Source organism: Nothoprocta perdicaria, unplaced genomic scaffold, assembly GCF_003342845.1.
Source record: "Nothoprocta perdicaria isolate Ctin4 unplaced genomic scaffold, notPer1 scaffold_136, whole genome shotgun sequence".
NCBI lineage: Eukaryota > Metazoa > Chordata > Aves > Tinamiformes > Tinamidae > Nothoprocta > Nothoprocta perdicaria.
Genome location: NW_020454494.1, coordinates 804,287 through 914,552, shown reverse-complemented (window position 1 = coordinate 914,552; position 110,266 = coordinate 804,287). Strand labels below are relative to the sequence as shown.

The 110,266-nt window shown below is 40.8% G+C and overlaps 1 protein-coding gene across 2 annotated transcripts; it reads right to left on the bottom strand.

The window, feature by feature from the left end:
- Positions 1-8,512: 8,512 nt before the first annotated feature.
- Positions 8,513-98,126, bottom strand: ARHGEF10 (Rho guanine nucleotide exchange factor 10). 2 transcript variants are annotated; one of them, XM_026033896.1, is made up of 29 exons: positions 97,993-98,126; positions 97,835-97,911; positions 83,801-83,971; positions 82,232-82,522; positions 81,162-81,225; positions 80,059-80,138; positions 78,979-79,035; positions 75,961-76,124; positions 72,416-72,532; positions 71,073-71,187; positions 68,944-69,056; positions 64,738-64,815; positions 64,327-64,506; positions 63,631-63,747; positions 61,410-61,502; positions 58,556-58,726; positions 57,733-57,878; positions 55,159-55,331; positions 44,879-44,994; positions 43,046-43,173; positions 42,408-42,508; positions 40,999-41,120; positions 37,462-37,548; positions 35,935-36,158; positions 35,250-35,407; positions 25,531-25,673; positions 18,801-18,975; positions 12,668-12,790; positions 8,513-10,752 (listed from the first exon to the last, which is right to left on the bottom strand). In XM_026033896.1, the coding sequence occupies exons 2-29, from the start codon at positions 97,869-97,871 to the stop codon at positions 10,238-10,240; spliced, it is 4,059 nt and encodes a 1,352-aa protein (XP_025889681.1). In that variant the 5' UTR covers positions 97,872-97,911; positions 97,993-98,126; the 3' UTR covers positions 8,513-10,237. The 2 variants fall into 2 exon arrangements, with proteins under 2 accessions (XP_025889681.1, XP_025889682.1); XM_026033897.1 differs by lacking the exon at positions 72,416-72,532 and having other exon boundaries at positions 97,993-98,125.
- Positions 98,127-110,266: the final 12,140 nt, after the last annotated feature.

Below are 110,266 nucleotides of genomic sequence, written 5' to 3'. Positions count from 1 at the left end.
CGCCTCCCGGCAGGTGGTGCCCGCGGCCCCGCAGCGCAGCGGCAGCCGCGGCCCGGGGCTCCCCTGGGCCGCCCCTCGGCTCGGCCTGCGGCTCGGCCCGCTCCTCGGGGCTCGGGAGCTGACGAGGGGCCCCAAGACTGGGCCCTTCTCCCGGTTTCTTGAACCCTCCTGTGGGAGCCCTGCAGCTCCCGAGGAAGCCCCTCTCCCACCTCAGGCTTGACTCGGGSTCCGCCAGGATGAGCACCAGCAGATGCCTCATTCTCCAAGCCTGTCTAACCCCTAAGACATCACGTACTGCCATTCCAGTACCTGTGTCCCTACAATACTGCTCTCATAAAACACCCCTCTCCTATGTCCAGCCCGAGCGCAGAGCAGCACATTCCGCCAGTCCCATGGTGATAATGTCTAGCACAGTTAGGGGCCATCATCTTCATTTTATGCCATTGCTCCCGCTCCACCTCCTCCTTGCGAAGCTCCTAATACGCCATGAGTTGCATGTCCCTGTCCGGAGCACAGGGAAGTGCTTGTGCGCAGTGTCCGGCATATGCAGGAGTGGAAGCCGCTGGCTCCGCACACGCTGCGCGCTTGCGTTTGGGTTTGGGGCTGAGCCCACGTCCCATGGCCACGGGGCCAAGGCGGCGCGCTTGCTGGCACCGCAAATGGGTAAAACGTGACGCAGTCTTGCAGGGAGTCTCCAAGGAATGGGTCACCACTGCATTTCCTTGCTGTTGCCCAATTTGGATCTGTTACACTATTGGAGTTTTGGTTTCTGGACGTGGACTTATTCCTGTCTGGCTGGAAGAAGCTTCCATGTAACACAAACAGATGTGCTAAAGTCTGCCAGAAATAACAGTTTTCCCCTGATACCAAGATTAATCCTCCAGCTATTTTATGTTACTTTAAATGTGATATATCTCAAGATCACACCAAAACAAGACATCTAATACAGGTCTGTAAAACTATTTCCATTCTTAAATCCCTGTCGCTCTTGTTCTGTCTGAAGTATTGTCTCCTCTTTTGATGCCTGACTCCTGATTACATTCATGAGCGTTGGGTGACTGTGCTAACAGCATCATACCTGAGATTGTTTGACATCTGACTCACATTTTCTGACTATATGATGATTTTAAGAACTACTGAACTTGGCGAGCTCTTCTTCAGGTGTAACTGTTCCACCACATTCATCTCTTTGTTAACATCTCCGCGTTAAAGTGTATGAAGGCACACTTCCWAGGTACGCCTAGGATACCACTTATTTATGGATCCTACTTGCTTCTGTGGATGCAACTTGTAMAAAACTTGAACTACACAAAGGTACTAGCGCCAGACGTCAAGTAGCACTTGGCTCATGAGGATTTTATGTTCAGTTGCTTGACTGGACATTGTCAGAAACAAATCAGGTCAAATCACCTCCATTCTATTTTTTTTTTCTTTTTAATTAGCTTAAGACAGGACTTTCCAAACTCTCCGGGTCCTGGTCTGCTGTCCACACTCAAAGAAGTTTCTTTTAGGCCACCATGCACTTTTGCCATCAAACTTTAGAAAGACATATAAGGGAGATTTGGTTCTGGGACCTATAGAGCTCTTCCCATTACGTTTGCAATGTACCACTGCTCTGTGCATCACAGGCTGAGAAGTTTTCCATGGAGAGTAAGGCTGCTCATCTAATAGCCTCTCAGTTTTCAGCAGATGACTATAAAAACTAGGACACTCATCTACAGAGTTAGTATAATTCATCTTCGTTTTAGTTGTCTGATTCCCTACTTAATTTGAGTTCCCTAAGGCTCCATTTATAATTAGTGCACAGGAATAAGCCTGCCTGGAGGGCAACTCTTCTCACATATCTGAGACATCTCACCTTAGGATGAGGTGAATCATCCTTTGGTGTTGCCTGTTTCCCTCCATTAGCTGTGAAGCAAAGCTGGTACAGATTTAGATTTCCCATTTTAAAATTACTGGAGGTGAATCAATGCTCCGTGTAAAGAAGGCCCTGTCCGGGCATCTAGGTGTCACACAGCATTTGGTGCTTCTGTCATGCATTCCTGTAGCCCACATGACAAATATTCAAGGGGGTTGATAGCTTGTAATCACTCTTAGTAGCCATGAGGACCAGCTGAGATGCCCGACTTCTGCTACAGCCGGTTAGCCTGGAGCAACAGCTGTAGAATATAGTATAAGGCAAGGAAAGGCAGAGAGGGAAGAGCTAAATATTAGCTCTGCRCTGCCCTGTCAGTCCATATGCAGCAGACTATGTTGTAGACATGCAGCCCTTCCTCTCACATACATTCATCCCTAGTGCTCTATAAATCTGATTGCGCTTTGTAACAGAAGATATTTATTGGTGTTTCTCTGTTAAAAAAAAAACCTACAGGTGATAAACAGGAGGTTTTATTTGTCTTTTCCATCTAAATCTGGACACAAAAAAAAGGCGCCTTTCTGCCTGTTTAATCTGCTTGTCCTGCAAAACTAAAGCACTGCAGTTTTCCTGAAGAAGATATCCTTTTTTTTTTTTTTTGTCTTTTTTTTTTTTTACTAGCTTTGACATAAAGCTTTTTCGACTAGCTTTGGGACTGGGCTGTCCTGGTAGAACKGGGGTCGGTGCACTGTTCCTCGGTAAAAATAGCAGGTAGACTGAGTCAAAAAAATGATTCAACCCAAACGTAGGTGGTTTGATTGCAGGCCAGTGAAGCCACATAAGTTCTTAATTAAGGAGGTTAGGAARCATTTAATGAACTCAGTTTTTCACACAGGTAAACCACTCAGTGACTACTGACTAAGAGGGCTCCCACCTCTGTGGGTAAAGGGCTCGAGGTGCAGCTGTGGTGGGTGCGCAGAGGCTCCCAGCAGGCGAGGTGGAGGCTCCAGGCAGCGGCCACAGCAGCTCGGAGCTGCGCACGGACACGGTGCCCGCTCCTTGCTGCAGCTCCGTGGTGGGCTGTGCAGCTCCCAGGTGTCAGGCAGCKATACCAACGGCCACCGCTGTAGTCTGGGAGCTGCTAAGTGGCCAGAAGGTAAAATGTAAACCAAACTTTAAAAAAAAAAAGCTCCTTTTGCTCATCCAACGCTCTACATTTCAGCTGAACATTCTTGTGAAATGTTTCTTGGTATTATAACACAATAACCCTAAGGATTGGTTTGGTTTCTATTGCTGACACAGAGAAACAGCTTATTCTAATTCTGTTCTGCAGCCACAGATACCTAAAATCTTGTATGTCTGGGACGCTCAAACTGTGCACACTGTAAGCACAAGTTGTATTTAGAGAAGAGTCCATCTGCTGCTCACCAAGCTCATCTGCGTTTGTGTATTAACTTCCACACATCCATGTAATACCACCAAATACTGGAATTTAAAGAAAGGTTGCATACAGAATATCATCTCAATAGCAGATAGGATGGTAATCACCATAAGGAAAAATATAAGGATTTCTTTGGTGTCGGATACCAGTTTTATGCACCAGAGACAGATCAATATTGTTTTAAGATTTTTTTTTCAGGAAGGTACTATAAAGGAACCTGCAAAATTGCAGACTTTTATCATCCTTTCAACTAAGTTGAAGGTATTAGATAAGGCTAAAAGATGAGAAACATGCAACTTTTATTGAGATGAACAAGTGAGAAAATACACACATAATCTCATAAATCACTAAAAAAAGATAATAAAAAAAGATGGGTTTGAAAAAGAGAATTAAAGCCAATCTGTGCCTTTGCGTTTGCAGTACTATGAAATTATCATAGAGTCACAGAATCCTTAGGGTTAGAAGGGACCTCCAGAGGTCATCTAGTCCAACCTCCCTACACACACAGGGTCACTTAGAGCATATGGCACAGGGCGGCATCCAAGCCGGTTTGGAAGATCTCCAGAGAAGGAGACTCCACAGCCTCTCTGGGCAGCCTGTCCCAGTGCTCTGTCACCCTCACTGTCAAGAAACGTTTCCTTAAGTTCCTGTGGAGCTTTTGGTGCCTCAGCTTGTGGCCATTTCCTCTAGTCCTATCACTGCCCACCACTGAAAAGAGGCCACCCCCCTCCTCCTCACTGCCTCCCTTGAGGTATTTATACACGCTGATCAGGTCCCCCCTCAGCCTCCTCTTCTCCAGGCTGAACAGGCCCAGCTCTCTCAGCCTTGTCTACTCAACATGACGAGAGATTTAGTTTTATGTAATTCCAGGCTGAGGGCAGCCCCCTCGCCCGGGCAGTGTGGTGTGCGTGGGGATGGCAGCACCGTGTGGATCCATCCACCTGACACCGATCCGGGATGCGCCCCAGTGAGTCCAGCAGCGCTCGAGGGCTCAGCACTGCAGCCGCAGGTGACGTTACCTGATGGCGCCACGTGCTGCCTAGCGGGGTTAAGGGCTTCACATGCTGCTCTTAGCAACGTTGAAGAAAAGTTGTTTTATTTACAAATTTTGGCTGAACTAGGAGCAGTTCTCCTGCTCTGTGAATGCAATCTGTGTTACATAACACTCCAGCAAAGAAAGCCCTTAAGAAAGAAAGCATTTTAAAAAAGGGTTTACTGTAGACTGACAGGCTTGTTCTTTAACATGAAATTCTGGCAAAAAAATCCCCTCAGAACAACCACATGCAGAAGACAACGTTTGTAATTTGCTCTGCCGGGCAGGAGTTAATATATTTTTATGATAACATTTAAGATGACCCCGATGCTCAGAAACCCATGAACTTTCTACAGCCAGGGGTGCTAGAAAATAAACTGAAATTCTGAAACGCTGTAGAGTCAAGCAGTACCCGCTTTCTTGGATTTAGAACCCTTTTTGTTACAGGTATTTAGGCATAGGATCACAGAATGGTTAAGGTTGGAAGGGACCTCTAGAGATCATCTAGTCCAACCCCCTTGCATGTAAATATACAGATTTCAGCAGAAATTAGGTAGCTAGATGCTTTATAAAACATCCTTTAGAGCCTCCTCTGAATCTTTTGATGCTAAAATAGCCTTAAAAATCAACTTTCCAGAGAGTTCTCAGAGTGATTTCATCTCCCCCAGGACTTTCCCTCTTACTTCTGGGTGCACTGGCTCATCTTGCCGGTTGGGACACGCAATAATGATCATGGTTGTTATGCCTGAAATATAACAATATGCATGGCAGGAGAACCTACAGTTCTGCTGTCACAGCCTGTTTGGCTGGAAGGGGAAAAAAAATCCCTTTGTGCCCCTTTGGAGGTCATGCTGTGAATGACTAACCACCTTTATAGAGGAGTTTATGGAGCTTAGCCAAGGCACTCGAAGTGCTTTAGGTCATATGTCCACATCATTAAATTTCAAATGGAGCCACACAGTAGATCTTCCCTTGCCCAGGAAATTTTCAGATCCTTTAAACTGTTCCAGTATAATTATTTTGATATATATATATACACACACACATACGCACACACACATACACTTCTTTTTTCCTTGTTAGCCTCCAAGGATGGGGGAAGAAGAGCATTTCTGAGAGGTCAGCATCTAGACATGCCTTTAAGGCAAGTGCCATGTTCTARTAAGTATAAGTGACAGTGAGCAGAAAATCGGCTAATCCTGGAAACCTTGAGCTGGCTCTCAAATAGCTGGCAGATCTGGCGGAGCACAGCCTGCGTTTGTGTGAGAAGAGTTGGATTCCATGCTCCGCTAGGGAGAACCTCCCTCTCTGCAGTTGGAAGGGGGCACACGTTGGATCGTGGAGCTGTGACAGGATGCACCTGAACCTCCACGGGCTCCAATGCCAWGGCTCCCCTTACCACGAAACGTGTATCTATATTGTAGGCGTCACATCTGCACAAATCATCTGTGCTCTCGTTACGATCAGTGGCATAAAGTAAAATATTTAAGAGTAATGGGAAGAATCCAGCTCAAAGGGTACCCTACGGCTACCCGCTCTGGTTTTGGAATGGCAGAGTCCCATTCCAYGTGCCGTTGATCACGTGGATACGTCTTAACCCACCTCAGTAGCAGGAAAGGAAGGCGGGGAAGCCCGTGCTGTAGAGAAGCGCCACACAGGCTACAGGCAGGCAGTTCAACAGCCGTCCTCCCTCCCTGCTTCCCCCGTGGAGGATCTGCGGCCTGGTCCGGGCTGCCTCCCCCGGGCAGGCCCGCGCAGGCCCTGTCGCCACTGGGCGCCGGTGGGCCCAGTGTCCGTCGCAGCCCCGGAGGTGCTCTGGTTACTGGTGTGGGCAGGTTGAAGGGCARCTCCTCCTGGACACAGACACGTGTGGGGAGGCGGCCCAGTCCAGAGGGCCCTTCCTGGTCTCAAACGCCAGGAACAGCCTTACCTGGATCCTTCCACAGGCCAATGAGGCTTCAAGTCACTCAAACAATACTTGGCTCAGCTTCCTCGGAGCGACAGATTAATACTGATCTACCTTCTTAACAGGGCTGTTTTCATGTGAACTACCGTTATTCCAAACATATATAAACCAATCTGAAAATACTGCTGTCAGCTACGTGGCGTTATAYGTTGCAATACAGACTCTTTGGAGGCCTCCGTTAATTCCACCGTTTAAATTGCCATTTTTTTTTTTTTTCTCAGCCCCAAATGGCCTCCACAAAGAGTGATTTGTCTTTACATGATTAGGGAACCAAACTGGACAGAGGGAGATGAGAACAGGTAAGCACAGAACCGCAGTTCAGACTTTTCCTAGTGGTCTGACCTGTCTCAAAGGGGCAGTTGCAATTGCCCCTTTTCTGTCACCCCCAAGGATTCGTCACCCCCATCCATAAATGAGCTGTAATTCCCATTGAGACAGAAGCCACCTTCACGTATATGAAAATACAGTATCCTGTATTTGTATTATTGTTGATAGCTCTTCCTATTGTTTATCTGTGGGAGCAACAGTAAGACACAAGATGAACACAAGTCTCATGACAGAATTTAAACACAAACATGGGATTCTGTATTTATCTGTAAGCCTGATTAACCACAATGAATTTCCAGTTAGCAGCTGAAAATTACTTTCCTGTTAATGCTCTTCCTTTGCCATGCTCCTTTGCTCCTTTTGAACAGTAATGGATCTCTTTTTTTATCCTTTTTTTTTTTTTTCTCCTTGTAGACAACACAGTAGGAATTTTGCTGCTTATTTAGGTCCATTACTTCAGTGGCCAAGCCATAAGAGCCTGCACTATTTTCAAAAATTACATTTTTTTGTTTAGATTCTAGGAGCTATAAAAAATTTTAAAATATCACTTCTTTGTTCTAGTCACAAACCTCACTTTCCCTTTCACAAATCCATTACAAAAACACTCATTAATGCACACCATAAACTGCAGCCTTCTTGTTAAAATGATGACCCAGGAAATATATTCTGGAGTTAATTTTTTATCACAGTTTTTTATTAAACATTTTTCTCAGTTTATACTTTGGACATAAATACATAAGTTTTATGGCTCACATTATAAAAGGCTAGTATTTATTAGAAAACATAYATGGAATATACTGTAATGCTTACATTTGTTCCCCTTTTCTCCTAATTTTTCCATAAATTCTATTAGTCTAGGAAAGCAGCATCAGAAAGCAAAATCCAGCCTACCTAGCAGCACAATCTACTGCAGCTATAAAGATTATTTGCCARCTGTAAAATAACTTTTGGTCTGTGTTTGTTTTCAGAGGAAGGGTAATGTCAGTTAGTGTTAGAAAACAAACACTGCATGTTGTGTTCAATTAGTTACCAGAAATCTAGTTCATGACCCTGTTTATTTCTATAACAAAGCATAGAGCTTCTCTTACTTTACAGCTTATATAGACATAGTGTTTATTTTCAAAATAGCATAATGTAAATAAGGGGCCCAGTTCTGTTCTAACGGAAGTCAGTGGCAAAACTGTGATGGGCTTTGTACTTGGTTTCTGCCATTTTATTACTAAAGGTGAACAAATCCATTTCAGCTGGAAGATAGGGTGAATTTCACTTATAAGTTTAAAACCAGCACGTGCCGTCACCGGCAGATCCTGTAACAATTCTGTGCATGGATTTCCAGTTGAATATGTGCTGGGCTTGGCCATAAAGACCCGTGAGAAGTAGACGTGATGAAAAATCCTTCAGCCCCCAAAGCAAGGAAAGGGAATTCCACAGCGAAGGTGCATGCAGACCCAAACCTGTAAGCTTTTCACTGTAATGAAGTAAAGGGATTTTAGATTTATATATGCTTTTTAAACAGAAAAACCTCTTCAGTATTTTTTCAATATACATACATTAAACTGTACAGCTTAGTACTTCCACACAGTGGGCAAAGAGCAACTCCCAGCGCCATAGCTATGGAAGAGCATAGAAAATGCAACTCTCCTTGACCCCTCAAGGCCAGGCAAGATCAAGCACTAGGCCAGGATGAAGAGGAAAGGTTGAGAATATGTTGTTAGCAGGCTGCTCTGGAGGCAGAGTATATAATTATTTTTTTTATATAATAATTTTTTTTTTTTTTTTTTTGCACCAGAACTTATACTAACACGCAACCAATGATGGCAACACCCTGCTGAAGTTGTGAGATAGAGAGAAGAGCAGAATTAAAGCACAAAGCAGTAATGAAGACCCTTAACCTACAATCCAATCAGTCCAATCCATAACAGAAGTCCTTCACTGAAATCCAGGCTGTCTTGTATGGGTCAAGAATCCTCCTGTTCAGATCTGGACGCAGCCCAAACTCTGAACAAATTAATCTGATTAATTTGCAGTCTCTAGTACAGTTTAYCGTGAAATGTGACATGCTGGGAAACATGGTGCTTATGGATAATGTTGATTCAAAGTAGACATATTGAAACAAAACATGGTGAAATCAAGGCATTCATATTAGAAATCAGAAACATAATTTGAGCGTATTCCCCTCCCTTACTGCAATAGAGTTGGAATGTGATCAAAAATTACACTTAATTCTAATCAATGCAAACACCTGACATCTGCTCATATATAGGATATATGTCATTTATATTTTACTGAACTGATCATTGGTATTAGAGATCTTAACATATGCAAATGAAAGTTAACAGTCCTAAATTTTTGTTATCTTTCAGTCTATTGAAGGAAGGAAGACAACATCCATGGTGAATCTACTCAACCTGCTATTTGAATGAAATATGTATTTGGATTGGCAAATGTCCAACTTCACCATTTTCAGTAATGTTTGAGCTGAAAGCTTTGCCCAATATTTCAYGTCCCCAGAGACAGAAAAACCCTAGCCCAAACCACAATTTAGTACCACCAGATTCAAAGCTCCTTTCAGGAATGTGTTCATTCATTAAGAAAGGCTGATCAGGGTGCTACTTTGAATTCAGCCCTCTACCACATCGCCCCACTGAGTGAAAAGTGCAAGAAGGAACTGTGCTYGGTATTTGCACAAAGTCCACTTACAAGATGATATTGCTCTGAGTTTTGGAGTGAAAAGAGGTGACCGCTGCTCAGGCACAACCACATCCCTGCCGCATGAAGTCGGCACCAAGTCTCCATCCTGGGTGCACCCTCCATGGGCAGACAGAGGTGTCAGTAGCACTAGAATAGGCAGCTGCTCTACAGCTGTGTTTTCTACTTAGCCTAWGCCTCCTAGAGGTCTATCTGGACTGCAAGGCTGAGTCACTGACACATTGCACCTACCAAAAGAAAAAATTAATGCACTTTTCAGCCTGCAAAAATTTTCAATAACACTGAGCATTAGAAATAAAACATCTATTTTCTATGTCAAAATATACAATTATCAATCAGTTACTAGAACTGGATTTGAATTTTGTCTGTCCTGACCAAACTCGGACCTGTAGAGTTATGTTATGAACTATTATAGAGATTATCAAATTACTATTAGCTTGTATTAGAATATTTGTTGTTTAAAAATATTTGCTAATTTGTTAAAATCTACAGTCCATGCAATATATCACTTTGGAAAAAGAAGCAGCTGATTTACATAAGCAAAACCCAGCATGCAACATGGCATGTGTTCCTTGCCTTCCCTAAGTGCTATAGAACATAATGATGATATTTATAAATGAGCATATAAATAAGATAGAGATTCTAAAACCACTTAAAAGGGTCTAACAAATCCTTTATGTTTTAAGTAGCCCAGACAGGGTCAACAGCTAAATGTTTTCCAATAATCTAATACTGAAGAATGTTCTAAATATAAGAAAACTGTCTTGCAGCTTTTAATTGTGTGATTAAACACTAGTTAATTCACTCCCATGTGTAAAGTCTACCAGGTTGTGACCTAATCTGGCATTTGCTGTAAAAAGATATCATCCTTTTTTAAGGTGAGAAAGTACCTTGGATTTAATTCACTTAGATATTTACTAGTGGGATTTGCCAAACCATCACTGAAGACACTAGTTCATCTTGTCGCTGCTGCTTTGTCTTCTTGTTCACCCTTCTGTGTCCTTGACCACCAGAAATGACCAATACTGAACTTGCCCTCATTTTCCTGGATCTCTGTCTTTTACTTTTAAGTGAGACACTTTGATCCTTCAAAAGCTCGTAAATGTTGCTGTCCTCTGGTCTGTGTTCCTGGGAACTCGATCCGTGAGACAACGTCAGGGATCCAGAAGAGGAAGACAAGTCACTTTTTTGTGTAATGGATCCTGCAGAGCTTCCCAGCCAAATGGCAGCGTCGTGGCTGCTGCCAAGGGCAGAACTTGGTCTCTCGTTGTGCAGAACGGACTTTTGCTCATCCTCTTTGGACTCGGAGCTAGGAGGCCGACTGCTCCTCGACTTGTTCTTGTTTCTCTTGTTCACACCTGCAGCCATTACAAGAAACTTGACCGGGCCATTATGTGCATGATACGACACCATTCCTCTTCCTGGAGAGGGGGAAAGGGACAAGTACAAAACATTAAGGGGGCTTGTTTTGTTTTAAACCAAAGAGCCCCTGCACAATTAGTTCCAAAAATTCATAGGTCTTAAAACCATTCTGTATGCATTCATTCTGGTTTTAGCCCTGTGAGTACAAAATTTACAGGAAAAAAAGAAGTAATAAATAAAATATACCATAAAAGCATTTTAGGACTATATCAATATCAGTTAAAACAGGACCCTCTGCGTTCAAGTTGACTCACTTTTGTGCTGTGTTTTCACAACAGCACGAATACAGAAACTCTTCACTATCTTCTTTTTATTGGCACTGTCACAAGCATAACATTGCAAGTTTTCTCCAATAATCCACAAACAAAGTATCTGTTTTTCAATTATATCTATCATACCTTTCCAGAGGAGCATGAAAATATCTATTTCATTGTAACAAAATTTTCCACACTGTAAAGCAGGAATTAAACCTCATCCTTATAAATGGTTGTCTAGTTATCATGGGAGATTCATAAGGAAATGAGTAACTGCAATTTCCATTTTTACAGAATGGAAAAAGTGGGACGTTGCAGCTATAGGGAAGTGTTATACTGTGTAAATGGTAAGAAATGTATGAGAAACTCATTGCTTGGGGCCAAGTTCAGAAACTATGACATTGTATGTGCTTTTTACAGCAAAAAGAAGAAAAAAAGTAGCAGTCTTTCAAATAAGCTATAATATGAAAAAGAGTGAGGCTATTGAGAGAAAAATCCATTCCAAATTTCTTAATATATTCTAGTTTGTGATAAAAATTGCTAACAGAAAGTACAATGATATAAAGACAATTTATCACTATTAGAAGTACAAATTTCTCAGTTCAAATTTCAGTGATTTTTCAGTTCAAATTACAAATGCTTGAGAATTATGAAGACAGGTCTCCAAATGTAATGCTGCTGAATTTGACAGATCTTGATCCAAAATAAATGTTAGGAACATACAGGGCAGATAAACAACAATAACCAAATCAGAAGACATTTTGCTCGTGCAACCATACATTTTCTTATATCTATTTGAACAGATTTTTCCTGACACAGGTTCCACAGATTCCCTGCTCTTTCAGGAACATTTACCCATTGTCATAGTGGACTATTGCCAAGTATTTTGCTGAAAACAGCAGATTTAGTTTTCATTTTGGCAAAGTCACTTCTTATTTCTTTTCTTTCCTGAAGGAAGTTACAGACTGGTTGCCTTATAAAATCTGCCAGCTTCTCTGCAGCTCTGGCAGAGCTCGAAGCCCAAAATGTCGCTTGGCAAAGGTCCCATTAAACACACTTTTAAAAACTTGCTTCTGTTGGTAGTTAAAACACTTGCAAAATGATCCAGCAGCATTTGGGTGTTTGCGTTTGAAATGGTGTAATGTGAAAATAACCCTCATCTCTTCAAAATGCAAAAATATTGATTGTTGTCAAAAAACCCCTGAAATACACACTGTCATATAGTCCAGGTCCACAGTTTTGAGGAGAAAGGGCACAAAATCAACCTACTGAATAAACAGAGAATATGCAGAATTTTCAGTGCTTACATCTCCTAATGCATATATTCTCCCCCAGTCCGAAGAAAGACTTTTTGGACTTTCTCCCCATCCTCACACATTAGACTCTCCTCTGGCAGGACCCAGGTCTATGCTATTTTCTGCTCCCTAAAGAATAACCATTGTTCCGCATCACACAACTGGGGCAAAACCAGACAAGTGTCTGGACACAGTGTAGCCCTAAGGATCAACAAAAAATTAAAATTCCACTGCAAGACTGCGACATGTATCTGAACAACACGTATGATTTTGTTGATTCCCTTATGCTACTGGAAGAATTAAAAGACAGAATTAACAGCACAAATTTGCCATTCTACGCAATGCCCCGGAGACACTCGACTCACCCGTGACTTTGGGGATGCCCTGCAGGCGAGGCACTGGCAAGGCCACGATGATACCCAGGTTGGTTCCGATGAGCAGCAAACCGTGGCACACCAGGAGGCTGGTCACAGAAACCCGCTGCTGCCCTGGGGAGATTTGCAAGAGCCGCATTACTTTGGAGTGGCTGTTTCTGCTTAGATCAGAGCAGCCTCTGGCCAAAGCATTGAGCTGCCCATGGTTCTGCTGGCAGCATCATTCAGCAAAACACTTAGAAGAAACACAAACGCGCTGCTCGATTGCAGTACTAAACTCTTGCATGGAAACTTAAACTTGCAYGGAAGTGTAAATACTACTAAACTTCTGGGTTAATTTGCTCTGAGATCGCTAGACCACGGTATCTAAAACTGAACACAGATTATCTATAYAAATACACTTTTACAAATAGATTAAGATGTGCATATTCTCAACAATAACACTGAAAGACATTTCATTTCATGATATTCATTAGTATATTATAACAACACACTGTGACCGAGAGTCAAACTTGTTCAAAGTGRCTTTTCTCAGTGGACAAGTTAAGAGGAAACAGGAGAAGCTCCTTCTGCAGGAGGTTGGTCTGGAACAGGTTGTTCACAGAGGCTGTGGAACCTCTGCTGTTGAAAATATTCAAAATTTGGCTGGACAAGTCCCCTGAGCAACCTGATCTACTTGGGTCTGCTTCAGGCAGAAGGGAGGACGGGATGATGTCCAGAAGACCTTCCCAAACAAAATTATTCTACGATTATATCATTTTCTGCAAGTTATGGGATTGCTGTTTTCCTTATGGCAAACAAAGTCATCTTTGCTTACAGTAGAAGATTAAAAATGTTTTTTCAAAGTTTATAATTTTGGCACAATTGATAATTGACAAATTTCAAAACTTGAGAAGCTTGGGAAATAGAAAAGGAAACTACTTTGGAAGTCCAAACTTCCACCATGACTCAGAGGTTTATGTGGATAGGTATTTGAACTCTTGCTGAAGCCCTCCATGCCCAAACACTGCATGTTCTTGGGAGTACTGGAATTACTTTGACATGCTACGCTAGCACTGATTTCCATCCTTATTACAACAATCAAGTTGTTAATCACCTCATCAGCAAGCAGGGAATGAGGATTCCACACACCGTGCAGGAACCCACGTGCGCTCCACGCTTTGGGAAAGCCCCTCACTTGCAGCACAGCAGYAGCGAGCACATTCTCCATCTCTCCCCTTGATGCTGAGCCAACTTTCAGCCAAGAACACATGAATCACAGACCCCATGGGAAAGCAGGGAAGGAGCCGCCAGGCTGCGGCCCAAAGGCTGAAGCACTCAACCAAAAAGCAGCAGGTAGTCCAGAGTTCAAGCCTTTCCACAAAACCAAAATACTCCTCTAGCAGTRGTCTAGGCAATGGTGTGCACAGGCTCCAGAGCTGGGTCTGCAGCACCAGTTCTGTCTGTTCTCAACATACCCTAAAGGCAGGATGCTTAGGTCACTCTCCCTGCAGATGTAATAAGTTTGAATAAGTTAAACAGGCTCCATTTACTCCTACAGGTCATCCGAGACAGCAACATTTTTTCAATTAGCTGTGAGGGTATCTCTGCTGGTAAGATTGCATGAGCCTCCTACAGATGGTCTGTATCCACCGATAAATCACAAGCCTTTTAAAGTCTGATTTTTTTAGATGTGGAATTTAGTTTGCAGAACGAAGCATACAGAAGAGCTCCTTCAGCACTGGCGAGGGGGACAGCCCTTTGGGGGAACTGAAGATTGGACATCCTGCTGTAGTCTGATGATAGAAAGCAGGAAGATGACCAAAGCTATTATTTTTTCTTTAAAGCATCAGATCCCAGAGTGAGGACACAGATGGTAGCCCTAATTTACATTCAAGAGTCCAAAAAGCCATGAAAAAATCGCACATTAAAAACTGCTTGTKYTGTTTCCAATACAGTGCACATAATGCAGAGTATTAGCCTCCTCAGCCATCTGCTACTGTGGACTTTTCCAAYATCATTAYAGTATTTCAAACAGAGTTYCAATCCAGATTTCCAAACGCCTCTCTGCATACAGGAGTTTTCAAAAATCAAGATCTGAATTTTGCCATTTAGAGCATGTCAAATAATCCTGACGTAGTAACATTTCTCCCACAACCTGGGCCACAGCAAAGGCAAAGTAAGTGCAAAGTATTGACTTAATTTTATTCCATTTCATTGCAAGCTTTTTTGCAACACACAAGAAAAAATCTGCAAGTATAATTTTTTTTAATTGTCAAAATTTTCATTTTTACATTTGCCTGCCTAATAATTTTCAACAGCAAGATGCTTACATTTTAAAATAATAAATCTTTATTGCTTTGCATATATTTTTTAGTGTAAGATAATATGCACGCTTTCATATACCAACCCCGAAGCAAACTCTAAGTGGAAAATTGCATTATTGTTTCAAATTATCAGCCAGAAACTCAGAATCCCAAGTACAGAGGACAATCTATGTGCGAACTATCTGTAGTGAGGTCAAAAGGAAAACTGCTTGCTTTCCAATCTTGGGAAAGCAGGAAACATCTGCAACTGAAAGCACATTTTGAAACAGCATCTAATARCTAAAAAATGATAAACAGATAAAAGCCTCTCTTAAAAATAACAATTATCTRCTAGCCATGATTAGAAATCTTACTTTTTCTTTTGATTTTTCACTTCAGAGAAAAAATGAAAAACCAACTCATCACGCAGCAAGCACTGGAAAAAATATCAGTACTTAAGGTTGTGGCAAAATGATAAAAATGTCAAAGAACAATAAAATATTCTTATTTTTAAATGAAAACTTCCAGAACACACTTCACTGACGTAATGATTATATTTTTAAACTTGTAAAACAATCTAACCAAGATCTCAACTCTACCAAGAACCGAAGCCAACGATTATGTTTATACACGGAAAAATATTTTTTTGCCAACGTTTCTACTCTGTGTTCATCCTTCTCAGCCTTAACTTCTGACACRGGCCACCAGGAGGATCTATGTAAATGCTTTTGTGTTCACATGCAAATCTTCTGAATTCAGCCCTAGGTAAGTGGTTAGGTGTAATAAACTGGCCTGTATTCTCTGATCCTGCTGTCATTATTACGTACATAAAACATTGTTTAAAAGAGCCAACTGTACAAATTTATAGAGGTCACCTAAACTTTTCCCCATCTTTTTTATCATCTCATAGCAGCAAAATCAAAGTGCAACTGTGTTTTATGGGGTGGCAGCTGGTGTAATGTTCAAAAGATATTTTGCTTTCTGCTGAGAGGAAATGATATATTTTTACTTTGCTTTTCTCATCTGTTTCCAGGAAACACACACATACCATAGGAGGATATATGGATATATACAYAGAATACAGCAATAAAAACAAGGATCTTTGTTAAAACACATAACCTGTCATCATCCATAGGACCAAAGGAATTACATATATCAAGGTCATAATCCCTTTAAAAGGACAACTCTTTTATAGCTGAAAGGAAAAATATATTTAAGGGTATTTTTTTAATAATGAAATATTCATATGAGTGTGACTATGACAAAACAAGATTATTAGTAACACAGTGGATTCTGTACCCTGGTTTACTGTGATGTTTTCACTCATCAGGCCCTGAGAGCTGTGACAAAGGCTGCTGCAAAGCTGCCCTTGCTGAGATTTGAACTACAGATCACAAATGCTGAAAATAACGCAGTGCATCAGCACCAGTGAGGCACTCGCACTGTGCTGCATCCGTGAGGTGCCATCAAATGTGAACAGATTCTTCCCTCTGCTCACTGTGTCCCCTGTCCAGAGAGCAGAGAGCTGCTTGAGCCACTGAAAAACAACCTGGCTCTGTTGTGTTAGTGAAGTAAAGAGCAGCCAATGGAGCCAATATTACACCAATATTACAGTTGCTTCTACTTAAAGCTTGGCAAAAGCAGACCAACTTCTTGGAAATTTCATCATGATCTTGCACTACCTTCTTTCCTCTTGTTAATGGATCTTCTCAAGACCCCTGGCAATATTTTTACATCAATTTCTTCCCTTCTGAGTTCAATACAGCATGATTTTTTACTTTTCTTGCTCTTCTTTTCACATGTTAAGAAATGCCTGCAAAAAACTAAGAGTGGCTTCATTTAAAATGGAAAGATCTTCTGTAGCACATGCAACACTTCTAAATATTGGTCACTGAGTCTCTAAAAATCCTCACATTTTTCAAATATGGAGCCATTTTGTTGCTAAAAATCCTCACATTGCTTAAATATGGAGCCATATCTGTTTTTTTAAAATTTTCTTCTTCTTAAATCTCAGTGTATACTATATAGTTTGTCCTATTGCTGCTTTTTGTTCCAAAATGCTCTTATAAGCCTGTTTTTTTCTAATGTAAGCCTCCTACTCCTCTTTTAGCCTTTATGATTGTTGCAGCATTATTGCCATAGAGATAATAGAATAGATAGAATAAAGACAATAGAAATAGGTCCAAGAGCTGCCACTAAATAATTTACATTCATTTCATTTTTATAATGGATTCTTCCTCTGGAATATTTGCTGTAATGATGCTCTGCTCCTGAAACAAGTTTCCATTCACTGAGGCACTTTTGTAGAGTGAAAGAAAACACCAAAAACAACAAAAATCAAAACAAACAAGAAACACATCCCAAGAAACTTAAATTGACAAGAATGACACCAAAGGGAAATAATCAACTAGAACTCTCAAAAAACAAAAAAAAAAAAAAAAAGAAAAAGAAAAAGGAAAAAGATAATCTAATACATCAACAGTTTTATTACTACATTAATGCAGAAAATCATGTATAAGGGAAGTCCTACTTTCTACAAACAGCAGAAAGTAATGAAAGTTAATCTTWTTATACTAATCTTCATTTTTTTTGCATAACTGGGATAAACATAAAATGACCTACTTAAAGGCAGGACATTTGCTGCTGCTCAGTGTTGGAGCTACATTCAAACAGCAAGTGCAAAAAGTGCCCTGTATAGAACTATGCAAAAACAAATAGACACAATTTAAAACAGAGCTTTCCTGCAAAGCTGATATGGTCTGAGAGAAAACAGGGTAAGAAGATAAAGACTGAAGAAGCATTTAATGTAAGAAAATGAACATAATTTTAGTGATGGAAGAACTGACTTCTGCTAAAAGCAACACAATAGAGCTGCCATGTACAGCAACACCTGCAGTGCCTGGGTGCACTGCACTTAAAGCACGCGTACTGTGTAGGTCGTAAGAATCTCCAATCAGTTAGTTCATTTATGTATCTACAACAAACACCTGAAATCTATAGAGAGATAAAGACAGCCCTGTTGTCCTCTCATAGACAGCTTGCACTGTGGAGCTGGTCCCCTTTTCCTGTCTGCTTCTTTTCCTAGCATTACSACCGGGTACTCGCTCACTCTGGGGGGCAGGCAAAGACTGACAGAAGTGGTTTTATTTCACTTAGGAAGGTACCTGATTAACCCACAGAGTCTCTAGCTACTCACTAGCAAAACTGATACAGGCTGATACCCACTGTCTATGACACTGATGGTTTGGGGATGGCTGAACAGCTTCTGAATTAACACTCTTAAAGATCTGTTGTTTACCCTGACAACCACGGATTTCATCTTTATTTACGAGACTAACTATACAAATGACAGTTCCCATCAGTAAAGCACCAAACGCTCCTGAATGGAAGCATGTGAGAAGTTCAACTGGGGCTACTGAAATAATTGAAGTTAAGCAAGTGTTTTGTTGGTTTGGATCCTGGGCAATTGACTCCTTCGTGTACTTTGATACCGAGTTCAGGAAGCAAATGCTAAAACTGGCAAAGCAAATGTTTTYCTGATAAACTGCATTGCCCTATTCTTTTAGGATTACAAAAATGAGCAGACACAGCAGGAGAATCCACCTGCTCATCTAGGCATAGTTACATTCCTGACCTSTAACGAGGGGAGCTGTTCATTACACACATGGGTCTTTTCAGCAGGCAAGACTGCAGTTTGCCAAAACAAAGAGTTGCGAGATAGTCATCGGCCTCGAGGTCCAAAACAAATGTTCTGGCTCTGGCCTACCTCGACAACACTCTGGAGAGCAGCTGTGATAGAGACCAAACAAAACAGTTATCATGCGATGTGCTTCAGTCACCTGGCAACATATTGTGAACAGGGGTGGCAATGTTGATGTCCTGGAGGTGTTTCAGGGTCTCCGTGTGGAACAGGCGAAGGGTGGATCCAGATGTGAAGGCGATCCAGATGCCCACGCCAGCAACAGCCATATGAGACACGACCATCCCTTCTTCCTGATGCGCCTCAAACTGGCTCTGCAAGAAAAACAAGGAMTCTCTGAGAACAGGCAATTGAACTGCAAAATCCAGCTTTCCTTATCAACTCTTTAGTGTTGGCACTTTATCCTTGCTCTCCACGTCAAATACTAGCTAGCATTTTTTAAGTTGTTCTTGATAGGTCTTGGCTGTTGTACATGATGTGTAATTGTCCTTTTTTTATATACATATATATGCATTATTGCTAATATAGAAGGATCCTTAGCTTGGGAGCAAAGGTTACAATTTGGGACTCACTAGCTTCACAGGAACTTACATGGTGTATTTATAAAACATTTGCATGATGAAAACTGGCAACCTGTACTGGCTGAGACTTAAAGGAATTTTATATTTCTTTATTGATACTCCTCTGGGGAAACTAATGCATACAAGTAGCCTGGGAGTGGGCAGATTTTTCTAATATGTTGATTTAATCAGCAGCACAAATGTTCCAAAAATACTAAAGACACTACAGATTTTTTTCCCCTGTAGTTTGTATTAGGGGTCATTTCAGAACAACAATAACAAAATCAAGGCAACAGTCACCSTTTGAAAGCAAATTGTTTATGAATATATTATATATATACACGCATTATTTTTTGCTCAGCTACATACAGAATCATCTGCGTCCTAATATTGTGGCTTGTTTTTTGACATTTGGCATTTCCAGATTTCATAATTATTAGTTATTTCATAGCCTTGCCCTTCAAAACATAGATGGTATTTATTTGAAATGCCAAAATCCACCTTCTGAAGATGTGGAACAATTCAAGAGTTTAAGGACAGACTTTTTCCCTTGGTCAAGGGCCTTCACARTTGCAAGTTCTGCAGGACTCCAGGAAAGCTGAAACCTCTCTCACTCTGCCCATGTTAAAAGTGCAATAGAAAGCTGTACTAAAGGTTTAATAATTAACATGAGTAGCGAAGGGTTTTTGGTCGCTCCCTCCCTCCCATTTTGTAAATAAACTGCCTCTGAAGTGAAACACAGCCCTTTCAAGTCATGCCAGCTATTATTATATATAGGCAGCTATTCCGATAAACATAAAAATTCCTTGGCTAACCCAATCACAGACTGTTCTTTGGAGGCCTATCCTCCCCYGAGGGATACAGAAGTAAGTAGGTGCTCTATTATCCACAACACTTATTATATACTTTTAACTATATTTGCTCATAAAATGCAAAAAGTTTCCATTCCTCCTTGTTAAAAGCACYCTTATATTTTATGTGTATTACAGTTACAGTTACATTTTCGTCAATTTGCATCCAAACCTCAATCACGTATTTGCATGGCCCACTGACTAAGCAATCTTCTTAATCCAAGACAATTATCCATTGAAAATTACATGGGACAATAGATAATAGTTTCATTTCTGCACCTAAATGTAGTAAACACATTATGATCATTGATAAAGGACAGAACTTTTAAGACTGTAGAGACTGCAAGTTTTGATATTTGAGGCAATTTTTTCCCCGTTTTATTACCCAGCACTTCAAAATACTATACAAATTGGTTCTTTCACTGACAAGATGGCTGTTTAAAAATAAGGGAGAGACTTATATATATGTATATATTTATATATATATATTTATTTTTTATATATATATATATTGGTGTGTGTGTGTATAGATATATATATACAGACGCAAACAGGACTTTCAGAATGATAACCCTTGCTTACAGAATCATGCATGATGCTCCTCTGATGCCCAACTGTGTTTTAAAACCTTTATGGGGACTGTTCTACGGCGTCTATGGTCAAGGCTAGCAGCTGATAGCATCTGGAATTAGAATTCAGCCATCTTAAAAAGTAATTTTCTCWGTTGTATTCTGAACATACCAGAGATGACAAGTCTGTCAGTGCAACTGTAAACAACTTGCACAAACATTTTTGCCACATTCTGTATTTATCAGCTAACTCATTACACTCCCACTCTGTCTGTCCCGTAGTTTGTACAGCTGCCTGTTGAAATATTCTGAGACATTTAAAGAAAAGRCAATCTTCTCAGCACCACAAGAAGCATTTAAAAAGAACTATTTGTCTTCAGAGGGTTTTCTAACACAAATGTTCCCCAAATTGGGGCATTCTTCTGCAAACACACAATTGCTGTATTGAGGATGGCTTTGACCTCTATTTCAACTACAATTCTATATGAATTCTGATAGCTGCCTTTTTTATTCAAACTATTTTTTTCCTCTTGTAACAAAAAAAAATGCAGACACAAAGGGACAAAAACATATTATTCCTTGTTATTAAAAAAAAAATCTCAAGTTCGTTTTGAATTTCTTCTTTGGTTTTCATAACTACGTTCCTCTCCGTCTTCTCAGTCTGGCTTCTCTCCCTGTGTCCCTGCAGTTTCAGTGGGATGTTGGGGAGCTGCGGGCTGGGTTGATGGGAGCCGCAGGCCGGGTTGATGGGAGTTGCAGGCCGGGTTGATGGGAGCCGCAGGCCGGGTTGGTGGGAGCCGCAGGCCGGGTTGGTGGGAGCCACAGGACGGGCTGGCAGGGCCTGAGGGCCAGGTTGGCCTGTGGGCCGAGCTGGCAGGAGCCATAGGCCGGGTTGGTGAGGCCTGCGGGCCAGGTTGGGTGGGAGTCACAGGCCGGGTTGGTTAGGCCTGTGGGCTGGTCTGCCGGGGCCTGCAGGCCAGGTTGGGTGGGAGCCACAGGCCGGCTTGGCAGGAGTCGCAGGCCGGGTTGGTTAAGCCTACGGGCCGGCTTGGCAGTGGCTGCTACTCACCCGGCTCTGATCCCAGGCCCAAGCAGCCTTGCCAAGGAGCGCACCAGGATTTCTCAGGCTCTCCGAGAGGTGCATAATGGGCATCATTGTGCACCCCTAAAGCAAATGACATTTATTGCTTTGTAGAGGGTACAGTGCTTGGGAAACGTACCCTTAAAGAATGAGGAATTCTATTTATTTAGCCAAATATTTCAGCTTGCTCTACTTAAACTGTTAACAACAAAGTAACTCAGCATCAACTCAAAGTATTTTGCCAACTTTTAAAAACAAGACCAAGAGGATGAGACACTATCCACTTGGTGGCTTTTTATTTTGTTAAAGATTCGGGGATCTGGTTTTATTTTTAAACACACACAGATTGCCTTTCCTGAGCCTAAGGGCCTGCATGCACAGAGACTGCTGCAGGAGCCATCCCTTCACCAACAGCAACACAACAAGTACCCAACCTAGGGTCAGGATTCAGGAGAAACTCCTTATTCATAGAAAAGAGTATTGGAATATGTCACTGATGTATAATAGCGAGTGATGCACCTCTCCTGTGTCCCTTGCCAAGGAGCTGGGGGCACGGGGCCAATCTGGGGCACTATGCCAGTAAAAAGCCATTTCCTAAAACATTCTGACAGTAACATATCATTAAAACAAATGAATYGAGAGTCAAAAGGGAAAGATGGGAAAAGTCCCAAAGCAGCATAAAGGATGCTAAACCTGTTCATTTACCAACAGTATTTTTTTAAAAGGCTTATCTGAGAGTATTAGAAAAGCAGGGCGATCTGGAATGAGACTGTTTTTGGAGGACGATGCACTCTGCACCTTGCAAAACCACTAGCTAATATGAGACCTGTAAAGCAGGGAGGGCAACACTGGGAATACACTCAGAAAGTGCTTTTGATTATGTTCCTGGCTGGCACAAATATGACTTTAAAGGCCATTCAGCTGCCCTTGTATCTAAGTTGCATGATACAAAGCATACAAAACACATGCACAATAGTAAAAAGTGAGGAGGAAAGGAAAAAAAGCAGCTGTAATTTGAATATGGACAAAAAAAGGAGCTCTACAAAAAACAAATGGTAAGAGATGAGTCCTGAGCAACAACTGGATTCCTGTTGAAATGGTAAAGAAGAAAATTATGCCTTTTTTTTTTTTTTTTTTGAGTCAGTGAATCCATCTCTATAAAAGAGGGCGCAGAGGTAGAATAAACATTCTTCCCTTTCCTGCTGTTTCCCTGTCTATAGCAAAGCGTCTGCTCGGCACAGCAGGAAGATGCAGCTCACATTCACTTGATTGCTAATATTAAAATATTCCCCACAGAAAGAACCTAATTCTTTGTACAGGATACAATTTTGAAACAATATTGCCAAGAAATGTCATATGTACATCCTGGGAGATCACATCTGTAAATATTAAACAAGGAAATTATCAAAACAAGTCAGGTAACTGAGCAGTCAGCATAAAGGAGTTGCCAGTAAGATGCTCAGTCAGGTGAGATGATGAAAACGGATCAGCACTGGCTTCTGCCCTAGGACCAATAAAAAGGCAACAGAAAATGTTCATTTGCAATTCCATGAGGAATATGATATGCTATGGCATGGATACTTGTGTGGAAAAGGAAAAGATGACTGACAGTCATCTGATAATCAAGTTCTTCAACAGAATTATCTGTGCYGAAAAAAAGTTACCACTTAAAATTGCACTGTTTCTAATATGTTGTTTGCTGCAATATTCATTGTCAGCCTATATATACAGCTATAAAATACAGTGAATCTRTAACAATCTGAAGCCTGAATTACAATGGAGAGGCCATTTTAAAAAGCACCACGAGAACGAAAAGAAACATCTTGTGATGTTTTGGGGGGAACACTTCAAGCAACAGATGAAAAATTAAATTACTGTGTCCAAACGATATCGGCAGAGCATTTGCTATTTTGTCTCTTTGAACTTTTGTTTTCAAAATCGCAGTCCACAGTTCTGTGTTTTACTTTGGCTGAGTTAGCTTGCTACATTCTCTAATCCTTAAAGCTTGTCTAATCCTGGTTTTGTTCAGCTGTGCCAAAATAGCACAGCATAATCCAAATTGCAATGACACCCTCTAATCTAGAAGGAACTCTGTGATAGAATGAGGTCAAAATTACCAAACTAATTAATAAAGAGGTCTGGGTTTATATAATCAAACTCACGTAGGAGCGATTAGACTGTGATTATTTCTGTTGCTATGTATTTCTCAGTAAGAATCAAAGAGGTTGATGATAAACATCTGAGACAGTAATTCCAAGTGTCCCAAAGGTTACCTTCATCAAGCTAACAGAAAGTTCACCCATTCAAATCAGTTCTCCAAAATCTTTCCCTCATGATCCAACCTATTGATAAATTAAGGCATTACAGAAAAAAAATAAAAAAGAAGGAAAACATCAGAGCTTCTGCTCAGATGAAGCAAGTCACCAAAAAGCACAGCTAAAGACAGAGGAAATTATGACATTCATTATTTCCCTGCAAACCCATGACACTGACTCACAGAATCGACTGTACCAAGGAGACAATTGTTGGGAGACAACAGGATCATCAATGAAACAAAAAGCCAGTAACAAAGCACMCAAAGGAGGGGGCTGTGATCTCATCAGGGAATCCTGTTTGAAAGAATTTCATGGCTGTAAACATCATGGAACTCAATCTGATTGGGTTGTAGGCTGAAGGAGAGGCTTTAATCCCTAGTGCTTCATGAACTCTGTTCAGGCCACTAAATCACCACTTTGGTGGATTTGCTGGATTGGTGCAATTTTAAAGGAAACATGGGCTTAATGCTGTTTGTAGCAAATGCAGTCATAAATATGAGTTTGAATCCTTGACGTTCTTCCAGGAAAGCTCACTTTTGCATGATTACTCATGTCCTTACGCAAATGAAATGTGTGTGCTCCACTGAGAAGCAGAAGTGATCAAAAATATGTTAAGAAATCATCACAAGGTGGAAATCACACCTGTGAGTGTAATATACGCACGTTAGATGTGCTCRCAAAGATGCCAAATCTTTTAACTTAACTTGTTCTGGAATTAACAGACAATTCAGAAAATTCCTTTAGGAACTTACTTATTTGCTGTGTCTCCTTCAATCTCATTTTAAGCAAACCTATTCAAGAGCAAGTGCAAGGTCCTGCACTTGGGGACGAATATCCCCGCATACATCAGTATAGGCTGGGGACCGACTTCTGGAGAGCAGCTCTGCAGAGAGGGACCTGGGTGTCATTGTGGACAAGTTAACCACGAGTCAGCATTTTTCCCCTCGTGGCCAAGAAGGCCAATGGGTGGCGGCCACTGACAGAACTAGAGGAAATGGCCACAAATTGAAGCACCAGAAGTTCCACAGGAACTTAAGGAAAAATTTCTTGACAGTGAGGGTAACAGAGCCCTGGAAATAGGCTGCCCAGGAAGGTTGTGGAGTCTCCTCTCTGAAGCTCTTTAAAACCTGCTTGGATACAGCCCTGTGCCACATGTTCTAGGTGACCCTGCGTGTGCAGGGAGGTTGGACTAGATGGTCCCCAAAAGTTCCTTCCAGCCTTAATAATTCTATGATTCTATTGCCTCAAGTACTCAACAAGTACCATCCTCCTTATGATAACACTGGAGAAAATTACTCAGATGTGAGTAATGAAAGTCATGGTAGAATTTCAAACCACAAGGAACTACATTTTATAGAAAGATAGCCAATTGAAGCCATATTTCATAAAAAGCTTCCTGAATCTTGAAGTTTCTAAAGTAGATTTTAATTTTTAATTTTCATCACTTATATGTCACAGCATAGAACACAAATAATGCCTTTAAAAGCGTTTACCTCTATGGCATGTGTCTCAGTACTGATTAAAAATATTTGTCCACCACACGCAGCCCAAATGGTATCTTCCATCACCAGCAGGCTTCTAACAGGCAAAACCCCCAATTTCACTATCTTCTGAGGTTCTGTACTCCATGCTCCATCTTCAAAATAAAAAATAAATTAAAAAAAAATTACACATAACAAAATTGTAGTATTTATTTTAAAATAGYTTTAAAAACATTACGTCTTTGTTTATTGCAACTGACTTTGGAACATCTAGTTCATCTAGCTACTTCCAACTATGCTGGGGTTTTTTTGTATGTTTAATTTTACCTTCCAGCCTATGTTTGTAAGGTTAGTATATGACACTAAGGAAAAACACAAATATTCACATTTGTTAACTGAACAAATTTTATCTGGATTAATTGATAAACAAGGAAGCCTACATTGCTGTTTTTATGCAACTTCTTTCCTTTCTAGAGGAAATTCAGTCCATGTAGCAATTCATGTAGCAATTTTCTCCCAGCTAACGAAGAAATCACAATTGACCTGTATCAAGGTAACCTAACTTTCAATCAGGAAAGAATGTGAAAAATACTAAACTTCCAATMTTGTTTGCTCAGGTTTTCTATTTTTCCCCAGTTATAACACGGAGTCTTCTGTGGGCTGCATTTGGCAGATCCGAAGCATGGTGTGACTGCACAAGTTGCAGAATCAGTTTTGCAGGGACCTGATGGCAAGAAGTCCATGCTGCCGCTTACTGTTGGGCTCGCTCCCGCTTGACAGCTCTTTGAAAGAAGGATAAGCAGCCAATTTCTCTCTAGATTTAACAGCTAGCAACATAAGCTACTTTTAAATATTTGTAGTTGTGGTTTTTTGTATTTACATCATTTTGACATACTAAACAGAATAACTGTTGTAATATTTGTTTATTTCAGCACTCATTAAACGTGAAATACCCACAGCACTGTACCTCTGTCCAGGATGCTTCAGTACTAATATCAAAATGTTCTATTTTTGCATTCAGAGAGAACATATATGAAAAAATCCCATTTCCTCTATTGAGAGTCTTCCTCCTACAAAAGCCACCGAAACACTGTCCACTTTATTGACACTGGTTTCAACTCAGTAACCACTCCAGTCCTGATTTATGAGATCATGGTAAGCACACCTTTCATTGAGCACTTATGTAAAATATGTTTTTTATTTTTCTGCAGCAGCCACTCTCTGCTCAGGTAGTAGGAGTACTGAAATTCTGCTTCACAACAACAGGAGCAACAACACGGATGACAGGCCCCAGCTTTTGCTAACTCGTGATGGCTGCTGCCACCTGCAATCACCGAAGCTTTGCTGAATCACTCCTAGAACACAACCCTGCTCTGAAAGCATCTTTGTAAAAATGACATCTAGTTCCTGGCTGTCACACTCATTTTCGTGACCTGAGTTTGCAAGTGAGAAAACCATTTCCAATTCCTAGCCTGCAAATTCTCCAGTGATGTTGAGGTCATTCTATCTTCTTTGTGACCCATCTGGAYCATTAGCAATAAATAAACTAGTATTAGTAATAAAGAAAAGATTTTACTTGTTAGCTACCACATTCTTGTATTTAACTGCCAGGTGAAGGCTGCCTGTCCCCCAAACACTTTAGCCACTGTGTTCAGTGTGAAGCCTTCAGGAAACACGCGCTGCGCACGAGGGCTTCCCCTCAGCTCTCCACACAAAAATGCACCGATAGTAGAAACCACAGCAGCCCCAGCTCGTAGCTCCAAGACCACAATTCCAATTCAGGGAAAAAAACAGCACAATTCTAGTACAGTCCTACTGCCTCTTCTGAACAACAAAGGCTGAGAATTGGGACACAGAGCAAATGCCGTCAGCGAGAAGTTTCCTTCTTTGTGTAGTTAATTTTCAGACCAAACACATTTCATGTACAGACAAAACTGTTTACTAAACTCAGGAGCTCCCCTTCTTAAATATATTCAGTAGTCTCTAAATAAAGRGCAGGAAATGACAGGTAAGTGGGGATTTAAGGGTCCAACTGCACATTTTGGAATTTAAGTTTTCCTTAAATCTCATTTCAGGTCTTTTTTGGGGGACAAGGCAGGGAATCTGGATTTTCATGCCCTTAGCTTCTAAGAAACTACTCAGATATCTAAGCACTAAACTTTTTTTTAGTGGTTTCGATAAGTCTTATTTAAAGTCATTATCAAATGTAACAGCAAAACAGCAAATGTAACAGCAAAAAGGATAATTTACCAGTGACACCAGGCAGATGTTCACTGCAGAATACAAACTCAAAAGCATTTTTTTTCAAGACAGAGTTCAGTATTTATCAATTTGCCACAAAGTCTTTTTCTGTTGCTTCACAATCCAGTTAGCTTCATGAATTCAGTGGGATTTGATAGATGTAAAAATGTTAGTTGAAGATGTCACATTATTCACATTATAGGACTTTTTTTTATGTGTAAGGCAACTCCAATCCCTATTTTGACACCAGCACAAGAGAAAAATCATAGATTTGTGATATAGCTATTCTGTAGTCTTTTATTTTATTTTATTTTTTTGCAAGTGCTGCTGCTCCCTTTTATTTATAAAGGAACAGATTGCTGACAGTTTCTGAGACAGTGAGCAGAAAAGGGGAATAAAAGGGGCAGGCTCTCTAGTCTGGTGATTAGGGCAGTATTTACATGATAGGTCGGCTGTGCTGCTCTCCTAGCACCAGTGAATGTGCAATTAATTATGCCAGTGGCAGAGTGTTTTAATGAGAGGTTTTGCCTCTCCTTCTCTTGCTATACAGGGAGATCTCTGGTGAGCTGGGAAGCATGGGTACAAATCCTCTCCAGCCAGGAAAAGCATTAAGCTTGGTAATCTAGTATACGTCTGTGAATGCCTTAACCACAATCTGCTGGCTAAAAAGGAGGGTCGGRGCTTTCTTTTGCTGACCAAGAATTTCTTCCTTATAGCCAAATTACTTGGAAAATTTGAGTCTTGTTCATAAACTGTTTCAAGATGGCCCTAGCTCTACTTTTCAGAAAATGAACTACTGTCTGCCTCCYTTGGAAAATCCCATCAGACACTACCAAAATACCTGCCTGCACTGACTTCATCCTTGATCTGGGCTAATTCCTGTAAACTGACACTAAATCCATCAGTTCTAAAATGGAAACGGTGCTTCTTTCCACTTACATTTTACTTGTCTAGATAATAGCAGACAGAAGATATTAGATAAGTACCTCTAACAAGTTCAGTGTTATTATATATGTTTTTAAATTAGAGTATTTGTCAAAGATACACAACAGCTTCATTTTTAGTTACAAAGTACTTGCATAGTTCCTAAATTATTATATTGATTTTCTTGTAATAAGAAAAAGAAACAAGACATAAGGGGCGAAATGAAACTTTCGTCAACAAATACTCAAGGCCTAAAACAGGACAAAGCCAGGCAAGGAGCCCAGCGTGATCCCATGCAGAGTCTCCAAAGCATTTTGTAAAAACCAAATCAACCAAAGGAAAAACAAGCAGTGGATACACGTAATGTGGCTGCCAGAGAGCTAGCTGGAGAACGACCACAGAACTCTCCATAGGACTGTGGCCTGTTCTAAAGTTCTGATCCTCAATATTGTATTTCTACTTTTTAAATAAAACACGGTTTTAGCTTTAAAAAGGTTTTCTGGAATGCTGAAAAGCCACAGACAATAAACCCATTGTTTACTTAGAAGTATATTGCTGTGTGAAATGCAAAATGCAGTGCACACATCCTGCTACAGAAGGTTAGTTTGCACCCTGAGCAAATACAGGGTCGAGCCTGAAAATAGGGAGGAAAAGGTGGGAGAACAGATCGGGATTTAATTTCTGCTTTGTGAGAGAAGTCCATACAAATATTARCAATATATAAAGAGAACTGTGCAATATATAAATACAACTGGGCAGATTTACTATGAAGATATCAAATGCCTAATATGTGTGACAGTACGTGACAGCCTGTGGCAGTCTCTAAATGTCATCGTGATCAGTAGGGATTAAGGTACAGTTATCTGTGGGATGCATCCAAAAATCYGAATACAAGGCCAGCACAAAAATCAAATACAGGGTCTTTTAGAAATAAGTTCTCACAATTTCTAATACTTAATAAATGAACGCTTAAGAACTATTATTTTTAAGCACTATTATTGCTAAGCAATAATACCTGCCTYCCACCATTGTTTAAAATATTCTCTGTAACTTGCAATTCCTCCAGTATCGTATGTCCCATAATTTATATCCCAGTGCTGAAAAGTATCCTACAATATTCAAATCAAGTCTGCTTTGCTGTATCAAAATAAGAAATCTTATGCCCATAAGATACAGCCAAGCTTTTCATGTATAAAGATGCAATTTCCATTAATGCTTTTTGTCATTGCTTTAGCTTTATGATTTTTATGGGGATAATTCTAGAAAACCAGTTTTCCTTCTGTTCCCTCAAACCAAATCAATCAGGTATATCAGGTATAAATCAAATCGACCACGAAATTTTTCAAATCAGCATTCATTTTATAGGACAAAATATTGGCCATTTTACTTTTTCTGTTTTGTTTCCATATGACTCAATAAAAGGAAGAAGTATTATTTTATAATTTGTTGGTGCTCTTATGTCTTTAGATGATAGGACCTGATAAAACACACATTTTCTCATCAAAAGTCATTTTCCAGTGCACAGTTATTTTCCCTTCCCCTCCACACTTTCAGGAGAGCTCAAATTGACAGGGTTTTTTTGTCGGTAACTTCCTCCTCTGCTCAGCATCACTACTGACGATTTCCAGCATCACTGTTGACGATTTCAGCAGAGCTGCCAACACAGCCCTGGGAACAGCGGTTGTTGGTTTATTAGTGCAGTGGAGCACAAGTATTCTCCCCACCACATGGTGCCTTGGCCAGCGTTAGTGAGGGGTAAGTCAGTTGACAGAGAAACAGAGAGAAGTTCAGCACATATCTTGTCACATGGAAAGAAGCAGAGGGATTTGAATCCACCCTTCCAGGGTAGGAATTGTGGGCAGGAATTCCACTGTAGCTAGGAATGCAATGTGCTGCACATTGTATAGCCAGTTTTTCTAGACAGGCAATAAATTCTGCGTGCTGAATAGCAGGTCAGAGCCCTCCCTCAAATTACAGAGACAGGTAACCTTGAAAGTCCCAGCACGAGATAAGCAAAGACCAACTGATAGCAACATCAGGATACACCTGGTAATGGTATCAGGGAATACTGCCAAAAGCGGTAATGCAAGCGAGACACCAGCRTTCATTTCTGCTCCTATAGCACTTCTCTGTGCAGAAGCTCAGTATCATTCCTTATTTTTCACTGACTCTTTGGATATCGGAGCCACGCGTGAACCCATCAGCACTCTGAAATGCGGCACCAGCCCCTTAGGCCGCACGTGCTCCTCCTCTCTGGCTTTGTCAAGGTAAACAACACGACGACTGTCTTCCTAATGAACCGACCTGACCTCTTTTAATCATTCCTCATTACAAGATTTTATATTTGCTTTTAATTTTGGCTCCTTCTCCTTAATCAATAAMCACTTTCAGAGGATTTCTATCAGTGTCTCGAAGCCTTTTTGTACTAGTAAGTTCTCAAAGCTCTCAGCTGACCCCAGGGCTGGCTGAGGTTTTGCCCATGAAGTCTCTCTAAGGATGCAACGTTCTGCTCCGTGCAGGGCCGGAATTGCTGCAGTTTTTGTTCTCGTACCACATTTGTATTTGACTGAAATCGTCAAAGTTCAAATTTCTTAAACCTTGGGGCCAGAATCTGCATGCACCCAGAAGAATAGGCTCTGCAAACAAAACCTAATGGCAAGACCTGTTTTTATTAGAACAGGTAAGAGTTTTCTGCGGGCTCAGTAGATGGATGTGTGGGGTCAGTTCTCTCTATGAGGAAAGAGATTCAACCAACGCWGGCTGCTTCCTGATCCCTTCTTCCTGCTAAAGCTGACCCCCCCCCCCCTTTTTTTTTCTCCCCTTGCAACAGAGCAAGGTTTTATGTATTAAATAATGTATTAACTGTACACTTGATAAAACAGAGCTCTTACTTCTGCTGAGAGGCTAGTGTTGTGCCTCAGCCATTGCAGACTCAGACAAGTCCTCTTCCTCCTCTCCTGCTTAAAAAAGGAACAGATCCTCGACTCATTCCCCATCCTAAGACCCTGATACTAGGAGTAAGTTCTGCACTGTGCAGACAGGAGCTTCTTCAACCCAGAGAAACACCTTTTTTCCAGTCGGCTTGTTTGGAGGTTTCTCTCAGGAGCGTGCCGGGGGCTCTGGCCTTCCTTCCCGGTTAGGGGAGCACAGGGGCTCCTCCAGGTGCTGCACACACTCCATAGAAGCTGCAGCTTCCAAGCCTAAGAGTCACTAGTCACTGAGGTCACAGCAACAAGGCTTTTTTTTTTTTTTTGGTGCATCCATTCTTGAATCTTAACTGAACCAAACTCTTCCTGAAATTAGTAAGTACTAATTCTCCAACTGTTTCCACAACCATTCTGAGTTTTCATTCACTTTTTCCTGTTTCTCTCCATATCCCTTACGGGTCTTTTGGGGAAGGAAGCATGAATCAGTGTCTTTATGAGAAGGAAGTACCTGGAACTGGCTGCAGTAATGCCTGGACAATACACTTATATTTATAAAGGTTGTGATTTCCCTTTCCCAGGATACTCTTGTGAATGAAAGTCAAGCACGCACTGACCTTTTCTGCTATCACATCATTCAGAAAACACATCTGCGTGGCCGTCTGCAATCACGACAAAGTGTTTGTTTGGGGTTTTTTTGTAATTATTTTAAATATAGATGAACAATACACTTTTTCCTTAACCTCATACAGAAGTGCTTTGCCTGGAAATATTCCTATTAATCAAGCCTGTAGCAAAATCTGAATACACAATATTTCATTTATGTTTGCAAAGTTATTAGCACTGAAAACAAGGTTTTAATATGTAAAGAGTCAGGTAGACTTTGCAATCAGCATTACCAGTGTTCCTTTACATAACAACAGCATTTGCACAGTAGCATTTTTATGGTTCCCCAAATAAGTCTTTTCATCCACATAAAATTAAGGGTGATTTATTTTTAGGACTAAAATATCAGTTCATCTACATCCTAATATGTCTGTGACACTTTGACCAATTGCCATCTTAGCCCACTAAGGAACTGATTAGATTTTAGATTTAGTTTTTAGTTACCCATTGACCTTGTTTTTAATTTATGTTCAAATACACTTAGGTTCAAAGAATTTATATCCAATAAGTGAAGCACACTGACAGGCAGGTGGCCCAGTAAAACACAACTGCCCTCCATAAAGCAGCACATGACAATATGAACCTCCAACTCTCCCACTTACAATGCACATATTCCTCARTTTCCTATACATTTCCTATATGCTCTTTTCAGTTCCCATTTTAAATTACTTCAAGACTTCAAGATTGCTTTTTGTAGCTGATGTGCACTCTGGATGTTGCAGACTTGACAAAATTCTCTTGTGAAGAAAGTTGAAGGGGAGCACCAGCTACTTCCAAACAAAGTTAAATATTTACACATGTTGAGCCACCTGAAAACAGGAAGGGAAATCAAAGCTGTTTAAGGACTGGACACAAGTGACAGAACTCGGAGGTCTCTGGTTGCCTTGCACAGCAGCACCTGAACTTCCCTGCTGCACAGTCTGGCTTCAGTGGAAGGAACAAGGATCACAACTCCAAATAAAAASTGAAATGCATTTGCAGCCTGGAAGACAGATCCCTCCTCATTATTCATTCATGGAATCCTATAAAACTCTGCACTACTCTTATCTCTGCATTTGATGACATTTGCCCTTCTCTAAAAATAGGCTTTAAATCAGAATGCCTTGTAAAGCTGGGAGCTTTTTTTTTTTTCCCCCCTCTTCCTCTTTTTTCCTCGCAAATGATTTTTTTTCACTTTCAATTTTAAATCTCTCCTTAATCTTCTTTATCTTTATAGGCCAAAGACAAAACAGAGATGCAGAGAGCAGAGGCTGACCCTGATGAACTGCACAACACTCCTGCCAGGCTGCGCTCTCTGTCCCTCCTATTCCAGCACTCRGATTCACTTGTCTGGTAAAATAGGTCAGTGCTCATAAAAAAAMCCCTTCAGGGCTGGCTGCAGCACATGACCATGGCAGCAACTGCCCAGGACTGTGAATGCTAATATGGAGCAACTGATTTGCACAGGGTTTATGAGCCATGGAGAGCTGAACCACCAGTGGGGCCAAACTGCAGGGGAAGGCGCTGCAGGAYGGGTCAGAAAAAACCTGAATGGCCATTTCCCATCGCAGAGCTGCAGCTCTCCCGAGGGGGAAAGGCCTCCTGGGGCTTTCGGAACACCTAGCTGCACCAAACGGGGCTCTTCAGAGGGAGGAAGAACAGGGGTCCCTACGGTGCTGGTCACATCAATATACTCTGCAGCCCATCCCCTAATTCTCTCCGGTTAATAGGCCTGCTCCATTCCTCACACATGCGCCCTGTGTGTCCTTTCTCACCTGCACTGCTAGTGAGGCTACTCTTCCTTTTAAAGTCTTCTTTTTTGTAAGAAGATCAGTCACAGTCTTACATAATTCACATTTACCAGTCCCTTCCACAGAAGATGACAGGGCCGTCTTTCTACCTCACCCAGATACATAAGAGAAATGAAGCATCAAAAATGGTAACATGAAGCAGTGATCAAGGCCACTCTTGTACCATCAAAAAAGGACAAATTTAGTCTTAATTGARAAAATAATTTTAAAGGGAGCTGAACTCTACCATCTGGCTTAGGATCAGAGAATACAGCTCAGTCAGGAAGACAAGAAGAAACCCACTGAGCTGACAACGGCAACTGGCGAAAGGAAATCTCGTTTCCAACACTTCTTTTGGATGTTTCTTGAAAGCAACAACAACAAAATAACGTACCTCAAACCTTTACATTATCTAACATTGAACAGTATTTGTTACACATCATTTTTCCACATATTCAAGGTACCAAAGTTGTCTCTTCAGCAGAAGCCTGGCAGAAGGTGCTAGCTGAAGAGCAGCTCATTTGGGCTGCACCAGGACCCTGCAGGTATCTCTGGTGGGGCAGACCAGCTCTGCACTTAGCCAGGGCAGCGGCCTCTGCACCTGCATCTCCCATCTGGAGGGACCTGAGGCTCAAATTTTTTCACAAATTATTTTTGCTAGATAAAAAAAAAAAAAAAAAAAAAAAATCTGATTGCAACAGTAATGTGAAAGGACCCTTCCTGTGAAGCATGAGTTGCACACAAAGGAAGATTTCTTTCTGTACAATAAAAATTGAGCCACCATTTCAAATGAGATAGTCAAGAATTTCTGCTAATAGGGCATTTTTGTCTTCCTTCAAAGCAGGGGAGATGAATGGAATTGGCATTGTGCTGTGCAAAACACGTGGTGCCATTTGTTATCTCATATACTGTGGACTTGCACTCCACTGAAGACTTTAGTTTTTAGGTTTTCAGGGCACAGTTTCAAGCATTCATATGTATTTTATGTGACAGCAAATAAACTGGGAAGAACAGCAAAGAATTTAATAGCACTCAGAAATACAATAAAAAAAAGTAGAAAATATCTTTTTGGGAAGCTTTTCTTTCCCCCCTATAACTATAGTAACCTTAGGTCAGCAGCTGTGCAGAGCAGGAAAAACCTACTTGTGCCAAAACACACTGACAGAGGAGAACCTCAGGATGTTACCAAACCATATCAGCACATTACCTTCTGCTTTGGGGTACACGGCGATGTTCCCGTTCACCAAACCAGCAAACAAGTACTGAGACATATATGTTAAGCTCATAACAGTTGATTTTTCAGGAGCAAAGAAGTGTTGAAGTCGAATTTTCTTTGAGCCTTGACAACTTTTGTAAATAGATATGCTAAAAGAGAAGCAAGGAACAGTAAGCCTGCAAAGTTATGGCTTATTTGGTTCTTATTAGAACATGCACAGAAGAGGTTTAGAAAACATTGCTGTGGCAAAGATTCTCACCTTCTACTCACAGGAAGGTGAGAATGAAAGGGACTACCTTGACTCTCTAAAATATCTMCACAGGCAATTTACCATAACTTAAACAGAACATATGACAATGCTCTTTGCTTTATCTTGGCTGGAGAAATATTTCTTCAGCCAAGAGGCATAACAAGAGTCAATGTTCTTATTAAACATCTACCTACAACTTCCTGTTGGTTTCAGATTAATATGGACTAAATGCTCCTGCAGAACTGTTTTAGTTGTAAGGAAGAAGTACAGGTCACTGGCTACTAAATACATTCTAAAAATAAAGCATCTTCTAGCAAAAGTGTCACAACTTTACTGAGAGCTGACATTATAGAGTAACAAATGCTATACAGTAACAAAATTATAGCACACTGTATAGTATTACAACACATGAAAAATGAGAATCACCTTCCTTCTTCCATGCCAAGGCAAATGGTAGGCACATTAGAAGCTTTCGTAAGGCCGTTTTCAGAGTCAGGAAGCGTGTTTAACTGTTTTGCTTTCTCCTCCTCTGGTATGTAGACCATGCAGAGAATCCGTGATTCCACATTGAAGCATTCAATAACCTTGGGGCTGGAGTTTTGAAACGACACTATTGCAATCTGGCCCATCTGGTTTGTACAACTGCCAATCTGGATTAGAAAGAGATGAGATAGGGCTAAGACTGATACCTGTGCCCAGCAAGAACAGCATTAGCAAGAATGAATAAATTAATTAAAGAGCACATCTTAAGAGCACATCTTAAGTTATGCACAGGAACATGAATTTCCATGGGTCAAGTCATAAACAAGAGCAATTCAGCACAAACATAATAGATTTAAAATGTTATATAAGAACACAGAATCCCCTGCGTACTCAAACAATACTGTATAGCCTTTTTCCTTTTTTTCAAAAAAAGGAATATCGTGCTTCTTTTGAAGTCTATCATACGCATATACAATACATATCTGTATAATTACAACAAATACCTGTGTAAAATACTATTTTAATAGCTATTTTAATTATCCCAGACACTCTTACACTAAATAATATAGCTGAGGCCTGTCCTTYGCACAGTAGTAGGTCTATAGGCAAATGCTGTAACCCAACAGAACAGGGGCATAACCCAACAGAACTAACATCATTCATCATTTAAATTTATTGATGAAGGAAACATATCCCTGATCCAAGACTAGATCTCATCAATAGGTCCTCAAATATGTATATTTTAGGGAGCTGGAAAGAGTGAAAAATGTCTGCCTGGGAAGAACAAAATGTTGTTACGTAATTACTTTCTATGTTTATATGAAACAAAATAGGGTGACAAAGAGGAAGAAAAAATATTATGCTGCAGTAAAAAGATTTTGTTGGCATATATTTGTGATAACTGTTTCCAATCAGCACAGACAAAAACCAATTACAGGTCTTCTTGAAAAGGACAATTGACCACAATCATTCTTTTGTTTTTAATTCTGTAGGGATCCAAACTGTCAGTCCCTATAATGACAGTATTGTACTAAGAAGAAAAACTACTGAAATCATYAGATTTTTTGAAAATGTGTCAGCTATCCTGCTTTCCCTACTAGAATATCTGCATATGACCAAAATAYGTTTTAAATTATGAAAATAAATGGTGGGACAGTGCAATCTCATATATGTTTCAGTAGCCTTCATTATCCATTACGACATCGCTTGCTTCTAGACAGGCTCAGCACTTTGGAGTTCATACTTTGCCACAAAAACAAATCAGATGCACAAATAAAAAGCATACATAGAGAACAGGGACAAAGTTACTAGTTACCCTTTATAGGAGTTGATCTAAAATAAAAATGAACAAATAAAAAAAAAATCCAAGTGTTTTGAATCCATATGTTGCTAGGAATAACAGAAAATAAGAAAAAAATAAGAGGGGAAAAAAATCTTCCACTCTTTTTAACATTTAAAAACTGAGCTTACCCAAAGAAAGCCATGCTCCATGGAACAGAAATCCGACTCGGCTTCTCCAGGGAGGTAAGGCTCGGGATTATAGGCGGCACATTCAATCTTCAAACAAGGAGAACAACAGTCAGCACCTTTGTTTTAGTAAGGAGGCCTGCTCGTTTCCTGGTGTCCGGGCTGTGACGCTCCAGGCCACAGGAGTGTGTCCAGGGTGGCAGGGGGAGCGGGCGGTGGGGCCCATGCAGCCGGTGCAGGAGGCAGCGCCCGCTCATCCCCGCTCGTGTCGTGTCCCCTGCTCCTGGGCACTCCTCACCCGTCCCCTGCTCTGCCCCGCTGCCCCTCCAGCCTCACACGCCGTGTCCCTGGGCCCCGTCTGAGGCCGGCCCTGCTCCACCTGCTGCCCTGGTGCTTCTCATTCCCGTCTCCAGCACAGATTATTTCCTTCCCTTTGGCAGTGACCCGTCACATACAGCAAGGCTGCCACGTGCTATGGCCCTTCCTAGGGCTCCTCTTCATCATGGCTAGAAACTACCACTTAATACATTCAATTATTATCATTAGTATTTTTTTTTTAAATCTTATTTTAAAATTCCTGATTATCATCCCTGTTTTTCAGTTGGCAACTCTCCACCAGCTCCATATATTTGTAAATGGAGAACTCTCCAAACTGAACATGCTGTTCCAGTAGGGATGTCAGGAACTCTACTAATGAAGGATAAACTCTTCCAAACCCGTTTGGTAAGTTCCATTGGTTATTTGATCTTGATAAATATTTTATGTTGCTGCCAATCCTTAGCTGGTTGTTCTACTAAAAATTACTTTTACAGACTTCCTATTGAACCATCCCAAAATCTGTACTTGAAAAGCTATTTATTTCTCCCTGAGCATACCTTGTGCAGACATCCTATTATTTTTCTAGGTTACTTCTCCACATATTTTATTCATTTTGAACACTAATCCTGCTCTCCATAATACTCCCACTCCCTATCAACTTCATGTCATTCTGGCACTGACAGTAAATTAATAAGCAAAATCAAGACTTCATCATCCTGTTCATTTAAGCAAATGCTCAAACTAATATCAGACTCAAGATAAATCCTCTAAATTTAAATCCATCTCTACTCAGAGAGGCACACAAGCCCCAATTTACTGACACTAAACAGGGGCATTTCATCAGCCACGGATTTCCATGTTTCCTGCAATATCAATGGCAGAACATCCTAAAGATTATGTAAGTATCTTAAAACACATTAAAGCAATCTACAATCGAACACAGGACAATGTTCTGCAGAGTAAAAAGGTTCCTGATGAAGAACCTTTAAAGTRTTAAAGTTCTCTATAAGGCACTTGGATGGTCTCGTCTTGGACAACACTGATACTGTGATTATATTGCTTGGGCTTCTAGAACCACGTGTTAACTGTCATTTCTACAYGCCTAACCTGGCATTGCTACAGAACATGGCAATGTAATATCACTGAACTGAGTAATTTAAAAAATATATTTTAAATTAATTTTTTAAATTAAATTAAAATTTAAATTAAAAAATAAAACGCAGGTATAAATTAGAAAGCTAAATTTGCAGTTTAATTTATTTACTTTTTGAAAGCGCAAAGCATTTCACAATTCTCCTTGAAGTCAGCAGGCACTACCAAGAGATTAGCAGTAGCAAAACCAGGGTTACTTGGTTGCTAAATAATTCACCATGAGGATAAAATATGTAAACACATGCATCAGCAACGAGGAAGAAAAAAAGAAAAGAGCAGCTCGCCATGCCAATTTATGCCTATCCTGCTTAACACATGTTGAAACYGTACTCTGGTAATGGTGATTTGCAGTAGCTGTGACAGCTAAATACAGCACTAATGAAGGAGAAGGCCGCCTGCCTGCTGGATGTTCCTTGAGCTGCTTGCCACATTTCCCAGTTAGTTTGTGTCCTATCAAAACCGAGGTTGTTTTCCATGTTTAAACGGTGGTAGCTCGGCCCTCCAATTTCACAGAAGCTCTTTGCAGAATGATGGCCCTAGGTACAAGTAAACTCAGATGGAAGAAATCACAGGCTGCGCTCCGTGCCGGCCAGAGCGAGCAGCACAGTGAGGGCTGACACGCTGGGTTGCTCGAGCGAGAGCCCATGGGCCAAACCACAAAACAAGGGAATATTAAATGATTTGCCCAGTAGTGGCTAGGCCTTAGGAGCATGAGGAAAGGCAGCCAGGCTCGAGGGAAGCTGTAAGAGCTGCAAAACATGCAAAGCTGGCCTAAAGCTCAGTCAAATGCTGGCAAACCCTGTGTCTGCTGAGTGGCCATGGCAAAGGTTATTATATATAATAACCTACACATATACCTATAGATACAGGCATGTAACTGGAAGGGCTACAGGCTTTTGCTTCCTGTTGTAACTTGGTTATCGAAGTTAGGTCCAGGCCTCCACAGCACCTGGCACGGGCAAACAGGGCTTAAAAACACACTGGCTCTAAGGAAACAAACTATTTTGAATTTTCTTAATATTAATTGGATTATTTAGCAAGTGGTGAATTTATTAACCCTTAATATAGTCAAAGCTGAGTGTTTAATGCTATATGAATGATACAATGTGGGGTTTTATGGGAGACAGGGAACTTTAAGTAGACTTTGGTTTCTGCAAGTTGCAGCACCACCCTGAGAAAGTGTCACAGGAATGGCCCGATTTACAACCCTTGAGCATTGCAACACCTCCAGAGAGTGGATACCCTCCCCTGATGCCCACACTGGCATGCACCTGCTTACAGGGAAGCTGCCAGCTGAACTTCCTTCCTGGGCAGACTGTCCTAGGAACGAGCAATGAACAGACTTGCTCAGGCTTTAGGCGGTACCTATGCGGTCAYGTCAACATTAGGGTTCTGGCCATACCTCTACAACCTTTATTTCCATCGGGTTTTAGCACATAGGTAATCRATGACCCAATAAGAAATCTTATTGATGCATAGCAAGAAAGAATATCTAGCACTGCTCCTCTGGACTTGYTGTATTTATTTTCTTCACTAAAGCCAGTCATAGATAGGAGTTCAGACATAGGAACCAAGGTTTTAGGACAACTTTTATGYTGTCCTTCAGAACAGAAATACATTTTTATATATGACCTTATAAAATGGAATTATTTTCAATAATTTGATCTTTGTGCATTCATGAAAATCTAAAATTTGAACAGGACTCAGTGCAGTCACACCCATATAGAAGAGCTATGGGTGATGAGATKCCCAATTGCAGTTCACATTGCCAGTCCATACAACGACAGGAAAACCCCAAGATCAACTCAAAATTTCTAGCAGTTTTATTTTATTTGAGTGAGGAGCTTACACCTGAAATTGGATATCATGCCATTTAAAAGCAAGCACTATACTTCTCAGTGTCTCAAAGGTGACAGGTATTTTGTCCTTGGAGTCTCCATTGCTATTGGCCTTGCAGCAAGACATATGTTAGCAGGAAATTAAGAGTGTGGGGCTCAACTTAAACTCCCAGAACTATCTACAGTATAGTATCCTTTAGCCACTGTTACTTCATATAACAATTCTGTTTACCTTAAACTCTTGTTGTTTGGCCATCATCACTGGCATGTGTCTAACAAGAAGAGGATGTTTCTCCTTTTTGATCTGATTCCCATCCTCTTCTACACAGAACCAACCTAACAGATTATCCTCCGCTGTAATGGCAAGAACAAACAGTAAATATCCCCCAGCACTTTCAGTGTAGAATTGCTTACACCCCTTCACAGAGCAGAACCAAACATTTCTGGAACTGGTTAGTACTKATCGGGCCCTTCTCCTGCCATCTACGCTTCCGAAGGAACAAATGATGCTTAAAAGTAGAAGCAGAATTTCTATACACTAGACCATGTACATATTATTAATGCAAAAATAGCAGCTAATACTAGCAAAATTTAAAGGGTGTTTACTTAGCAGTCTTGCCAGCCTCTCCTAACCATCTTGACAGTAGGATATTAAAACAGGAACAGGATACTTGCTTAAACATGCTACCAAATCTCATTTTAGACCAGCAAACAGAAACTGCAAACATCATCATTTCTCTGCTGAACTTAAGTGGCATGCCTAACAGCCACTATTTACTGTAATTGCAAGGCTCTTCCTCATGGAATGACAGAGATGTCTTCTCTCCCTTTTTTTAATTTTATTTTTTGTCTGCCCTCAGTGGGATAGAAAAAGTGTCTTCTTTTGAGGAGGTGCTAGAAAAACTTGCTTTCTATCAGCTGCATATCCTAGATTTGTCTCAGTTGAGGCACACAATGTGCCCATCAACTTTCCAAATTAGGCCCCCTGTGAAAGTACATGGGTCTAATAACAAAGCAGGACAGCACATTTCTCATTGCTCCCCCTGAGGGCAGGCTTGTTACTGATCCTCTCTCCACTGAGGATGATAGGATTATAATTAAAAAAGGCACTTTATCCCCACCCCAAGCTTGTGGTTTCAGGAATCCATCTATAGAATTATCACATAATTTTAAAATGATGAAAGTAATTCTTTTAGCTCAGAAAGCTAAACAGATGAACCCAACAGCTTTACTGTCATCTTCTAGTTCCAGCTAAAGTTGTTCATAAGCCAAAACTGAGAAATTTGTTCCTGAAAGACAAATGTCTGGAAAGTTTGTARGATTTGAAGATATAAGAAATAAAGTGGAGTAACTTCCAACTTCCTGTCCTCTACTGTATTTCACTAGTTCTGACACAGACAAGTGATGTTAGTATAGAACACAGCAGACTTCATTAATATATTGTGGAAATTATATTACTTCATAATGAATCCCTCATCCTTTCTGGAATATCATTATTTTGCAATGATATACAATCACTACTATCTAGTGTACTGCCATTTTAACATCTTCAGACAGACTTTCACAAAGCAATTTTGATTTCTGTAACATACAGTACATTGAGAACTATCTCGCTTGTTAGTTTAAGTAACTAAGAATTACCAAGGGCCAGCTTAGCCATTTGTAAATTGTTGATCCAAGACTGTTTGATTGCAGGGGTAAATGTATTGAATACAGCTGTAAAGAAAGTAGGCCGCCCAGACCTGCAAGACAGGGGGGAAAAAAGAAAAAGGAAAAAAAAAAAAAAAAAAGGAAAAAAAAAAGTAGTCATTCTGGAATACGAGTGTGAGATACAGTCAAAGCTAAAAATGTTGAGCCAGATGATGAAATCTCATTATTTTCTTGTATTTCAGAGAAGACAACTCAGATACTGACAGGCAGGCAGTGACGAAACACGTCACATACCTTGCTGCCTTGCTGCCAAAACTTGCTGCATGAAATCACACGAAAGAGTCACCCCTTGGTAAATCAGTACAACAGTGGCTACTCCCCATGAAGGGTCATTGCCACAGCTACTCTTCCATCAAAAACCACACTGAGCAAAAGGAAAAAACTCTACAACGCTCAAAAACTGGTAATGCTCTGTCATGAGTGAAAATTGCCATTGTAATGACATGGGAACAGTAGTCAGAGGCCAACTGTAGAGATAGAAGAGGAGGAAGAACTGAAGTTTCTCTGATATTTCTATGCGAAAGACACAAGCACATTTAGAAAGCTTCACAATCAAGGTTACTACTGACTTGTCCTGCTTTCCTGGAAGTTGTAGCTGGATTCTACAGCGATCTGCAGCCCTAATCTCATCTTCTTTTTTCAAGATCAGTTTTTGTAAGCCTGATGTCCAGTCATGGGCTACCGATGGGTTCAAGTTCTGAAAAAATAAAAAGTTTAAGTTTAGATTCAGCACCAGCCTACTGGCCTATTTCCCATATGCTACGATGAGCTTTCCTTAAAAATAACAATTCTTGAAGTTGATATTTTAACCGTGAATAATTTAGATGGATTTGTAAATGCATTTCAAAAATACGTATAGCGATTTAATAATGTATTTATACTACAATTTACATTGTTCAGAGCTTGATGTTACAGAAATTATACTGTCTGATTAACAAATATGAATTTGCTTCAGGTGTGTGCATGACCCTTTCACTTCATTTCAAAGGAACAATTACAAAGATACCCCAAATAGGTATCCCAAATGCATCCAAATGGCCACCCTGTGCCACATGCTCTAGGTGTGCCTGCTTGAGCAGGAAGGTTGGACTAGATGATCTGTAGAGRTCCCTTCCAACCTTAAATACTCTGTGATTCTSTGAAATTTTCTAAAATATCTCACAGAAAAAGCTTATAAATCATACCTTCTGTACATTTTCGCTAAAATATGTGGTAATCATGAAAGGTCTTTGTGTGATTGGAATGTGCTCCAGGAGGATGCTGAAACAGTAATATCCCTGCAAGTCTAATAGGCAGCCTCATGGGTAAGTACACTTGAGCGGTAGCAACAAGCTTCTGGTATGCAAAAGTACATTAATTTCAAGCAGTTAGAATTTTATGAAAATTGAAGCTTCTTTTTCCCCAAAAGAAAGAAGCTGACTTAATTCCTCAACCAAATTGTTCAAATTTACTTATGCATCTGTACCTGGCACATTGCTTAAATTTTACAATTGCAAAAMGCAATTGTGTATTTCAGCAGCTGAATGTCTTGTCTCTGATGTACGAAATGTTTATACCCAATCATTGAGCTGAAATTCATCTTCGAGAACTTGCAAAATTTTGTTTAAAATCAGTTTCTCTAGCATTCCTTCACAGTGCATGCCCTCAGCGAGTTTGACTTTTTATTTCATGCCCTTGACTCAGAGCAAGACACCACAAGAGAAACTCAGAGACCCATACACATATTCACACGTGCATGTGCGCACATTTATAGGTCTTACAGTTGCAAGAAGAAGTCAAAAATGTGTGCTAACCAAAGGGCCAAAAAGAAAACAAATCTGTAAAGTTCTATGAGTGTGGAGAATTCATTTTGAAATTCTGTGTTAACCTCCTTGATATATTTGGCAGAATACATGCTGAAAAACGGATGTGAATAAGGATGAAGCAAATTACTTTCAAAATTCCACTGAAAATCCTGTCATGTTTTTATGATTTGCATTTAGTCATGAATACAGCTTCTCCTTGAAAGCCAGGATGATGTGTTTGAATGGGCATCAAGTGCTTTAACCAATAACACTAAAACAAGGAAAAAAAAGGAAAATCAGCTTTCTTACTACTATGCTGCCTGACTATAAGAAAGCAATTTTTTAAGACTAAAATGTAATTCTGTTTCCAAGTAAGCTTAGCAGCTACTGAGCAAATGCAGACACTTGTAGTATCCACCTACACATAAAAACAATCGAGAAAAACACRATTTTAAAAAGGCAGCTGTAATCTACTTACAAGTCTAAGCATTTAACAGTAAATTAATTACTGGAGTTAAAAATGATTTTACTCTCTATGGAGAGCTCTTAGAAAGCGACTGACTGTACCACCTTGCAACTGGAGCACATTTAAAAATAAATCCAGCTTTATTTATTTACCTGGTAGTTTCCCTTAAGGCTGACTATTAATTGACTAATTTGGCCAACTACATTCAAATCATGCAAGAGGTTCTGCAGATCATGGTAYAGTTGCCCTGGTCCCATATACAGCTTGTCTGCAATGAATAAAAAACATTAGATTACACATAATAMAAAGATGCAATTCTCAGCGAAGAARGAAAGCAGGATAAATGTAATACCATTAACATGAGTCACTACTTCTTAACACTGTGTGAAAACTGAGCATTATCAGWACAGGTTTTGTTCCTTCCATATTGTAAAAAAAACACTATTATACTCTTGTATAGATACATATTCATTAGTTCTAAAAATCAGAGTGTTTTATTTATACACATGTCACAGCTCTTTTACTTTGCTGATCCACGTCCCCACAGCCAGATAATTGGGAAATGCGTCACTGGAAATTATAGGTATCTGTGCATATCCTGGTGTTACCACGGGCATTTCCTTTCTGCTCACCTTATCATTGCCTTTTACAACTACAATTTAGAGCAGAGCTTGTTTATCTAGTACRAGGGAGCACAGTGTCTGTAATTTAATAACCATGCACTACAACTGTGCCAAACATCAAAGCTTCACTGGCTTCAGCAAGGACAAATCCTCCAAAGCTCYGAATTACATGGAATTTTTCATCAGCATCGAGCAGTAGATTTCCTGTAACACATTAGTTTCAGTGCCCTTCATGAACATTGCTTTTGCTCATGTGACAAGTCCGAAAAGTTATTTGCTGCCTTCATCATGGTTGTTTAAAACTCACAGTTTCTTAAGCCTTGGGGCGAGACGTCTCTGGAGGCGGCCGCTTGCCCTGCACCCCGAGGACAGCCCAGCAGCAGGATGAGCTGCACCCTGGGGGCTCCCTGCCCATGCGCTGCCTGTTTTCTAGCTGGGACACCCAAAACACATCCATTTCATAGACCTCTTCCTGCGACYGGTGCAATGGGGAAAAAAAAGGAGGAAAAAGGTTTCTGTGCCTTGCCCTTGAGCACTGAACWGGGCGCCCATGCACTCAGGGCTATTTCCCTGGCACAGAGCAGATGGAGCTCCTCTGCACTGCATGTTAATCGAGAGCACAAGGCAGYCCTGCTCCTCCTCACAGGCAGAACAGCCTTTAAGAAAAGATTATTCCATTTATTGTATGCAAAAAAAAAGGAATAATTCCAAAATAGACCAAAGAGGAAGAGTTTTTRGATTATGTTCTTCAGAGTAGGTTTTTAGATTTTTTTTTTTTTTTAAAGACTTCTCAGTAGCTGTTGAATGCATACTTCCCTTAAGCTGCATTTTGACTTTCTCTGGTCCAAAAAGTAGAAAGATTAACACCTGAAAATTCTAAAGAGGTGCCTCCCTGTATCCCTCTTCTTCTGTTAGCTAACATCTGTTTTCTGACTGATGTCTACAATAACTATAAAGTGCCAGAATTGCTAGTTCCTGGGCACAACAAATTSTTTATTTCAAAGGATTTACTTGAAACAACAACAGATCACTCAGTGTTAACAGAGGTCTGAGAGAACTACAGCAAAATGCAGTTTAGCCCAACTATAAGTAACTGGCAGTTTTGTTTCTGGCACAAATCCATTTACTTACCTGCTGTTTATAAATTCCACTATTGATCAGTCCAAGCTGCAACACAGAAAAAAGCACTAAGGCTATTTCAGAAATTTGTGAGTCTAAACCACGTGAAAATTCACAACTAGCAAGCTGTGAAAAGCTGAAAGCGTGCAAGGAGTTGAGTCACTAAAACCTCAACTGAAGTGATTTTAGGCTCATTTGTTAAAGAACGAAGTTTTAGCCAAAAAAAAAAAAAATTGAATGAAAAAAATAATTAAGGAGAATTTGTTTCCATCCTCTGATATTCTAAAGCAGAAGTAGCTGAACTAAGAAGAAATTTAAGGGGTCAGAAAAGGCCTGGTGAGTAGCCACAGTTATCATCATGTTTTCAGACAGACCCTTAGTGAGCACAAGCTGAAGCACAGAAAGGTAATTTGACACAGAAAGGTAAGAGATCAGGGATGATCAACCAAAATTCTGTCAAAATTTACCATTCGAGTTATGTCTGGATATTGAGTTATAAGTTACAGCAAATTCATATCTGACTTTGGTCCTGCAAGAGTTAATGAGAACATCTTTTAAAATAGGATTCGCTTGTTTAGCTCGTTAGAGGTTAACAATATGTTAGTAGCTGATTGATGTGGGGATTCTGATGGAGGGTTTTTCCTCAGTGAAGGAGGTGGGGTTCCTGGCTCAGTTCAGAGCCAGAAAGGGAACAGGAATCTGCTCAATAACCAACTGCTCCAGCCTACACACGCTCCCTGACCACTGCAAAGTGTCCATTTGCTGGCTATTTTGGGATGGGTGTCCACTCTTTCTTTGTATTTCCATGGAAAACAATGAGAAAACTCTTGGCTTCCTCCCCATAATGACTTTTTTTTTTTTTTAAACAACTTTGAAAAGTTGTAAAAACTTTTAATGATGATAAAGCCCCTTCCCTCCCATTTCCAAGCCACTCTAGCTAATTACCAAGCTGCAAATCAACCCATTTCCTGACATGAAACCCCCATTCGGAGAAGGTTCCTCCCAGCTGCTGAGAGCATCCCGAGAGCGACGTGGCYGGGGAATGGCACAGAGGCGCAAGGGGCCCTGACCCATCCTCGCACACGTGACCCAGCAGGCAAAGTCCTCTGCATTCCACTCACAGCTGAAGGGAGAAACCCTGGCCACACACACGTTAGCAGGAATTCTTTCCTGCAACTCCTCTGTTGCTAAGATCTTACCAGAAAAAAATCAAGGCCTGTTGCAAAAGGCCCTGCAGAGGGCAAGCTTGGCACCAAAAATTGGGAATTCATGCAAAATACATAGTTCCCTGCTCTRACTATGAAATCTAATCGAGATAGATCTGTTAACAGCCAGATCTATTAAGGTGTGTGCTTTAGAAAGAAGAAGAAATAGGGTTGAAGTTTAAACAGATGTTTGCTGTGAGATGAAGCAGGGGTAGGAGCTGATCCCCAGCTATTTTAGGTATGCCACTGAACACCTATTTTGCTTGCTCGCCAGCAACTCGTAGCCCTTTGCAGGCAGCCGACCTGCCGCCTCCAGGCGCCCTTGCCAGTGGGCCCCCCTCTTTACAGGGGCCCTCTTTATTCCACCAGCCCGAGTGGCACCTGGGAGAATCACAGAATGCTCAAGGTTGGAAGGAACCTCCAGAGGAAGGGACCAGTCCAACCCCGCCCTGCACACACAGGGCCACCCAAAGCACATGGCACAGGGCTGCATCCAAGCGGGTTTTAAGAGCTCCACAGAAGGAGACTCCACAGCCTCTCTGGGCAGCCTGTTCCAGGACTCTGTCACCGTCACAGTCAAGACATTTTTCYTTAAGTTCCTGTGGAACTTTTGGTGCTTCAGTTTGAAGCCATTTCCTCTAGTCCTATCACTGGCCACCACTGAAAAGAGGCCGCCCCCCTCCTCCTCACTGCCTCCCTTGAGGTATTTATACACGCTGATCAGGTCCCCCCTCAGCCTTCTCTTCTCCAGGCTGAACAGGCCCAGCTCTCTCAGCCTTTSCTCATAGGGCAGATGTTCCTATATTTGTGTTTCATATATCACATTAGCGGCAAAAAATATAATCCCTATCTCTTTTACCATGCATCTCAAAAATGTGATATACACTGCTTGGAAACAAACTTGCTGACTTGCAGCCAGAATTAAYGTTTTATGGCAATTCAAGTTTATTAGAAAGACTACACTGATTGATGCCGAGACATACTGAACTCTGAGGTGAGACTACACATTCTATGAAAAGAAATTTAATAGTGACATGCAAAAACCTCAACCAAAAGGGAACAGGCCATTTCCCAGAGCACAGTTCCAGCAATACTGAGGGGCAACGAAAAATTAAAAGGCAAGTTTAGAAAAGATGCCAGATTTAAAGACTCCTCTGAAGCCGGACAGCTCCCTAATTTGATTTGCCAGTTGTGATTTGGTCTTTGGAGCTGAGTCCACTCACACGGCTTCCTCCCACTGAATCATCCGCGTGTGGCTCACGGTACCTGGCCTTCACTTCCCTCAAAATACCTTTCTCTCAAAATACCTGGCTTTCACTTCCCAGGCCATTGACAAAAATCCTTTCCTGTCCTTAACCTCTGCGCAAAACTCGACAGATCACTCCAGCAGCCAGATKCCGGAAGCTCCTCCCTCCTGCTGATTCCTTGCTTCGGAAAATTCTTTATCAACGTTAAAGCCAGTGACAAAGCAGAACTGGGCACTTGCCGCCCATTCCCTTGGGCAAGCRAAGCCTGTACAGCAGCACCAGCACCACCACCTCTGCTTGTGTCCTTCAGCCTGGTTACACACACGGTTCCTGTTTCCATGGGCATCTAGAAAGAGTAGGCAGGGAGTGGGAGTTTTGGTCTTTTTACAACAGCAATTAAACAGCCAATTGAAATTTCAGTGCAATACCAAAAACACTGCCCAAGTTCAAGCTTATAAAAGGCAGACTTTCTACTTTAACCCCATTTGTCCTTTTATGTCAAATTCAACTTGYGATTTGACATCAAAGTTAAAGTTAAATTCTCCTGAAAAATCTGAGCTACTGTAGCTCAAATGTAGCTCACCTTAGATTATATGACATTTACAGCTTCAAACCACATATATACTTACAGTGGTATCAATCTCTAGGTTTTGAACTTAAAGTAAATGGGAAATCCATCATCATCTCAGAAAACAAGAGCTTTTTTGGCTAGCATCAATAAAATGGTGAGTAGCCCAGTACACTACAGCATGATTCCCATTCTGATTTATTAACATAATCTAACTGAATCCAGAAAGGAAAAGCACAAACACATACAGAGTGTTAGCTGATACGCAATAAAACCTTGAGATTATTAGAATACAAACTATTTAACACAGATACAGGGCAAGCAAATCTAATGATCAACCCAGTCAGGGCACAACATCATCTTCATTCAATGCAAAGAGCCTGATCATAAAAAATGAGATGACATTCAGACTACCACCTCCGAGCAAATAAATTCTAATCATACTTTAACCATGAAAGCATCTAGCAGTTATTGTGATGAGCTTAATGACCAAAACTGCGCTTCCAAAGCTGTTTAATGTATTTATCCCAACTSTTATGCCAAGCAGGGGAGCTCCTTGAGCCCTAATCACAGATAAAGAACCAAGTCCCTAAGGTAATCCAGTACATATATATAGCAGAGCTGGGAAACAAATCTCCCAGGCCTTAATCTGACAAGTATTTTTAACTTCGCATTCCCATCAGCTGCTAATTCCTTGTTCTCAAGTAGTAATTACATGAGCACTGAGCCCTGTCTCAGGATATGTCTCATTGTATCTGATGTGAACACYGAGACAAGCAGGCTGCACACAAAAATAAAAAAATACAGTCCAACCACAAAACTGTTTGTTSGTACAGCTTGAGTAATAGGAAGATAAAATCAACAGCTTGCAACCGCAAATAGTGTGCAAAATATCCAACCCAAGCACTTCACAGTGCTATACCACCAGTGGCTGAAATTATGCAAGAATGCCAAGGGAAAGCAAAGCCTTTTTTAAGAGAGTGAGAACCATCTTCTACATTATGAGTGTGACTTAGGAATTATATAAAATTTGAGCTAGTCCTGACAGGGCAGGGAATTTTAGAAATATGCCATAAATAAAAAATGCCATAAATATTTCTGATATATACAGCACAGAAACAACTGTCCCGTGGCAAAGGAGGAGGAAGAGGAAATGAGAGCGTGAGGAAACACGGAGCTGCAGTCCCACCACAGGACAATGTGGAGCCAACAGCCACACCAACAGCGGCAGCTAGAAGGTGTCTTCCCACCCTGCGGACTTGTGCAGTTATGGATCACAGCAAACTCAGGCCCTGGCACGGTAAGTTATCCTGCAGTAGACTCAAACTGAAGGGGCGGCACCGGCCCTTTAATCATTCCCCCCTGCGGCTTCCCAAAGGTCAGGGGAAGGCAACAMAGACCAGGAAGCCACCTTGGAGCAGGGAAGGGCTGGCCCGGTGCCTCTGCAGGAGGGGGAACCACAAGGATGTGAAGGGCGAGAGAGGAACTGGATGTGAGAAGATAAAAGCAGCACAAAGAGGCAGAGCCGGCAGAGGATTCCCTGGAGCACAGAGCCACCAGACTGGCTGCATCTCGTGTATGAAGGGCCCTACAGGGACCTCTCCTCCCTCCTTCCCGCTTGCTTGTGCCTACGTTTCTACTGGTTTTACTGGGTCATGAAGTGAAACAGACCCCTAGCAGTTCAGAAGAATGATCACCGGAGCTGCGTGTCAAGCTCTACAACCACTACAAGAAATACGACAGGAAAAGAGAAGAATTCTTTGTAAGTGGGTGAGACAAATGTGTAACACCTAATTTAATCCCTGCCTAATCCACCAGCTGGTTACATTTATCTGCTTAAGAAAGCGATCTATTTAAAGGCACCTGATTTGCTCAGCCAAACAGGCTACATCCGCAATTGGATTTATTTAAAATCCTGGATCTTTTGTTGACATGTATCAGTGACAGTTTACATCTATGGACATGTTACATCTCCTTCAGTGCACAGTACAATATTCAGTTGTTTTAAAATAGAGATTTACATTGTTGCCCCACATATACCTCACAGACATGAAAACTGGCTGAACTAGCAGTTTAGGTCCTACCATCGTTCTCAAAACCTTGTTACGAATGTTAGACTGGAAATGACATTTAGCATTTAGTCTTGTTTACTCTGGAGGCTCTATTACAACTGTCCAGTCTCAAAGTGGTGATGATGCAGCCGCCTCTTCTTTCCTTCCCCAATCCCGTATTTGTCATGAGACAAATCCACAGAAACCCGCTCCACAGCGTCGGCTACCACAGCAGTTTTATTCCCACCTTTGAGAAGGAAAAATCCCTCGCCCTGTGCCCCGTGCTCCAGGTGTCCCTGCTGGAGCAAGGGGGTTGGGCTAGATGATCCCCAGAGGCCCCTTCCAACCTCAGCCATTCCGTGATTCCCTGACTTGCTAATCTCGAGGGAAAACATTCACAGGAACATGGGCCCGGAGGAGCCGCCGAGAGCAGCGCCTGTTGCCCTGACAACAGGCAGAGCCCAGYGGGAGCTGCCTGCACGGAGCAGAAGGAAACGTGGATGGGAAGAGTCCTGCATGGAGCAGAAGGAAGGGCGGATGGGAAGAATGCTACACAGAGCAGAAGAAAGCGCGGACGGGAAGGATCCACATTCCCACGCAGGGCCACTGTGACTTTGACAACACGAACCACAAACGAGTGGAAAGAGAGCTCCAATTCAGCCCAGCGAGACTGACTGGGAGAGCAGACAAGACAGAGTTCAACAGGGCTAAAGTCTGACCCCTGTTACGCACTGCAAACCTGCGAAATTAGAAATAACTTTAAGCCTGCACCATAAATGTAAACACGCTCAAGTTTTGCTTTGCTGTTACTGCCTACACCCAGAATCAAAGGTTATACAGAGCACATGGGCCTTGCTCATTCTCTCATTCAATCCTCAGCCATATGGTTCAAATTAAATGATTATTTCCTCTAGCAATAGCCCCTGGTGCTGGTGACCAAGACCAGCAGCCAAGGCGACCCGGCCCACGCTCGGCCTCTCCTCCAGGAACCAAAGGCTGCTTGGCCTCCTCCCTGGCCTCCTTCAGGGGCTCTGCAACTTGGTCATCTTAAATAAGTGCACCGAACAAGTYGTATTCATCACTCTTGGACTCATTCTCTGTTTTATTAGAACATGGGTAGCATTTACCTTACTGAGAGCCCTCTTACCAAGTCAACTTTTCATCTTGTTTTTATTGAAGGAATGTCGTTCACTAGGATATAACTGTGCAGAGGAAATCACAAACTGACACCAAGGGCAGCATCTCTTCTTTGCGCTTTTCAAACATTTTGCAACATAGAAATGTTCCCATATCASAGAATCAACCTATTGCTGAATTATCTTTGGGGTTTGAATCATAGATCTCTTTTCTTACGCTTAACAACCTCACCTAACATMATAGTACTTCTCATACCTTCCAATAAAAGCAAACTAAATGTACTCATAACTCCATAAAACACTCTTTGTGTTGTATAACAGAGTTCAAAAAGACATAATTCTTCCAGCATAAGTAAATCAAACCCAAGAATATACAATTTAGTGTTCATGTCTCTTTTCCAATATTAATTTAGCTTCTTTGGGGCACATGCTTCTTCACATGGATTAACACTTTTTAGAAGACGGAGACAGAGAGAAACAATTAGCAAGAGCCCATCTGAAGCAGTACGTGGATTTATGAGGTAAGAATGTTATCCTGCATCTTTCTGCAAATGGTTCTATATAAGTAAATTAGCACATTAAGTCTCCTCTGGAATGTCAGGCTTTGGCACACAGAGGTGAGATAAATATTTCCACTACAACCACCTGACTGGGCCACAGACTTTCAGGCAAGAGCAGCTCCAATATAGAAAAGAGAATTTTGCTTGATTTTGTAAGTAAAATGAAATCGGATAAACAAGCTATAAAAAACAACAAAAACAGCTATAAAAACAAACAAAAAACAACAAAAAYAGTAAAATAATTTTTGCTTTAAATATAGTTGCAGGTTATATATTGAAGTTATACATCTACTCTATTAGAAAACAGCATTAAGAAACCTAAAAATAGAAAGACCCTGCCAAAGATTCATTCCTTTATATAACCGGTAACCTTCATATTCTTTTTGATTCTTACCTTTTGACCCCTTGGGTTAGACRGGGACTGAAACAATATAATAATCAGAGTCTGCCAACAGAGCAGCAAACGCAGCCTGGWTTTCACCCACAGGATACCATTTAAGCTGAACGTTAAGACCTCAAATGCTGTGCAAAATCATTTCACTTTGATACCATCACCAAGCATCATGAAACTAAGAAACCTCAAGGCCAAGAGAATCAGGTAGGTTCCACTGGMTTGTTTGGGTGAGCATTTTTCTTTCTTCCTTCATCCCCTGCTTCCTCATCTGATCTCCCTCAAGGGACAGGCTTCATCTAATCAACCAGGTCGCACTAGGAGTGTYGCGATGAGCTCTTCCTCCCAAACTCTCCCAGGAAAGGAACTTCCAATCCTAGGCAGCATCTTCTTTATACACACTGCTTTTGGGGTCGTATACACAGTAGCTGGTAAACAATAACTTAAATCACATTGTCCATGGAGCTCGCTAATGTCTAAAAAGCTACAAAATGAAGTCAACTTTGAAACTGAAACCCAGGTACTTTAAGAACTTTCTTGAGCTGTTTGCAAAGGGAGGAACAAGAGGCCTGACAAGAGCCACGCTGGAGACTAAGGGGAGTATTAGATACTGCAGCTGCATCTCAGGCAGCTCTCAAGTATAATATTTATTTCTTAGGGAACAACTGTGGGAAAACGCATGAGGCAAGAATGCAATGTTAAATAAACAGAGTGTGAAATAAATGCCCAGAGTCAGCAAACTAAAAACCAACTAAACCAAACTAACTTACAATCCATTGATAACTCACAAGAGATTTGAATCTAGATGCACTTAAAAATAAAAGATTTAAGCAATGGTCTAAAAATAATTCATTATATTTAAAAGCCTAGCTACTGAGTAAACTTTTGAAATCCATACATCTCTTGAGGGTAGTTGGCAGGCTTGTAGGAGAGATTAAGGAGCACAAAAAGAATCCTCCAACTTTAGAGTTTGAGGTCATTTGGGGGAAGAGGTTAAAAGGAAATTACTTAGTGGCACAGTTTCATAAATATTCATTAAAATCATTATTGCTTTTTCTTTTTCCTGAAGCACTTGATCCTGTGTTTGAAGGGTGGGATACTGTGGAATCCAGTGAAATAACTTCCACCCTGCAGCAACCACCTGGGTCCATGCTCTTATTCCACTGTAATGGAGTAGCTTGTCTTTTTTGCTGAGGGAAATGTCCTTGCATTAACCGCAGGATAAGAACATAATGTCCAACTAACTACAGTAKGACCCAACTGCAATAACCTCTTTGCATGTCCACCACATTCATGCTTTTATGCCACAAAAAGGTAAGATGAACCAAGTTGAGGTAATTCACATTGCAAGGCGAGAGGCTGGCTATGACTTTACAGATCTTCAGTTTCCAGGAAAGACTTTACATTACTGTGCAAGCTGCATACGTCTTCAGGCACAAAGTGTTTTTCTTTGCTTTCAGTAGCCCATTTAGATTCAAGTATAGGTTTTAATGAAGATTTAAGGCATGTAAGGAAAAATGCCTGTCACTTACTTGGCTTGGAGTTAATGATGCTCTCAGCGGAGTGTTGCGGTGGAAACCTGCAGTTCTCCCCCTGGCCCTCGCTGCTGCCGTACTCGATGACTTCCACTTGTCCCAGTGGCACGCTCCATTTCAGTAAATACCTCTGGCCCGTTGTCACAATGCCACTGCTTTCGTAGGAAGAGCTGGAAGACACACAAATTATTGCTTTGGCAAGCAATTATATTTTACAGCATACTATTCATCATTTTAACTTTCAAAATCTGCTTTATACCACTCTGGGCGCTGTGCACAGCTTTAAACAAACACACRTTTCCAGCTGACTTTTCTGCCCAACGCTGACTTTTGTGGTGAGTGCAAAGAGCAGCTACGCAGGTGCAATAATCATGTTTGCAAACAGCTGTATACAACTGCCAACAGCAGACCCTACATCACTGCTACAGCAGAACATCAATTATCCTCTCTTAAGAGCAGCAGCCTGCATTTCAACACCCTGGAGCACTGCAGCTCCATCTTTTCCGTAATTCTTTTTGATGGTAACTGGATAGTGCCTGAAATGCTGGAGAAAAAAAAAAAGCAGTAATTGCTGTATTTAGGAAAGTATGGATGATAAGGCTTTTGAGCAACTACCACCAGGTCCAGGTTACTTCTCAAGTGCCAACGATCCAACGTTCCCACCGAGCCCCCTRCCCAGGATGTTCTTCACACCAGATCCTTCCCAGCAGTTGTGGGATCTTAGGGCAAACTGCCAGAGCGGCTGCTAAAGGAGGCATCTGTCCCAGGGGGCATCTCGGAGGAAGCCGGAGGAAGCAAGCTGGGCAAGATCACTTGGAATAGAAATGGTCGTCATAGCCCTTTGCCTTGTTTCTTTCATTCCCTCATTCAAGCACATATAACACGTATTAGGACAAAACGGAAATTTTTGTTTCCTTTAATGTTCACTTCACAGAATGCACATCTTAAATACAGAACTTAAAAGCAACCCAAAGGGTGCTTGAAGGGAATCAGTAAAAGGTATTTACTGAGAACAGTCTCTCGAAACTGATGTTCAGGTAGTCAGCTACCTTTGCAATACAGCTGCAATCAAGAGACAAAGAGATAAACAAAAACCAACACATTAAAAACAACAGCTTAAGCAAACGTTTACAAGCTCTAAATCTAACTAAAAAGAAAGTAAACAAGAACACAGCTGCTCAGTGCCTAGAGAGAGGATTCCCTTCCTCTAACTCCTGCTGCTTAAAAGATAAGTCTGTGGCTTAAGGTGGTTATCTGAACGGCAGGTGAAGGAGGGCCCTCCAAGCAGCACGTGCTCTGTAAAAACACGTCTTTTAGCAGCTACAGAAAACTATTTTTGAACCCAGCATCCACAGACCCTCAGGATCTTGGATCCCCCAGCTCCGTGGGAGAATCCACAGGCACGCGCGAAGGGGAGAGCTGGAAAATCACCTCCATAAAAAGAGCCCACGTCAGACTGGAAGCCACTGTTACATAAATTCACTGGGTTAAAAAGTGAATCTTAACTGCCAGAGAAAAAGTATTTTTTTCCCTGCCAGGGAAATAATAATAATAATAGTAATAATAATAAAACCCTAAGCTTGCAACACAAGCATCGTGCCTGATTATTGTCCCGAAGGAGGTTGCTCAGTAGCAGCGATGCCCACAGGAAGAGGAGTGCTGTTTGTGGTAACTGAAACCATTGACTCAATGAGGGACCCAGCAACTGGGCAAAACAAGGGACTTTTCATGGGGAAAAAGGAAAACAATTTGAGAATCACTGCTTCGGGGGAAAAAAAAAAAAAGAATCACAAAAAATCCAAAGATGTCACACAAAAATGTAAAATAAATGGGTAAAAGTAATCTTCCCCCAAGGATCCTAGGCAAGTATGCAGTTGATAATAAAGAACTCAGTAGAGGAAAGGAAAAGAAGTGTAACTTCTGGGATAACTGGGCATTAGCTTGTGCATTTTCTCAAAAGCAGAGCTGCTACAYGGCACTGTTCACTCACTAATATGGCACTAAGTGCTTATACAATTGAAAAGTCTGAGTGTTTTCACACTTGGAGGTAATTTACACACTTCAGTAATGGACAGAAAAWATCTGCTCTCAGGTTACACATAAAAAAGCCATTTTTGAGAGGCTTTGATGGCCCATATTTTCTCCATTTATATGTAATAACATATAAAGCAATTTATGTCACAAGCGATGCTCAAATGCAAGTGCRACTTGGGCCCATACTAACAGACTAACAGTAATAGCTGCAGCCAACTAAAACACAGTCTCTATTATCTAAGTTAAAAGTGTACTGAACCTACAAAACCTCCACTCCATTAAATACTAACAGACAGCAAAAACTAGGCACTACAGAACTTTTCTACCTGTAATTAACAGGTGATAAAGATTTTCTACAAATTTATTCCAGAATTTTAAAGTATGAGCAAGCAACAGATAATTTTTTTTTAATAAAAAGTTATTTATCCATTTATTATGAATAGAAATATGTAGCATTATTTAAGTAGCCTGCCATTAAGTACCATTTTCCCAGCTCAAGCTTGAATGATCCTTTAAAGAACAGGAATCCAGGCTTACCGCACGTTTACTGTTGCGCACATCAACACATCATTCAGCATGAAGAGTCGTCGCTCTTTGGTTTTGACTATTTCTCCTTTGTCATTGTAAACTGTTTCAATCATATCATCAGTCCGTACGAGGTATCTGCTTCCACTGCTAAGTAGCTGCAGTTTAAAAACAACCCAAACTGCACGTTATACATGGCACACGCAACAGCCAGTGCAATAAAATAAAGCAAAACTGATTGCCACTTGCTATGCTACTGTTAGCCACTAGCAAACTCAAAGCAGACTGCTCCTCTTCTCCCACTGAATGTCTTCTTTTAAAATATTGTGTGATCCAAATGAGTAACTGAAAGGATCTGGGATGTTCCTAGATGTTCCTTAAAACAAGGAAGATGCTGGACACATCTCGTAACATATTTTGAGCTGCTCTTTAGTTAGAAACACTGCAGTTTGACAAACTGCTTCTTTGTTCAGGAGAAATTCCTCAGCTCTTGGATAAATTAAAAGTAATCTTCTCACGCAAAAGATCTGCACGAGGATTTGCTATAGAAAATTTGCTACAGAAAATTTGCTACCTTTTACACTGCCGCAGAGCACTTACACTGCTGCTGMTATTTCAACCTGTCAAATCCTTCAGCTCACAGTGGTTTTAATCAGTGGATCTATTTAGTTCTGAAGATAACTCACAACTCACACCTACCTACAGAATGACCTTATCTTGCTGAGCACTACAGAAAAGGTTGTAGGTGTCACTTCTGTGTCCATTCTAAAGACTGTTCAAGGCACAGAAACTAACMACACAGTATCTCTTCCATCACACACTCCTACTTTCTCACCTTGTTCAGATAACGTTCATTCATTGCTTTTGCTATTTGTTTTATTTCACAGCGCTGATCTGCATCCCTTTTCCTTTCATTCAATTTCTCTGCTAGTGTTTCAAGTTCTGTAAGAGCCATCTGTAGAGGCAACCTATCAGGATGTCCTTTGTTAGTATTCTTCAACATATCCTGAGGGAAAAAAAAAAGATTAAAAAAATGGATTTAATTTCAAAGTCAAATTCAAAAGATCACAGAAGTTTATAGCATACCCTATTCAAAGTTATGGTATCGTTCTTTAACTTAGTGTTAAGAGTAAGTTCAGTCAAAAAACTCCTAATGAATATTCAGATAATACTCTTTTTCCTCAATATCCTTATATTCCTTCAAAAAGATATAGAGAGCATACAATGTATTTATAGAAAGTATTAAATGTATTTATAGAAAGTACAAAAAAGGAACTTGAAAATAAATAATAGCATCAGAAGATGAAAGTAACATTAAACAAAATATGAGGCAGATATCTGTTAAGTGATGTAAAATCAAACATTTATGATATTTAATTACACCATATTATTCTCATGACATTTATGATTTCTCACTAAAACACTGACAGTGTGCTCATCCCAAAGCAGGGTAGCAGCACTTGCCTCACTGAGGTCACAACTTTAAAAATCCTTCTCTTGTGTAGGCAGAGCTTGGAACCATTTGAATGAAACTTCGCTTCTTTCCAGCAGTACTTCCAGCATCCTAACACATTAACCAAGTTCCTCCCACATTATTTTCCATCTCTRTTGCTTCCTTGAAAGCTCTAGACACGGTTGCCTACAGGTGAGCTCACCAACTCCCATTGCTTTTCTTCCACAGTAATTCCTGGAGTGTCACCCTGGAGCCTGTCTTTCTCTGGAACACGTAGGAGAAATGGCTAACACACAGCAGACTTTTCTGCCATAGACCTGGATGTCTTCTGTAAAGCTTTACAAACACTGTGTTTGCCTGCAGCAGGTTCTCAGATGTTTAGCTGAATATACAAGTTYCCTGGGGAACTGTGCTCACTGCACGGTGAGGCTCTATGTTGAGAWGAGACCCTGGGGCATCCCAAAGGCCCAGCTTGGGAGCACTCTCAGCTTCCCTGTGAAGAAGAGGAGTCCTTCCTCCTGCAGGCAAGGAGGAGCTGTGGCACCTTCCAATGGGCACCGAGAGCCAAGCAGTATGGGAGACATCACATTTATGCCGCTGTCTCCATGTGTGCTGAACTATCTAGCACATTACCCACACATATCTAGTATGTCAATTTTAAGCAAAAACAACAGCATCCAGTTCTTAGTGGTGTTTRAAGAATTATTACTCAGTAAATTGATACTAATGAGCAGTGTATTAGAACTGCAGTTCTACTATCTAGATTTACAAACTAAATCTAATCTGGTAAGTAATTCAGGGTATATCTCACTGAGAGAATTGCTCAAGAAGAGGAAAATTAGAGAAAAACTAGGACCTAASAGAAGTTAGGGCATTACAGAGGCTTGTTRGGGTGAGAGACAGTTACCACTTCCAGGTATGTGCGGAATCTACTTCTCCACGATCCCCTCAGCAACACAATCTGACACTAGCAGACACTAATGAGAGTACACGAAGAGTGGAGCAGGATGGAGACACCCTGGCCAAACTTTGTTGGCTTCCCTGCAGAGGTGGTAACCTGGAGGTGCCTGCAGCTGGTGAGTGAATGGAGCGTGGGGCGGAGTGAAGACACCGTGGCCAAACTCTGTTGTGCCCCCTGCAGAGGGGGCGACCTGGTCATATCATGCAGCTGATAAACCAGGCAGTATCATGAGATGTCTGGTGCTGGGCCAACAAGGGTGGCAGATCAGTCCCTTCTGATGGACTTTGCTCAAACTTCTCCTCATTCTGATCTCATTATAATACCAATACACAACCCCCTTGTAGAAGTTACCCGCTTCCAAGGAATGACCACTCCTCATTGAGCATGCACTCTAGATTTTCAATTAACTCAGGAGACTTTTTAAATTAATCAATAATGAAAGTATGTATGACTAGAGTCACTCAAGCTCCACCTAAACGTAACAGAAAATATATACAAGGTGAACTAAGGAGGGATGTAGAGGGAAGAGGGAAAGTAGGAAGAACGAGGTGGTAAGAAGAAGGAAAGAATAAGAAAGAGCAGAGAGGGAAGACTCCATCGYAACTTCTGGATCAGTCGACAGCCTGAACCCTTTTCCTCCTCTCCGGTCAGGACACTCTGAGGAGACTCCTCGCGGTTGAGAGCCCTCTCCCATCTTCTGGGGTGAGTGATGATTGCACATTTGTACACTAGGCACTAGCTAAGAATCCCACAGTGTGGCAGAGAATTTCCTGCACTGACATACAAAACCTGTTCTCTAAATGCTGCATTTGAATAAACTGTGCTATTTGTGAATTTGAGTATTTGGTTTGAAGGCAACCAGATCTATGGTCAACAGATTGTTTGTGAACCTGGTCCTGCCAGCGTCAGGCCTACAGCTACCACAGTATTTGGTATCCCTATTAAGAGATGAGTCCAGCCCAGTCCCTCTAACCTCTGAGGATCGGCTGGAACACAGGAGGATTCACCTCCTACCAAATTTGGCCCCCTCAATCAAACTGCAACACTGATTTATTAAGATTTTCCTACAGTATATTTGCTGAGTGTCCCAGGAAGTAGACTAGGTGATCAGGACATTATCACACATTGACCTTTTTTTCTTGGTATTTCCTTACACATCCGCAGACAAAACCCACTGCGACAAGTTCCTGCAGCAGAAGACAACTGCAAATCAATCCCTCATGCAAATGCAACAGCAGCACTTACCAAGTAAGCCTTGCTGTAAAAATTACTTACCTGCAATAGCAGAATGAACTGTGGAAAGCGCTGGATAGGTTTCATCATTAAACCATACAGCGTAATTCKATCAGGGCTCGACTCCTGGCACTGCTGCAATATAACAAAGTCACACTGGTTACTCACACAGGTGCCTTTCCATCAGCTACTCATCAACAATGACAATAATGAATAGCATTTGCATTCATTATTCATCAAAAATGAAATAGCACTTGCATTCATTATAACAAGGGTACTGTAAAGATCCTGCAATTTCATTTAAAAATATTATACCTTTATGGAAAAAGAAAAAAAAATCAATATTAAAACAATGGCTATTATTAGATTAAAATTCCTTTAAATAAACAGAGCTTGGCTGAAGTCTCAAGAGTAATACAATAACTATGTATATTCATCTGTATAGTATATTCATGCCTTTCCTGTAAGCAGTACACTGAAAAATCTGCTTAACTTAAAGAACATGAGCCCAAGGTCTTAAATGGCTCAGGGTCCTAAGTATGAAAAATGTAAATAAATTATTTGTTTACTTACAGTCCATAATTTACTATTGCTGCTCTGCTTCTTAGGGCTAAGGGTTTGCAAATCTTTCGCTTCTTAGGGCTAAGACACTGTAAATCTTTACCTACCAATGTGTAGRTAAAGGAAAGCACCATAATGTCAATACTATACAAAGAGATTTTAGTTTTTCTTTATTAAAAAAAACTAAGGAAAGAAAAGTGACTTCTGTTGTTAGTGTTCTTTGCACTCAGAAAGAACAACAACTGTTTTGGGAATCAGAACTTGCTGATAAAACCAGACAAACTTAGTGAGTATTTGTACGTGTGTAACTATTTTCATAGCTATTTGTGTAAACCCTCTTAACTGGAAATATTTTGACCAGACACAGAGCTGACTCAAAACAAGGAGAACTGAGGAACTTTTCAATACTAAAATCCAGCAAACAATATTAAAACAAGAGTAGTGCTTAAATTGATATTTATTGCTACAATTATCAGTTCCAAGGCAATTTTCTCTATTCACCTCCACAGTTTTTTTTGCCCACCCAGTCAGAGAGAAGATTCTGGTCCCCAGTCTGTTGACTGCAGCTGGGCAAAAGCACAAATGTTGGAAGACACAAATGTYACTTCTCTCTCTCTCTATGCAGTGCCCAGGTGCAGCCCCTAGTTCTGAGCACCAGTGTTGGCAGGGACAAGGAGTGAGGAAAGCTGCAAGTTTTGCCACTCTTGGACTAAGGCCTTTCAAAAGGGCAAGAGCTTCATAGGAGACTGTAACCTCACTAGACAGTGTGGTGTTGGTGGGCCATACAGCCCACAAAATATGATCCTGTATAATGCAGGTACTGTGCTCCAAAAGGTTCTTAGTTGATTTTAAGATCTGAGRACAGACTTGGAAATCAGGTCCTCATCATCCTCCAAAAATACCCCAAAACATCACTGTGAGGACTTTCTAAGGCAACAAATGTCAGTGTTTCCTAGACCAATGCCACAGACCTGACAGGCTGACAACTCTTGGGGCACAGCCCAACCCATAACCCCCAGGAAAACAGGAAAAACGGGACTTCCAGGCTCCCAGCACAAAGCTAGCAGGTTAAAAAGCCACGAGATGGACAAGATGGATGTTGTGTCCATTCCATAGGATATCATCATGAGGGCTTTCCAGAGGCTTCTGTGGCCTGTGCCAGGGTCTCCATGCACACAACCCTTATTGAGAGCATCACATTCATCACAGCAGGATGCAATCTCCACAAGTTTTTTCAATTTCATCCCTCAAGATGGGAAAAAAAAAAAAGGATTCTAAAATCACTAAAAAATTGCTGTGAAATAAAAATACAACTAGCCACTTAACCACTCTATACAATCCATGTTTAGAAGTAAAAAACATCCCAAATAAGAAGCCTCAGAGAGCAAGCTGTCACTGCAAGCTCAAATTGTACAGAAATCCCAGTATTTTGCTAAGGGCAGTCATGCAAACAGGGATAAAATTGATCTCATAATGACAAAACCGTGAGGTACTTCAGAACACAACCTTGATCTAACACCATGTCATTGAAACTATAGCAGTGGAAGTAAATTCTCTTCCATTTATGAAATTCATAAATCCACAGTCTACAAAAACAGTCACACCATATACAACACCATAAACAAAATTTCCTTCTACCTTACAATTTATGGAGCCTTAATTATTTCATCTGCCCAGCTGTTTCAAGTCTAAATGCACTCACTTTTAAAAAATCCAGAAAGGCGGGCTTGGTGGCACATGTTTTCTTGAGAATCCCCACTGCTGTGCTGAAGTTGTTTACGTATTCACTGTATGCATCCAATACCATAGACTTAGAAAACTGAAAAARTAAAAAGGAGAGCATTAGCTATAAATGCAGAGGACACCCCAAGGCATCTTTACTGAGACCTATGACAGCTAAGAACTCGCCACCTKAGGAGTTAAGGTCTTGTATTTGGTCTATTGGTGGCTCTATAGAAACATCGGTGAAGCAAAAAGTGACYTTTGCATAGAACAAAAGATGGGAACCTTAAGACATAAAAGCTGTGAATTACAAAGTGTCAATTCACTCAGCTAAAGCGCAGGGCTTAGGCCTCCACTGAGCTCCAAAACTGCAGCTATGATCCCATTTTGGTGGATTTGTAAATGCCCACCTCCTCTGAAAAAGCAATCGCTTGAATGTCTGAAAGTCTGATTAAAGCTTGAAAGTTTTGGCCATAATTCTTCCACGTCTGCTAACCAAGGTGAGACAGGTTGGTATCTGTTGCCTTACCAGAATGGATGGGCTGACTCTGGCAGCTGCTCTAGTCATCACAGAATACGGGAATAAAGTGGCCAAGTCARACAGATAGAAAGGCAGGGACATTAAATAGCATTTCTAAAATAAAAACAGATTATCTGTTCAGATGCTCTTGCTTACTGAAGCAACAAAGACATCGCCAATCATTTCAACAGAATCCCACTCAGAGACGCGGCTGGCCAGGGCTATCTGAAACATCGAATGGCACTGAAGAATCTCCTTAACTCGATAAAAGACCATTTTGAGTTTTCTTTCACTCAGTAATTTTGGTTCCATTTCTGAAAGAGGTTTCTCATATTGCTGTGGGGAAAAAAAAAAAAAAAAGACATAAACATAGATTTAAACCAGCTAAAAAACTGTCTTAACATAAAATCCTGCCACTCATACAAAAAGTATACACACACAAAACCTCTCCAAATATTTGGCATGAAGCATCTGTAACAAAATCCTTGTGAATCACATTACAGATTCTTTAAAGATTCAATTACTTCTCAAATTTCCCCATTTTAACAAGCTAATGATATTAGGTACCTCCAGGATTCTTTTGAGGGCATCCACATAATTCTTCTCACTGTCAACCACGGAGCCCAGAATATATCTTCTCACAACCTGTTGAAGGAACAAAGCCCTGTCAGAAACTCTGATTAGGTAAAATATTCATYTCGGTTGGGAATGCTAATAATAAAATTTTCACATTAATCAAAAGAAAGAAACAAAGCATTTTCAGTATGTGAACTGCAATAAAACAAATACTGTACCACATTTTCTAAACTTTGGGGGATTCACTGAAAGGACAATTAAGCAGAAATTGCTCTTTTAAGCAATAAAATTATGTAAGTSAGGATTCTCGTGGGACAATATTCCCTTGCACACCTGAAGCCTCATCTCACCAGTGTTCATGCCAATGGAGAGCACTGTAGGAGCTCCAGGAAATACTACCAGATTTCACATTTGCAAACTACGAGCTATGTATAATGTCCCGTTCTCCTTGGCATGGTCTAAGTGAAACACRCATTGTGTGCAAAAGCAGGAACACGGTGGAGGCCTGGGAAGCTGACCTGGCTTGAAATACAAACTTCTTCCTGTGACCGATTACATTTCTTGCTATTTTTATGGATCTGTTCTCACTCAAATCAATTTCCTAACCCAATTCATCAGAGAGCTTTCAAAAGCTGGATTCTGGTGGAGGGAGAAGATGACACAAGGGCAAGAACAAAGTACAAGGAATGGCACAGGAGCGTCTCTCACTATTTTAAGTCAGCCTAAATGACCCCGAAACTCAAATTATAGAGTTGCTTCTCTTGAAATCTTCCTGCTTCTGATCCCCATGGCCTCCTGCTTTCTCCTCAGCCTCATTTAACTCCCTGCACATGTCTTACCAAGTTATGTAAGGATTTCCTTGGACAAATTGGCAATTTTGAAGGGAAGTTTACAGTTGTTTAACTTATCATACACTGTCATGAATATATGATAAAACCCTCGCTGTGTCCAATCTGTGTTTAGATTTAGCAGTTTCTAATCAGGCCTGAGATTAAAAATATGTGTTTTTTTTCTAACTGTATCAGCCGTTCTAATGAAGGTACCACACCTCTACTCTTGGTCATAGTTCATTCTTACAAAAGGAATAAATGTCTTTGGATTTTCTTTTTTCTTTTCATACTCTAGAATACACAAAATAAATAGTTAATAGGGCCTATAGGTTACTGCAAAAGGCATGTACTACTTAAGAGGCTTCTGTACATTTGTACTCACATTTTTTTCTAAAAAAGGTAGGGAAAGAATTAAAACACACATGTATAACACAGAATTAAAATGATGCAAAAACTAAAATGACTAGGACTCARTGCAGGATACAGCAGTTAAAAAGGGGAATGTTGTTTCAAACCAAAGCTCTTCTGCCACCTACTGTTTAGAGCAGGCACATKCATGAAGTGCTCGTGCATCAGAGAGGCCGGCTGGAAAGGTCTGCAGYTCAAGAGGTCCAACCAAGGCCCCCTCAAAGCTCCTTTCAAGGTTGCCAGACCCCAGGCTGTGCTGTGGCATTGGGTTATTCTGCCCTAGGTGCAAAATTTGTGTTTTGCCTCTCTCGAACCACCTGAGCTCCTGTCAGCTCATTTGTTCAGCCCAGCACGGTCGGACTGGGTAGCAGCCCCATCCTGCAGCACCTTACCTGCTGCCCCCACAGACTCAGCATCCCCTGCAAACGTGCCAGCGTGCACTGAAACTCGTGCCTAGGTTGTTAATAAAGAAATTAAACAGTACTGGCCTCAGACCAGAGCCTGAAAGAAACCACCAACACCGGCCATCAGATGGATTTTGTACCACTAATCGTAACACTTTCACACTGCTGGTCCAGGCCTATTTTCCACCACTTTAGAGACTACCTGTCTGAACCATAGCTCACCTGTGTGACAATAAGGATGCTCCGGAACACTGCTTGGAAAGTCTGGCTCTCCCACATCCTCTGCTCTCCCTTGGCAGCACATTAGTCATGTCAAGGGGACTCGGCTTGGACAGGCACAAACTGCATTTGCAAAGCTATGCTGGATGCTCCCAGCTCTCTTCTACAACTCCCGGGAGAATTTGCTCCATCACCATCCCAAGCAGTGAAGGGAGGCTTACCAGAGTTATGGTTCCCCGGATCCTACTTCTGGCTCTATTTGAGGATGGCTGCAACACTGACCTTCCTCCCGATATCTGCTGTTCTAAGCAATCTTTTTAAGCCAACTGATGGTAGCTTTGCACTCAACACTCTTACATGCATCCCATCTGCTCTGTGGACATCTATATGTGCACSTTGGCTTGGTAACTACTACTCCCATAGACAGTAATGCTTCAATCTGCTAGGACCTGGACATAAGCTCAGGGGCTCTGGGGGTGTGAAGACAAACGACACCAGTAAAAGCTGAGACAAAGWGGGCCCTGAGCCACCTCAGCCTTCTCAGTGCCCTTTGTCATGAGATCCCTGCCCCATGGAGCAGCAGATCCCTAATTTTCTCAGCCTTCCTTTTGCTGTCAAWGTACACATGGATACCCTGCTTGTTGCCTGTCACATCTCTCACTAGTTCCACCTCCAGCTGAGCTCTGGCTTTCCAACTTGGCTCCACACAGGCAGCATCTCTTCGTTCCTCCTGGGTCAGGTCCTTGCTTCCACTTCTGGTGTACTTCTGTTTTGCAAATAAGTTTAGCCAGGGGTCCCTTCTTGATCCACGCTGACCTTTTGCCCACTTGCTCCATGTCCTGCATCTGAGAATGGACCACTTTTGTGCTAATTAAGAAGGTTATCCGAGAAGACTGGACAGCTTTCCTGAGGTCCTCTGCAATCCAGAGCAGTCTTCCATTGGGTCTGCCAAGCTCTTCAAGCCAAAATCAGCTCTTCTAAAGTCCAGAGTTGTAATTGTTGCTTATTCCTCATGGATCTTACACTTCACCATCATTTGATTGATGCTCTCAAGGGTTTCATTAGCCTTCACATTCTTGACCAGTACTTATTTGGGAGTAACAGGATACTTATCCATTAATGAGAATTCATTATTAAAGAAAATGCTAATAAGAACTCTTACTCCATAATAATAAAAGAAAATTTATATTATTTTCTTTTTTTTTAATAAGGGTTCACTTCCATCTGAACCAAATCCACTCTCTACTTAAAGTCTTCAGATACCACTCTCATCACTTCTGCAAACTTAAAAACAAATAAACCCATACATCTCCAGACACTAACAGTATTCTAATCTGCTTGTCTTATAGGGAAACTTTAGTGGAGAATTCTGTGCCAGAAAGGCCTCTTGTATCTGACCATCCCTTTTGGAAATCTTCCTATTTCTTTGGACACTAAGGAACTAGCTGTTTCCATCTGCCCGATTCCAGATTATTCAGGGCTTTCAGTTAAGTCAGTACAGTTTGTGCTGAGCTTGAATTTTCTCTGCCAACTCAGTGTCAGTTCAGTAATTTCAGCTATAACAGGGAGACTTTTTCAGCAACCTGTAGTGGACTGCCAAATAATAAACAGATTTGGGGAGGAAGAATCTTTCCTGAACATGTTGGACACTTTCTTTGCTGCCTTACTGCCATAAACAGGGACTTCTTCAGAACTGAAAACTCAAAGCAAAGCATCCATATCATGGAGTTATCAAAAACATCACTTAGTGCTCTTAGTAGATTCATAACATACACTGCAACTTCCACAACAATTGCTAGCTTATATCAAAGAACTCTGATTTTTTTTTTCCTGAGGAGGGTACATTTATTTTTAACTGCTTAAAAARGTCAGTAAGATCAACTGATTTTACTGATCATCAAACACGTATTTGAAAAGAAGGGACATGCAGCATTCAGATTAATGCTGGGATCTTACAGTATAAGGAAATCTTGTAATAATGTCATGCTGACTTACCATTTTCTGAAGGTACTGACAGGACTTAAGACCAAAAGAAGCTAAAAAGTAGCTCTTTATTACCTTGCATAACAAAAGGCTAACACATACCCACCGAATTTCTGTATTTTCTGAAGTGGCCTCTGCAGTGTCTACAGAGTTTGAATGGGAGAAGAACAGTAAGAACAGTTCTTTTCCGTAGAATTGACATATTGCGGGTAAATTTCAGAAATCAGAAGAAACACTAAGATTTAGAAAATATATAGGATATTCCCCACATTTAAAATAGAAATCCAAGAACACTTGCAACACCTTCTGACTCAAGGAAAAAGTTTGAATTTGAATTCCTCTAAGCCTCCTACCTGCTGCTGGGACAGGCCTTCAGGCATAGGTGTCATAATGGCTTCTGTGTGCATACAGTCCACATCAATAAATAAATTTAGCTCCTCATCTTCCAGACATGATGCTCTATGGTCTATAAATAATTGAACAGTGAATATGCCAATGGGTGTAACATGCAGGCTTAAAAAAAAAAAAAAAAAAAAAAAAAGAAACAAATAGAAAGAGCAACAAGGATCTCATCTCCCAGTAGCCTTAACTGCACTCAAATAAATGAAATTTCTCAGCATTTCTGTAAGATCTGTGAAATCACATTAAGCACTGATGGGAGCTCTAATGTAGAATATCTGAATGCTTATTATCTCAAAAGATACCTCTAAATCCTAAAAGCTCTACAGCAGGTGGCAACCTGGGCATCTTTTCTTGCCCTTGCCTTCATCCTCACAGCCCAGGGCACAGGGCTGCCACAATGTAGGTTTAAAACATGGTAGTTCCAGCAGCTGCAGTTTTGAAAGGAGCCTTCAGGAAAAAATTAAATACCTCTATGTGATCAAGCTTAAGAAAGGTCACACAGTCSTCCACAAGCAGAATTTAAATAAATAGCAAACATATGAAAATGTGGGTGTTTGTAAGGAATGAGAGTAAGATATTCCATGCTGTCTACTATGTCCTTCTCTAATTCTACTAATTACTAATTCTATCAAAAAGCACCACCCAGTTACAGTGATAGGTGGCAGTGCACAGCCACCCAAACAACCAGACGCGAGCTGAGAGAAGGACAGCACGACAAACTGGGGCCTAGAAGAAAAAGGGAATTAAGGAAAACAGTCCTATTAGCAGTGGAATTTATGAGTTTAATCGAGCAATTCATTACTAGCCCCCCTACTGACTTGGTAAGTGGCTAAGAGATTAAACCATCCATCCATAGGCAACCTATCCCTGCTAGGTAACCTCTAGGAATGCAAGGACAAATGCCAGGGCCTCTGTAAGCCAGCCCTGCTGGCAAAGGCAACTTCAACAGCAAGAGGGTGAGGATGCATTTGTGTAAAGAACTTTCCCTTTGCTGTTTCTGCAGGGGGGTTGGACTAGATGATCCAGAGGTCCCTTCCAACCTTAACCATTCTGTGATTCTGTGAACTATCTAAGCTCAGAACCTGTTAGAGGCTACAGCAAGTGTACAAGCTGACTGCTGCTCCTTACAGGTGCAAGGCAGCCTTACACTAATTCTTTTCTGTTTTTGCTCACTCCCTGAAAACAACTTCTTCTAGTCTTGTGTGGTTTTAAGCTCTTACGATGGTAATTTTACAAGCTCTGAAGTTGCAGCCGTTCAATTAGCTGGTCCTTCAGCAGACAGACAGACTCTGTCTCCCACACTTACTCTAAAGGAGGAGGAAGCTTGGACTTGGTCATCGCTTCCACCCCCTCACCCCAGCCAGGGTTAACTCTGGCCTGCTGCTGTTGCTGAGGGTCGCGACAGGGAGCTGCCTTCTGCTCTTAACTAGAAAAAGAATTTAAATACTTTCAGCTTTTTGGATTTAGACCCCTTTGTAAGAAGAGCAGTGCACCATTCCCAATTGAAAAAGCAGCTTCTAGCAAGATCACCAAACTGTGATAAGGCAAAACACTCCCCCTCTCCTGTTTCCCCTTTTACATACAGTAAGTGCTTACTATCCTTGGCTCATTATAGACGTCTTAAATAACCAGCTATCGCTCCACTGAAAACCATGCCATAACAGCAGTCTGTATCTCTAACTATATAGCAATATAGAGCTACCCTGCTCTTCAGGAGTTAGTTGATGAAGGGAAATAGATTGAGCACTTCAGCCTAATTCCATGCAATCCTGCATTTCTGCCAATATCCAATCTAGACAGCATCTATGATTTTCTATGTTTTTTTTTTTTTCTCAGAAGAACCTTCTGCGCAGTCCTTTGGGTTTCTCAGGTTCTTGACACTTGCATCCCAAATCTAAAACTGCTCAAGCATCATTGACCATGCCATTATCCAAAATTGATTGTCATGTTTTATCAATAAAAAGGAATCCAGTACTGAGTTTACAGTACAGTAAAAGCTAGATCATTCACTTCTTTTTTTATAGGTATGAACTAAAAAAGAGTATAATTGATAATAAAATATAGTATAATCGATACATACCTTGAGAAATAAAAGATTTAGTTCTAATGAAAGAACGACCCTTTTTCACGGCTGCTTTTGTCTTTTCAAGTCCATCTTTGGTACCTTCTCTAGCAGCTCGCATGAGCTTTTGCATCTGTAAAATAGAAAATACAATCTACATGGCCTGTGACTAATAGGGCACATTCAAACACAGCAAGCAGAATACTTTTGATCAAAATATCTTTTAAATGAACACTGTCAAGCAGTTTGGGTTCTACATATAGCCCAAAGTCAAAGAACTACATGGAAAGTACACAGATCCATCAACCCTTACATTAGTGCACCTGTACTTTTTCTTCACAAAATCAAACCTGGAGAAAGGGGCTTATGACAACCTTGCATGTAACCTCCAAAACAGGAGAAATGCTTTAAGAATCCTTTTGCTCAAAACATCTGAACTTGAAATAGCCTCAAGAGCCCAGTTTTAAATTACAGGACAAATAAGTGCTAGGAACAGGTCATTAACTAGCGGTGTTGTAGATCATCTTACAATGTGTCTATAACACTGCCAAAGTATTTCTGGTTTAAGGCRATCTCCTAGACACAGTTCTAAGTTTGCTATATTCTAACAGCTGCATTTTGTGGGGAAAAAAATGAACTAATAATTTCATTAATTGAAGGAACTRATTAATTATTAAGTATAGTTTTATTATAAAGTGGTACATTAAAAAGAAATTTTATGCAAAGAAAAAAGGAGTGTTGTTTTGTTCGGAAATGTTAATTAAAAACTGCTCTGTAGTCTGCCTTTCCTGAATGCAGCCGCAGCAAAAAGCTAACACTAAGTTAGAGAATTTCCCTATTTGAGATGGAGTTTTTAGCACAAAATGTTCATTAAAGACTGTCCTGTAGTCTGCCTTTCCTGAACAGAGCTGTAGCAAAAACCTAACACTAAATTAGGGAGTTTCTCTATTTGAGATGGAGTTTCTAGCACAAACACGGCCTTCTCATGTTGTCTCCGCTCGGGACAGGGTGGATTCCCAGCACTGCCCTGGGACCCGCCGTGCACAGAGTGGAGGGCCCGGGCGCTGCCTTCCCATTCCGGGCCCTGGGACACRGGCACCGCATGGGGAGGAAGGCCAATGTCCTCTCTGATCTTCTGAAACTGCTACAGTGACACAGCAAGCATGGGAAAAAGTCCTTGACAAAGTACTTTTAAAACAGTGTATGATAACCCAGCACATTTTGAACTCATTTTATATAAATTATTGCCCACTCTTTTAAGTCAAGTTGCTGTTACTTAAAACAAAATGACAATATTGTCTATGTTGAAAATGAAAACAATTACTTAACACATARCTAGTTACAAAAATTATCTACACTACCTTCAGCTCATGTTTTTGCTTTAGTTGCTGAATCTCTACTGCTCCCACTGTGTTTGCCATCAAATCTTTCATCTTTTTTTCATAAYGCTCCTTTAAACGCGTTAGGTCATGAGAAAGCTACAGTGCATAAAAAGACACAATCTTTTCACAAAGCCTGTAGTGCAAACTTTACACTAAAGCACTTGAGCACATCATGCACGTTGCCCTGCTTGCCCAGGGCCATGCAGACAACTGAGAGAACACCAGCATTCCGGGCAGCTCCGGTGTGAGGAACGGACTCCAAATGACAAATATCTGCATATCACTGTACTCACGGTGCCTCATCCTGGCAYGTTTGGGGCACACTGGCAACTATGTAAAGACAGAGACAAAGTCACTTAGTCTAAGCTAACTGCATTAAATACACACAGTGCCCATGTCTTGCAAACCATTTGGAGACAGGGTTATTAACTTTATCACCATTGCATTAAGCGTGAATCCCAGCAGCTGTATTTCTCACTGGACTTCAACGTGGTGAATCAGAAGAATTCTCATAGGRCAAATGTGAGCAGAACTATCTGCAGAGGTTGCATGCACCTGAAAATACTACAGTGCGAGTGAGCTGGGGAACAAGAACCTTGAGGGAAGGGTCCATATTCCTGTAAATGGCATGACAATCCATCAGGAACCAGGTGTCAGCTCTGCCACAGCCTCACTGGGTTATGCCATCCCACTCACATGGGTGGTTAGGCCCATGATCTTGGGCATAACCACCTCATACACGAATGCATGAGGTCATGAAGCCAGTGCATCCATGAATGCAGCCATTTGCAAGGAAGCGAGAGAAATACCTGGGAGAAATACTTCAGAATACTAAGCAGTAGGTTWAACATTTTTGAGAAGGTTGGATAAAAGCAGTAGAAATGTTATCAGAAAAAAAAGAAGATGTAGGTATTTGATGTGTCTCAGAATAGAAAAGACATCCAATGGAAAAAATCTGCAGGTTGATGTCAAACGAATTCCTTGGCAAGAGATCAAAGTGAAAGGAAAGGGAATGCCTACGGAGCTGAACACAAAGGGGCAAGCGTGGCTTCAGCTCCACTACAACAGGTCACAATGTGATTCCCCGACCACTAAGATCCTGGCATTACACCAGGGTAACCAGGAACAGCATGTGGGTCACAACCTGGAAACATTTAATTGTGCAAACACTTCCCAGTCATTAAAATAAAATAACAAAATTAAAAAGTGGTTTTGAGGGAAATTATATTACTTACAACTAAGACCATGCCACCGATCTTCCTGCACTCTTCAATGAACACAAATAACAGCAAGGGAGTTCTTACAGACTATACAAGGAGACATGCTAGGAAAATACCGCAAGATCCACTGTAGGACATGAGGAGAAGTGAAGGATAGTGAAAGGATACAGGGATCCCTATAGGATTCCCTGGATACAGGGAATGCATATATAGAAATGGAAGTGCTCTTTGCCTCTAYGCATAGTCTATGCAGGTTCTGTACCCTGACAACCCTACAGTTTCCGTCATTCCTCAGCCTTCTGTAAACCCCCATCTAGTAACTCACCCATGTGATGCAGTCTCTTGACTTCTCCATGCCCCAACTAATGCCTTTCTCGGCACCTTATCCCCATCTTCCTTAAATTCAACTCCTTTTGTCACAAGTCTGCAAAATTCAGCTGTGTGGCAGCCACCCCATGGGACGCCCCTTCCTTTCCACCGCTCTTCCAGGCTCATCCTCGCGTACCCTCTGCAGATTCCTGGCACCATCATCTCAGTTCATTTCAAATACTCCCGCATGGGAGACCACAGTCAACATTTTTTAACAGTTTTACAACTTGCTCTGTGTGTGTCATATAGATTCCTACAACTACAGCCAAAGGTGAAGGTACATAAAACAGAAAAACAAAGTATTAGAGAACAAAYGAGCAAACTGGCAGCCAAGTTAAGATACACGCTCACATGTCAAGTTTTTCCCAGTCTCTTCCAAAGGTATTCAAAGTCAAGTTCAATTTGCTTCAAAAAATCCCACAAAGAAATAACTGCAAAAGCTGAAGTTTGTTCTAGTCAGGGCAAAGGAAAAACAAAAAAAGCAAAGTCAGCAGCACCCAACTTACAAAGTGCTGATTTGAGTAGATTGAGTCCTTYAGTTAATTGCTCACTCCCTGATTTCTCAAGGGCTGTCAGAAAGGATGGAGGTCAGGAGAAGGAGATAGTGGGTACTGGGAGGGAACATATACAGAAAGGTTTTTATTTTCACTGAGAAAAGAAACCTGCAAGATCAAAATACGGGTCCTGTGAAAGAATATACAGGGCGTCTTCAGTATCGCCGTCCTGAGCAACTTCCCTAGTTTTGATCCTTCTTGCACATTTTGTTTGAAAGTGCAATTTTACTGGGATTGCATTCCCTGAAAGAAAGGTGCAAAAATGAGGATGGAAACAAAAGCAGTAATTAAATTAGAGCAGAAAACATCTAGAACTAAGGAAGCAGAAAGCAGCTAAAAAAGGAAAGCCCGGTTCTCACTACAGAAACAGAGACAGAAGACAMAGACTCAGCTCTGAGGCAGCAGGAGTTCCTCCTCCTGTTGCAGTGCTGTCCTRGATGTGGGTCCTACTCTACAACTCCCTAACCATCCTATGGGCAACTGGAATATTTTGGATTCTGATGGTACCAGTTGTGAAGTGGCCCAAAGTACAAACGGGTGGTTTATACTGGTTAGTATAAAGCAGGGAAATGCTGAGGTTTCACCGACTGCACCTCATTCCCTCGCTCAGCGATGCTGCCAGGGGCACCTTGCTCCTCTGGCCACTCAGAGCAGGGACCTGCAGCAGGAAGCACCGTGCAGCGCCTCAGCCCTCAGGCTGGGAATTTCTGCTCAGAAACAGGGAATGAAAGCAAAAGGAGAGGAGCTGGGGCGGGCTAGGTCTGCTCCTCATGCACAGTGAGGGCACATACCCACATCACCATCCTGCTTCCCACAGAACAGATGCAGCMAAAGGGATTAGACCAGAGGACACAGAGATGGAGCAGATAGATCATTTCCAAAACACACCTTATCCTTAGTGAATGATACGGGCTTTTTTCTGATCACAAGACCTTTATTATTTAAGCATAGTGACCTTCAGGCAAAAGCAGCAATGCAGATTTAAGATAAAAGGATAGGGAACACTTTCGAGCAACTGAGGGATGTTTTTCAGGGCTACCCATTCAATCCTCACATTATTTTTTCATAATTTATCACTTGCACTAATCTATTAGCTGCAAAACAAGAAAAGGTGAGGAACAGCCCAAGAGGAAAAATTCACCTCATTTTTAATTCTATTTTTTATCCAATCTGAGAATTTATTTTATGGAGTTCCTGTTTACCACTTTTCTGTCCCCAGCCATATTTTCTTGTGAATTCATGCCCACACCGATTCATGTCTCTTTAAAAAACATTCTTGGTATTCAAAGCTGTACTGAGGAGGAGGGAAACACAGCTGGGAAAGACAGGTGTTGCAAATCAGAACAACCTCCATCACTGACAGCACTGTGGGRATACATACATGTCTCTTGTGGTTGCCTCGCAAAAAGGAGCTGGGAATTCCATTTTTACACTCAGAATCACTTTGTTCTTCATAGCTTTCAAACTCACTTGAACTCCACCCATAATCCAGGGAGCTGTTGCCACCATCATCACCATTTTCAACATCATCATAAATCATTTCCTCTGCAAGACAGACACCAAAATAAAAAATTAAAAATTAAAATAAAAAATTAAGCTGATATTCCTGTTTGTTTAAACATCAGAAAGCTTCTGCATTAGGAACTATAAAAAATGACACAGACTTTTGCATAGGCACTAGAAATAAGATGAGGCAGTGTTCAAACAGTCAAAATAGGTCTTCTTTGTTGAAACAGGATTCTAAACAAAACACACAACCAGTGTTCAGAACACGATCCCTTTAAAAACGTGCTGTGCTCAAGCTGAATTGTTTTCCCCAAATCCCATGACATGATTCAGGAGAGATTCAGACCAAACTGAAACCGTAGCTGCAAACCTGCGTCTGCACAGATTAAAATCAGCCTTACGTTCGCAAGTTTGCCATTTATTTTTTAGGGGTTTTTATTCATGACCAGTTCAAAAAATAAATGCGGTAAACACTATGAAAATCAATGATAATATCATTAATTAAATCAGAACAGATSAAACAGCTAAGAACCATATAACAAAACCACAGTATTTTAAGATTTATCATTCCTGCAACTATAGTGATCCTACCAGTTATSAGGAGTCTCTTACATCTGCAAGCCCATAAATTAGGCTTGAAATATTAATTTTTTTTAATACTTAGAAAGCTCTAATTCAAATGCTGACCAAAGCATCACCAGTCAAAAACACTGGAAAAGAACTTCCAAAATGCTAATGTAAAAAACACTACAAGATTGMTCCATGTTTTTCTAAGGAAGTATTTTTAATAGCTTTATCTCTCTCTGCTTCCCATTCCTTATCCCAGCTGGTGTTTTAATTGGCACAGACACCCAACTTGACAAACTAACTCAAAATAAAATGGAAAAATGTTYATTAGCAAATACTTATCAGGACTTAACAGGTGTGCACTTTACATACACAGTCATTTGTCCCATTACAATTAAAGAAGTGTAGACACTTCTACCAGGGATCCCTGTCGTTAGAGGTTATCACTTAGTATTTAAAGCTGAATCACATAACTCAACAAGCAAATTTTGTGCTTGTTTTAAGACTACACTTTCAGTAGTATTTACACTGAAAAAAAAMCACTCAAAATGGATGTGTTTTACACATCTAACTTCATGATTCTGTGATTGAAAAATTAAGTTTTTACCACTAATAATCTTACTGAAGTAATGATATTATTTAGAATTAGCATGAAGTAATCTCCTCTAATTTGACATAATTAAATGCTAAGATTGGATGTTACTTATTTATTTGTTAATTTTTAAATCTCTAYGCATGTCTAAATTGTTCTTAAAATACACATCCTGAAAGAGAAGTTTTAGTGGTAATTAGCATCATGACAATTTTARAAGATTCATCATTGTAATGACATTGTCTAAACTTATAACCAATATAAGGTATTGGGGCAGGATATACACAGTGATGTAGTGGAAATGCCTTGCCCACACACCAATACACAGTGGGTCATTCAAACTACGATATTTGTGAAGGAKATGTGCCTTCCTCTTAACACATACAATCTAAACATACAATACAAAGATCATGAGCATATAAAGCTGAAATTACCCTCACTATGTATTTTCTCAAAATCTTTCAACATCTGTGAATGCAGATGGAAGGCCAGAATTTGGACTAACAACTTTTGAGTGAGGATGAAAATTGAGAAGCTCAGCAAAGCTTTGCTCCAAGTGCTGTTAACCTCCCCAGGTCAGCCCCAGCCACTGCACACGTGTTTCATGGCTAAGCTGGAAAACATCTCTAAGACTTCCTATGGACTTTCCAGGAATGAAAGCATTTAAGTCACTAATGCAATAAACCTAAGTAATAAATTGAACATATTTCCGTAATGAAATTTGCTGAACCTCTTGCCTGAAGAGTACGAAGATCAAGAAGTAAAAATATTGCCACTTAAGTGCTTTTTTGAATTATTAACATCAATATAGCAAAGCTCAGCAAACCCCTGTGCCCTCTGTGGGCAATAAAAGTAGATGCTGRGTTCCTAATAAACCAGCCCAGCCAAACAAGATCTGTTAACACCAACAAAATCTTAAGCGGCCTTCACTGTGACCAAAAGCTGCCAAACCACCCAAGAGAGTCAGTGCTTGAATAAGCTTCTGGACCTCTAGCTCCACTGTCAAGGCAAAATCTTGGCAACTACTTTGAAATCTATTCTTACTCTTCCAAAAAAAGACAAAGAATAAGGATCGAGAATAGCGTGAAGCTGAAATACAACATTTCTGTGGTCACAGATAGGGCAACAAACAGCCTGAATCTCTTCCTTAATGGATGTTCAGTGATCCGGACATTGCTTCTCATCTTTATATCAGATATCTTTATGCAAAGTGAAACTTTAAAGAATAGAGCAGTTCTCTGTAAACTATGATAAAGACACATTACCATAAATCTGCTGATCTATTTAAAAATAGCTTTTCCTCGCATTCCTTGCCTTGTTTAGTCACCATGGCTACAATACCCCTAATTATAATCCTGTCTTTTCTCTAGCACACGGAACACCACCACTCAGGGGCTTTGGACAGCATAGAYTGGGATGGCATTGTACAGCATCTGTACAATAAAGCATAATTCAGTTTTTGAACAAAAGGGCATATGGATATAAATTCTGTGGATTGCGTGTGGATATAAATTCTGTTAAAAATTAGTTCTGAGTTTTGCAAGATCCATTGATTACTGATATGGTGTTAATTTCATTTGTGTATACATATATATATATTTAGTGAACATGTCTATTCAATATACACTCACATTGGTCKTATTACATTTCTTTCAACTGAAAAAAGATCTATATCTTATAATACATATTACAAATACATATTACTAAATAATACATATTACAAAGACCTCAAACCTGGCTCAGAGTCTGAATTTTCATTTGGCACATCATCATAAATTACTTCATCTGGATCTAAAAGCAAAACGGGAAGAAGAAGTGTGAAATCACATACAATTTTATTGGGACAAACATGAAATTSTAATCATACTGGCATATATGAATACATTAGAGATATGACCCACACTCCATCAGTATTTTYGTAGTACATTTAATCATCATTAAGCAAATATCATTACTTTCACTGAACATTCTTGTAGTAAGATATTTGAAAATTTTTAGTGTTTACTGTGTTGTTCATGATAACCTTTGAGAGCATGAAAACAAAATTCCATTTCCACAGCCAACATAACATCTTTGCCTCCTTTTCACACATGCTMTGTGCTCGTTGAGCACTGCTTGCTGCCTTACTAATTGGCTCTAAAGAAAGAATCAGAACTGTAAGTAACGTAGAGATCATTCTTCTAAGTTAAGAGCCAGTTTGAGATGATGACATAAATTTCTCATTTATTACAAATACCACTGAAGAGGAACTTCTAGCCCAGTGGGAATCCTCATTTAGTCCAAGCTGAGGAGAGCCAGGGCAACTTGCCCTCAAACGACGTGGCCATGTTCTGGCCTACAGCACATCTGGCCAGCAAAGAGCAAAGGAGAAGCATTAAGAAAAGGTTTCTTCCCTTCCACCTTCTCCAAAAATATGACTGTGAATGTACAAGAACAGCAACACATGGACAGCCAAAAAGAAGACTGTGAACTTCAGCACATCTCCAGTATGATTTTTTTCAATGGCACCAAGGGATTTGCATATGTGGCATATGTGTCTCTTGACTTTGGGAGAGTCTCCCAAAACGTTGCGAGAGAATCTCACAACATTAAAATATTACACTGTGGAATATTTGTAAWGGGTTAAACTTGGCTCTGGAGCTATTTTAAAAAAATAAAAAATGAAAGTGAATACAGATATCCCTGTAAAATGTCCACACGTGTGTAAACATTTATACACACTCACACATACAGAGGTAACACATGCACAGTGTTGACCACAACTTAAAACTGACCTTCTTCTAGAGTTGCACTTCAGTGTTCACTGATACTTACTTTCCATCCAAGCTGTATTTGCTGGATCTGCAGTCCACTTGGCCAGAGCATCATCCTCTCTCCTGAGCTGGTTTTCTTCACTTGAAAAAAAGAAAAAACCCCACAAAATAAGAGTATTAAAAGCTACATTATATTGTCTTTAAACTATCATAAAGATAGTTAAATAACAAAAAAAAAAACAAAAAACAAATACTTTATTCTGATCATTTTAGTTAAGAAATTGAAATTACTTCTCCCACAGAAATATTCTGGTTGTGAATTATTCTACCAGAACACAGAATATTATCTTGTTGGAAGCCATGAAATGCAAGTTCTTCTACTATAATAAAGACTAAAGACACACAGTGCTACGTGAGGAGGCAGGCAGCCAGCAGACAGAGGGAGGCAGCTTTCCCCTCTTTTCAGCACTGGGGAGACTGCACGTGGAATGCTGCATTCCACATTTGCAGCTCCTTGGCTCAAGATGCATATGGAGAAATYGGGGAAGGTAGAGCAGAGAGCTGCCAAGATGGTCAGGGCCTACAAGGAGAGAGGCTGAAGGGGCTGGTGGAAAGGAGGCACAGCGTGACCAGATGCCAGCCCACAGCCCTCTGCGAGCTGCAGAGGTGGTGCAGTTACACTTCTTGTTTGCAGGGCCAGACCACATAAGCAGGGAAAAGGATCAGCAGATCATGGCAGCTTGGGAAATTCAGTTTGTTCAGCAAAAGGGTTGTACAGCAGTGAAGAGACTGCTTAGAAATGCTGTGGAATCTCCATCCTTGGAGATTTTTTGAGATGGTACCAAAACCACAGCTGATCTGATCTTGTGTTGGCAGCAGTCCTGCTGTAAAGTAGGAGGTCAGACTACAAGATCCCCAGTGCAGCCAAAATTGCTACGATTCTATAAAGTTAAATCTTATCCTTCAAAAATATAATGCATGGCTGGACATACTRGACTTCTAATAGTGTGTTTGTGGTACATAGCAGTTAAGGAGCTAGGAAAATGAAAATAAAAATAAAGGAAATGTCAGAAATGAAAATGTACATGTTTGGCTTATTGTATTCAAGTCTTCTCAGAAAATAAGGAATTATGTATCATTAACTTGCATTGAACCAGCAATCACCTATTTTGGGGATCCTCTGAATTTGCAGAGCTACAGTGGCATTCTTCAGTTGCTGACTGCGTGCCTGCAAAGTAGAAACAAAACATGATTATCAAAATAGTAAAATGTAGGTGTAGTTTAAATGGTATATTTTAGCATATGAAGCCGATTTTAATAAAACTGCTGATGAATCTTTTACTAATCTGAATACTCTAATAATCCTCTAATAATCCACTACTTCTGTACAACTTTTTTATCCCATTAAGATATCTAAAGATGTTAATAGATATTATTTTTGTGAATGAAAGAATTAAATCACAAAGAAACAGCAGCTTAGTCTAAGAGGAAATGTCCGAAGTATTTAATTCCCATTTCTGCCATAACATTATTTCTTTATAGGCAATAAAAATACACAAAAATATTTGTCTTTACCTGCTAGTACAACTGATAACAATGTACATCAATGGATACGTGAAAATGTATCATTATATACAGAATTGCAATAGAGTTGCTGCTTAGCTATAGGCCATTATGGTCAAAATTCAAGAAAGTAAAAAGGACATCACATGGGAAGTTTTATATTCTTGTTCTCCCCCTTCTATCTTAAAAATAAACTAAAGACTAAAGGACAAATAGAATCTGTCAAATCATAGAGGAGAAAAAAAAACACAAACAAAAAGAAACCATAGTAACTTTAAATCCACTGAGATTGAAAGGAAAACAGAAATGAGTATAATAGGAAAAACAAAAAAAGGACAAGAGCTTTGCTGTATCTGAAGTCTGATAAAAGTTTCTGAAAAAAGCATTTGGCTTGAGCACTGAATTATTTATCTAGAAATTACTTCATATCATTAAGGGAAGGATACTTAACATGAACCATTCTTAATGACAAAATGAAATAAGAGTTCTGACTCATGTTATCTGTAATAATATGGTGTTGGAAAACCAAAGGTCGTTTAAGTAAAAGGTTGAGAAAGAAATGACTCTGTATATACGCTTCTTTCTTACACATCTTTATTCAGGTATCTCAGTCCTAGTACTGCAAGAGAACAAGTTCCTTCCAAATAAAATAAATTTGGTAGATACAGTACCTTCCTCGTCCACAGAAATGCTGCGTATTATAACAGGACTGGAGTAGGCTGGCAGTATCAGTGGTAAATTGGAGGGTACAGCGTAGCCACAGGGCACCGGAACAGAATATCCACTGCACGAGCTGGGACTCGCCCTTTCCTCTTGAGGGCTCGGTTCTGGTGATGAGGATGGATCATTCTCTTGGACTGGTGAAATATTTATGACTGAGTAGGGATTGACCTTCGTTGGAGTGCCCTGTGCAGCAGACTGCGATGTCTGTATTTCCTCGTTTTTTACTAAATTATCAGTCCCTTTATTTGAAAGATCAAAAATAAACAAAAGAAAATTATGTTTTTCATATTTAAACCTTACTTTAGAAATAACTTAAAGTCTACAGCTGACAAAACTCCTTCAAAATAAAGTAGTGCTATTGTCACCATTTTAAAGATGGATCAAGGAGAAAGTCTGTGGATGAATAAAAACTCAATTCCAGAACTGCTAAGTCCTGTAGAGGAGGAAGACTGACACGCGGTTATGGTCTCAGTGAGCACACAGTTGAAAAGAGTCTTAAAACCTTAAGTTTTAAATTTGGATTTTAGATGAATTTGTGTCTTATGAAACAGGAAATATTTTAGCAATAGCTATGAGGAAAAAAAGTTCACTAAAAGTTCACTCCTTAAAGAACATTCCTGAAAATATTCTGCTGAGAAAATGGTAAAGAAAGTAACTTCCCAAGTTTTCCTCCTTAGAACTAAATTACTCCCTGTTATACAAATTTCCCCAAATCTCCTAGGACGAGCTAAGGTACAGTGAAACCAAAAGCCACTTATAAAACAGCTGCAGAAGTGGAGTCAAGTAATTAAAAGCTTATGAGATTTAACTGCAACCTTATAAAAAGGCGAGTGAGCAACAACAACAATTTTTAGAGTAAGGCAGTGGGTAGGTTCGAGGTTGTCAAACTGAGCAGTCACCTGAATTGTCTGTTTCTAGTTGCCAGGAGCACAAAGACTGTGATTACAAAAGGAAAGTGCATTGAAGTCAGCAAAATCAGCTGCTAAAGGTCTGAACAGAATCCAGATTTCCTGAATATGCCCCAGTGCAGGTATCATCTGTGTGTGTTACAACAAAGTCTAAGGGTTTTAATGCTTAACAAAACATTGGGTTATGAATAAAGTTCCCATATTCYGATTCCACTGATTGCTATGTAAATGGCCTCTTCAGATCAGTAAGCAGCTTGCTGGCTGTCAAGGAGGCTTAGCACAAGTCACCCGTGTACAGTTGTAGCTGCAAGGGCATCAAAGTTTCCCTGCAGCTCAGCACCACGTGTGACCAATCTGCTGGTGGGGATGTCAGAGGCAGGTGGGAAGCCTCACTGGAATGACACAACCTATTCRTTGCAGTGTCAGACCTACCACAAATGCAACTAGTAGGAATGAACAAAACACTTGTAGAGTCTTTCCATGGAAATCTTTGTATATTTTTTCCATGGCACTCTTACAAATWTTTAATTACATCACCAGAGAAAGGCTCCCACACTTCAGCGATCTGAACTTGGCTGAGCCTAGGGCAGGCAGAGCTGCAGGACCTACCTGCAGCGTTGGTCTCCTCATGCTCTGTGTTATTCCCACACTCAGAAGGAGGAGGCATAAGAGCTTGTCTGTCTGCTTCCGGTATCTCATCCCCACTGTCAAAGTCAAACTCTTCTCCTTCATCCTCCTCTTCATCATTTGTACCAGGGACTTTGGGTTGATTCTCTAGAACTGAGCAGAAGGAGCCTTTCTGTTGCTCGTTCTTATCAAYCATTTCACATTATTAATGTTCCAATTATGAATTAATCCTATACAGTTAAGTCTTAGAATTTTAGGTTAATGGAAATAACCCAAACCCCTTTGATATGCTGACACACTCATGTAGTTCTCAATAAGCACTCTAATGCTGACAAGGGAATTACCAGAAAGCAACAAAAAATGACAATACATTATCATTACTTTTGTCACAAGGAGCTAAAACCAGAACATTTTTTATGAACACGTTTAATCAGCTGATTCTTCAAAGAGGAAGACTTCACAGATGATACTGTATTTTGAACCAGAACTTTGGGACTTCATGATTGCAAGTCTTTATTCTTTTTTAATCCTTCCAAGTCTCTTCTTCCACACCAATCCAAAACCAGACGTGTGAATTATGTGCATTAAAAAAATCGAAAAGTTGCGTCGCAGGGAAGTCACTGCTTTGCTGGCATACACCCTGTCAATGAATTTACTCAAGAGGTAAATGCACATTTAGCTTCATCTTCTACAGCGACACCAGCTACTGTTAAAATGCCAGTAACAGCAACTTTTCTCAGACACACCACTAAAGAGCAGCAGTTTTTTTCTCTCTCAGTCCGAGCTGGACTTACAGCAGTGACCTTGTGTGCTGTGTTGTTAAACCACATCACCAAACGCTTCAGCCATCAACGTGTCATCTGATTGCGAGTGAGGGGGCTGATGTTTCAGTTCTTACCTTTGAAAAAGTACTCGCTGGAATAACACAACTACCCTCTGGCGCAGCTAGAAGGTCTCCTCTCTTTCTTTGCCTCTGTTTCCAGGTGCCTCAGCGAGGTGGCAGGGCGGCCCTGCGAGCRCCGGCGCGGGGACGGGCTGTGCAAGGCCCGAGCTGCTCCCCCGACATGTCGCTCGCACCACAGGGGCACCGAGATGCCCCAAGGAGTTGAAACCTCTTGCGGTGGGAGATGCCCTGAGGAGTTAAAGCCTCTCGGGGTGTCCCCACTAGCGCCGCTCATGCTGTGTGTCCGCAGGAAGCCCAGGCAGAGCTTCAGCTGGGCCAGGCACGAGGCCTGGGCCCTGGGTGCCCTCKCCACAAACCTTTCCTGCAGGCCGCCCAGCGGGAGCCCTCCTGCCCCCGCAAACCACCCATCCCGAACTCTGCTCCTGCCTTCGGAAGCTCCTCARCACCAGGAGAGCATCAGCTATCCCAATATCTGGAACACGCTTTGTGTCTCTGCCATAAACCCCACAGGCCATGAGCACTCCCGCCTTTTTTTTTTCTGGAAGGCGGAGGCATTGTATTTTATCGCACCCACAATTGACATGAGTTTTCATATATTCTTTCTGAAGGAGAAAGAAAGTGTGAACTAAATATAAACAAAATTAAGGAATTAAAAAGATTAAGGAATATATAAGAGGTTATGCTGCACATATTGCCATGGTGTAAAGCTGAAGCAGAGGACATTTAATTCAATTTCGATGCCCTTTTTTTTAATCCTTTGGCAAGAAGTCAGCATTTGAATTCAGACTTTTCATATTTGCATTTGTCCATGGCAATGCTTTCTTYTGAAAGATGCTAAAATCCTGCAGAGCTATTCCAGCCCATCGAAGCCACACACTGAAGTCCTACACACATACAAGCTGACATTTTTATGCTCCTCAGAAGTTCTACAAAAGTAGGATGACACAAAACAGAGAAACTCGATGTGAATATGGGCCCCCCATCACATATCTTGTAAAATTTCCTGCTTATGTAAAAAGTTCCAGTTCCTCCAGTTCTTTAAATGTAAGCAAAGATTAACTAATAGAAAAGTGAATTTCCAAGCAGTTATGACTGTAGAGAAAAACCTGAAGGAAAAAAAGCATATTACAAAATGCCCTCAACACATAAGAAAGAACTRCATTGTTACATCATTTTAAAATTCATGATTTTTCCTAGTCATAATGACAGACTTCTCGGGATTAATATTACAGTGACCACTTAAAATTACTTCAAATAATTAAATTAGGTGCCAAAAGTCTAATTTGTTGTCTTACTATTATTCACAGCCCTAACTTTGGCCCTGTCAGCCAGGAATGAGAACACAATAATTGATTTAATTTCTTCATCTTGTGCCAATACTATTCCGTGGCTTGTGYGAAATATTTATTTTTTAAAAATTGAGTTTTAAAAACTTGAAAAATCGGAAACTGCCTTCAAGTTAAATTAAGAGTGAAAATATGAATTCTTTAATTTGAAATTATATTTTATATAATTTATATAACTCCTACTTTTTAGTAAAACATGTGAAATAATAAAACTGATTTTTCTGTATTACTCAATGAAATGGCTTTTCACTTAAATTTACTTAAAAAATAAGCAAACAGACTATGTTTTCAGAGAGCCGCTGAGGCATACCAAATGTAAACAATTTCTGTTTTTTCTGCCAACTAAAAAAAACAATCTTGGTACCACCCGCTTTCCCATTCCTTTTCTGTATGCTATTTGTAGTTAAACACAGTACAGCTAAAATACTATAAATTTAAGAGTGATATTAATTTTAAATCTGAGATTACACTAGTGGTTTTTTGTTAATAGCTTTCATCAAAAGAAGTAGAATCAAAAAAAAAAAAAAAAAAAAGGCACTTACTACCAAAGTCTTTAAATTTTGAATGCAGTGCAAACACAGTGGAGAGGAAGAACCACAACAAATTTGGTGCTAAGGTAATCAACTGAGTTGACAAAAAATTGTTTCACCGATGGGATATAATTTTTTTTTGCATATTCACTAAACGATTTTTTTGTTTTGTTTATCCCTAAATGGCATATATTTTCAACTGATTTTACCCATACTGCTAATTTACATTGACAGATGAAGAAAAGTGTGGTTTTCTACAGATGCAAACCATTATTATTTTGTAAAATAATATTTCAAATACAGAGAAATCTAATACAGAGACTGAAAGAAGTTGCTTGTTCTTATTCCATTGTGCAAGCTGAAAACACCGAGCGTTTTTACTTTTTTACTCAAGTATTCTGGATTACCGCAGGATACTTGGAAAACCGTAGGCCCTCTTCCTTCAAGATGAACTCCTCTAATGTTTCTGACATTGTACAAATTCTTCAATATCTTCAAAGCAAAGCTCTTCAGTGAAAAAAAGTTTACTGTCTCAGAGTGTATTCAGTTATCATAAAACTTGCTATCTTGCAAAGCTTACAAATCACAGCAAACAGGCAGACTCAACAGTCCAAGGACATATTAACCTTGATAAATGCTAGAAATGTTCTCTTTAGCCTTATCCTAAGATGAGATATGCTTTATTTCCCAGACACTTTTTATTAACAGTCAGAATCTGTCTTGGGCTTGCCTGAATGTGCAAGACATCATATGGAAGAAAGAACTGGAATTTCACTAGAAAACAGTAAGGTGCTAAAACCTAACAGGGAAAGTGTTCTTCTCCATAAATGGAAAATAMCTTCTTTGAAGCACCGAGCAGCCTTACAAGGATTAACATTCTGCAGGAAGATGGGAAAAAAAAAAATCTACCTTGAATTCTAGAAGGAAAAAATTACTTTCTTCCACCTGAAAAGTTTTAAAGACTGCATTCCTATATGGAGTAAGTATATATGCAGGACTAACTCAGAGAAGAGACTTTTTCCTCTAGGTCACAGACTCTGCTATGTGCACTTTTCAAAAATCAGCTTCAGTCCAGKTCTACAGTTACAGATGTAGAAAAAGAACGCACACCAACATGTTCTCTGTTCATTTTTAAGCCTTAACAAAAAGAAATACTAGAATCTTTCAAATTATCATTTGCAAAACTAACCGTTAAATGTACCACACTGACTGTGGTTAGAAAGGAATGGCTTCTGGATTCGTTTGATATTAATTTCATGGGAAAGTTTGTAACAGAGACTTGACATTTGTCAGGAAGGTGAATCCTGTGCTTAGCAAGCACTGTCCGAGTTCCTGTAAAAATGTAACTGATTTGTAAACCTTCAAGAAACCAGAGCTGATTCACACTCAGCAGAAACGTGATACATCTCAAACAAAACAACAACAACAACAACAAAGAGGTTTTAATGCTCAGTCTTTACTGGGTAATCTCCAGATTCTCACATCTTAGTGCTGATTAGATGGCTTTTCTACAGCCAGAGAGCAACAAAGTATTTTCTTTCTGCTCAGTTCTCCCACATGTGATTGTGACTTCTTCAATACTCGGAGAGAAAAAAMATGAACTTAAATATTCCTTCACTCTGGTATTCAGTTTAAAGGAATCCTCAAAGAATTTAGCTTACAGGTTCCCCAAACAGCAGCTCTGGCTAGTGCCCATGCAGGAAGAAAGGTAAAGATGAAAGGCAGCTGACTCAAGTGAAAGATGGAACATATCTGGATGAGGAGGGATGGAGATGCAAAAAGTCTGGTCAAACTGGAAATCTGGATGGGAGATATTAACTTACTTCAGTGTGAATGGGTTGGGAGCAGGAGGAGGAGTAACCTGGACAGCAAGAACACAACTAGCATCAGCTGGGTCTGGCAGAGGGAGGCAGGAGGCTGCAAACAGGGAGACGATGTCCAGCCAAGAGGCTGGAATTGAGAACTAGGTGCTTAGGTGCCAAATGGGGAAGGAGACTTTAAAAGCTATTTAAGAAAATATGCAATGAAATAATCACAGACTGCTACCACAATGGGGAAAAAAAAAGATAAAAATAATAATAATGAACACAACCAAAAAAGAAAAAAAAAAACCCACCACACACATTGACACATTGACAAAGTTTTTAAGTTATCCAAGTGACTTTCCATGCTGGGATTTCCAAACATCAGTTCAAGGTCTCTAGGAGTGTGCTGCTGGAGCACAAGTAATAACGAAGACCACCTCTGCTCTGCATGTTTTCATTAGTAAATAAACATTTGGGGACCCTGAAAAGATTGCTGGCTTTTAGGAATGCTGCTGCAAAGCACCCTATTCRTGAGCTGTTCCACAGCACCAAGTGGCATCTCCCTTCAGGCCCCTTTGCTGATGGAAAAAGTGCAAGGTCTTTTCTGAAGGTTCTCAAGTATCAACTTCCACAGGTCACAGCCTGTGCATTTACCTCTACCTACCAAACTTCTGCCCTCAACTGCGGTACGCACTGGGATGTCCTCAGAGATGTGACTGCCCCGGGAAGTGCTGCCAAGCGGGCACGCAGCGCTCACGGGGATGCTCCATCAAAGAACACCAGTTTATTGCCATGGTGCCACACAGACACATCTATCAACAGATGTAACTATTACTATAATAATGTATTTGTTTGGGGAAAAAGTCTAAGCCAAAGCTCCCTACACCAAAACGGATCAGTGAACATTTTTCCATCCACTGTCATGGGGAGTGAATCAGAAGCCAAGACTTTCCCTCTGCTTTCACTCGCAGTTGTGCTAAACCTGTGTTACGGGAAAGTCAGGTCCCTGTGGGCTAAGCATGTTGCTAATTGCATGAGGCTCACACCCAAATCCAAAGGAAGAMCACAAGGCCAGTGTGGAAACTGTGAAAAACAAAACCAAACCCCAACACATTCACACAAGAGGCCTTTCCAGCAACGGGAACAAAAGCAAAACCACACAAGTTACCAGGCTTTCCATCCAAATGGACAACAAAGAAAAAAGCAACATATCTTTCATATTTAACAAATGCACACATTACAGACTAATAATACTGTTAAGTGAATATAACACATTATTTTTCCGGATAAAATACTAAATTCAAATTGAATTCAAATGCGTCACGAATCTGCCTGTCCACATTTAAGGAAGAGGCTCTTGTCAGGAACAGTAATCTGAATATTCTAGAAATTTAAAGCATCACTTCTTATAAATTATGTTAAAAACTGCAATGAAAGTTAACTAAAAGTTAAAAGAATTGAGCTGGGAGAAAAAAAAAMCAAACAAAATGTCAAGGTTAGATGGGAAGTAGGGTGTGCAGAGACTACTGGCAGCGAACCAAGACAAGCCGTTTTCCTCTGCACTCCTCAAGATATTTCTTTGTGCTAGATACCCTGTAATCAGAAAGGCTGCTGTGTAAGACCAGCATTATGACCATTTTAGCTGACTGGATATTTTCATGGTCTGCCTACGGCAAAGCTGGCCTTGCAGGCACGGCCACAAGCACCGACTGAGCCCGGCTGGGGAAAGGGCCAATCTGCTCCTATCGCCCCAGACTCAYGGATCCAGCTGCAGGTATTATTTAGAAATCTGTGCAGATGTACTCCTACATAACAGATACCTATTCACAATGAAGAAATGCCATTGGTACTAAAGGATATTAACCCTTTATCGGTATTAAGTGGGGTCCAGCGCTTATTATTACTAACGCTGTCAGTCTGGATTAGTGCCAATGCCACCACTAAGCATCCAACAGAGAAGCATCAATCAGTATTTCTGAAGATACCAGAGCAAGGCTGTGCAGGCTGCAGGACATGACGTTTGCTGGGGACGTGCGCTTGGTGGCCACCAGGCAGCCACATGGTGCCCAACATGCCAAACCACGACTCTCCCCTCGTCACGTGCTGCCAAACACAGGCACTGAAGCCCGGAATGGAATAACCCCTACGTGCTGATAAACGAGAAGTCAAGTGGACAGGGAGCACAAAGTCCTTGTGAAAATTAATGAAGCGTTATGTAAATTAAAGACAACATTGGAAATATTTTGTATTTCAGCTAGTTTCTCACCAAATTATTTTTCCCCATCTTACACAGTGCTATGCTATACAGATAKACTGTTTTGCAAAGATTGTTTCATTTTCAGACATAGATGACACAGAGGAAAAAAATGAAATATTGCTGCCATGGGATAGACTTTACCAATAATCAATTTACCAAATAAGCATATTTCTGATAAGACAAAATAGTACTTAGTCTTGATCATAGTGGAAATGATCTTGGRAGATCAAGTGGGTCCCTACTATTTTCATACCTAGAGTTCACTGATCTGTAACAACCAAATGRTTTCTGCTAAATCAAGGGGCTTCCCGGAATTTGCCCTTTCAAAAAACATGGCAGAGGGACACAAAACATTCCCTGGCATGCTCAAGCAGGGCAGAAGTTCTGGCTTGTTCTTGCTTTTAGCCTCKCTCTGTTTCATGCTCTCCCCAACAAACGGTCGTGTCTGCTCTAGCTGCACGGCTATGGAGACTCCCGGGACTGGCTGGCCAGYCCTCTGCCACCATCATTGCAGGTCCTCCACACTCATGAGTGCAAAACCTTGGATTTGGGGTAGAATTCTATCAGAATCAAATCAAATTATGAATCTCAACACAAGGCACAAAATTAAGTTTTCATCAGGGAAAGAGCGTCCAAAACACGGTCAGATAGAGAACACAGAGCCACACTTYAGCAGCAACCGTTCTTCAAGATCTGTAGCTCGCCAACTACAGCAGAGTTGCTCCATATCTTGAAGAACTGCACATTATTTTAGCTAAAGACGGTCCCATTTGGAATGTGCATAATTTCTATCATTTCATAATCTAACCAACATTACTGATCTTAACAACAGATTATTCTAACAATGATCACTCCTCCAAGGACCTTACCTAGACACACTAAATCATCTTCCTTAATCACTTATATGAAACTAAGCAAGATTTGACCCAAATATTTTTCCAAAAGAAGATTTTCCTCAAATTGCTAAGGCATAATTGCAYTTTCTCTCTTCAGAGAAAGAAAGTAGCACCTAATAAATACTTCATTTGATAGTTCAGGAAGCATAAAAAAAGTAAAYCTGTCTAYATAAACATTACAGAGGTTTTAGGCACAGTGGTGAATATTTGCTGGGATCACTGATATGGAAACAACCAGTAAAAACCCTCTGTTACTTGGCAGCAATTTATTCTGGTTGTTTACTGCAAGTTATAAAACCTTAAAAGGCAAAAGAAAGAAAAAAAAATTCACGAATCTCCTTATATGCTGCCTAGCTATTCGAAATGCAATTTTCAGTTCTTAGCTTACATAAATACCCTTGCAGCAACACTCAGTCGGCATTATTTCTTTTTTCTCTTTCTCCTTTGTCTTTCAAACAAAGAATATTAATTATCCCAAGCCAGAGASGAGGTGTTGTTGACCTCCCTTAGTCCCGCTTTGTTTCACCATCAATTGCTGCCTTCAGCTTGTTCCCGCACACGGCTGTGCAAGTTGAAGTCCAGCACTAAAGCCACGTTACAGAGTGAATAAAAAACTATCACGAATAAAAGGCTAACTAGAAAAAGACAGAGCATGCTCAGAAAGGAAACATCATAGTCTTCCCAAATGAAGACACTAGTCAGTAGGAATATCRTGTCACTGAATCACATCTCATCATTTAACCAACCACAAACATCAAGTAAAGACTTTACTGGATTACTTGAAAGTAGAGAGGATGTAATTCCATCTGCCTAAACTGTGTTTGCCTTGCAAATGCTAAAAACAGAAATAATTAACTTATTTCTCTTTGTTATTTTCCTCAASAGCTGTATATGCTTGGCTAGAAGAAGAAGAAAAAGACACAATTAGGAGCGACAAGTGACACCACTGGTGCATCTTTGCAATCTGAATTTTCTTGTTACTGTTTGTTATGCAGCTTGTCTGCATTGTTAAAAGAAATAATTGATCCTTATGTTAACCAACGCATTTTCCTTTGCCGAGAGTGTGATCTTTAAAAATAAATTGTTCTGTTACAAATGGGATGTCAGACACCAACAAGCCACAGACAGTTTCAAAAACAAGGGCCCATTCATAACTACAATTCATATTCTGTTCTCATTCTTCTGAAGTCTTAGCTCTTCTTTTACCATCATTTGTAACTGTCCATTTGCTGAAAATAGACATGCCCAACAAACAAAGCCCTATAGCCTAAGACCAACTCCCTTCATAGATGCAGCTTAACGTAAGCAGGGTGTTTACTTCAGTCTTACTTCAGTCCCCCAGTTGTGCTATGGAATGACTTGCTGTTTTACTCTGGTCTGAAATGCAACCTAATTTTCTCCATTGCTCTTCACAACCATAAAGCAAGTCATGAAACATCACGTGAACCACATGATTTTCTTGTCTACTGTAAACTATATATAAACTATAAAAGCCCAAATTCAACTGTCCTGGTCACAAAAACAGTTAAAGCAGTTAAAATCTAAATAAGCTATGAAATTATTACTGGCCAGAATAATACATAGTACACAAAAGAGAAAGCAGTTCATCTGACAGAGAAAGTTCTCCCTAAAAACACAGCAGCTGTTCAACAGCTCCTTGATTAGAGCCACTCAAGGATTTTTCTAAACTCTTTTTTGTTGGGATATTCAAATTCACCCTAATGAGAAATTTTATGAAAGGATATCTAACTTTTATCTGGAAAGGTCAGATTCATACACCTTTTGAAGGACAGAAAACTATGACTATTTTAGTACTCTGGGGCTGGCAGGCAAATAACCAAAAAATGCACAAGAGCCCAGACACGCAGCCTTGATCACATGCAGGAAATCCAGATTTAAGTCCTTGGCTTCTTTGATTTATAACTTTCCGTATCAGGAGCACAGGAACCCACTTTTACCCTAGGAAGCAAATCATTTGTTTACAAAGCTGTGCAGAATGTTTTTGCAATCACTGTAAAAGATACATTTGGTCTTTTTTGCTTTGAAAAACAACTTGGAAATGTCCAAAGCTTYTTATCTACTTCTATGTAGAGGATGAGAGATACAGGTATAGATAAGGAAAAGAGGTGAGGGGAAGCACCTGACTGCTCTTTACCTTAACTGTACCTCACATGTCTCAAAGGAAGCACAGCTATAGATAAATATTTCTAATGAAAAGAGATTTTAGCACCATTATGAAGATTATGCAGTTAAATTCATTCTCACACTGTCCTTGGATTGAATACTGAAATTTCAATGCTATTTTAAATATTTAAGGAACAAAATATGCTGATTATTTATGACACCAGAAMTGTATTGCTATGTACAGGTATTAAAAAACTAATCACTAGAACAAACCTCTTGCTTAACTCAATTACAAAACAAAGTTTAACTTAATCTAGGTCCTATGATTGCCACAAAGAGCAACTTACTTTAGGAGGACTCAGCTGAGAGGTATAGACAATATATGTGAGAACTGTTCCTAATCCTGTGAGACAATCTGCCACGTACCCAGGGTAATGAATGAAGAGGAGACCTCTTTAGAGAGGAAAGTACAAAGACAGAACCTGTTAAACAAGAGCTCACCCCCCTCTTCCTTCAGGCCAGGAGCTGTTTCTCAGGTATCCATTCCTGCTGAGCACACAAGGACATTTAAAATTCCTTCCTGCAAAATCTGCAGTGCACAGCCCATCTTGCCTACGTGGGTTTGGGAAGCACATTCCTTTGCAACAATCAAGGACAACATAGTTGTAACTTAGAGCCATGAAAGGAGTTAACCATTATCCTTTCGCTCTTAAAGGAGGATTTTCTGTGCTGATGGGGAGATAAAAAAAAAAACTCCTCTATTTTATTTCACAAAATATTGATTTTTTAATATATGAAATCTTGAATTCCAGCAAGTTGTTTATAAACTCCTATGCACATACAGACTGAAGGAGTGAAGAAAGTAGTGCTATAATCACAAATGTCTATTTTGGAAACAGTTTCTTGATTATGCTCTTAATCCAACCTCACCATTGAAAACTCCCCCAACCTTGCTGCCTAGGTGCTAACACATACATTGATTCCAAATACATAAATGACAATATTTAATCACGATGAAAATAGGGATTAGGAAAAACAGGCTATACTTCAAACAGACAAAAACGCAAATGACTTTCATCACCAAAACCATATCTGTGAAGACAATGAAAAAGAAAAAAAAAATCCATCAAATCAGAATAACTTCTGAAAAATACTTAATGATGTGATCTGTAACCACAGCTCAAGACTTTATAATTCCTATGCAGCAGCTGGAAAGATATCTGCAATGTAGGAGAGGCTCCTGCACTCAGCACACAGTGGGACACTCAACCTCGTTACTCACTGCAGTGATTTGCCCATCATTTCACTGGCACAGGCAGGTCCTGCTCTTCCTTTGAGAAGACACCTGGATGGCTGGTGTGCACATGCAGACAGAAAATGAACTTAAAGGCAAAAAGGAATAGGATTGGTTTGCTGTTACTAAGACATGTAAATGTATGACTGTATTTGCTCTTAAAATTCTGACCTATTTTCCATTTGCAAAAAGGGTTATGGGGATTATCTATAGATGAACAAAACTATATTTGAGTGTAATGATTGAAATSCTTAGAAATRTTCTGCATAGCATCAGTGGTATTATCCTTATTAGTAAGACTTCTCAAGAAAATTAGCATTGGTAATGTCAGAAAGGCTTCTAGTTCTAGTATTTTTAAAAGAAAACTTCTTGTGATTAGTGACAGTATGAGATAAAGCAGTATCCTGAGTAAAATMTCAATTTATTTTAAATAAGTTTAACCAGAATATTGAAGAGTGATACGCCTGAAAATACCAAAAATTTATAAGATAGTTCAATACGACTCTGGAATTTAGGTTCTTTCTTTGCAACAAGTGGAACCAAGTTTGTGTATATGAAATGCTTAGAGTATCTCACGTGTTTCATCAAGTTGGAGCTGTTGCCACAATTATTACCCATCTTTGAACAAGGTCAGATCCTGTTCAAGTGGAAATAGTGATTCTTTAAGGATAACTCTTTCCCCACAGCAATCCATTCCTTGTAGATAAACAATCTGATAAGGATAGTTTCACAGTAAAACTATCACTAAATAAAACAGATTGGGAAAAAAAAAAAAAAAAAAGCAGAGTCCTGATCATGTGAATTAAGGTGAATTAAGTCACAGAATGGGTGAGACTGGAAGGGAACTCTAGAGATCATCTAGTTCAATCTCCCTGTTCAAGCAGGCACACCTACAGCATGTGGCACAGGGTGGCATCCAGRCAGGTCTGGAAGGCCTCCAGAGAAGGAGACTCCACAAGCTCCTTGGGCAGTCTGTTCCAAGGCTCTGTCGCCCTCACAGGAAATAATTTCTTCCTCACATGCAGCTGGAACTGTCTGTGTTGCAACTTACACCCACTACCCCTTGTCCTGCTACTGGCCACCACTGAGAAGAGCTTGGCCCCTTCTTCCCTACATTCCCCCTTCATGCACTTATACATATTGATAAGATCCCCTCTCAACCTTCTCTTTTCCAGAGAAAACAGGCCCAACTCACTCAGTCCCTCTTCCAGTCCCTTAATCATATTGGTTGCTCTCTGCTGGACCCTCTCGAGAAGCTCCATGGCCCTCTCATACTGGGGAGCCCAGAACTGCACCCAATACTCCAGGTGAGGCCTCACCAGAGCTGAGGAGAGGGGCAGAATCACCTTCCTTGACCTGCTGGCAACACTCCTCCTGATGCAGGCCAGGATGCCATTGGCCTTCTTGGCCACGAGGGCACACTGCTCACTCATGGTTAACTTGGTGTCAACCAGGACTCCCAGGTCCCTCTCTGTGRAGCTGCTTTYCAGCAGGTCAACCCCTAATCTGTACTGGTGCCTGGGGTTATTCCTCCCCAGGTGCAGGACCCTGCACTTGTCCTTRTTGAACCTCATGAGGTTCCTCTCTGCCCAACTCACCAACCTGCCTAACTCTAAGTCAAGGGCAAGAAACACATTTTTTCAGTACAATATTCAATAATATCTCATAATATAAACAAAACCACAAACAATGATGGCCAGAAATATGTCTATCATATTAGAAGCTGATTACACAACTTTCTGCTTCAGTCACATTCCCAGTTTCTTAGGGAGTGTATAGTATTAGACCTCTATCTGTTGCAGTGTCTAAACTAGACAGGTAGTGTTTCTAGCTAGGATTAACTATTTAGGAACTTGTAGATTGTTTAATTGAACAAAACTAAGATAAATTCTTTTTCATATTTAAAAAGCTTCATATAGGCACTGTGTCCATAATAAATCAAATGCAAAAKTTTTTATAACAGGGATATATCAGAAATATACTGGAAGACTACGAAAGTTACTATTTTGGCAAACTATACTAGTAAATGTAGCTAAATAAACACAGTTTTACCAAGTTCAACTGCAGTTCTACAAAATAACTGTATCCACAACCAATGTTTTGGGAGGAGTCATATCAGACTATTTCTCCTAAGATCCTAAGATGTTTCCCAAGCTCAAACTCTCAAAAAACAAATATTCTTAAGACTTAAAAGACACAATCCCAAATAGCACAGAAAGGTTTGTTTAGAGGAAACCAGACCAAATAAAAGATATAGCTGATGCTCCTTTACAACACACGTAACTCCAATGCAAGGACACTTCRCATTTTTATATTATTATATTCTGAACTCTAGGCTCTGCTAGTGGCCATATACCTGCTACTGTACTGCATTCAAAGGGCACCAAAGCTCTTCCAGAGTCTAACACACGTGGCAGCTTTCCAGAAATTCCYGTGGTCCAGCCACGCAGAGGTCCAGCACCCACCTCCCACAGGGAGGCAAGTTGCCTGAGCCCTGGGCTGCCGGCTCAAGGCAAGAAGGGCGGTTTCAAAGGAAGGTCCTTCAGTTCCTGTCCTCGAGAGCCACCCCCCAGGTCAAGCACACATGTCCCAGCAGAGGCAAATTCACCCCTGTCGTGCCCTTGTAACACCAGCCAGGTAGGTCCATGAATAGGGCAGGATGAAGTGGTGGGAATTTATGCTCCAGGAAGGCACTTTGCAGAGGTTTGAATCTTGGGGATTCAAAAATCCCCCAGAGTATTAGCAAGTCCCAAGGGGATGTGGGATGAGGGAGTGTTGGGAAGGTAAAAATATTGTTTGAAAAATAATCACTTCTGTTACTACAAAAGTGATTTTAAAAACTATTAAGTATTTTAGTTACCTTCTGGAGGTGGAGGAGGAAATTCCTCTGTATCCATTCTAGTGTATCCACCGTGCCCTCAGCAGACCAAAAAACTCCTGCAAAAGAAAACATGTTTTGTAGATGAACATCATTTCCAGATTTTCAGACACTCCTTCTTCATTTGGCCAAGCTCATACCTATTAGCTAATACTGTTGTGGACACAAGGCAGTGTGCCTGGCTCTTAGCTTCAAATTACATCGGGTCCAGATTTTTCTGCACGCAGCCCTTAGCACTGGAGATGTTTCTTGCATTGCTCGCAACGCCAGCTGAATAAAGATGAAGCTATTTGGTACTCTGCAGCTCCCCTGGTGACAGCTACAGCCAGATTATTAAAAGATGTTATTTTAGCGCCTGTTTGTGCCAAATATTCCACTTCAAAATCTTCATGTAGGAGGAGGGAGAAAACGTCCAGGAAGCTGATCAGTCCTAACGATGTTTTTTTTCCATTTGCCAATTAATATTGCAAATCACAAGCACCAGCACCTAATGCCCACTGAGCTTGTCAATGCACCCCAGTTATTTTTCTCTCGGAACACACCATTTCTGCTTATACTGTTTAATTTGCAGGACCATATAAGGAGCCCCTACAGTCACTTTGAAAGGAAACCACCATAGCAACCGCTGTATTTTCCCCATTTCATCCGCCCTTTGCTTTGCCTTCAAGATCTTTTGTTTTCTTCTCCCAAGAGAAAAAAAAAAAAAGAAAAAGAAAAAGAAAAAAAAATAGGTTGAGAGGTTAAAAGATTACAAAGGTTCTTAAAGCACTTTAGAGGTCTAACTGTACACTTCAAACCTAGGGGTAGTTTTGGTTGGTTGGTTGTTCTTCTGCAGGATGCAGTTCAAAACCACTGGTTGAGGCTGCTTTGCTTTCCCCGTTCCTGAGAGCAGTGAAGCAACAGCGAGGAAACCATGTGAGCACCTAAGCTCTTCTCCTCTCTCCTCTAAGGCGAAGCCTCATGTTTTAAGCTAAAGAATAAAACCATGTCCATACTTTGGCCCAGAACACACCCCGGCAGAGAGCAAAGCCTGGAATACCCAGCAGTTTTCCTTCCTTTCCTCTCCAAAGCAATATTCTGTAGGGATTTTGCAGCAACATCTAAAAGGACAGACTGGATCCTCTGTACTAGACAGTGCACATACTCTGCCCAGAAACATTTCCATTCCAAGGAGTATATCAAAGAGAAACAACTAAGAGCAAGGCTGTGAGGGAAAAGTAAGATTTTAAAAGCTACAGAAGACACTAGAAGAACCAATAAAGGGGTTTCTACGTATTTTCCTTCGCTCCTGACAGTGCATTGGTGTTAATTTCAAAAATATTCTGTGCTCGTAGCAGTTCACAGAATAGCTTGAGCTCTTGTAGTGCCCCTGTAGCCCAAGTATGAGATGAAGTTGGACAAGAGAAGTTCAAAGCACAGTAGAGGAACAATAAATGAACCTGGATGCAGAGGACAAATCAATTCCTTCGAGGGACTGGAAACCCTTCCTGTTCTGTCAGTAAAGGGAGCTCCTGCTCTACCCCTCTACTYTCCATAGAAATAGTTATTCTATATCACAGACATAAAGAGCATGTTAATAGAACATCCTCTCAGTGCAGCATCATGCACAGAGCAGACAGAAAGCTTTCACTCTCCTGTTAAGAAACACAGGAACAAAGTTAAAATGAAAGCACTTAAATCAAGACTAAGGCAGACAATTTAACTCACCTACCAGTGTATGATTCGCTTTGCCTTTGTAACTCATATTAAAATTTAGAACTTCTGTTATTATGTATTCTTTAAACCATTACCATAGAAGTCACTGATGAAATTCAGTAGTAAGGAACCTATGGATATTTTCTCACACATTCAAGGAAGGTCTAGCATCAAAAACAGACTTAGGTGCTCAGAGCCTTCCACTCAAGTCCTTCTCCACTCAAGATGGTGAAAAAAAAAAGTCTCCCATCTCAAGGAGTAAAGGTCTTGATTAGATCTCCCCTTAGCCTTCCTAACAAATAATTAAACAAATTTAATTCTCTCCCACATGTGGTACCAGTCCAACCATGGCAGTTCCCCTCTCAGGACTCCCTCCAGTTTTTCATTATCTTTTTTGTACTGGAGGTTCAAACCTGAACCCAGAATTACAGAGGCAGTATCATGAGAACTGATGTTACTTTAAGCTTAACATAAAATTATCCAAGAACTTCAATAAATATGTACTTTTGGAACAGGAATTTGATAATCTATGGCTTAAAAGAGTAATAGAAAAAAACACACAAATACCCTCCCACCCCCCACTAAAAGGGAACACATAAGCTAGTGTGCACTGAATTATAAAATTAACTGAATTACTCTGAAAAATTCAGATGTCTTGCTATATTTGTGATATATATAGGTCTTTATCAATTTCTAAATTTTGATTTGATATTTAAGAATAAGAATATGGAATTAGAAGAAATTTCTGATTAAAGTCAAAATTTTCAGGATGGTCCTCTTCACACAGAGGAAACCTCACGCACTGTAAAAGCAGATTTGAAATGGAAMTGAAACCAGAAACGTGTCAAATGTGGAGCAATTTCCCAAAGGTGGCTTCCAAAACCTACATCAATTTTTTTTCCTCAAGAAAAATTCCATCTTTGACCATGAAAGCAGATGTAGAGGAACCACTCTGGAGGTTCTGCAATGTCTGACAACAGACTGTAAGTCCGCAGGAGCGTTAACGCCTCTACAAAACAGYCCACTGCCCTGGTATTGATAATGCTGAAATACTAGTTCCATGACAAATTTTAGCAATAAAGTTCAAGTCACCTTTGCACTTGTCCAAAGACCAGGAAAGGCAGCTTTCCTTTCTATGAATCCATTTGTCCTCTCATGACACCACTGGAATTACCTTTGGTAAATCCTGCTACCAGACAGGACGAGGAAGAACCTCAACTTGGCTCCACAGCAGATTCTGTTGATTTCCTCTCATTATGAGATAAATGGCAGACCAGCAGTTTTCAACTAGCAAGGCAGAAATAATGATCACCATCTGCATTTCCTCTTCACAGAAACTATTTTCTGAAAGTCATCACTTGTACAATAGTCAGAGGGCAACAGAACAAGAGTGACAAGATATTCTGAAATATTCTGAAATGCAAACTCCTCCAAAGCTGCAAGGCAGCTCAGTGTTCAGAGCTCATGGCAGAACATCGACTGCGCCCAGAGCCCACTATTTCTGCTCTGCAAACCTAAAAACTGCAAAGACTGCAAATGTTTTCTTTCAGAAGGAATGTGTATTATAACTGCAGTCACATTAAGGTTCTTTATTCCTAACGGAGCAGAAAGAATGAGTCAGTGAGTACTTCTTAATAGAAAACAGAAAAGATAAAACTGGCAGATTGATATCCAAGGAGCTGCCTTGTGGAGAAAGCTCAGTGCAGGTCAGCTGGGAAAACACTTCTCTGAGAATGCCTGCAAGCCCGAAAATGAAAACAGAAAACTCCATAAAAACAAAGCTTGCAAATATCTCAAATACTCCTGTGTCCATATGAACCACTGAATACAGCTGTGTAATGCCTAACTGAGCCCTCTACAACCTATTGCCACAGAACTCCTGCTGGGAAGCAAATCTTGCTGAAATGTGATATATAGGCTCTTTCAGAGGTGCATAAAAGAAAGGAGAGAAAAGAGTACAGAAGAAGAGAAGGTTAATTATCATTTATTTTTTTCCTATTCCTCAAGGCAGCTCCATTCTATTGCCTTCTTCCCCCCCCACCCCCCCCCAAAAAAAAATCAAAGAAAAATTTTTTATCTGTACAAGACTATTGCTTGGAACCACAGATGTCCAATTTTTTAAATTAGATGTTTTTATACTATACAGGGAGTGAATGATACAGGCATTTATATTATAGCAGCTTATCATCACATGCTGGAAGCTACTGAAGAAGACTGTACCAAGTCTGAACCATCATTTCTTTTAGTGTAGATTTGGGTTAATAAATACCTAACATCGCTAACAAAATTAAGAATAAAACTGCTACAAATTAAATACCTAAATCATAAGTAGTGAAATAAAAATGATCTGTACCACCTGATAGAAGATAAATATGAAGGCTAATTCTTGGCACACAAATCCAGGCCTGCCTTAATTAAAGTTGAATATATATTATGTTTGTGTGTGTGTGTGTGTGTGTGTATATATATGTATTAGTGCACACACAATCCATTTGCCATAAAGGCATTTAATCTCTTTTTCTGTGCCCCTTTCTCACCCCAGGCAGCATGGAGCTCAAGGCTAGAAGACAACATGGCAAAAAGCAGTGAGTGAGAAGCAGTCTAGAAGGACACACTGAAAGAAAATGACTGAAGATGTTCAGTATTCTGTTATTCCTTTAAATTCTTTCCTTTGAAGTCTTTTCAATGATTCCTTACCTTAGGAAAGTCCTTCCTAGGGCATCAACACAAGGAGGGGAAGAGAGGCAGAAAGAAAGAGCAACATTTCCATTTGCAGGTTTGTTCGAGGACTCCTACACACAGCACAGGCAGGAAGCAGCAGGTTGCTGTWAGCACCCGTGTGGTCATTCCCCGCCGGGGACAGCGTAATGCAAAATCCAGCGCTGCCCCTCGCGGCCTCCTCACAGCAGGTTCCGCGGGAGGCCATGCAGCCCCGTCCCCTGCTCAGAGCAGCATCGGCTACAAGCTGAGAGCAGGTCACGTGGGGCCTTGAAGGCCTCCAAAGACATCACAGCCTCGCTGGACAACCTGCTGCCTCACTTAGCTACCCTCATAGAGAAAAACATTACCCTCATGTCCTATCCAGAGCCCCCATTTCATTTACCATCAGTGTCTGTTGTCCCATGGACTGCTAGCCTCTCCTGCAGGCTGCACAGCTCAGTTGCCCCAGCCYCACGTGTCCTGGTGCCCTTGCACTCAGATCATCAACTTCTTTCCTGTATTAGGGGGCACAGGACTGGATGAAACAATTAGATGCAGCCTCACAAGTGCCCAGGGAAGGGGAATCCCTTTCCCTGGCCTGCTGGCCGTGGCCCTGAACAGCCCAAGATGCCAGTAGCTTTCAGCGTGGCCTCAGGACCCAGCAAGACCCCGGTCCCTTTCGAGAGGGCTGGTRTCCCAGCTCGCCCAGGCCGCCTCCTGGCCAGGACCTCTTCCTTGCCAGGAGYAGCACTTCATCCTTACTGAGCTTCCTCGAGCTCCTGCCAGCCCCTCCAGCCTGCCTAGGCCCTTCTGGGCCCTGCTCCCAGATGCATCAACTGCTCCATCCTTGTGCCGCCGCCATCCGGAGCCATCCGCAAACTTTGCACGCCAGAGCTCGTCGCCTTTCTGGTCGTGGGTAGGGATGTAAAACAGGGCAGACGCGAGGACAGACACAGCACTCCACACGTCACCAGCTTCCACGTAGGATCCAACAACTGTCTCTGAGCCCAACCAATTTTCACACGTCTTGGAGGCGCCCAAACCATAATAACATTTTGCAGATGACCTTGCTGAGTCCACAACAAATATTTATCTTTACTAAGGTCATTATCACTGTGCTTAACTTACAAATGGGAAAGCTGAGACACACAAAAATTCAAGGGGAAGGAAGGGGAGAAGAGACAGAAGAGAAAAAGCTGTTGAGACCAGGAGAGCGGCTAGTACCTGAATGTGCCCTTAGGGAATGTGACTCTGATCTAGTTCATTCTGGCTTTTGTGCTGGCAATTGTTTTAAGATGGTATTCCTATTGTTAATAACTCCCTATCAGTCAATTAATTGTACTGTGGACCCCATCCTGAAGTCCTTGATGTCTCTCTTTCCTCATAAGAAAGAGGGGCATCATGATGGGTTTTGGATTCCTTGCTCCTACTTCCACTATAACCACCAAAGCATCAGGGCTGATTTTTTGTTCTTTGCCACACAGCAAATAGGCGTTCAGTTAATGGTTCAAGACCATTTTCTTTTGGTCACACACACACACACAAAATCAAAATGTCTATACACTAAGAAATAATAATAATAAAAAGCTTGATTGCAATTAAGTAACATTACCAAGAAAAATAATCCTACTTCCAAAATTCCCTCTTCTAAATTTCATTCAAGCTATTCTCTTTCACTATTGGATAAGTACCAACCTAAGTACCGAACTAATTGCAAATATTCTGAGATTTCTATGGAGATTCTCATACGCTCCATAGCAAATCCATGAACACTTTAGCTGCATATATATTAATATCCTAATACACATATAATCACAATAAGAATTATGATGCAGAGACCTTGTAAATATTATAAACCATACATCAATACAGTCATTATTTCTAATGYTTTTTGATCAGCTCCATTTGTAAAATACAGCAATTTCACCGCAGGGTAGGTGCCTTCTGAAAACTTTTCATTCTCCAACAAATCAAACTCTTACTACAGAAGAACCTTGGCTTCCAAGAAAGAGAGAAAAATACACATGGATACAGGAGATGTAGCATTTCTCAYTAATTGTATCCAATCCACACATCCACCCAGAAGTGGAAAGTCATGCTCAAATTCCCATAGAATCTATGAGCATTGGTTTTATAAAGYTTAGTTTTGTTTCAAGATCCTGATCAAAGTAAATTTTTACTGGGAGCTCTTTTCAAAGATACAAATCACACAGTGAACTGAAGATTCAGTTTCTATTGATATTAGCCCTGACAGGGAAAGTTTTCCAGTTCTTTGTGTGCTATTGCCCTTGAAAAAAGTAACTGTAACCTTTCTCATTAAGGAAACCCACTACAAACTATAGACRATTAATTACATCTGATCATTACATAATTATTCTACTGGTAAAGCTGGTTTCACCTGATGAATAAAGTTACGTATAAATGGACTTATTCCAGGGTTTCTGAAATAATACTTTTTTTTGATACCTGTAATACTAAAACAATATTCATTTAAAAGAGAAGTCGATAAAGAGAACAGTTAAAAGATCGGTTAACATAAGGAACAACTGTAAGAGTATTTGCACAGAATAACCCTTATTTAAAATAAATATGTACATATACACACGTTTATATATATTATATATATATATATAAAACTTGGGAAAATGCATGCCTATTCCTATCTGTGTATAACAACATATATAATATATAACATACACAATATGTATAAAAATGGAATGCATTTTCCTACAGAAACTTGTATTCTACATTCCATTTAGCCGTCACTGAACTTCTCTCTCCTTGCCTTTGGGATTTGCCTTTGCCTCTCTCTTTAGGATTGATGAAGATTCTGTAAATCTGCTTTTAAAGTAGTCTTTAGATTCACAGGTTAGTCGAAGCCCTAGTTTGCAACAATCTAAGTACTATGTATACCATTTTAAATTAACACTGAGGTTAAGAYGCCCAATGTTTCAAGACAGTGCAGAGCTGTAAATTCAGTATTCACAGTGGTCCTTATAGGAGATTTATTACTATTATAGAAGATCTATATTACTATTTCTTAATAGCTTATTTCCTCACCTGTAAAATGGGTTCTCAGTGTTTATCTCCTTTCATATGAGGAGGAACTTCTTTCCTGTGAGGATGACAGAGCTCTGGAACAGGCTGCCCAGAGAGGCTGTKGAGTCTCCTTCTCTGGAGGTCTTCCAAACCCGCCTGGACACCACCCTGTGCCCTGTGCTCTGGGTGTCCCTGCTGGAGCAGGGGGTTGGACTAGATGATCTCTAGGGGTCCCTTCGAACCACTACCATTCCGCGATTCTGTGATTCTTTAAATTTCCGACATTTTTATGAATATCTAGTTAGTTGAGCCTATGAGAGGGAGAGGAAAATGGGTTTTCCTATGGGAAATCACCCAGCAATATCTGAAAATGCTCACATTCTTCTACATTATGGGTGGGGGAAAAATACTGCATGGGTCATGCAATCTTCCTAACAGCATTTGAGGGAAAGGAGAAAAAAAAAAAAAAAAAAAGAAGAAAAAAAAAGAAAGAGAGATTAGGGAACAGAAAAATGAGAGCAAATTTTTGACCTTGAGCTGAATCTTAAGGGTTTGCATTCACAGTTCAGTCCCAAGTAACAAGTATCCCACAGTACAGGCAGTCACTGAAACCGATTTTCCCAAGATAATGTCCCTATTCACCACCACTTAAGTAGAACAATTTATTTTGCTCTGGTTAACTGCTCTGCCTACGCATTTGACATTAAGCTTCAGGCTTCCTGAGTGAGCAGCTAACGTGTAGGACACGAATCAATGTTGTGCAGTTATGCATCGCTTCCCACTGCTTTGCTGACTCGGGTAAGTCAGAATAAAATACAAATCATTTTTCTGAGATAAAAACACAAGTCTGCAAAATTATTTTTCAAAACTTATTGAACATTATCCATATTTTTTCCCAATTAAAAGAGAAAGAAAATACACTGACATCTGTGGTTTCAAAACAAAGTATTTTGATGTATAAATCAAATTTCTACCAAAAAAAAAAAAAAAAATGCAAGCGAATTAGGTGCTAACAGCTTGGCAAGCTCCTTCCACAGATAAATGGCAAATCTGGACTCCCGCGCTTCTGTTCTCTGCACATTACATACGTGCATACTCAGATTACTGAGAAATATGTGAAAACAGAAGACAGTATTAAAGACAGAGCAAAATTCCTATAAGAATCCTAATGTCCTCGGCACCACAGGGAAAATCTCTCCCCCTTCAAGGCACCTGCAGCCTTTCTAAGCAACCCACAGGCTTCAGCCTACAAGCCCTGAACATTTCCAGGAGTCTGTTACAARTTTTGTGGAAATACAGCTTTCCTGCACTTTTCCACTTTCTGAACTACTTTGGAGACAGCAAGGAATTTCCCGTATTAATTTTCCACTATCAGATGTGGCAACAAGCAGGAGTTTATATGTCTTGGAACAGGAGAGCAAGCACTATATACRCTCTAGCTCCAATCTATATACACTATAACTCCAAATGCAGCTTCTCTAAAGGACAATTGTTGCAGTCTATATTCCATAGGAAACTAGTTACRGAAATGCACTTGCAGTTCAAGAAGCCACCAGGAAGGTGAAATTACTACAGGGCAGTTTCTTTATATTTGGAGACCATAGGGTGATTCTCCCTGACTTCCCCTTTAGAGTTCTAACCCGAAATTGTAAAATGAAAAGATACATTAAAATTAAAGGAAAAGTCAACAATAAAACAGAAATTCCCACCAGAGACAGAAGAAAATCTACTGTCCCACATACATATGGCTGAAAATACTACATACTAATTTCTCCATTACAAACAAAACAGAGCAATGCAGTATTAAAAAATGCATAGAATAACTATGACTATAGCTCTGTACAACATAAAATTCTTAATCTGAAAGATGAATCAAAAATATTCCTCCTCCTTCCYGGCCCCAAATTAAAGGATTTATTTCCTGACACTTCAAACAATGAAAAATGGCTTCTTCCAAAACAAGTTGAAGTTGATAAATTTTCTACAACAGATGCTAAAAATAATTCCTACTTTATACAGAAGCAGTTAATAGACTTCCTCTTATACAAATGAGTAATGCACTATTCCTAGTTGCATTAAATTCCATTAACAATCACGACATTTGACAATAGCATTTTAGGCTTCAGACCAGCCAACAAGCTTGATTTTGCCCTTCAAATGTTTATAAATTACACGAGGACCCGCAGACAGCTCAGAATCAAAGACCCCACCACCGTTGATGCTCCTTTATATCAACACTTGTTTGCTCTGAGACTTYTAATCTCTCGCCAAGGCAGTGGTAAGCAATGGAATATCTTGGGAAAAAAGAAAAGATAGCCAATATGAGCTTTTGCACATATAAAATGATTGCCAATATGAGCTTTTGCATATATAAAATGATTGCCAGTATAAAAAGTGTTATAAACAAGTATGACTCCGGTCCTGTTCAACTTATTCATTAACGACCTGGATGAAGGGCTGGAGTGCTCCCTCAGCAAGTTTGCCAACGATACCAAACTGGGTGGAGTAGCTGATAGCCCTGAGGGMTGTGCTGCCATCCAGAGGGACCTGGACAGACTGGAGGACTGGGCGGCGAGAAACCTCATGAGKTTCAACAGGGGCAAGTGCAGGGTCCTGCACTTGGGGAGGAATAACCCTGGACACCAGTACAGATTAGGGGTGGACCTGCTGGAGAGCAGTCCCGCAGACAGGGACCTGGGTGTCATGGTGGACGACAAGTTGACCATGAGGCAGCAGTGTGCCCTGGTGGCCAAGAAGGCCAACGGGATCCTGGGGTGCATTAAGAAAAGCGTCTCCAGCAGGTCGAGGGAAGTGATCATCCCCCTCTACTCAGCCCTGGTGAGGCCACATCTGGAGTACTGCGTCCAGTTCTGGGCTCCCCAGTACAAGAGGGATGTGGAGCTGCTGGAGAGAGTCCAGCGCAGGGCTACCAGGATGATCAGGGGCCTGGAACATCTGCCCTGTGAGSAAAGGCTGAGAGAGCTGGGTCTGTTCAGCCTGGAGAAGAGGAGGCTGAGGGGGGACCTGATCAGCGTGTATAAATACCTCAAGGGAGGCASTGAGGAGGAGGGGGGCGGCCTCTTTTCAGTGGTGGGCAGGGATAGGACTAGAGGAAATGGCTTCAAACTGAAGCATCGGAAGTTCCACAGGAACTTAAGGAAGCATTTCTTCACTGTGAGGGTGACAAAGCACTGGAACAGGCTGCCCAGAGAGGTTGTGGAGTCTCCTTCTTTGGAGATCTTTAAAACCCGCTTGGATGCAGCCCTGTGCCACGTGCTCTRGGTGACCCTGCGTGAGCAGGGGGGTTGGACTCGATGACCTCTGAGGTCCCTTCCAACCTTTGGCATTCTATGATTCTATGATTCTATGACTTACATAGACAGAAATAAAAAGCAGATTAACACTAAAATTCTCCCAAAACATTTCAAAAGAAAGCTRCACTAACTTGAAAAACTTTACAAACGAAGAGCGTACATTACAAAATACGGATTTTGGAAAGCTATAGTTACAACATGCTGAAGAGTTGCTACCTTTAGGATAACCAAAACCACTTTGTATTCGATATGTGACTAAAGAAAATACTTCAACATAGTATTTTAGTACACTGTAAATCAACGCACTTCCATTGAAGTTAATGGGCTAGAAGAGATAAATATATAAWGGAGGTGGGTAGACCCATGATTTATTCATATTTGTATTGTAATTGTTATCATATTTGGATATGTAATAYATGGAATACTGTGGATTTTTTTAAACTTAGAATGAGGAAAGGTGAGGTTGGTTTCGCAGTGCTCTGCTGCGGGAAGGGACCGGGCGCTGCCCAGAGCAACCCTGGCCACGTCTCCCGGGAGCAGCCGCGGTTGCTGTGCAGGGCAGGGGGCCTGTGCACCAAGAGGGGTCTCCTCACACAGGAAGGGGATTCCGGGGTGTCAGGGGCTGTCCAGCCATCACAGAGGGGCTCTGCACACACGGGGCACCAGGGCTGCCCTGCACACCACGCGAGCCAGGGTGGCTGCCGCTCTGCATCTCCCTGCCGGCTCCTGCTGCTCCTCGTGCCCGCAGGACAACGTGGCCACCAGGCACCAACACCGTCCATGCTCCTTTCCTCCCCACGCGCCCCTACGAGCGCCGTGTCCTGGCGCTTGGCACCCGTCCCCCCACAACAGTCCTGCCTCCGCTCACGTAACGCGAGCTCTGCTGTGGAAATGCTGAAAATGCCCTGCAAAACTTCCAGGCGTATCCAATTCCTAGTTAGCGCCTGGGGAATTACTGTTCACAGCCGTGTAAATGTGTGTAACCAGTTCCCGGGCTACCAAGCCTCGGGGTAAGAAAAGGCAAGATGGATTAAGCGAAGAAAGTCAGGGGGATTATCARGATCAAACAGCTCACCCAAGTGAAAAGAACGAAGGGGCTACTGGAGAAACTGCTGAGCGGCCAGGACTAGTTCAACCACAAGCCTCACGTTCAGGCGGTAAATCCGTGTCTCCTAAGAGCCAGCAGAAAATCCCAAACATGCAGAGCTTCATCTTCACCACAGAAGCAACTGCCCACCAGGGTTTGCTGAACAGGGCAAGCGCTTCGGGGAAAAAAGCCTCTGCAATAACAACAAYAACCACAAGCTGATCGTGCACGAGCGTATGTTGATATACCCTCACGGTGTTTATTCACCATGGAGTTGTTTAAACGCTCAAATTCTTATATTCCATAAACAAAAGTGATTCATTAAAAAAGGAGAAAAAAAAAAAAGTCTTTTTACGCTAACACTGAAGTTACATGAATGGAGAAAACACTTTTTACACTGAACAACCTAAAAACTGCTTTACCTTGTGACAGGAGATCCTGGTAGCTTTAGGAAAAGAGGGCTGAACCAGYACACTGGAGAGGCCAGAAAGCGGGAGGGATAGGAGGGTTCTCAGCCCAAACTGCGAGCCCGGCCCGCAGGGCTGGGGCAGAGGCCTCTGCCGCGGGGTGGGAACCGGC